The sequence below is a fragment of the Castanea sativa genome, chromosome 1, assembly GCF_040712315.1.
Source record: "Castanea sativa cultivar Marrone di Chiusa Pesio chromosome 1, ASM4071231v1".
Taxonomy (NCBI): domain Eukaryota; kingdom Viridiplantae; phylum Streptophyta; class Magnoliopsida; order Fagales; family Fagaceae; genus Castanea; species Castanea sativa.
This window is the reverse complement of record NC_134013.1, coordinates 83,155,592-83,293,394: the sequence shown is the minus strand read 5'-3', so window position 1 is coordinate 83,293,394 and position 137,803 is coordinate 83,155,592. Positions and strand designations below refer to the sequence as shown.

Here is a 137,803-nt window from a genome sequence, read left to right as displayed (position 1 = left end):
TAATTAAAAAAAATGAGGGTCTCAAGTTTCTAAAAGAGATACCTGTTAGATTTAAAGTTCAAGGGCCGAAGACCTAAATCACTTGTATTGTCCAGGGTTAATGTTCTAATACCACAGTACTAAATACTGCATGTTGTACTATATATAGTACCCCAAGTTCTTAGGCTTATATAGTAAAGCTAGGACACATCCAAATCCATACTCTATTTGTGTATCAACTCTTAATTGAATTTCAACATCTTTAAATACATGTGATGAACTCATGTGAAAGTGTTGAAATCCAATCAAAAGTTAACACATAAATAGGGTTTGAATTTTCGTTTTGAGAAAAAGTGTCTCTAGCATTACTCAAAAGGCCTCCTACGTACATTTTAGATATATAATAGGATTATGACTGTTCAATATTTTTATGGTATCAAAGTCTTAGTATTGAGAACCATTTGAAACAAAATGCCATCAGAACCACCAAAAATAAAAACTCCATAGCACACGCCGCACTGGCGAGAAGTTATGTTCGCTTACGCGACCCACCTCTCATGCCATCGGCAAAGTTCAAGCACTTTCACATGCCTGGCACTGGCCACACACCAATCATCATTTTTCCATACACACAAGCTACATTTGCCCTAGCCATGTCATATGATGCATGAGAAGATAACAACAGCACACCACGATATCACCTCATGCCACATCGCATACTGTCGGTTAGTAGTTAACTTTTGACTAGTAGGTCTTCCACTCTTCCCTTTTGCAGTTTTTCATACTGATTTAAAAATTTTCATCTAATTTTGATATTTCTAAAAGGCGCAAAATGATGTCACTCACTCCATTCAAGTGGAGGATATAGATTCCAAACTAATTGAAAATTCGAGATTATAATAAAAATATAAAAATATTGATGTTTAATGTATACTATCCTCATTATATGCGCCACAAGTGTGATGAGACTCTTTTTATATTTTGAATTTAATGTAATTTTTCAATTTGAATTTCTCTATTATGAATAAGATTAAGCAGGAAGAGATTTTTAAGAAACTAAAATTTAGAATTTGAAAATGAGTAAACTGCTAGGTTTAGTACATGCTAGTTTTTAGAAAAAATATATATCAAACATGAGTGAGATATATTTAAATAAGAGTCCAAATCTTTTGTCTCATCTTTCCTGCTCCATCCCATGCTCCACCAATAACAATTTGCCATATGTATACCTATTTAATTCAAATCTAATTTTCAGCCTTTTATTGTTTCAGTTTCCTAATATAAATCAAAAAGTAAAAAAAAAAAGAAAAAGAAAAAAGAACTCAAATAATCCCCACCAGCCACCACCACCACCACCATTCCTCCACCACCACCAACTTCGTCAACGCTACCAGGAGGAGATCGCTAACAACATCAACAGCCATCCACTAATCCACCACTGCTTCTTGTCTTCAAAATCTATGTCTGATATTAGTTTTGTGACATCTTGTTGGTGAGTATCCATGACCATCATTCTCCTTCAAATCCATGGCTGGTACCCAGACATGGCACATTGATGGCGTCACCATCTCTTCTTGGAGGCGCTGAAGGCTAAACAAGAGTGGTGGACCAGTGGTGATTGGTGGGGGATGTGTTGGTTTTTTTTTTTTTTGGTAACTGACAACCGGTGGTGGTGGGTGGCTAGTTGTTGATGACATCGACAATCTCCTCTAGGTGGCGCTAGCAAAGGTTTGGTGGTGGTGGTGGTGGTGGAGGTATAGTAGTGGTGGCCGGTGAGGATGGTTTGGGTTTTTTGATTTTTGATTTATTTTAGGAAACTATATAACAAAAATCTGAAAGTTAGATTTGACTTAAATAGGTCTACATATGGCAAATTAGGGCTATAAACGAACCAAGTCGTTCATGAACAACTCGAGCTCGACTAGCTAAAAAGCTTGTTTATGTTCGTTTGTTTATAAATAAGCCAAACTTGAGCCTTAGTTTTAGGCTTGTTTGATAAACAAGCTGAGTCCAAACAAAAAAAATTGTTTGTTAACAAGCTCGTAAACAATAGAGCTCAATAAAGGCATGCTGAGCTTAGGCTTGTTTATAGTTTGATATGTGTTTACTAAATAAACTCATTATTATGACATTACACATATGTTTTAGAATGTTAATTTATTGCTTGTTTATTCATATATGTTTTGGAATATTATTTTATTTAGATTTGTGAAGATTATAGTTACATGGATGACAAATGTGGATATGTATAAGAATAAAAAATAAAAAATAAAAAAAAGGCACTAGCTTTCTACACATGAATATATATAAAGAAATTTGCAATTGATAATGAGAGATAATTAAGTTTAGTTTTCTTTATCAAACTTAACAAGTTTATCTCCTACTCATAATGCGTCACTTTTCAATATATCAGTTATATATTAATTCTCACAAAAAAAAAAAATTGATATTCGATAGCTTAAAAATAAATGAGTTTCGCCAAGAATCTTATGAAGTTATAATTTAATGGCATTGATTAGTCTCTCTTACGAGGAGAATTAGAACTCAAATTCTTTCATCCTACTACTGAAACAATTGAATTAAAAAAAAGATATTCGGATGTAACTTGCTTACAAGTTACAACATTTTCTATTCTAATTTTATTGATTACAGGCAGTTGGTCGAAAAGTCATGGCAGCTGGGAAGTCTCAATTAGGCACCCGAAGCACATATGTGTGCAAACATGCCTTACTAACTGAAAAGGGTAACTGTCAAACAATGGAAAATTCTTTTTATACATGTCTCCTCTCATTGTTTGATTGTTTATATTGGGAGATGTAGGATTTTGAACGAACTTAATATATAATCTTATTCGAACTGTTGTACAACTGTTTAGTTTTATATTACATATCCATCTTTTGAACACCCCCCCCCCCCCCCCAAAAAACTAAAAATTTGCTTACATTACATCACAGGGAATATATATATAGAGAGACTTAGGTATAGTACTTAAGTGTTATTCTTTTGATTCCCCTTTTAAGATTTTTCCATGTTAATTTTTTTTTTCATGAGATGGAAGTTTATTTTTTACTTAAGTAGTTACATGGCTGAATCTTAAAAGGAGAACCTAAGGAATAATATCTAAGGTATTGTACCTAAGTTCTCTCTCTCTCTCTCTCTCTCTCTCTCTCTCTCTCTCTATATATATATATATATATATATATATATCTTTTTTCCTCTTAGCATAGGGCATTAAATTCTTAAATCCACCTACTTACCTTATATTTTAGTGATGCAAATTTACCTTATATTTGGAACTTAGATTCTCGTGTATCGTCAACTTCCAAGTTTGAACTTTTAATACAATCATTTTTAGTAAGTCACTTGTTAGAGACTCAGAATAACTAGTTTATGAGAGATTTACATCATTTATTTCTCTCACAAACTAGTGGCAATTGGCAAAATCCTAATCATTGAGCATAGGATCAATTAATACTTGATGATGCAAAGAAGATCAGTAGGCTGGATGCTTCGGACTTCAAAGGACTATTGGTTCTCTCTGCGGCCTGAAAAAGAAAGAAAAGCGAATCAAAGGCGACCGGGACTGCCGGCCAAAAACCCTCCGATGGCAAAGTTAGTTTTTCTCTTTATGTTATCTGAGTTCCAACTTTTTTGGAGTAAAAATGAACATACCTTGGCCTTGTCTGAAACAGCCTTTATATAGTGTTCTTATAGGCAGTTACCAAAATTGGAACTTCTCCTGGATTCAAGGAGAGGTAGAAATCAAACGTAACTTGCATAACCGTTTAGAAGTTATGCTTTTGTCTCCACAACGGATACCTGGCAGTTATGCGTGGGATAAGGAATTACCGCGCTATCTTCGGAGATTTTTCTAAGTATGATACTCTCGTCCTAGAATTCCTTAGTCGAGTATGTTTCGGCACAGGCACAGAGGCTGCCTCGTTTAACAGTCACTCCTTCAGGACGAGGTTATTCGCGCTTTGGACGAGTGTCTATTTTCTGGTGGTGCCTACCTCGTCCAGAGCTCTTCCTACCTGGACGAGGTAGCTGCAAGTAGGTTTCAAAGGGTGTTTACAATTCTAAACGGGCCACGGACGACCTTTATGGACGACTTGGAGATAGGCAAAATCAGTACCCCATCAATACTGAATTAACTAAATATCTCTTTTAGTCTTGTTTAAAGGACCTAAATTTGCCTTTGAACTCTTTAATTCAAGTGGTCTAAAGTATTAAAGTGTTTGGGGGTTGAAGGGGAGTAGGGAGTTTAGGTAATAGTAGATATATATATATATATATATATATATATATATATAGATAAAGACCTAGAATTAACCTATCAATTTAATAGTTCAGCCAACAATTATAAAACCTATCTTTAACATGTTTGGGTGGATCTTGTTATTTGTTAATTTTATGCGGTTTTGTAACACAAAATAAATATATAATAGCCTTAAAAAAACACTTGAAATAAATATGAGAAATGAAGGAAGTGGAAGATGCGAGGAGATATCCCAAGTGGAGACAACTATATACAGAGTGAGAAAAAAGACATCATTGAACCCATGATCTGCAAGTGCCAGCCAATCTAACCAAAAGTATCACCTAGTGAGTATAGTACTACTTTACTCTTCAACACTCACTTTGGTGGACCCTTGCACCGCATTTCTAAAAAAGCTGGCAAGATCAACAAAATTCACTATAATAATGTCTATAAATTCCAATATTGCTGCTCTTGTACGGTACTACTTCTATTATTGAAAATTAAGTCCTTTTCTTCTCTAAAAGTAAAGGAAAATTGAAGGTTAACAACTTTTTTTCCCCAATTTAATCATAGGGTAAATTATAAATTATTACTCTAAAGTATAGATATATTTAAATTTTATATCTTGAAATTTTAAATTTTAAATTTTGTCTTATAAAATTTTGGAGTATTTGAATTTTACTTCCTAAAGTTTAGAGGTGTTTAGATTTTACATTCTCAAATTTTATAACTTTAGAGTGTAAAATTTATACACTTTCACATTTTAAGGGTAAAATTTAAATTCTGAAACATTATAGTGTAATGTTCAAACACTTCCAAACTTCAGCGGTAAAATCCAAATTTTGAAATTTTATGATATAAAATCCAAGCACTCCAAATTTTAAAGATTTACAATTTATCCTTAATTTTAATAACAAGCAAGAAGATTTGAGCCTAATTCTTCTTACAAAGAGATCAAGCTATGTCACTATAATTTTCAAGACTAAACTAAACTTTTTATAGAGACAAGTTTCACAAATTTAATTTATGAATGCTACAATTTGGTTGGTTGCTTGCTTGCTTGCTTGCTTAACTTATTTAATGGTCAGTATCATTGAAATTCGAGACTTGATTAGAACTTATTTTGGAGTTGCCAATTGTGTTAAGTAAGATTTTAAAATCAATATTTAATCCAAATTGAGATTGAGACTGATACTGACCAACAATTACTTAAAAATTAAAAATTAAAAATTCTATAATAAAAAACAAGCTTTTAATAGTTCGAGATTTGTGGGATTCACATCTTATGATATGAGTGATAAACCTACCAAATACCAATGTCATGGTGTTGTGGTTTTCATTCTCTTGTTTTCATTAGCAAGCAAGACTTAAAGAGAGAAAAAGGAGGTTAGTCAAAGTAAGACCAACAAACAGAGATTAGAGAAGTGGGCCAGCCAAAACTCTAAATCATGGAGCACCGCCCAATTTTAATTCCCGAATGGCTTTTAAAAAACGACCAACCACCTATTCCACCGGTTACGCGAACTATCTCCGGTTTTCCATATTTAGTTTTTTCTGTCAACTTCTGCAACTTCTCTCCCAGTTAAGATCGGCTTTTCCGGTGGGAAATAGTAATTCTAAAACTCCGTTTATTTTTTAATTTTTTAATTTTCAAGTTAACCGTCTCTTTTGGTTGAGGAATATTGTAATTCACTTTTTTTTTTTTTTAAAGACTAATAGTATTTTTTAAAAAAGTTGTAATAATCTAATGAATCTAGATTTTTTCTTTTTTTCTTACAAACCAATGGTATGGCGCCCATGTTCTACCACTAAAACAATGTCACCACTCTCACGACTAAAACTAAATGCATACTCGCTCCAAATGCACAAAATTATTATTTTTTAAAATCAAAATATTGTTTTAATCCCATTTTTCATGATTTTTTTTCTTTCACTCTTGGACTTGATTGTTTTAATCTTGAAATTATTGAAAACATTAAAATTTTGTTTTTAAACTTCAGAAAATATTTTTTTCTCATTATTAAATTTTAAAAAGTCTTTCATATTGTGTGCATAATCAATAGTTTTGTGTCACACATGATTGTTGATGTCAAAACTATAAAATTATTTAATGTTTAAAATAATGTTATTTACCAAGAATCTTAATTTAATTGACTTTTTTTATTGGGCCATTGGCTTTTTTAGAGTTTTCAATAGAGACGTGCATGATTCAAACTTATCTCAAACAACTATCAAATTAAAACAAAATAATGCCACATAATAATAAAAATTAATGAAAGAGTGATGCTACAAACATCGATTCTACGTCAGTTATTTCACAGTCCCTCAAATGTGCATTTAGGTATCAAAAAAATCTTTGTAATTCAATTAGTTAATACTTCCTAATATTCTCAACTCGAAAAATAAAAGTTCAAATCCATTTTTACCAAACTATCCAACTACCAAAAAAACAAATTACACCTAAATTGCCTGACCACAAAACACTTGGTGTCAATAGTTTTACATTAAATAGAGGGAGTATAATGTTTTCAAATAGTTTAACAACCTACAAAGATGTTTCAAAGTTTCGTACCAATTTTAGAGATGAAATTTTTTACCTTATTTCAATTAGCAACATCATTAAATGTTTTATTTTTTTGGTGAGAAGAACATCATCATCATCATCAAGGGCAGGGTCCAAGTAAAAAAAAAAATCAAAAAAATCATTAAAAGTCAAAGCAATAATGATAGACAACTTAAGGACAAGGGGCAACTGATGGGGATCAATTAAGGTTAACCCGTCCTTGGTTGTCATCCATGACCTAACCACGTCTAAAGGAAGCAATTTAAGAATGATAGAATGCATGATCAATGCCCATCTGTTAATAATAAGGTGATTCAATTTGAAGGAAGTCCTCCATGGACGACCAAATTATACTTTGTAAATTCTACGAAGAATTCTCCAAAGGCTCCAGATAAACAAACCACGACATGTTGTTCTTAATACGTGGAAGGGATTCTTCAGACTTCGCTCCACATATCTCGTTTTCTTCATTAACCACCCACATCATCTACAATGGTGGTGGACCTAAACAAGTAGACTCAGGTCTAACTCTATATAAAAGGAGCAAATCTCATTCATCCAAGTTAAATTCTTACAATTCACTATTTTCCATCATTGTGTTCTAAAGAGAAAATTGACTTAACCATCAGAAAGTCCTTGGCCAAATCATACCGATCACCATTGACAGTTTTTTTATTTTTTATTTTTTTCAAGATTTACAGCTATTATCATAGTCTGAAGTATTTCAACCTACTAATTTTTGTGCATCATCAAGCCTTTTTTTTATTGGGCAATTGAATTTTTTAGAGTTTTCAATAGAGATGTGCATAATTCAAACATATCTCAAACAACTGTTAAATTAAAACAAAATAATGCCACCTAATAATAAAAATTAATGAAAGAGTAATGCTACAAACATTGATTTCTACATTAGTTATTTCACTCCCTCAAATGTGCATTTACATATCAAAAAAATATTTATAATTCAATTAGTTGATACTTCATGATATTTCCAACTTGAAAAATGAAGGTTCAAATCCATTCTTACCAAACTATCCAACTACCAAAAAAACAAATCACACCCCAATGACCTCACCACAAAACACTTGGTGTCAATAGTCTTACATTAAATACAGGGAGTATAATGTTTTCAAATAGTTTAACAACCTACAAAGATGTTTCAAAGTTTAATACCAATTTTAGGGATGAAATTTTTTACCTTATTTCAATTAGCAACATCATTAAATGTTTTATTTTATTTTTATGAGAAAAACATCATCATCATCATCGTCATCAGCATTAAATGTTGATGATGCATTCTCATAGTGCACACAGCTTCACCAAAGCGCGTACAATTGGATACATATATAACCAGTGACTTTCTTCAATAAAAAAATAAATAACCCAAAATATATTCCACTGGATACACTCTGTCTTTCTCTTTCTCTTTTAACCAGAAAAGTCCAAAACTCTCAAATATCCTTGTCTCCAAAATTTTTCTCTCTCTTCTCTCAACCTGGCCGACGTCTTAACGCGTTCACGCGTAGTACTTTGTCGCTTCATTTGTGGGTTATCCCCTATATATAAACCCATATGAACTTCTCTTTTCTTTAGGTGCAGAAATAAAAAAAAGTTTGAAGCTTATCTCACTTTTCTTTCTCTGCATCTTTTTCCAAAACCAATACCCAAATTTCACTTTCTTTTTCTTTTTTATTCTTTAAAAAAAAAAAAAAAACAGAAAAGAAAACATATTGTTCGAAACCCAACATGCCTTCTTTAGAGGAAGAACTGTTCCCATCAACGCCTGGGAAGTTCAAGATCGACCGGGCCCACAGCATGAACCGTCAATTCCATCGTTGTTTCGCTTCTACGAGCACCATGTTCTTGTGGGCGCTCTTCTTGATTGCATTAACGGCGTCGTATTTGAGTTTCCAGAGTTTCGTCGATACCGGTAGCAAGTATTTCGCCGCCTCGTGGGGCGGTCTCCAGTGGGAGAAGCAAGTGCGGGTCTCCTCCCAGATCCGAAGATCAGGCGGCATGTCCGTTTTGGTCACCGGCGGCGCCGGTTTCGTCGGCACGCACGTGTCGCTCGCTTTGAAGAGGCGCGGCGACGGCGTCGTTGGGCTCGACAACTTCAACAACTACTACGACCCGTCGTTGAAGAAAGCGCGCAGGGCACTCCTCGAAAGCCACGGGGTTTTCGTCGTGGAGGGAGACATAAACGACAGTCGTTTGTTGGAGAAGCTCTTCGACATCGTGGCTTTTACGCACGTGATGCATTTGGCGGCACAAGCCGGAGTTCGATACGCTATGGAAAATCCAAATTCCTACGTGCACAGCAATATCGCCGGGCTTGTTTCGCTTCTCGAGGCTTGTAAATCGGCGAATCCTCAGCCGTCGGTTGTTTGGGCTTCGTCGAGTTCGGTTTACGGGTTAAACGAAAAGGTACCGTTTTCCGAATCGGATCGGACCGACCAACCCGCAAGTCTCTACGCCGCTACTAAAAAAGCCGGTGAGGAAATTACCCACACCTATAACCACATTTACGGCCTCTCCATTACCGGGTTGAGATTTTTTACCGTGTACGGCCCGTGGGGACGACCCGATATGGCTTACTTCTCTTTTACCCGGAATATTCTACAAGGTAAACCCATTAAGATCTATCGGGGCAAGAACCGGGTTGACTTGGCCCGGGACTTCACTTACATTGATGACATTGTGAAGGGTTGTCTGGGATCTTTGGACACGTCGGGGAAAAGTACCGGGTCGGGTGGGAAGAAACGGGGACCCGCTCCGTACCGGATCTTTAATCTGGGTAACACGTCACCCGTGACCGTACCGACACTTGTGAGTATATTAGAGAGGTATTTGAAGACAAAAGCGAAGAGGAATCTTGTGGATATGCCTGGAAACGGTGACGTACCGTTCACGCATGCGAATATTAGTTTGGCCCGAAGTGAACTCGGGTATAAACCCACAACCGATTTGCAAACCGGGTTGAAGAAGTTTGTTCGGTGGTATCTTTCTTATTACGGCTATAATCACGGAAAACCCGTAAATTAATTTTCTTTTCTTCTTTTATCTTTTTCTGTTTTTCCTCTTTTACCCTTTTTGTTATTTTCTTGGATTTTTTTTTTCCCGTTTAAAGTGAGGAAAAGAAAAAACCTGTTAAAGTCACCACAAAAAAAAGAAAAAAAGAAGACACATTCTTTACTTAGGGGAGGAGTTAGCAAGGGACTCATCCTCTGTAGTTTTGTTGTATCTCATATCCTGTGTATAAAGTAAAAGTTTTTTGCTTTTTTTCGCTCAGTTAGTCTGGTAATCTCTTGTTTTTGGGTGGCGCTACCCGCTACATTCTTATTATACTGTTTTTGTGGTTTTTCCTTCAAGTACATCTTTTGTCTTAAAATGTCTTGGATTGTTCTTAGTTGGAATTTTTAGGTTTCAAAAACTTTCCACTTTGTTTCTTCTCGTTTTTATATTGATGCTGTGGTTCATTTTTCAGTAATTTGACCATTATATATTGATCATTAATCTTACATTCAACTGTGGATTATTAATAGAAATGTATGATAGATCAAAATGAAGACAATTCCGAATCCGCAAGAGAAAAAAATTATAAATAGCACGCTGTAACGAAACAGAACAGTAATTTCACTACTAAATTTACAAATAACTTTATTTATGTTTGCGGAGTGAGCGAGCCGGTGGCTGATAATTTAGAGCATTATTTATATTTGTAGAGTGGAGCCGATGGCTGATAATTTAGATTATACTCAAATGAGTTCACTATGAGTGGCTGAATGCCGACTTAACTAGTGATACGGTCATACGGTATGTTACCCCGTATAAAAGACATCTAGATGATTATTGATAGGGTGACAGGTAAAGAGAGATAGGGACAGCTGGTTAGAGCCGTGATATACGGTTGGGGTGGGGCGGGGCCCACTCGTGCGTCAAACAAAGGTGTCGTACATCAGCCGTTGGATTTGGCTAATAACTTGAGGTCAGGATCAGATTTGTGGGCTCCAAATCCAGCTGTAAAAGTCTGCATACGTCACTGTAGCACAAAGCTTACCGACAATGAGGTTTAACATTTTGCTTGGTGAGGTGGTCACAATTTAGCTTTTTTTTTTTTTTTTTTAATGTTTTGCTAGTGACATTATCAGAAATAAATTAAGTGGCTAATTTAAAATTTCCACTAACAATGATTAAAGTGTAGCTTTCTGTAGAAGTGTCAAGTTGGAAGGGGAATCCAATAAAAAGTGTGGAGTTGTACAACATTGTGTACAATATATTCCTGTCTATTATTATTATTATTATTAGGAAGTTTGAGTTAGGCCATTTAACATCCCACCGACAGAATGAAAATGTGGTGGCCCTTATTGATTGGCTAACATGTGGATTAACATTTATTTCTAGGTTGACTTTATTCATTGAACCATGTGCCATGTTAGGACAACGTTTCCCACAATTTGATATGGTGTCTCAATTCAATTGTGAGCATAATTTCATTTTCACATTATCCTTCATCCTTTAATTGATATTATTTTTATTATAGGGTGGGTGTGTGTCGGTCAGCTTCACTGGACACGTTACGATACAAACATATGTCGTATTATTGTTAATCACTAAATTTTGGATATCATGAATAGACATTGTAGAGTCAAATAATAGTGATAGCTTGATTTGGATCATGAATGTGCATGGCCGACTTTATTCAATGTTTTGGACATAATTGTTATGATTCATGGAATTGGGATAAAAACTATGTTTCATTGATTTTCTTTTTTATTGGCTCGGATTCAATAAATAGAATGTTACCATGATAATGTTTAGGTAGGAAAGTCACTCTAATTGCCTGATGCTACCATTTTTTTTTACTTTGAAAAAGAAAAAGTAAAAAAAAAAAAAAAAGTTGCGTGAATAGTTTGATTGTGATTGTTAAGTTGCATAAATTGTTTTGGTTTTTAGACCTACTTCACTAAGTAGTTGAAGGAAAATCATATGACATGTTTTTCAAAACTGTGAAGCAACTCAGTTTGAGATCTAATGGTTTGTGCCTATTGCTCTTTCAAAGTCTCTACTAGTGATCAATCACATACTCATTGAATTAGTGGATCAAGTTACTACCTACCGGCTATTAAGTGTACTGGATTCAAATCTTTAATGGGACATTGAAGTATATGGATTGGAGGTTCACGTTGCAGCAGATCACTGTCAGAGGCATCTATGAGATTTAGAGCTTAGTTTGATAACTATAACCAATAAGGCATTTAAACTATAAATCTTTATCTCATAATGAAATTGTTCACCCCGAGATTAATAAGGTCAAGTCTCCCCAGGTTTTTTCTTTGGAACAATTTGTTTCATTAGATTTCTTAGGTCTTCATATCATGTCTCATTTTATATTTTTACACTTTCATGATATTGATGATTATGTGTTTAATCTAAATCTTCCATAATAGATCTAATAATCAATTTTGATTTAAAATTAGTTAAATACAGTGTTTTGATAGGTGTCTAAAACTAACAAGGATCATAATGGTGCATTTCATTTTATTTTTTCCTAGTTTGGTTATTAATTTATTTGTATATTTATTCAAATTTTGCTAACGTATTCTTTTCAATTGATAAGATGACAAATTCTCTCAATATTTATTCTTACATAATTGATTTTAGAAATGATTTTTAAGTTTGAAAATCTATTTTTTCGTAAGCAAATTAAATAGGTATGTCAAAAAAAAAATTGTAGTGATACATGTGTTCGACAAAAAAATTGTAATCTTTTTATATAATTTAGTGTGTCAATTAGATTTTATTTTCTATTTGTAAGACCTTTTTTTTTTGTGCTGAATTGTAAGACTTCTTTTATAACTTTAGTTCTTAAAAATAGATATGAAATATTCATAACAAAATAAATTTAAAGCATATGACCATAGAATTTGATCTATGAAATACACTATTATAGTTATATTCATCTATAGAATTACTTAATAATCTAAACCTTCACAAGTAATGATGATCCACTTAAAATCAAATTTATAATATAATTATACAAATCAATCTTGTGTATAAAGCATAATATATAAAATTAAAATTAACTTGTTTATCTTAAATATGAGCTAGTGGAACAAGTTTAGGAGTACGAGAGAAAAGGAGTTGCTTAATGATGATTGTTTATCAATAAATCGTTTTAGAAAGTATATGTGGTTTAATAGTCACTAGTTATAAGAGTTACTTATTTAGACAGAAGAGAAGAAGAATGGAATTTTGATGAATAGATGGAAAGGATATTTTTTATTATATAATTTAATTTTATAAATGATAAAGATTTTTTTTAAGTGAGACAAAGGAAAAATTGTACATGGAATTCTTCAATTTTAACTAGACATAAAACACTTTTTCAAAAAAAAAAAAAAAGCCGTATGAAATATATTATATTTTAGGTTGTTATACAAGCATAACATTACGTTTTAGAACCAAGATTATGGCTTTTTTTTTTTTTTGTTATTTACGCGAGGGTCTTAAGTAATTGCCTAAATAACATTGGTATTGAGTTAGCACTAATCATTATTCATGTAAAAGGAAAGAACATTGCTTTAAGAGTATTGAATAACTTAACTCCTCATGTGTCCGATTAACTATCATTTTTAGTGTGTCCAAATTATTGTCAAAGTACATGACCTTTAAATTTAGTAGCACATTCACCGTTATTGGTGAGTTTGGTGACAAATATTAAGACTAGAAGTGAAGAGTTTTATAGATTAATTGGTTGGTATCTTCTTATGTTTCTAAACGAGACATTCATAATTTAAATCCATTTTCTTTCAACTAACAAATTATATATAAAACTAAAAAAAGTTATAAAGAAAAAGTCCAAATTCAAGGGTTCACACCTTTTATCTATAAAATAAGTAGATAAACACTCAAAGATTAATAAAAAATTGAGTCAAATAAAAGGGAGAAATTATTTGATGTTATATTATATAAGAGAAAAGAAAAAAGAAAAAAAAAAAAACCCTTTTTGACACCGACAGTATTGGCCGGTCAGGATCTCATTTACTGACAAATGAGTTGTTCTTCCAAAGTGGATCGTTCTGATTGCTGATGAGATGGTAATTAGGCCATTGCCACTAATTGAGAGAACTTTATGTCAATGCCGTTTTCAGTGTCAATTTTGTGGCCCACAACGTGGCCGAAGCTTCTTAAAATTGAGAAAATGCATGGATTCTTTGCTCATATATATTCAACAATTTTATGCCCCCATGTGATTGGTGATAGGGGTTTAAAATGTCAACTGCGTGATGGTTAATAATGGAGATCGAAGATTTTAAAAAAAGAAGACTGATTTGAACCGTAGAATTATTGGCCTCAAGCATTGACTGAGTGAATGAAATTGTTGTTGTATCCTAGTAAACATGTTAACAAATTAAAACTTCTCTTTTTATTTGCTGCCATACTATGGGCGCATTTTGTACAAGCTCTTAGAGAATGATGTTTAATTTGAGTTTAAAATTAACGTTTGTAATAAAAGTTTTGAGGAGTTGTGGTTGTAAAATAGAGTTATAGATTTTAAATACGCATTTTAAGATCTCAAAACGCCTCACCAAACTGACCCTATCTAAATTGGGATTCTTTAAACTCCAATTTCCAGAGTGTAGAGAGGGAAAATTATCGACCTATCACAAGCTGACACATCATACTACTAAGTCCATAAAATACAACCAATTACAAAGCGCCACGTACTGCTGCTAGGTTTTGCTATTACTATTCAGAAACTAATAGAAATTTGCCAAGTGTCATTGAAATAGAGGTATGAAACGTATCAGCATGTGTAAGTGATGACACAAGTAGCCCTGCATGTGTAAGCGATGACACAAGCAATCCAGCACGTGTAAGCGATGATATAAGCGGACCAATCAGGCTGTGACATGTGTCACCAATCAGACTCCGCCACGTGTCGCTCACCCACACCCAAACTCCTATAAATAGAAGCCTTCCTAAGACATTTAGGGGAGACACAGAAAAAGATATCGTGAGTTCAGAAATCTAGAAGCTCTGCTGGAATCAAACCCCGAAGCCTCCAGGAACTTCAAAAACTTCAACCTCGAATACAAACAACATTCGAAGCAAAATCATCCAAACTACTTGTCTAGATCTCAAAGGTCACTAGAATCAAGCTCAAAAGTCTCCAAAAACCTCAACAAACCACAAATCAGCGAAACTCTAAGGATTCTAGCCTCTAAAGCCCTGAAGAACTTCCACCACAAACCTTCAGACAAGAAGAACGCACGAAGAACACACGAAGAACACATAGAACACGAAGAACAAAGAATTTCTAACAAGTTCATAGCCAGAGATTTATTGTAATTCCGTTTCAAAGATCTTCGATCCATTCCTCAGCCAAATTGAAGGATATCTTGTGTTCGAATCAAAATTATATTACCACAATTCCAATTAACAAATCTTTCAAAGAGATCAAATCAGAGGATCACTCTTTTGTAATTATAGAGAATTGTACCACATATTCATCAATACAAATTCACATTTGTGAAACTATTTTACTTGTTTGATTTATTTCAAACTAAGAATTTAGTCGTCTAGAGTATAAGCACAATTGGTCACTGCCGTAATTAGTGCATTGAAATTACATTTTGACGCAGCAATTAGAGAAAATTGTGAGACAATGAGGTTTCTCTAGCTGCTTTTCGTTGACTATACAGAATATTGGTCATACATGGACAACTTAGTAGTGTTGCTGGAGATTCATTACTGGCTGAAGCTAAGTTGGAACTTGGAACAACTGGCTGCTATATATTGAAGATGCAAGTAACTTGATTATTGCATTCAAAGTAAACCCTTCTGCTATGAATTGGGCAGTACAGGATACACAGTCAATGATATTAAAGACCGTATTATCTTCCTTCGATATTGAGCTGTTAATTTTGTTTCTATATTAATTGGCTCGGTTTAGTTTTGTATGTTTCCTATTGTAAGCTTTGGCTTAACTCCAATGATATTGTTTATTGAAAGAGACACATACACAGACACCACATGTATCTTAAAGTGATCATATATTAGCTAGCTTAATATTCAGCCCAGTGCATTGGATAGGAGCACCAAATAGAAGTTTTTTTCTCCTCCTCGTAATACTTGAGGAACTACTAAAAGTTATTAGTTTTAGGCAAAAATATTGCTATCATGACAGTTTGGATTTCATCTCTAAATAGTCAAAAGTTTTATTATTATTATTTTTTAAAATCAAAAGGTATTTTTTTTCTATTATATACTATTAAAAATTTTACATTTTATATCTTTTTATCCACTCCCACTAACTTTCTATTATATGTTTCTGTTAACAAAATGCCTAAGCGATAATATAGTTTATTTAACATTTTTTATCCATTCCCACTAACATTCTAATACATGTGTCTAACAATATACAAATACCTATATGACAATAGTTTAAATAATATGATTTTTTGGGGGATTTTTTAGGGAATATAATGGAAACGTTGTAAAAAATATTATTATTATGAATTTTATAATAATAATAATAATAATAATAATAATAATATTTTTTACAACGTTTCCATTATATTCCCTAAAAAATCCCCCAAAAAATCATATTATTTAAACTAATAATAATAATAATAATAATAATATATTATCGCTTGTGTGGTGTTGAGGACAAATGTCAAGGTTTAAGTCTTTAAGAAGAAGTTTCACACACATACATTTACATTAAGTTAGAGTAGAATTTCTTCTTTGTATATAAAAAAAAAAAATTTGACAGAAATGGAACATAAGGTTCAATTTTATCATTTCTTTAAATTTAAAGGTCAATGATATTAAATTGAGAGGTTGGCAATAATTCAGTAGTAATGACATTTTTTGTGGTATTTTGTGTTTGTAATTCAAATCCCATATAGTCATTTCTCAAAAAAAAAAACCCATATAGTCCATTACTTTTTTTTTATGGCCTTCTTCTTTACTATCTACCTAGCTTAAAAATAAATAAATAAATAAATAATTTTTTTTAATAATTGAGAGAGCATGATATATTTTTTTGGTCTTTTTTATTGAGTAAGGGTAAGAAGAAAGATAATTCGAATCAATGGCCTCCATTTTAGGCTTTACCTGTTGCATATGACGTGAATTAAAGTTCACTCACACTGTCACAAACGCACGCATGATGAGACGACAAATTTGTCCTAGCTAGGATGAAAACCCCAATTCAGCAGCTTAATAATTTTGGGAGACAAGAACAATAAAGAACAGAGAAACCTGTTTCTTTTTTTCTTTTTCTTTTTGAGAAACACACACACACACACAAATTAAACAAGCCTCTGCACACCAATTCAATCCACAATGGGTTGGTAGAGACAATGGTTAGAGTACCTGAGTTTAAAGGGAAGGCATCCCTAGCCTTGTCAAAGAGCAAGTAGATATGGAATCTTTGTTTTTATTGGGTGCCATGTTGAAATTAGTTGGGGGTTTCGTTTCATACGCAGTTTGACTGAAATGGTATCAAATTTTGAACAAATTCTTTAAACCAATAAATCATTAAACTAAAAAAGACGATCCTATTCATAAGTCAAATACCCAAAATTACCCATTAGATTGGGTTTTGTTTGTCTTCTCAAATTTTTTTTTAAAAAAATATTCGGTTTTGTTTGTTATGTACATGAAAATCATGATTAAAAACAGCTTTGAACTAAAAATCAGTTTGAGCCACAGTTGCCACAGCATATTAAACACAACACAAAGTCGGGTAACTTGGACCCATTACTAGCCCCTAGGGAGTAAATCACACAGCCTCACCCACCAAAATCATGTATCAAGCATTTAGGTTGTATGGGTCTATAGCTCATCTCAAACCTCCAACCACTAGATTGCACCGGACGGACCTTTTTGCGTCTAAACTTGAAAGCAAGAACGGTTTAACTAGATCTTTGTAATGACTCTTGAAAAAGCCACCTTCATAAACTTTCAAATTCCATTTGTTAGAGCATGAGATTTTATTTAGATAATAGTAAGCCAGAAGAGAAGCTTTTTATGATCAACACAAATTTATAGTCACAAAGTAGAAATGAATTAGGATTTAATTTTTTGGTAATTAACTATAATTTAATTAAGTGGAAACAAAAAGGGAGTTAGAGGGAACTTGCCCATCATCCTCTTCCCAAGAAAGGAGAGGGGAGATGGGTTGGGGTCCCATTAGTTATATATAGTTATACCTTACCTAGACATAAACTTAGATCGAATATGTATGTCACAGACAGAGGTAGGTTAGGACCAAGGGGCTATAGCGGCATGAATTTCCATTGGCATTAACCCCCAAATTTAAATTCAATTAATTTAAAGCGAAGAAAACAGAAAGAATAAAAAAGAAATGAACTGGTCAGTTAGCTATGACTTTTGGAGTTTGCCTTGTTTTGAATACAAATTTATGTCGTTTAATCTCAAAAAAGAAAAAAGAAAAAAGCTATGACTTGTGGACTTCCCCCCGCCCCACCCCCACAAAAAAATTATATATATATATATATATATATATATATATATATTAACATAAAATATTTCTAAAATTTGTTTCCTACGATTTTGGACCTTTGGTTTTTATGCAACTAAGCAAAAACAGTATCTCTTTTGTTAATTGACAAAAAAATTAAGGACAAACTAAAAAAAAATAAAGGGTTAGGGACCCTTATCCAATATAAAGGTCATGTATAGGAGGGGGAGGGGAATATATAAACCTTGGCTGCGTGCACGCGGCACTACCTTGGTTTGGACTACATGTGCCTACTGGGCTGCCTTAACCTTGGCAGCAGGCATGCGGGAGCTGCCTATGCATGCATCATGCTCAAAAGAGGTTATTTGGGCATGACACCCATTCTTTCTTGTTTTCTTCTTTTTTTTATCAATATATTTTTTATTAGCTTTGTAGTCTCAAAATTTTGAAAGAGATGAGAGATCCAAAACACGAGTTTTTATTCGTCATCATTTTTGTTTTTGTTTTTTTAGATTGTGCCAAATGGTTTAAAAGGATTAGAAAATCAACAACCTACCAAAACTTATAAAATTGAAGTTACCACACAATATGGAAATAGATATTGTCCATGCCAAATACATGTCTGTGGGAGCAGTGTCACATATCTATACTTTATATATATCTATACTGAACATTGACATAATACATTTAATTTTTGTTATAAAAGATAGAAATGGCATTTAACTCTTTAGCTTCTTCTTTTTTTGGTCAAAAGACGCATATAATAGAAATTAAGATCTTACAGACCGATAAGAAACAGAGTCAGAATTATCAAACTCTATAAAAGAATAAATGAAGCTTTTTTTAGGGTAAAATTGGTATATATAAATTTGAGAGATGAAAATCAATATGTATATATGTTTTTTGTCGGGTAATTGTGGGGGTCATCGGTGCCAATAGGCCTAAAAGCCATGGCGAGTCAAAAACAAAATTTGGATGAAACCATCTTTCAACCTAAGAGAGTAAAAACTAAAGAAAAAGAAGAAGCTAGAAGCTGTTATCAATCTAAAATATCATTTAAAGAGAAAGAGAAAAGAACAAAAGAAAGAGTTTCATTTTGGGACTACCCTTGTAAATGTAATCACTCCATAGGTAAAAACGACCCAAGTTTCAAAAGTTTCTATTTGAAGAATTTATGCAATGGAGAAACAAAACCATTATAAACTCCTTTAGGGCATGATAAAAGAAAGAAACTCATAAAAATTAAAGTTTAAAAACCTTTTTCTAAGTCCAACTAGAGTACTATCTCACCACCTCTCCTCGCCTATAAAAGGACCCGTCACTCACTCTTGCAAACCATCCCAAAAATCTCAATCCAATCAATCAAGAAATTAAGGAATATTACCTCTATCTATTACTTTTTTTGCACCATGGCAAAATTCAACTACACCATCATGGTGGCTTTGATCTTAGCAAGTGGAGTCATGACCTCGCTTGCTCAAGAATCAATAAACCCTTCAACACAGATAGATGACACTGCATTTCCACCTGAGAGTGAGGGTGAGCTCCCACCAAAGCTTGTACCAGGGTACCCCAAGCACTTGGAGCATTGCGCTTTGAAGATAGAAGCTGAATGTGGGAAAGAAATATTCATCGGAATGTTTAAGAGTTTACCTGTGTCTAAAAAATGTTGCTTAGAGCAACCACATCAGTGCATTTAAAATTTTTCGTCTATTTTACACTAAAAACTTACTTTTTCTATTTTACACTATCACATTTTTAAAACACCCACATTAGTTCATCTATTTTACACATCTATTCTAATTAAATAATATTATTTATTGTTTTATTATTATTATTATTATTATTATTTATTAATCCTCACTCCCTCACCGTTTCTTCTCCATTTTTCCTTTTTCAGCTCTCTCAAGTCTCACCCGTTCCTCTCCTTCCCTCACTCTCTCCCTCATAGCTGCCTCACCCAGCCCGCCATCGCCGCCGATCCAGCTCGCCGCCTTAGCCCTCCACTGATTCGGCCTCCCTCTTTCCTTCGCCTTTCCCTCTCTCCACCACCGACCCTTCGCCTCCCACCCCCAACCGACGACATGAATGGAAGATCTGGCGCCAGCAATGGAAGACCCGACTACAGCAGATCGGGCAGCAAATCCAACTCCGTTGGGCATTTCACGTGAGTTTTCCGTTGAGTATGGTTTGGGCTGGGTTTTCCGATGGGTTTGGACTGTTTTTGGGTTGGGTTTATCGGTGAGTTTTGATTTATTTTGAGTTGGGTTTTCAGTGGGTTTGTCTTGATTTTGAGTTGGATTTTTTAATTGCTTTTCCGTTGATTTTGGGTTAATTTTATGTTGATTTTGGGTTAATTCTCTGTGTTGTGGTGTTTGGTGGTGGCGCTGGGTTTGGTGGTTATTCTGGCGTGCTAGGTTGTTGTAATGGTTGGAGAAGAGAAGGAGTTTGATAGAGAGAGAAAAAAAAATCGCTTAAACATGAACAGTAGCTGTGTATATTTACACGGTTTCTGTTCATTTACACAGCTGGGTGTATATTTTGCACCATTTTGCACCCTCTGATGTGGGTGTTTTTTTGATCAAAATGTGTAAAAAGAACTGTTTTTTGTATTTTAGAAGACTTTTCATGGACTGATGTGGATGCTCTTACAGCTTATTAAGAAAATGGGAAAAACTTGTCACGATGATTTGGAGAGGGCAATTATTTTCATGCCAGAGTTCTCATCAAGGGCTTATGAGGCTATTCCTAAGGGTGAGCATATATGGGATAAGTGTGCTGTGGTTGCTAAACAAAGTTGACCCTCTACTTCTCCCTCGTATTCAATTTCAATAGAGTAAATTAAGTTCTATATATTTGGAATTTTTGTACCACTTGAACGTTAACAATGAATAAGATCTTCATCTTTTGATTCGAAAAATACTTTAATTCCATATGAATGAACCCGGTAAAGGGATTTTTTAATTTTATTTTTATTATATATATATATTTCTTTTAAATAAATAAAAAACAAGAAAAAAAAAATGCAAGGTTTATACTCATCTAAAGATTGGGTATATAACCAATGAAGAGCATTGATCCTCAATCACTACATTATACATAGAAATCTTCATATCCCACCCCAGTTGTAACTTAATTAGTATTCCATTGATTAGTGATATTGTGAGACTGCATGTTCTATCTTATTTGAATTTTTTACATTTTTCCATTCAAAAAGCGGTAGACTTGTCCAAAAAAATGTCTAGAAATGCATTTTTTCCCCTTTATATTGTAAATCCAAAAACCTATATTTGAGAAGAAAAAGAAAAAACTGTAATCAAGTAATGAGATGGCATCAAGTTAAGAATTCTTTCTAAACTTTTATCTATGGAGCAGGAATCCTAATCCCTAATTTCAGTCCTTTTTTTTTCTTCATTTTTTTAATGGGTTGGGTATTGAATAGGTGATTTATTGGGTATGTAATGAGTCAAGGCCCAATTAAAACTTATGGTAATTGAGAATGGGGCGAGTTTGGATCATAATATACTAGCTAGGTTTTTGGGTTGGTAAATATGTTTGAGTTGATTTTGACAATCCTGGACAGGAGATTCACTGTGATCTGAACATCTTGTTTCAAGTGTTTTAACCTTAACCATATATTTATATTTATGCATAAATTATGAAGATTAAAAAACTCAAAAATTAAAATATACTGTATTTTTTTTAAAATTATTACCTATCCATCCTTTACATTTTTCTTTTTTCTCTCTCCATGTTCTCTTTCTAGTTTCTAATTGTTTTTAAATTTATGATCTCTCTCTCTCTCTCGCTCTCTCTCTCTCTCTCTCTTAATTACACACTAAAAAAACATAAACAACCTAACGTTAATGGTCCAAAAAAGAAGAAGAAGAACATTGAACCTTTTGTGGTCTCCATGCAAAAGGCAGTAGTCTTATTCCAATTTATTATTAATATTTTTTATATTAAGCCTCTTCAGGATTAGAATTCCCAAGATTTTTAAAAAACGTAATGCTTTGAAATCTCAATTCTAAAACTATTATCACTTACAATTCTCATTTTTTGGGATTAAACACCTTACAATTAGAATTGTAAAGATCTTAAAAATTAAGCCCATAGTGCTTTGAATTCTATTTTCTTGTAATTAAACACTTAATAGTGCTTAGAATTCACATTTCTGATTAAATACTTCCATGGTTAGAATCACAAGTTGTCAAAATTACACATTTTTTTAAATAATTCAATAGTTGTGGGGAGTAAAAGGACCCAAGCGGGCATTTGGGCATTTGGGCTCTAGCAAGGAGGGCCGATCTGTTCTTGAGCTAAGAATTTGTTAATACTGCGAATCGGCCCATACGCCGAGGGTCCGAGGACACATCCAAGGGTGACTTTCTCCTCGGACAGACCCAAGAGAACTCGGAGATTCACTACGAAGGTCAAGGCAGAATTCCGGAAAGACTGTTGGTTAAGAGGGGGAAACCCTGAACCATCTAGATACACTGGTGTTAGAAAAATATCATGAGTAAAGGCTGTCACCTTCACATTAAAAACTCTGCACCTACCTCCCTGGCCGCATTAATGGGGAAGTGACCTCTGAACAGTAGAACTGAAACTTCTGGTCACTATTCAAAGGCACTAAGAGAAGAAATATTTAGGGGGGAGGGGGTTTGAGCAACACGTGGATAAAGCATCAAGAAAAGAAGTGTTTAAGGGGGGCAGTCTGTAACTAAAAAAAGAAATTAAGAATTATAATCTTTAAGAAAGAAAGAGCAATAATACAGAAGTAGTCCTCAGCTCACGTCCGAGGAGGTCCATCTGCAATTATCATTCATTATTTACAAGTGTTTGTACACCATAGCCTGTTATCAAGTTCTCAGTATTTCTAATCTAGATTTCAAGCCCACACTCTACATATTTCATTGTTTAAGGCTCATTGGGCCTGAGCCCATAATAGTCTTTGGGTCCAGGTGCAATTGTGCACTTACAATAGTTACAATAATAAGACAGGAGGAATTCGAATTTTAATTCTCCCATTGAAAGATAAAAGACTATACTACTGAGTTACAAGGCTTTTGATGTCAGAACGCAAAATTAAACTCATAATAATTAGAATTAGAACTCCCATTTACAGGAATTGGTTTTTTTAGGCAGTAATAAATCCTTGGTTCCTAAAACTTACATGTTGAGTACTTTTAATCCATGAAGTTTTAAATGAGTGTTTTAATCCCTAAAATAAAAAAAAGAAAAGAAAAAAAAAAGAGCACTATTGACTACCTTGTCTACCTCTATTACATGTTGATAGAATAGTTTTTCTTCTTTATTTCTTCTGATTTTATTATCCAAAAAAATAAAATAAATAAATAAGATTTTGAAGTTTACCACTTTGTTTTAAATTCAATTCTTTTTTTAAGATAAAAAAAAAAAAAACCATGCTTGATGTTGATAGAATAGTTTTTATTTTTTTCCCGATTTTTTTTCATTGTCGTTGAAGAAACTGAACGTAAATGAGATTTAAAAAACAAAAAAGGGTAACCGAGAGAATTTGAAGTCAAATAGATAACAAATTAGCTTATCAATATAAAAGTGATTGTTATTTTAGAATTTGTGTAAAAACACTTAAATACAATATTATTAGCTTTCTTATAACTCTAGAACAAGATAATTGAAAGAAGTTTTTATTTATTTATTGCAATATAGAAACTCCCTCCATCAAATTTTGGACAAGTTGAATGAAAGAAACTCATGTAAAGTTACAGTTTAAAAACCGTTTTCTAAATCCAAGATCATCTCACCACCTCTCCTCACCCATATAAAAATACTCACCACTCACTCTTGAAAACCATCCCAGAAATCCCAATCTAATCAAACAGGAAATTAAGGAATCTCTAGCTAGCTAGTACTAGTTTTGCACCATGGCAAAGTTCAACAACATTTTCATCATGGTGGCTTTGATCTTAGCAAGCCGAGTCATGGCCTCACTGACTGAAAAAAAGATAAGCATACCAAGGCGTGTACCAGGGTACCCCTTGCACTTGTTGCATTGCGCTAGGAGAGTAGAAAATGAGTGTGCGAAAGAAATATTCGTTGGAATGTTTGAAAAATTACCTGTATCTAAGAAATGCTGCCAACAGCTTATTAACAAAATGGGAAAAACTTGTCATGATGATTTATATAAGGCAATTGTTCTCTTTCCAGACTACACATCAAGGGCTTCCACGGCGATTCCCAAGGGTAATCGGATATGGCGTAAGTGTGCTTTGGTTGCTCGGCATATTTGACCTGCTCCTTCTGCATCCAGTTAAATAGTAAATTGAATTCTATTTAGCAATTTTGTACCACATGAATCTTAACATTGAATAAATTTTCATCTTTTATTTTTTGGAAAGAACTCAACTCCGCACTAATGATCTATATCCCCATATTGCTGTTGAATGAAGAAAGTATACCTAATCAACGTATTGAAATAATTTGTCTAACCAATCTAAGGTATCTTATTTCGTTCGATAAGGCTTCTGTTCCAAATTTTGTGTGTGTTGTATAGTGTATGAGATCAACACGTGACTATTTCAAAACACTTAGTGCACGTGTCTTCTCCAATGCACAATAACATAGGTGGTAAGGCAAATCTCTCTTCTTCTTTCTTTTAATTATGAAGATTAATATATCACCCACAATAGGATTCAAGCCATTAATTGTTTCCTATTCACCTTTTCCCTCTAGTATCCACATTGCATCGCCTCTAATAGTAAATTGTTGGGAACTAACTGTTTGCTGGACTAACTGTTCAAAGGAAACTAAATTTACATAAGATTTTATAGCCATTTATTCACCCTTGATTTTGTGCACTTGATAATGGATAGCATTACATGTATGAAAGGATGGGATATATATTTGAACTTGTTTGTTTGTAACTCAACAAGCTAGTTGTGTTATTTAATGTGATGGAGTGAGGCTGCGGGTTCCATTCCATCTCATTTGGTTGTGTGAGTTACTCTAAAGTCTAAATAAGTAGAAATTAAATAGTTAAATACATAAAAATTGAACCTTTTTTTTTCCTCCATGCATAAAGCTAAGTTGTCTTGTTCCCAAAAAAAAAAAAAAAAAAAAAAAAAATTTTAATTGAACCTCTCATTATTAGTGTGGGTGCCTAAGAACCGATGACAAAATTGAAGAGTTGCAATACTGATGTGAGGATATCACGTGCCCGAAGAGGAAATTTGCCTGAGGAGAGGAGGGATGAGACAAAGGACTTTGAGGGAAGAATGGTCTGAAGAGAGAGAATCAGTGAAAATAGGGGAAGTTTCCAGTTTGGCGTAGCCTATTGCCTCTGCATTAAATGATGGGCAATAGTTTTATTAGCTACATTGATGAGAAAGTGACTTGAACACTGTAAGTCACAGCAAAACAAACTCCTTCTACCACCTTCTTCAGATGTAAAAAGAGACAAGTGTCATGAGGAGAGATTTGTTAGGTCAAGATGTGAATGAGGGGGAGTATATATGAAAGAGAGTGTATTCAGAGAAAGAGACAGACACAAGTATCAAAAAAAGAAGAACAAGAAAGAAGAAGAACATTGAGAGAAGAGAGTGAACAGTGCAACTTTCTGTACGACATTGGCCTCCTCGGGCAAGCGTGAGTGGAGACATTTGCTCATCTATTCTACAACATCAACCCTTTCTTCCTTATTTTTATCCTCGGGTAGAGCCTCCTCTTCTTATTTGTTTCCCTCTCTTACAAGTTTATTGATTTGGGCCAAAGTTGAACCATATAGCTCACTGTTCTAAGTGGGTTTGGACTACTAGTTTATTTGGTCCTTACAATTAGAATTTCCAAGATTTAAAAATTAATTCCCTAGTGCTTTAAATTTTCATTAAATAAATTCAATGTTATTTTCGGTTGTATTAGTAGTTCTAAATAATGAATATTAGTAAAAAAACGTGTAAACTTGAAATTAGAATGAAAAAGAAATTATGAAAATAAACAAAACAAAAATAGCCTCATTGCACATGTGAAGCTCGTGTGACAGAGCTAGTATTCATTTAACAAAATATCATAATACCAGATACCACAAATATCTAAACATAGATTTTATAATTTAAAAAAATAAAATTAGTTAGAATTATGGCTAACAAAAACTATATAATATCCAAACACTTCATTTGAAAACTGCTAAAGACAACCCTGACGAAAGTAAAATACAAATTCTACCAATTTAGTGGAAAAATACTATGTCCAATAAAAAGTAAAGCATCCATGTGTTAGCACTTAATCTTAATCTAACCGTTAATAACCACCGGCCTTGATGTTAATTACAAAACCATAAGCACAATTTAAAAAACAAATAACAAAATACAAAATAGATTAATGAAATATAAATATTAATATAAGAGAACAAAAATTTAAGTCAAATTTCAAAAAACGAACCAAAAGCAAAATGATAGTTACTATAAAACCATAAACTCACACACGTAGCTTCTCCAATATAAATAAAATCTCGAATATAAATAAAATTTATAGGATTACGTGGGTGAGAATTTACTGGGGATTTGAAAGTGAAAAAGAAGACTACAATTTCTTTTTCAATAAAAAAATTGCTACTTTGAGAGAGAGAGGGGCAAATTAAGAAAGAGACTAAAATTGACTACAATGCTATATTTGGATGGAAAAAAAAAAAAAAAAAAAAAAAGAAGAAGAGAGAAGTCACTGACCATTAAATTTTAGGAAAAAAAGGGGAAAAAAGTAACTGGAGATCGTCAAATGAATGACAAAATTGGACAGTTTGGTTGTATTAATGCAAACATGCTACATTATTTGATAAACTCAGCATCTACAAACTTGAAAATGGAATCAAACCACAAACAGGAGTAGAAGCTACTCTGTCATGAACCACATTCGAGTTTGCTATGACTTGGTTTGCCAATCAAAGAATCTCCAATAGTGAAAAATTAGCAATTTATCATGGACTAACTGATGCCAAAAAATTAGTAAGTAAATAATATTTGAAGCAAATAATCATAGAAACTCAAACACTATAAACAAATTTGTTCGTGTTTGGTTAGCTAGAAAATTTAAGTTAGAAAAAAAAAGGTCTTTTGTTGCTTTTATCTTTCTTTGTCAATTTATTGGAATGGATATTTTATAGAAGGCTTTAGCTATTTTTTAGGAGTCTTTTTGAATGTTGTGGTTAAGGTTGTGTTAATCATTTGAATGTGAGACAACGCGAGGAAGGCAAGGCATGGAGGAAACTGTTTGAAACTGTTCGGTTTGAATTTGAATTCAATCATGTAGTAGGATGGAAGTTTATCTATAACCAAGGATCTTGAAGTTTATCATTTTGTTTTAAATTTAATTATTTTTGTTTGAGATTTAAAAACAAAACAAAACTTATGACCAAGGATTTTGAAGTTTATCACTTTGTTTTAATTTTTATTAGAGATTAGAAGAAAAAGATGCTTCATGTTGATAGAATAAATTTTCTTCTTTATTTTCTCCATTTTTTTTTCAAAAAAATAGGATTTTTTAATTTTATTACTTTTTTTTTTCAAAATTCAATTTTTTTTAGATTTAAAAAAGAATAGAAAAAACTGTGCTCGATGTTGGTTGAATAAATTTTTTTCCCTGTTCTTTTTTTCCTTAAAAGAAACCAAACATAATTGAGATATTTTATAGCGAGTAATTGAGAGTATTTGAAATCAAATAGAAAACAAATTAACTTTTCAATAAAAAAAAAAAAATTGTTACTTCAAAATTTGTATAAAAACACTTGAAAATACTATATTATTAGCCTTTTTATAACTCTAGAACAAATTAATTGAAAAAACGTTTTTATTTATTTATTTATTTATTGCAATATAGAAATTCCCATCAAATTTTGGACAAGTTGAATGAAAGTAACTCATGCAAAATTAAAGTTCAAAAACCGTTTTCTAAATCCAAGATCATCTCACCACCTCTCCTCACCCATATAAAAATACCAATAACTCACTCTTGAAAACCATCCCAACAAATCTCAATCTAATCAAATTGAAAATTAAGGAATCTTTATACTAGTTTTGCACCATGGCAAAGTTCAACATCTTCATCATGGTAACTTTGATCTTAGCAAGCGGAGTTATGGCCTCAATTGCTCAAAAAAAGATAAGACGACCAAAGCATGTACCTGGATACCCCTTGCACTTGTTGCATTGTGCTAGAAGAGTAGAAGATGAGTGTGGAAAAGAAATATTCCTTGGAATGTTTGAGAGATTACCTGTGTCTAAGAAATGCTGCCTACAGCTTATTAAGAAAATGGGAAAAACTTGTCATGATGATTTGGATAAGGCAATTGTTCACTTACCAAAGTACTCATCAAGGGCTTCCACGACAATTCCCAAGGGTAATCGAATATGGCATAAGTGTGCTTTGGTTGCTCGGCGTACTTGACTCGCTCCTTCTCCATCCAGTTAAATAGTAAATGAATTCTATTTAGCAATTTTGTATCACGTGAATGTTAACATTGAATAAATCATCTTCTTTTATCTTTAGAAAGTACTTAATTCTACACCAATGATCCATACCCCCATGTTGCTGTTGAATTATATAAGAAAGTATACTCAATCAATATACAGAAATAATTTGTTTCACAAATCTAAAAAATTAAGGTTTCTCATTCAATGGGATAAGGCTTCCATCCAAGATTATTGTGCATTGGACATGGTATAAGGTTGACACATGACTATTTTAAAACACATGTAGTGCATGTGTCATTTCCAATACACAAGAACATTGGAAGTATAACAAATCTTTTTTTCTTTTTTTAAATTCTGAAGATTAATATATTACTCGCAATAGGATTCAAGTCATTAATTGTTTCCTATTCACATTTTCCCTCTAGTATCCACATTGCATCTCCTCTAATAGTAAATCGTTGGGAACTAACTCTTTGCTAGACTGATTGGTATTTGGTGGTCTTCTAATGAAACTAAATTTACATAAGATTGTATAACCATTATTCACCCTTGATTTTGTGCACTTGATATAGATAGCATTACATGTGATAGGGATAAATCCCAAAGCAGACGGATCCAATTAACAAAGTCAGTCATAAGCGACGGGGTCACCAAAAGAGACGGTCTAATCAGTCTAATAGTCAAAGAACTGGTAGACGGACTCATAACCTGGACGGAGAGGTAGGGAGACAGATGGACTCTTTAAAATGGACAGATCCAAGGGAGACGGTTAGTTGAAATCACATGGCACCTACGTGGCCTAAGTGGTCTCCAAGGATCTTAATATGGAAATGTCCTGCATCCTACGCCCAACCATAATCAGAGGAATTCCTACAAGAAAAGAATTCCACAAAATACGAGCATTAATGAGGATCTTCTCTACAAGGAAATACCTTCTTCATCAAGAAACGGAGGTTAGCTCTACACTACTATAAAAACCCCAAAACCCTCACAAATCAAGAAACACATAATATACCTTAGATCTGGCACTCTAGAGTGATAAAAAACTCTTCGGTACTCTCTGCAAGTTTTTCTCTTTATTTGTGTTTCACAGGTCACTAAAGGTACGTGAGGACTATTTGGCTCATTGACGATTTTCAGCATCATCAACATGCATGCAAGGATTGGGTAGATATATACAATTGAACTTGTTGGTTTGTAACTCAACTAGCTAGTTGTGTTATTTAAAGTGATGGAGTGAGCTAGGCTGCGGGTTCCATTCTATCTCAATTAGTTATGTGAGTTACTCTACATAAGTAGAAAATAAGTAAATAAATAAAAATTGAACCTTTTGTTTTCTCCATGCGTAAAGTTGTTGTCTTGTTCCCGAAAAAATAATAATAATAATAATATATATACTTCAAGGTTAATACCCTAATTATTTCATAACTACACAACATAGATTGTTTTTCCACTTTCATTGTTAAATTTTCTAACAGCTGGCAACTATACCACTTGAATCTTGCACTAAAAAAGTAAGAAAGAAAATTCGCATATATTTTACCATCATGGTACCACATCATAAATTCTTCAGTCTAGTACTGTTAAGTCTTTAATAATATTGCTCTAAAAAAAAGTCAATAATAATAAAGTTACTTTTTAAGTTTTTTTTTTTTTTTAGAAGACTTTTTATGAAACTTTTTTTTTTTTTTTGATAATGAAGCTTACTAATATTATTAATCAAAAGCGGCTGAATCAACTTTTACAATAAGGCAAGTGTCTGGTGGCACATCTTCCATCTAGACAGTTAAATTAGGCTTCTTGATAGTTCATCTTGCCAATGCATGAGTGACATTATTCCCTTGACGGCGTACATAAGAGAATCTGACATATTGAAAAGAATTTGACATAAGTTTAACGTCCTAGAGCAGGTGACCATGTAAAGCTAGAGAATGAATTGGATCTTGGAGCTCCCTGCAAATGGATTTTGAGTCTTCCTCTATAATGGCATTGGTGATACCAATTTCTAGTGCAAATTTTGTGGCTCTCCTCGTAGCTAGAGCTTCGACATGAGCCACTATTGTTGGGAGTGGCAATTGTTGCGACATTGATGCCATAAGAATACCTTCTTCTTTTCCGATTGCCACGTCAACTCCAGCTTTCTTTTGCTGGGAAAAGATGGCACCATCATAATTCACTTTGTAGATCCCGTGGTCAAGTGGCTTCCATCTGGTGTGGTTCCTATGCTGTGGATTCCCTACAACTGGATAAAGGAGCTGGAACTCGGTCTTTCTATCTTTGGACAGAGTGAGTATTTGATCAAGTAAGCAAGCTGCTTCCTTGAAACGAATCTTATTTCGTCGATTCCACATTGCCCAGCCCGTGAATGCCAAGAGAGCAACATCCATCTTCTCTGTAAAGGCTTGCTTGAAGATCTCCTTGATGCTGCTACCCTTCATTTCAGTAAGCCATCTCCATTGGGGGGCCCACATTCCACATGACATGCACATCAGAGCAAAAGAAAAGAGTATGTGAGCAGTCTTCTTCTCCTGCCTTGCAAGTTTCGCATTGACCATCTTGTGAAAGCTTCTTGTGGCACAAATTCAACTTGACAGGCAATTCTTCTCTATTGGCTCTCCACACAAAATTTTTTATCTTGCTAGGAACTTCCAAGCCCCATAAGTTCTTCCAAAAGCCTGAATCTTGGATTGTGCTTTGAGATTATTCCGAATCCTCATGTAAAAACCGATATTCCAATTTTACTAAATAGTTGCCTGAGGGAGTGAATGGCCAAATCAGTACATCCGATTGGTTTGTAGAACTCAGATGAATGTTCTTGATAGTATTTGCTTCTTGCACAGTGAACACATGACGAATGACTTCAGTCCTCTACCATCCAGTCACTTGATTTATTAGTATTTCCACACTCGAATTTTCCTATCAAAACAGAACCGGAGTGGTTATTTTGGCTAAGGATTTTGATGATAGCCAATTATCTCCCCATATCCTTCTCTTCTTCCCATCTCCCACTCTCCAAAGTGCACCTTTTAGAATAACTTCCCGGCCTTTAAGGATACTTTTCCATGCATATGAAGCTAAGGAAGAGTCCTTTGCATCTAGGATAGTACCTCTAGGAAACAATCTGGCCTTAAACACGTTATAGAACAAATAGTTGCCATCGTGGAGTAATCTCCACGCTAATTTAGCAAGCATCACCTCATTAAACATTGTTAGGTCTTTAAATCCAATTCCCCCTTGATTTTGTGTTGACACATGTCCTCCTACTTCACCTAATGTATTTTCCTCCTATCTCCCCTCTGCCCCCACCAAAATTTTCTTATGATGGTCTCTATTTCATGGCATAAAGTGATTGGGAGTTTAAAGCAACTCATTGTGAAGGTGGGTATTGCTTGGATGACTGATTTAATTAGAACTTCCCTTCCGGCTTGAGACAAGAGCTTACCCTCCCATCCTTGTAACCTTTTCTAGACCTTTTGCTTCAGTTGGTCAAAACTTGCTCTTTTGCTCCTACCTACCATGGCCAGCATGCCCAAATATTCTTCATATTGCTTCAACTCGTGTACTCCAAGGGCTCCCATAATCTACCTTTACATGTCACTTGAGGTAGATTTACTAAAGAAAAGGGTTGTTTTGTCTCTATTCAATTTCTACCCTGATACCTTCTCATAAGATGATAGAATATCCATCACCTTTTGGCAATCATGAATGGTGGCCCTACAAAACAAGAGGCTATCGTTTGCAAAAAATAGGTGGGTTAGTTTAGGGTTATTACGACAAATAGAAACACCTTGAATTTCACCTCTTTTAGTTGCTTTTTGGATCATCCAGTGCAGACCCTTCGAGCATAGCAAGAATAGATAGGGAGATAGTGGATTTCCTTGGCATATACCACGCGTCAGTTTTATTTCTCCAAAAGGTTCCCTATTGATCAAAAGAGAATATGTAACTAAGGTAATATACTCCATGACTAAAACCACCCACCGGTCATTAAAGCCCATTTGTATCATCACCGCTTTCGAGAAAGACCACTCAACACAGTCATAGGCCTTACTCATAACGAGTTTGAGAGCCATGAACCTCGAATTTCCAAAATTGTGATTCTTCATATAATGTAATGTTTCGAAAGCAACTAGGATATTATTTGTAATAAGGCGGCCTTTTAGGAAAGCACTTTGATGTTCCGAGATATTATTAGGGAGCACTCTCTTCAACCTGTTTGTAAGAACTTTTTTAAAAAATTTGTATAACACATTATAGAGGATAATAGGTCAAAGTTCAGTAACATTCTCTGGATTTTTTGTTTTAGGAATCAAAGGGATGAATGTATGATTTAGAGACTTTTGTAGGGATCCCAAATTTAAAAAGCACAATATATCATGAATTACATCACCTCTTACCAACTCCCAAAAATTCTAGTAAAACAATGGCAGCATCCCGTCCAATCCCAGCGCTTTTAGCGGCGCCATCTGCTTCAAAGCCAATTCAACTTCCCAAGCATGAAATTCATCGGTCAAGCACTCATTCGTTTCATCAGTGACTATCTGCGGTATGGAATCCAAATTAGCCACCGAAGCTTCTAGGTTGGAGGACAAAAACAATTGTTGATAATAAGCTTGTAAGATGGCCGAAAACTGGTCTAGTTTGGTACACCAGATATTTGATTGGTCTTTAATCCCAATGATGAGATTCCTACACCGTCTTTGAATTGCTCGACAATGGAAAAAACAGGTGTTGCAGTCTTCGTCTTTGAGGTAGAGGGCGCGTGACCTTTGGCGCCACATCCTTTCTTCTTTATCCATAACGGAATTGATCTCCTTTTTTAGCACTATAAGTCTGTCTGAATTCTTTCCCTAAAGTGCCATGCTCTCTACTCGTACAAGTTCTTTTCTTCTTTTCTTTTATTTTCTGCAATTCATTCTGAATGTTGCCGAAACAGTCTTGGCTCCATCTTGTTAATGCTTTCTCACAGTTTTCAACTTTCCGAATCACCCTTGTGTTTCCTTCCTCTTCGTACTTAGCCTACCAAACTCCCTCCACAGTTTCTCCACATCCCTTATCACCTAACTACATTTCTTCAAATATGAACAATCACTTCCTCGATGAACAATCCAATTCCGACTGCTCTATCAACAGAAATTTATGATCGAATGTTGTGTTGTCCACATGATAAACCCAAGTACCAAGATATTTTGAAAACCATCCGTACGAGACCACCGCTCAATCTAACCTTTCCCATGTTAAGACCTCATTGCTGTAATGTTTAGACCAAGTAAAGGGAGAGCCTTTAAAACCAATGTCCATAAACTGACATTCATCCAACACGTCTTGGAAAAGTTGCATCTGTCCTTGTGATCTTACTCGCCCTCCAAGCTTCTCCAATTGCTTAATAATCTCGTTGAAGTCCTCGGCACATAGCCAAGTTAACGAGTTTTGTTGATGTAAACGGCGAAGAAGGTCCCATGATTCATGCCATTTGTGTGTCTCATGCTCACTATAGAAGCCGATGAACCGCCAAGCTGCCTCTAAGTTTTTATTGATGATATCATCAATATGGTTCAAAGAAGAGGACAACACATCAACCAAAATGTCATCCTTTCAGTAAATTACTAAACCTCCACTCTTGTTAATCCTTTATACAAAAAACTTGTTGTCAAAATGAATCCGATCTTTCACATAATCTAACCTTGCTTCATCTGCCAGTGTTTCGGCTAGGAACATGACAGCGGGAGCTTTTGTCTGCACTACATCCACAAGCTCTTGAACTGCTAGTTGGTTCTCAAGCTCCCTGTAGTTCCAAACGATGCAACTCATTGTGTTTGGTGGGACTGAGAATTAGCCTCCGCCAATATCAAGAAGTTTTCTTTGTCCTTGTGCAAAACCAGAATTTTCTTGCACGGTAACTCATTGAGATCAACAACCATATTAATGGGATGCTTCAAACCAATGGAATCTTCTAGGGTGGGTGTTGTGCTATCACATTCACGCATAAGGCGCTTCCATTTTGTTTGGGATGGGTTCTTTGTGTTTTTGCGAGCATGGGGAAAATTTGTTACATCTTGGAGTGTAAATGCATGAGAACTGTGGGTTGGTGGAACTCGTGGTGGGGTCACTGACGTAGTCTCGTTAGGTGCCAACTCAGACCTTAGCTTTTCCATATCAAACGACTAGAAATTTTCCTTTTGAGAGACTTCATTATCGGAAAGACCAGAGTTTAAGGGATCCTCATAAATCCTGAGTTCCTTGTCTATCTCCCTTAATTGCTGGGCAAAACACTCTCCTTTATTTCTATGATCTTGAAGGGTAGAGATTGAGTTTCCATTCACAGTTGTGGAACTATGGGATTTTGAATTTTGAAAATCCATAAAATCTGCTTCCATAGCAGATGTTTCCTTATTGGTTTGAAGCATTGGTTTTGACTTTGGCGTCGTCGTTGCCACCGGCCTAGATTTCATCTCCCTCCGCTGTCGTGTAGACATATTCTCCACCCTATCCTCATAGAAACCCGATACTTGGACTACATTTTTCTTTAAGGGACCCGACTAGATGGCTCTAATTCATGAACCAAATTGCCGATCTTCTATTCTAAGGGTTCCCTTGCTTTGGATCCAGTTGTCATAGTCCTTGTCACCATGATCAAAACAACCACACCAATAACAAATGTTAGGTAAACGCTCATACCTAAAATTTACCCATATTTTTCCACCATCCTCAAAGGTGACTATCCTTCCTCGATAGAGTGGCTGATAAACATCCATAGTGACCATTACTCTAATGTAGCTACCTCCCTCACTGTCTGAGGCACTAGTTGATCTATCAACCCGTCCAATCACTTCGCAAATGTCTTCAGCGAAAGACTTATTCCTATAGCCAATTGGTATATTGTGTACTTGAACCCAAAAGGACACCTTGTCAAATTTTAAATCATCAAGGGGTGTTTGTCTTTCATACCTCTCGAGAATCACCAGATATTTATCGAAACTCCAGGGTTCGTTGGAGAGTTTACGATCCACGTCATCCTTGTTATCAAAAACAAAGAGAGCCTTATGAGATCCTTCCTTACTCACGGTAAATCCATTATCTGCCCTCTAGAGTGGCTTGAAAGTCCTTGCTACCACCTTCATATTCAGTGCACGTTTGGTGAGAAACTGAGCTGCTATGATATACTCCTTTAAGCACCTATCTTATTTGAAACATAAGTCATTACCTTCCCTTTCGGACAGAGAGAAAAAATTCCAATGCCTTGTGTGATCTTCCACGAGAACACAGATTAAATTAAGAGAAAAAAAAACTAAAAACAGACCAAGATTAGGGAGAGAAGAGAACAAGAAAACTGTTTCCCAAACCCCTGGAAAGGAGAAAATCACAAGCCCTACACGTAACACTGTCACAAGAGGGGAGAAGAAAACCTTACAGGAAGGTATGACAATTCTACTACCTAAGAGAAGGGGAGGACTACCTTTCTTAGCGACAAAGAAATGTAACAATCTTTGTGTTTGTGGCAAATAGTGAAAAGTATTTGGCTAGTAAACTGAGTAGAAGCTTAGATTCACCATAACTTTTTATGTAACTTGTATTATGTATTTTGATTTTTTTTAATAAATGGGCTACATATTTAAATCTCATTAATTATATATTGATTATATTCAATGGTTGAGATCAAGTTAAGTATACTACATTCTCAAAAAAAAAAAAATGAAGTAACTATAAAAAATTGAAACTTTTTTTCCTCCATGCATAAAGCTAAGTTGTCTTGTTCCCAAATTTTTTTATTATCTAAATTCAACCTCTCATTATTAGAATTTCCAAGATTTAAGAATTAATTCCCTAGTGCTTTGAATTTTCATTAAATAAATTCAATGCTATTTTTAGTTGTGTTAGTAGTTCTAAATAAGAAATATTAGTAAGAAAACATATAAACTTGAAATTAGAATGAAAAAGAAATTATGAAACTAAAAGAAAACAAAAATAGCCTCATTGCACATGTGAAGCTCGTGTGATAGGGCTAATATTCATTTAACAAAATATCACAATACCAGATACCAAAAATAACTAAACATAAATTTTAAAATTTACAAAAATAAAATTAGTTAGAATTAAGGCTAACTAAAACTATATAATATCCAACCACTTCATTTGAAAACTGCTAAAGACAACCATGAAGAAAGTAAAATACAAATTCTACCAATTTAGTGGAAAAATACTATGTCCAATAAAAAGTAAAGCATCCATGTGTTAGCACTTAATCTTAATCTAACCATTAATAACCACCATCCTCGATGTTAATTACAAAACCATAAGCACAATTCAAAAAACAAATAACAAAATACAAAATAGATTAATGAAATATAAATATTAATATAGGAGAACAAAAACTTAATTTGAATTTCAAAAAAATGAACCAAAAGCAAAATGATAGTTACTATAAACCCATAAACTCACGCACATAGCTTCTCCAATATAAATATAATCTCGAATATAAATATACGTGGGTGAGAATTTACTGGGGATTTGAAAGTGAAAAAGAAGACTACAATTTCTTTTTCAATAGAATAAAATGCTACTTTGAGAGAGAGAGGGGAAAATTAAGAAAGAGAATAAAATTGACTACAATGCTATATTTGGATGGAAAAATAAAAAATAAAAAAGAGAGAAGTCACAGACCATTAAATTTAGGGAAAAAAAGTAAATGGAGATTGTCAAATGAATGACAAAATTGGGCAATTTGGCTGTATTAATGCAAACATGCTTCATTATTTGATAAAGTTCAGCATCTGCAAACTTGAAAATGGAATCAAACCACAAACAGGAGAAGAAGCTACTCTGTCATGAACCACATTCGAGTTTGCTATGACTTGGTTTGCCAATCAAAGAATCTCCAATAGTGAAAAATTAGCAATTTATCATGGACTAATTGATGCCAAAAAATCAGTAAGTAAATAAAATTTGAAGCAAATAATCATAGAAACTCAAAACACTATAAACAAATTTGTTCGTGTATGGTTAGCTAGAAAATTTAAGTTGAAAAAAAAAAGTCTTTTGTTGCTTTTCTCTTTCTTTGTCAATTTATTGGAATGGATATTTTATAGAAGACTTTAGCTATTTTTTAGGAGTCTTTTCCAATGTTGTGGTTAAGGTTGTGTTAATCATTTGAATGTGAGACAACGAGAGGCGGGCAAGGCATGGCGGAAACTGTTTGAAACTGTTCGGTTTGAATTTGAATTCGATCATGTAGTAGGAGGGAAGTTTGTCATTTTGTTTAAAATTTAATTATTTTAATTTGTTTGAGATTTAGAAAACAAAACAAAACAAAACGTATGACCAAGGATTTTGAAGTTTATCACTTTGTTTTAATTTTTATTAGAGATTAGAAGAAAAAATGCTTCATTTTGATAGAATAAATTTTCTTCTTTATTTTCTCCAGTTTTTTTTTCTTCCAAAAAATAGGATTTTTGAATTTTATAAATTTTTTTTCAAAATTCAATTTTTTTAGGTTTAAAAAAGAATAGAAAAAACTGTGCTCGATGTTGGTTGAATAAATTTTTTTTCCCTGTTTTTTTTAATTTTTTTCTTAAAAGAAACCAAACATAATTGAGATATCTTATAGCGAGTATTTGAGCGTATTTGAAATCAAATAGAAAACAAATTAACTCTCAATATAAAAAAAAATTGTTACTTCAAAATTTGTATAAAAACACTTAAAAATACAATATTATTAGCCTTTTTATAACTCTGGAACAAATTAATTGAAAAAACATTTTATTTATTTATTTATTGCAATATAGAAACTCCCATCAAATTTTGGACAAGTTAAATGAAAGTAACTCATGCAAAATTAAAGTTCAAAAACCGTTTTCTAAATTCAAGATCATCTCACCACCTCTCCTCACCCATATAAAATACCAATCACTCACTCTTGAAAACCATCCCAAAAAATCTCAATCTAATCAAATTGAAAATTAAGGAATTTGTATACTATTTTTGCACCATGGCAAAGTTCAACATCTTCATCATGGTAACTTTGATCTTAGCAAGCGGAGTTATGGCCTCACTTGCTCAAAAAAAGATAAGACGACCAAAGCATGTACCTGGATACCCCTTGCACTTGTTGCATTGTGCTAGAAGAGTAGAAGATGAGTGTGGAAAAGAAATATTCCTTGGAATGTTTGAGAGATTACCTGTGTCTAAGAAATGCTGCCTACAGCTTATTAAGAAAATGGGAAAAACTTGTCATGATGATTTGGATAAGGCAATTGTTCACTTACCAAAGTACTCATCAAGGGCTTCCACGGCAATTCCCAAGGGTAATCGAATATGGCATAAGTGTGCTTTGGTTGCTCGGCGTGCTTGACTCGCTCCTTCTCCATCCAGTTAAATAGTAAATGAATTCTATTTAGCAATTTTGTACCACGTGAATGTTAACATTGAATAAATCATCATCTTTTATCTTTAGAAAGTACTTAATTCTACACCAATGATCCATACCCCCATGTTGCTGTTGAATTATCTAAGAAAGTATACTCAATCAATATACAGAAATAATTTGTTTCACAAATCTAAAATTGAGGTTTCTTATTCAATGGGATAAGGCTTCCGTCCAATATTATTGTGCATTGGATAGGGTATAAGGCATGGTTTTTAGACCCTGATTGTTCAAAGAACTGGTAAAAGAAGAGATTCAAGGTTTTTAAAATCGGACCAAGGTTCGACCATGGTCGAACCACAATGACGTCATGATTACTTTAATAATTAATTAAAGCCTAAATATAGATATTAAATTTATAAAACTAGCAAAATTGACTAATATATCGATATATGTGAGGAAGATTTAATGATTTTCAGGCATATAATTAATAATTAAATAAGAAAGTTAATAAAATAAAATAATAACCATGAAAATATTAAAATTTATGATTAATGTTTGAAGTAAAGTTGAATATCTTTGAAGGGTTTTAATTATAATTTTTTTTTATTTCTTGTAAGAGATGGATAATTTAATTAAGTAGAATAGAATTGTGTTAAGTTATTTATAAAAAAAAAAATTGCATTAAGTTTACTTCAAGTATTTTTTGTGTTAACTTTTTTTTAGAAGACTTTTTATGTAACTTGTATTATGTACATGTATTTCAATTTTTTTTATTTTATAAATGGACTACGTATTTAAATCTCATTAATCATATATTGATTATTATTATTTTTTTTTTTTTTTTGAGAATCCACCCTAGGCAGTTAGGGGGAAATTTTATTCAATCAATTCAGAAAGATAAACAGATGCAATGTCTGGAGGAACATCCTCCATCCAGACCTGAAAGGGAGAAAAATTACATGCTGTTCTAGCTAGTTTGTGTGCTGCTCTATTTCCTTGCCTGCGAGTGTGCCTAAAAGAAACTTTGTGGAAGACCGAGGAAACAAGCTTGATATCTCTAATAATATGACCAAAGCTTGAAGACGAGAAACCACCACTATTAATGGCTTTTATAATTACTTCCGAGTCACCTTCAATGATTACTTGCTCAAAATTCAGCTCCCTTGCGAATCGAATGGCACTACGCACTGCCAACACTTCCACCATCTCTACTGATGTAGGTAGTGGAATAGTTTGTGTAAAGGCAGCCATAACAAGACCTCTGTTGTTACGAACAATAGCTCCCAGACTTGCTAAATTTTTGGAAGAGAAAGTGGCGCTATCAAAGTTAACCTTAAGCCAACCTGAGGGAGGAAGAGACCATTTGGAAGGTCTGGTAGTGGGTGCTGAACGATGGGGAGGCAAAGAAGCTTGCTGGAACTCCTGAAGACTTTCCACTGCCATTGCACCGATTCGGCCTAGCGAGACAGCTGTTTCGCTTGCACGGATCTGGTTTCTACGAGACCAAATCAATGAAACTGTCATAGCAAACAGCTCCGTGAGGTTACTTTTCTCCTAACAAAGTTGGATAACGTCCAGCAAGGATTCACATATCCCAGCATCCTTTATTAGCCAACCAAACTGCATCTCCCAGATCGAGTTCAAGGCTGGGCAAGACCAAAGAGCATGGAGGGAGGATTCTTTGTCCACTTTGCAATGGGGACAAATATCATCATTCATTAATCTTCTTTTCCTAAGGTTCTCTTTGGTGGGCAGAGAATCCAACCCGGCTCTCCAAATCAAAATTTTCACTCTATTTGGGATCTTTAGGCTCCAAATACCCTTCCACAATTTTTTGGTCAGTGACAAGTCTGAGGAAGATGGACTGACTTCCCTCTCCTTCTCCATGATTAATTTGTATCTCGACTTGATTAAGTAAACACCATCTGGACTCCAAGGCCAAAACAATTTGTCCTTACAATCTTCAAGACTAAGTGGGATGGCTTTGATCAAAGCAGCTTCATGGGGCAAGAAAATATTGTCTATGACATCCTCAATCCAGCATCTTTTTTCATGATCAATTAATACAGAGACCTGAGCATCCTTGTCAAAGAAACCTCCAGGAGATACCACTTTCCTAGAATGAGGGTTTGGGAGCCACTCATCTTGGTAGATTCGAATTGATGCACCATTGCCCACTCTCCATTGCATTCCTTTCTCAATCACCGCCCTTCCTTTCAAGATACTTTTCCAAGCAAAAGACCCATTGCCTTCCTTTACCTGTAGAATGGACCCCTTAGGAAAGAATTTCGCTTTGAAGAACCTGTGGAAAAGAGTGTCCCTGTCTTCCAACAGCCGCCACACCTGTTTTGCAAGCATGGCATCATTGAATTTTTGTAGTTCTTTAAACCCCATTCCTCCCAAATCTTTTGGTAGACATAGCGAGCTCCATTTGGTCCAGTGAATTTTCCTTTGATTCCCCCTCTGCCCCCACCAGAATTTTCTAATCAAGGACTCAATCTCTTCGCAAAGAGTGATAAGAATTTTGAAGCAGCTTATTGCACACGTAGGAATTGCTTGTATAACTGCTTTAAGCAGAATTTCGCGCCCCGCTTGAGAAAGCAACTGCTGCTTCCAACCTTGTAGCTTTGCCATGACCCTCTCCTTAATGAACATCAAGCTGGCCTTCTTGTTTTTTCCCACTAGAGACGGAAGACCGAGACATTTCTCGTATTGCTTGATCTCTTGTACACCTAGGAATTCTTTAATTTGGTCAAGGGTGTTAGGAGGAGTGGATTTGCTGAAAAATAAACCCATCTTATTTCGATTCAGCTGCTGACCAGAGGCTTTCTCGTAGCTACTTAGCAAGGCTTCAATTTTCTAACATTCAGCTAGAGTGGCTCTACAAAACACCAAGCTATCATCAACAAAAAATAGATGGGTTAATCTTGGACCCTTCTTACATATTGAGACTCCTCAGATATGTCCCACATCCACTGCTTTTTGTAATAAACCATGAAGACCTTCTGAACAGATGAGAAATAGGTATGGGGACAGTGGGTCCCCCTGCCTTAATCCTCTGGACGGATTGATAATATCAGAGGGCTCACCATTGATAAGGATGGAGTAGTTGACAGTAGTAATGCATTCCATGATAAGGGCAATCCACCTTGCATCAAAGCCCATTTGTTTCATCATACCCACTCCACACGGTCATATGCCTTGCTCATTTCCAGCTTCAAAGCCATGAATCCTGATTGTCCTTGCTGATGGTGTTTCATGTAATGAAGAGTTTCGAAGGCCATGAGAATGTTATCTGTTATGAGCCGCCCTGCTTGAAAAGCACTCTGGTTTTCTGAGACAACTGTCGGGAGGACTGATTTTAATCTGTTGGCAAGGACTTTTGAAACAAGTTTATAGACCATATTACATAAACTAATCAGTCTAAAATCAGTAATATACTCAGTTGATTTTACCTTAGGGATCAGGGTGATGTTGGTGTGATTTATTTCTTTTGGAATTTTACAATTGTTCAAGCAATCAAGCACAGCAGAGCAAATATCATTACCTACCAAATTCCAGAAAGAGTGATAGAAGTGTGGTGGCATACCGTCAGGGCCAGGGGCTGTGATAGGTTTCATTTGATGAATTGCAATCTCTACTTCATCCTTGGAGAATGGCTTGAGGAGCTGATCATTCATATCCCGAGTGACGGAAGGCTTGACTGTCTCCAACACTTTAGAATTATATATTGATTATATTCAAAGGTTGAGATCAATTGAGATCAATTGAAGTATACTACATTCTCAAAAAAAAAAAAAAAATGAAGTAACTATCAATCTATTTTATGAAATATATTGGAAGGGGTTGGGCTTGGCGAGAGAAGCCTAACTATCCAGAGAAACGTCTAGGCCCAATCTCCTGAGTATATGGATTGAATAAATTTTGGGCCCTCGTCCAAAGTACACACTAGCCCAAGTGTACAGGAAAGCACCAAGCCCTTCAAAGAGAGTATTGAAGCCTAGTATTGAGGTCGAGACTGATGCATGCAACAATTACCCACCAACTTGTACTGCCTATACTTAGGGTTTTTAAGTGTTTTGACTATTATTAATATTTTCGCCCATACAAGAAAAATTATGATAAATATTTATTAAAAATAAACAAGGGTTATAAATTAATTATGTTATTGAGCTAATAAATTAGGTTAATATACCAATATTTGGGCTTATAAATATATGGCATTTAAATTCTATGTTTACAAACATATAAATTTAATATATATATATATATATATATATATATATATATATATATATATATATATATATATATAATCCTGAAACAGTACATCAGTATTAATTGATATCAAAATATATCATTCACTTTCTCTAGTATAATATTGACTATTTTGATTGTAGGCTTGGCACCAAGAAAGTTAATACCGTACCGTACCGGCCGAGTACGACTGGTATTTCTCGTTCCAGTGGATAAAACGGTACTGAAACACTCTTAAATTGTACCACTTAAAATATCGGTTTATATCGGACTATGCCGGGCGTACTAGCGAATATCGGCCATTTCGGGCGGAAAGTAAAAACCGGCCGGTACAAAAAGCTTCTTAAAAAAAAAAAACAAAAAAAACAAAAAAAATAACACAAAACACAAAACAAAACATAAAAGTATCAAATGACTCACGTCGCCTTCAAGCCCAGCACCCTTTTGTTGGTCGTTGTTAACATTTAGCTAATTATCCCTTCCTCTTCCTCCTTCAGTCTCGTCTGTTCACTTCCCTTCTTTTTTTTCTTTTTCTCTTTTCACTTCTTCTTATCTGTTGTTTAGACTACAGCTGCATCCCACTTGATCCTTTTGTTTTGTGCGGTTCTTGTAGTCTTAGTTTGTGTGTATTGACACCACACGTGTAGACCTTGAAATTTAAAACAAGTTTGAAATTTCAATTACTATCATTTATTTCAAATTTTCAACTATTGTCACTCACTAGTTTTATATTTTTATTAATTAATAGGCTGATATGTGAGCTAGAGATAAACAATAAGTGAAATATTTATGCTTATAAACATGGTTCTAGAGATTTTGTGTGTGTGTGTGTGTATATATATATATAATATAAAATAGCAGTAAACTCGAAACGGTACACGGGTATTGACTAGGACCCAAAATATATCGTACCGCTGGCCAAACCGGTACAGCCTCTAATACGGTATTAACTTCTTCGCTTGGCACACATCCCGCTCATTTGACGTAAGGTTACAACTAATTGAAAATCGTCCCACTGGCCACCACTATATAAATACCCATTCATTCCATTAAATATTCAAGCCCAATTACTATTACTATACCCCAATACTAACTCAACACCTTATTCTCGACTGCAGGTTTATAAAACCCTTTTTTTTTTTCATGATTCAGGTTCTTACCTCCTCTTAGATGAAAACCTTGATAATAATTTCTTCAGACTCAATTTCGTTTCCAAAAAGTCTACTACTAACTATTAAGCTAACACCTAATATGGTTGATCACATGCTGCAAGAGCTAACTTTAATTAATTACAGGACACTACGTTCAATCTTTTCCCTTTTCGCTCTTCTATGCCCCCACTCAAACACAGGATTGCGAATGAGACTTACTCTCTTTACTTATCTACAAATTCTTGTAGAGAACCTACATTCCTAAAAAAGTTGGTCTCTACTTTCAATGTCCTTCAACCATCTTTGATGAGATGAATTTAGTCTGAATGGGAATTTAATCCATGGATTATAAATTAAGCTTGAATTAGGGCATTTGTAATGTGGAATTGGTTCCATAATCCATGGATTCATCCATCCCCCGTGTTGAAACTACCTTTTTCAACAACTAATTAATAATAACAAAATTCCTTGAATGAGAATCATAATTATTAAGTATTTTTCATTTTAACTTACTTAGGGTCCGTTTGGATACAACTGAAAACTGAAAACTGAAAATACTGTTACAAAATAATTTTTAAATGTGTGAATAGTATTGTGAGACTCATTTTTAATAAAAAAATTGCTGAAAAATACATGCACAGTACGTGAACAGTGCGTGCATAGTACGTGCACAGTGCGTTGTCCCATGAAAGTCTGAAACGCGCAAAGAAAAAAGAAAAGAAAAAGAAAAGAAGGAAACCCACCCTTATTGACACTTTGACATCTCTTTCATGGAGTGGAATTTTTCCCTTTTTTTTATTTATTTATAAAATGTTACTTCAATCAAAATTTTATCAGTAAGAATAAGTGAAATAGATTATGAACGAAAAAAGTTATGTATTGCCGTGGAAGATTTTTGTTTTATGTTTTTTTTTCTTAATATTTTTTTAAATGTTTCTTTTCTTGATTCATGTAACTAGCACTAGTAATAAAAAGCAACATAAAGAATCTTTAAAGCTCCATCTATTGTTTAACATTATCAAATTCTTACCGTTCAATTAGTTGACATATTTTTGGAGTTTTTACTCGAAACATCTCGAGTTTAAATCGTTTTATTCCCGACTATCAATACATCCCCCAACTCCCCTCCAAAAAAGAAAAAAAAAAAAATCATTTAACATTAATAATTTACTGAATAAGAGAGAAGTTTATAAACATTGAAAGATGAAACCCCCGCATTTTATAATAAAAGTTATAACCTTACGTTTCATCAAAATAAGTAAAACCTTACTTAATTCCATGTATAAATACACCTTTACTCTCCATCTCATATTATCCGAACAACAATATTTCTTCAACCTACACAGGAAAGATAACTTAGCCATAAATTCCATGGCAATGGCAAGGCTTAACAGCTTCTATGTCGTGATGACCATGCTATTAGCTTGTGGGGTGACCTTTCTTTCACCAGGACTCGCATCCAGAGTCCTCTTAACTTCAGAAAGCAAAGCACCTGGTTATTATGATGAGACTGATTTAGCTCCTATAGAAGCTTTTGAAGACTTTCCACCAGAGCCATTGGCTACTGATCCAAACTCTGAATTTTTGGAAGTTTGCTCAAAGAGACTAACCCCAGACTGTGGGGAATCAATCTTTAAGAATGTCTTTGCGGATGATTCTATGCCTGTCGATGATAATTGTTGTCTCTTGCTTGTGTCAATGGGAAGAACTTGCCACAACAAGTTGGTAGATAATACCATCAATAAAATACCCGACTACAAATCCAACGAAACCATAACACGACTAAGAAGTGTGCAAATCTGGAATAAGTGTGCTTTACTTGCAGACAATGCTGTTCCACAGACTGCATCCCCCATAGAAGATTAAGCATTCTTCCTTTGTTTTTTTTGTTTTTTGCCTACTAACCATCAATTTTTAAGATGGAAAGTATTATTGGCTTCATCTCTGTATGATCTTAATCTGTTAATTTGGATGAAATTTAACTGTTTCATTTTTTAGGAACTTAAACGGTTTCATTTTAAACCAAAGTTTAACAATCAAATGTAGCAATTGAAAACTCTTGAATTAAATTGTGATAAGATCAAACAAGAAGGAATAAATTGTAATTTACCCTTCATAAATTAAGCAACAAATATATGAGCAAGAACCAATGGTAGAGTCAAGATTTGACTTCAAGAGGCAATTTATATGTTCATGTGCCCTTTGAGCATATATTGCTTGAGACCAGTATAAAATATAAGAAGCCATTCATGTGTATGCTTACATCATTTGGCGGGACTTGGGGCTAATCCCACTGGCGGCGCCACATATAGGTCAGGGTGGTCCCAGGACCACCCTGACCTGAATTCTTCTTTATATATATATATATATATATATATATATATATATATATTGTGGGGAGTGAAACGACCCCGGTGGGTATATGGGCCTTTGGGCCATGCTAAGGAGGGCCGACCTGCTCCTGGGTTAAGATTTTGTTAGTACTACGGGTCGGCCCATTCGCCGAGGATTCGAGGATTCATCCGAGGGGTGATTTGCTCCTCGGACGATATGGGAGAACCAGGGACTTCATTATAAAGGTTAAGGGACAACTCGGTGAAAACCAATGGTTAAAGGGGGTGAATCCTTGAATGTCCTAGAAGCACCGATATTTGAGAAATACCAAAGAAATACCAAGGATCGTGAGGGAAGTGTCCATACAGAATACCCAGGCGCTAGCCATACTCATGGTGGGGGTAGCACCACCCACGAAGATGGTTCTAAAGCCATGCAGAAGGAAATCAATCGTTTGAAGAGAAAGTTACGCCGTGCTAAACGTAGGTTTTCACTGTCCTCATCTAATCCTTCCTCAGAGGAGGATAGGGGAGGTGGCTACAGCTCAAGGTCGCGCTCCCCCACCAGTGCAAAGTCCTCCGGTGAGAAGGACGACCAGCCAACTCGCAGATGTAAGAAGCTTCATTCTAGGGGCTTAGGCAACGATGCTATGAGTAGGGCGTTGCACCAACTCTCCAAATCTCCGTTTACACGGAGGATTGAGAAAGGAAGGCTTCCCAGGAGGTTTACCCAGCCCACTTTTACCATCTACAATGGCCGGACTGATCCGGTGGAGCACGTGAGTCACTTTAACCAGAGGATGGTGGTGCACTCTCACAACGAGACCCTGATGTGTAAATTTTTCCCCTCTAGCCTGGGACCTGTTGCTATGAGGTGGTTCAACGGCCTTAAATCGGGGTCTATAGGTTCGTTTGGAGAGCTTGGGCCCCTTTTGCTCCTTTCTTTGCCACTCGGGCACCTCTATCGGTCATGAGATCCTTGAGCTTGTCCATTTCTTCTTCGATTGAACTGTCGTCTAGACGCACTATCACTAGACCCGCGATCCCAGAGGCCTCGGCTTCTTCTTCCTCCTCGTCGGAGAGGATAACAAATGGGTTTCTGCGAGGTCGTGGAGAGTCCTCGACCTGGAAGTGTTCTATCTCCTCGTCCAAAGTGTTTGAAGAGGACACTCGCTCCTCTGGGACAGTAATGCCCTGAGAGTGCACGATGAGGGGGATCGCCGCTATGGGCTGTGTGTACAAAACGGTATGAGGTGCGTCAGGGAGATCGTGGTCGTCCAAAAAGTGGGGCCGGGCTACGTTTATCCTCTTTTGCCTTCGGTCACCCGCGACTATGGCGTTTTCTATCTCTTGGAAGTCCGAAGAAATGGGATCGTACCCCGAGAATCGGATGAGCGGCCACGAGTTGTAGGTCCTCGGCGACAAACACCTCGGAGCGCGGTTACTCGGTTTAGATGCCGCAACGTTGCGGTGGCTCGAGCGTGGGCGCACGTGTTGCTTATACGCAAAGAAAGACATCAAAGCAAACGAACATGGTCGGATTCACACAACATATAATAAACTTAAATAAACATGAATACATGTGAATACGCATTTTTGTGAGTGTTAGAGGAAGTTGTGCGGTGGGGAGGTTAATCCTAAGGTGTCGCACACGGATCTCCCCGCTCGGCGGGCGATGGAGGCTGTCGTGCCGCGTTCCCGAGACGATCGGGTAGTCATCCTTCATGCCTTTGTTGGATTTGGGCGGCGGGAGATTAGCCTAACGACGCATTTGGAGCGGGATTTAATGTAGTAACCTACATTGGTGAGTTTATGGCACTCGTACGGAAGAACGACATCGTGCCAAGTGAGGTTTAGACCCATTTGCTCGTTCGAGCATCGACGCTACCCAAAACTCTAAAAACGTTTGAGGTGCAGTCGGGACACAACCGGTGGTTGCGGAGGTACTCCTAGTTACTGAGGCTTCATTGGGAGGGTCATCACACCCTCTACTGAAAGGCTACCATTGGGATGATAACCTCTCCGGCCTTTCTAGAGCCGACCACGGCTTCCGGCCGGCAATATTTTAAACCTACATCGCGGGAATGTGATACTTGGCTCTGAAGCCTTCCATTCCGGCGAGCGGTATCAACTAGACACTTAAATCTTCCCATCAGAGAGGGACGAAAGACTAAACTCTAAAAGGGAAAATGTCTACAAGGATAGGCAGGGACAAGATCCGAGGAGAAAAGGTTAAGGAAAGAAGAATAAAAAACTTACGAATCTCGAGTTGTGCAAATTTCCACGGTTTTACGCGGGTAAAGTATGTTTGCGATGTTTTGATGGGATTAGTCCCTGATGAATTAAATGAAGGCGCAGGTTCCCGAAGCGTCATGGTGTGCGGAAAGCGGCCTCGAAATTATATTTGTCCCGCCCAAATTTTCGTGAAATAACGAGGACCATTGGATGCCCATCTCACCGTTGAACATGGGGGACAAGGTGTAACTTATAGTAATAAATGCGCGCGTTTTTGAAAATAAAACCGCCAAGTGGCGTCTTCTGGAATGCGAAACGGTTTCCATACGTGCAATCATTCACAAAGTATGCAGAGTTAGTTCTCATCGGATCAAAACCCTATTTTTCTCCTCGGATGTTGAAAATTAGAGTTTTGAGGGGCTATTGTGGGGAGTGAAACGACCTCGGTGGGTATATGGGCCTTTGGGCCATGCTAAGGAGGGTCGACCTGCTCCTGGGTTAAGATTTTGTTAGTACTACGGGGTCGGCCCATTCGCCGAGGATCCAAGGATTCATCCGAGGGGTGATTTGCTCCTCGGACGGATATGGGAGAACCAGGGACTTCATTATAAAGGTTAAGGGACGACTCGGTGAAAACCAATGGTTAAAAGGGGTGAATCCTTGAATGTCCTAGAAGCACCGATATTTGAGAAATACCAAAGATAAAGGCTGCCACTTCCACATTAAAGACTCTGCACCTACCTCCCTGGCCGCATTAATGGGGAAGTGACCCCTAAACAGTGGAAAGGAAACTTCTGGTCACTATCCAGAGGCACTAAGGAGAAATATATCTAGGGGGAAGGGGGTGAGAATAACACGTGGGAAAAGTATCAGAAAGAGAAGTATCTAAGGGGAACTTAGAACAAGAGTGGGGGATCTTCTTTTAGGAACAAAAAAAAAAAGAAAGAAAAGAGAAATAATAGAAAATGAATTCTCGGCTTACGTCCGAGGAGGTTTATTTGCAATAATTGTTTGTTGTTAATAAGTGTTTTTAGCTTTGGAATTGTTATCAAATCCTCAATACTTCTAACCTGGGTTTCAAGCCCACACTCTAGAAATTTATATTGTTGAAGGTTCATTGGGCCTGAGCCCGTAGCTGTTCTTGGGTTCAGGTGCAATTGTGCACCTACATATATAATAAAAAAAAATTTATTTATCTACCTTTAAAAAAAATTAGGAACACCCTCAAAAAAAATTAGGAACACTCTCAAAAAAATTTTATGCCAATAAAATTAAATTTTGGTAGATTATTTGTTACATTTTGGCTGGTACCAGTTTTTAGAAGAAAAAAAAAGAAAAACTCTTAAACTGACAAACTCGTCAGCACAACATGTCATTACTTGCGTCGAATGCCTAAAAAACAAATCCAGCTATTGCAAAGGTCACCTTTTCTTCTTTTTCCTTTTCGTCTTCTTTGCTTCGTCTCAGACGTTCTGTTAGTCTACCTCTTCTTTCTTTTTTTACTCTAGTTTTTGCTTTGTCAAGTTTTTTCTTTAGTTTGTTTTTTAGACTTTTAGCTTGCTAACCCCACCCACGTGACAAAACTCAAAAAGCTAACAAAATATTCTTTCAAACTTATTTATTGAGTCTTGCCTCTTCCCAATATGATATACATATATATACTCTTATTGTACTATTTTTTATTGTTGTTTTTCATTATTTAATTACATATTTATGTTTTAATATTCTAAAATAGTAATTGTTATGTAATAACTAAATGATTTGAGTGTCAAAAAAGAAAAACTAAATGATTTGTTTTATTTGAGGTTTATTTATTTAGATCAATAATTTTATGTTGTATAAGAAAATATAAATATATATTATTTTTATTTTTTTTTAAAAACTCCGAAACACCCTAAAACGGTACGTCGAAATAGATCTGTACTGAAATATTCCGTTCCACTAAACAAACCGCAACATGGTCTAAAACGGTATTCATAACATTGCTTTCAAGCAAAAAGAAAAAGCTAAAAAAAATTCGAACTTAAATCTAAAAAAGAAAAAATTGTAACAGAGAATCTGAAAAAAAAAAAAAAATTGTAACAAAGCAAGCCCACCGAGGAACACCCTAATAATTAATCCTGGAGCCGCCACTGGCTAATCCCCTCTTTTGCCCTTGGCAGGACCGCAGGTGCTTACATAAGAAGCAGTGACTATGCTTTCAGAATTGTTAGGGACAAGCTTAAGATGCATATCAATTTTTCTAAATAAGTATATGCTCGACTCATTTCCTCTTGTATTACTCTTCAGCTCAATCAATATTCAATCTCTCACCAACAATGGTACCATATAAAAGGGGAAGATCTGCTAAATCGTACTAATGTACTAAAATGGAGTTTTGCTTAATAATTATTCTTTGGGCTGTAATTGGCCTTATTGACAGACTTGAAGAAATGCAGAATAGAAGAAAGCTACAAGTAGTTTAGGGTCTACAGCTTAGCTAAACGACTTGCAGTAAAGAATAGTGCTACTAATGTTTAGTGCTTACACGTGACACACATGCGAGGCTGTTAGTGGAATAAGTTGGTTATTAGTGTAGTTAGTTATGTTAGTTATTCCTGTTAGTCAGTTTTCTTCTCCTTTCTTAATTCCAGTCATGTATAAATACAATTATCAGCTATCAATAATACATATGAAGCATTTCAGTCTTAGATTTTCTTTTCTTTTCTCAGTAGGCCTTGAATTATAGAATGTCATTCAACTATCTTTGATTGAAGTGAGTGAGATGAATCCAATCAGAATGTCAATTTTATCCATGAATTATTATTAAGCTTGAAATTCATGAATTATAATTTTATCCATTAATTATAATGTCAATATACATTATAAGATGAAATTCATTGTTGTCAAATTTTTATCAAAAGGGTGATTGAACCATCAAGCCGATGAGCTGTACAAAATTTCAGGTTGGTATGCAAGAAATACCGGAATTGCAAACAAACTGACAACTTTTTAGAAAAGTACTAAACTGAAATTTTTATTTAAACAATTCAATTTTTAAGATTAATATTCGTTTGAGAACAACTTATTTAACTGAAACTAAAATTTTTTTGCTGAAAGTATAATTGATAAAGTTAAAAGTTAGCTAAAAATATACAGTGGAACCCATGAATAGTATTAAAAAGTACAATAAAATTCATGAATAGTAAAAAAAAAGAAAGCTAAATAATAAAAAAAACTGCCCAATATAAGCTAATCTCAAACGCAACCTTAGCTTAATCAAATAACCATACCTTCCTTCAATTTAGCATTTTTATTTATGGGCTTTTAATTTTTTATTTTTATTTTAAATAAATAATAAAAAAATCAATTCAAATGTATAAACATTAAATTCAATATTTGAATAAATTTTACAAATAGTAAAATTCTATTATTTCAATCTCTGGTATACTTGCATAGTTATGTTTAAATTGAATATCATCTCTCTTTTTTTCAAATATTTTTTGTTCATTTTATTGTATATATTTTTTAAGTTTTTTTAATTTATATTTTTGAAAATAAATTAACTATTAATTGAACGATTGAACCAATGAACCATTATATCACTCCATTAGAGTGTTCAGTATTTTTTTTTTTGTGAGATAATTACAACATGCTGATAATCCCACAACTCGAACATTTTTCCCCTTAAACTCTCAAGTAATTTTTGTATGGGGAGGTGTCAATTCAATTACAAGGTCCTTGACAGAGTGTTTAGTATTTGGTTGATCATGACAACGATGGTGAGATTGGTTCCAAAATACCACCCTCGATCTATTAACTCACCTACTCTTTGTGTTTAAATATATATTTTTTTCAATGACTAATCACCTTAAAAAAACACATCATTAAGTCAGAGTAATAAATTATTATGTATTTTTCTTTGTGGTTGATCATCACTTTGACATATCTTTCATAGAGTGGAATTTTTCTTCTTAAAAAAGTGTTACTGCAATAACGATTTTATCAGTAAGCATTATCATAAAAAGACTATGAAAAAGTTGTGTGTGTCGCCCTTTTTTTCCCACTTTAAATAAATGTTTTCTTGATAGTTGATTCATGTGACGGACAGTAATAAAAAGAAGTATAGAAGGAAACTACAAAGCTCCATTCAACGTTGATAACTGACTGAATAAATTTTAATGCAAATAAATAGAGAGCAGTTTGTAAACATTGAAAGTTTTTGTTTTTAAGTTATAAACATTAAAAGTTGAAACCCCCGTATGCATATGTATGTATAACCTTACGTACCTACCTTCGTGTATAAATACACCTTTACAGTCCATGAATCTCATATCATCCCAACAGCAATATTATTTCTGCAACCGACAAAAGAAAGATATACTGCCACTAAACCTTAAACAAACATCATGGCAAGGCTCAACAGCTTCTCAGTCGTGGTGGTGGCGGCCATGCTCTTAGCTTTTGTGGTGGCTGCTGAACAAGATTTTAACTCTTTGATGCTTTGCTCAAAAAAACTAGGTCCAGACTGTGGGCAAGAAATCTTTTCGGATATCTTTTGGAAAAATTCTAAGCCAGTCGGTGATTATTGTTGTCACTCGCTTGCAAGATTAGGTTTAAAATGCCACAACAGGCTATTTGACAATATCGTCAATACTCAACATGGCTACAAATCCAACGAAACCATAACACGACCAAGAAGTGTGCAAATCTGGAATAAGTGTGCTATAGTCGCAGGGGTTGTTGCACCCACTGCTTAAGTAGCTTCCCCTCAAAAGAATAAGCTATCTGCTTGTTCTTGCATGCCATGTAACCATCAATATTCTATAGAAATTAATAACGTCTTCATCTTTGTAAGATCACTCTTTTTTTTTTTCTTTTTTGAACGAAACCTCAATAATTTCATTTTATTTCAAAGTTTTAATGATCAAATTAATGTAGTAATTAAAAGTTTGTGGACTAAGCTGTGATCAGATTAAGCGACGAGGAGGAGAATGTGATTTTCATTTGTTCTTTTGAGAGAGAGAGAGAGAGAGTTTTAATTGGGAAAAAGCATTATTATTACCTTTCAAAAGTGAAACAAAAATTGGATGTGAAAAACTCAGTTATATGTATATGTGTGTGTGTGTGTGTATGGCAGAAATACATTTTTAATGTGATTTTCATTTGTTCTTTTGAGAGAGAGAGTTTTAATTGGGAAAAAAAAAACGTTATTATTACCTTTCAAAAGTGAAACAAAAATTAGATGTGAAAAACTCAATTATTACCATTCCTTATTTTGTGAAATAATATGTGAAAAACTCTTATTAGATGTTGCAATTAAATCATACACTTTACATTACTTAACAAAATTTGGACTCATTCAAAAAACAAGGGAAGGGATATTGTCTCATCCACTCCATCTTGAGGTTCCCAAAAGGAGTGGGGCATCATTGCTTCTTCTTCCTTTAATTTTTGGAATTTGGTAATCCTCAAAATACTTTTACGAAGATGACAATAAATTATAAATAACCAAAAGAAGTTTCAAGAAGTACATGCGTATTTCACTTGAAAACACATGCATGTTCTCTATTGAAATTTTCCTAAAATTATTTCGTGATTTATAGTCATCGAAGTACCTATGGCTAATCCCATTGGTTAGTCCCAAACATAGTAAGTAGGTATCTCATAATGCAAGAATATGACATAGAACGAATCTTCAAAGTTGGAGATTTGCATTGGAGTACCTATGGCCAACCCTATTGGATAGTCCCAATGGAGATCCTCATTTTTCTACCGGACTCTTTTAGCTAATAGAGTGACCATAAGGGTTCAAAGCCACTAAAGAGTATTCTAGTGATTCCCTTTACCTAAAATTTTCCACTTATTACTGTTTCATCCTAACACAACATTACATAAAGAAATAAGCATTTGCTGACATTAGGAAAAGTAACAACAGAAACATGGATCATTTTATTCAAACCTCTCATTGACGATGCTGCCCCAAAAAAAAAGTTTGTTAAATCCTACTAATTAATGGAAGAAATTGTGATTTTTTGTTAGGCACTTGTTCTCTCGAGTGTAATTTGGCATTAATTATATATAGAATTCCCTGCAATCCATAGATTAAAACTTAGCTTGTATAATGGACCTGTAATGTGAAATAAAAATTGGTTCCTAGCCTCGGAAGTTACTGTTATGACTTGTATTCATTCATCTATGCCCCAGGTTTGAATATATACCTTTTTCAAAGACTAATCACCCACCAATAAAAAATTACAATCATTGAGCGTAATTATTAATGTAGTGGCTATGGCCCAATGACTTTCATTTGTGTATGGGCCTAAGCCCTCAATTAATTTGTTCTCTGCTAATTATGTTCTTAGCCCACAATGGGAGATTGTAGGAATAGTCTGTCGCCATGATGGACCGAGCCATCCTGTTGATTAGTCATTATGCTACAAGTTCCTAGCCGAGGATGCAACTCACTAGCCGAACTTCCCCTTCTGAGTTCCGAGCAGGACCTCAGTTCTCAAGGATTATGCTGTCACCTTTCTCTCATGTTTTTCACCCTCAATTTCTCCAACTCCTCACCCCATTACCTCCGTCCCTTTTTCTACTCTCATGTTGGTGGAGCCCTCATGATGACAAAATCTTCCACACGTGTTTGAGACTCACTAATTCAGGGGTCAAGGTAGCTATCTGGGTCTATAGCACTGATCTTGCCTATCAAATAATTTATCAAAAGTAGGACCTAGCCTTTTGACATTAAGAGGATTGCTTAGAAACTCGTGCCTGACACCGATTAGGTGCTTGGACGTATGTTTATCTTCAAGCCTCCCTATGTCCTCAGCAGAGATTATGGATCTTAATGTTGTTCCATCTCATTTTGTCCATCTTCAGGCCGAGCTTAATCTTTAGAATAGGTCCAACTTCAAAATGAGTCTACGACCTTTCCTACCAAGTATTTTTCTTATGATTAATCAACACATTGACGTCTTTTTCATAGAGTAGAACTTTTCCGTTTAAATTTATATATATATATATATATTCACAATATTATTAGTAACCATCAAAAAGTTTATAAAAAAAGTTGTGTGCAACTGTATATTAGTACTTTTTTTTGGTCACTTGGTTACTCTTTTGTACAATATGTGCATTCTTTAAAAATAAAAAATAAATATTTCTTGATTCACGTAACGGGCTCTAATAAAGTAATAAGAAAAATCCATAGAACAAAAGTTCAAAGCACCATTGAACATTGATAACTGATTAAATAAATTCTAAAGCAAATGAAGAGAGAAGTTTCTGATTAAACATTGAAAATTGAAAACCCCCCAATGTATTAAGTATACCTTATGTACCCTCCGTGTATAAATTTACTCTCCATGAGTCTCATATAATCCCAACAACAAAATTATTTCCACAACCTACACAAGAAACATATACCAATAAACCTTAAACAAACAATCGTCATGGCAAGGCTCAACTGCTTCTCAGTCGTGGTGGTGGCGGCCATGCTCTTAGCTTTTGTGGTGGCTGCTGAACCAGATTTTAACTCTTTGGAGGTTTGCTCGATCAAACTAGGTCCAGACTGTGGGCAAGAAATCTTTTCGGATATCTTTTGGCAAAATTCTAAGCCTGTCAGTGATAATTGTTGTCACTCTCTTGCAAGAATAGGTTTAACATGCCACAACAAGTTGTTTGACAATATCGTCAATACTCAACCTGGCTACAAATCCAACGTAACAATAACACGACCAAGAAGTGTGCAAATCTGGAATAAGTGTTCTTTAGTTGCTGGGCTTGTTCCACCTGCTGCTTAAGTAGCTTCCCCCCAAAAGAATAAAGCTATCTATTTGTTTTTGCCCACCATGTAACCATTAATTTTCTATAGAAATTAATAATGTCTTCATCTTTGCATGATCAGTGTTTTTTTAAAATTTGAAGGAAACATTAATATTTTCATTTTATTCCAAAATTTAGAGATCAAATTAATGTAGTAATTAAAAGTTTGTGCACAAAATTGTGATCAAATTAAGCGATGAGGAAGAGATTATGATTACTCTATCTATCTATCTATCTATCTATCTAACTATATATATATAGCTGAATTATGCTATATAAATTAAGTAACAAATATTTGATAAGGAACTTACATATATAGCCAGGTGGTCACTCCCTTGCTCCACTAAAAATTCCAAAACCTCCCATTTTGTTATTATATCTGCCCCCTTCTTCATTCCAAAAAAAAAAAACTTCCCCCCTTTTCTTATCCAATATAAAATTTTGATTTTTCCTTTTCTTTTTATTTCCTTTTTTAATGAATTTTCTTAATTATGCATTTATTTTTATAGTAATATCATAACTAATAAAAAAAAATTAATGTTAAACTTCATTTTGAAAAAAGGAAAGAAAATGTTTTCTATTTTATTAATATCAAATCATATAAAGCAAAACAAAGTCTGGATTAAAAAAAAAAAAAAAGCAAGAGTTTTAATTGGGAAAAAAAAAACATTATTATTACCTTTCAAAAGTGAAACAAAAATTATAAAAGGAAACTCAAGTTTTTGTATATAGAATAGTTTATTTTCTTCATGAAAAGTTGTATATAATTATGTAATAAACTCTAAAGTTTAATATTGTTTTCAAAAAAAGGAAAAAATTTATAATAAAAAAAACTTGCAAGTGAGTTTGACCTCTATGTGGAAGTATTTTGGAATAGGGTTTTTTTTTCGAAATCGGTTTAGGGAGAAACCCTTCAAACTCCTATTATATCTTTTTATTAAATGTGAATTTTAAAAATTTAATCATTGGATTGCATGTTCTTATTCTACCTTCCAAGTTTGCAACATTTCAAGAAGATCAAAGTGTTAGGTTCCAATAGTTTAAAACAATTAGCAAACTGTGAACATAAACTTATCTAGATATAGATTGCTAAGTCTATAAGTATGATTAGACAATATTCAAGGTGTTGCAAGTTAGAATACAAGAATAAGAAAGCTACAAAAAGAAGAATTTAGAAACTGTCTTGCTTGACCGATCAAGAGAACAAGTTCGATCAATTGAGACACGAATCTATAGAATTTAATTTCAGCCGAACTTTTTGTTAAGCCTATTAAGTGATTAGGGTTTTAGATCTAATTCTCCTAATATTTAAAGGAAATCCTAAGACACATTTTAAAGAGGTTTCCAGAGAGAGAAGAGTGCTTCTTGTGCCTCCTATTGTAGATCTAGGTTTTCCATACCCAAAGATTTCTAAAATCTTCTACCGACAATATTCCTTGAAGAAACTCAAGATAAGGTGCTATAGAAGTTGCTGCCATCACTAGTCATCAAAGGTGCTAGAGATTTAAACCTTCAAGGATGGTCTTGAAATCACAAATTGGAGTGTTTGTGTTGAAGTCTTTGAGTGGAGCTCTTAGAATCACAAACGAGGGTGTTTTATGTGCGACAAATTCAGATAGAAGAGTTTATGGATTCGAAGTTGCATGTGGTCACATGAGTAAGTAGTACAAATGAGACCTTTAGATTTAGGGAAAATTTCATTGTAAAACTTCCATTCTATTTAGTGAATTTGTTGCGTTGTGGATTGTTTAGGTTAAATCCTCTCCAGATTTTTTACCTTGAAAGTGGACTGTTTTATTAGTTTACTTGGGTTATCATATCGCCAGTCTTCTTTACTTTTCTATATTAAGTGATATAATTGTTTGTGTTTAACCTAAATCTGTTTAAATGAACTAAATAATAACTTGGTATTTAATTAGGTTAAACAATCTGAGTGTACAGGGGTCTAACTAATCCAACATAAAAATTGATAGCTATATCATCAATCAAATTAATAAATTTCATGTTTTTATGGTCTAAAATTACGCATAAAATAAAATTTATTAATCAAATAGTAAATAACATCATATTTGAGTAAAACTTGACATTCATGTTAATAATAAAAAAAAATGCAACACAATGGTTAGATTTTCTAAATTAACATTCAATGAAAGGAAGGATATAGGAAGGCTTTGCAGAGTTTCTCTCCAAACTAGTTTGGAGAAAAACGTTTTCCGATATTTTATGGCATCCAGAAGTAGAGTCCAAACAAATGAAGCTTCTTAAATAATAGTATAAATATATAGATAATTGCATAAAAAAACTCTAAAGTTAAATTTTTTTTTTTTTAACTATGAAAGTGCATATATATATGTTGACAATATAGTTTTAAAAGGTTACAAATTTAATCATTTTATAACTTATAGAAGCTCAAATTTGTGTGAAAACACACGAGTTTGTTCAAGCCCCCAAATTAAAAAATTCGACTTAATTGCTTTTACTCTAACTTATTTAAGTGCAGAACAAGAGTAAATGAAGCACAATAAACCGGTAACACTACTCTCTAAGCCAAAAGCAAGCAAGCAACAATAGATGTAAAGCTCAAAGAGTAAGGAAAGAGATATGCAAACACAAGATAACACCAAGACGTGTTAACAAAGAGGAAACTGAAGAATTCGGCGAAAAACCACTCCGCAACCTTCCAAGTCGAAATCAATCCACTAGTAAATAAGTTGGAGTACACAAATAACAAAAGACCTTCGAAACCTAATCTACCCAATGTACTTGAGTCATCCAAGCTTCTACTACCAATGGACTTTTCGGAGTCTTGTCTTCACTAGCTTTTCAGATCCCGCAACACCGCCCAATTGCATCCGCCAAGTCTCACCGGCTTCTTTTGGCAAATTCTCAAAGTTTCCTAAGCTCCAAAACACTCTCTACACTCTGAATAGGTGTGAGTTGTATTTGGGTACAAATCTCCTCTCAATGTATAACAATGGGAGAGGAAAAGGTGAAGAAGCTACAATGATTTCTCACTAAATGATGAGTAGCTCTCTCTTCAAAATGTGGGTGTGTTGTGTTGTAGAAACCTATCTAGAGTTTTTCTTTGAATAACCTCTTTTACTTTTGTGAGCAATAAGGGTATCACATTGATGTCTCTTTCATAGAGTAGAATTTTTCCTTCTAAATATATATATATATATATATATATATATATATATATATATATATATATATATATATATATTCACAATATTTTAGTAAGCATCAAAAAGATTATAAAAAAAGTTGTGTGCAACTGTATATTAGCAAGGTTTTGAAACTCGGACCGGACCGGACCGTACGGTCTGACCAGGAAAACCTCAAACTGTTCATTTTTGCGGTTTTTTTAGCTTCAAAAACCGCTCTATGGGAAAAAAGTATGGACCCATGTAAACCGCAATCGGACCTCACAGTTCTAAGAACTGTGATCAAACTACTTCTCACGGTTCCCTACTTCCCTTTGAATCTAAACCTAAAAAAGCAGGGACTCGTGCTTGTTTTGAATTTTTTTTATTTTTTATGTTTCCAAAGCCCCTTCATGTGACTTGCTTTGGGAAGATGGAAACTTTTGATTTTTGAATTCGTTTCAGTCGTTAGATCTTTGAGCTCGTGATGTGGCACTAGCCACTTCTTTGTATTTTTCCCAGTAATGGTACAATGAACAAAGAGTGCATGCCTTTTTTTATTTTTTTTGGATGTTGCAGGCCTGGTACACTGTGGACATTACTGCACAGTGCACAAGATGGCCAATACTAACTGAGTTGTGCTAAGTTTTGACCTATCAAACTTTGCTACATGATAATTGTGACAAAAAAGTTGTGATATATTTTGTAACACTAGATTTTTTTTGTTTAAAAAAAATTGTAAATATTAATTAGAAGTACTTATAATATTTTATTTGTTATTTTTTTGGTGTGTATTTTAATAAGTATTACTATTTACTCAAAAAAAAAGTTTGAATGGTAAAGAGAAAATAATAAGTCAACAGATACAATTAAGTATATAATAATTATTTTAATTTAAAATTACTAAGTGTCTTTCTAATTCCTATATTATTACAATATTACTATCACAAGCTTAACTAATCCACATATAAACAAATAAAGAAATATTATATCTACGTATGCTTAGGATATGATATTTCTTATTTGTCTTGTGAAAGTTATGATATGAAAAAAATTTGAAAAATAGATTTCTATATTTAATTGGGTCATTTAATTTAATTTGTATATTTATACTAATTTAATATATTTATTTGTATTTAAATAATTATTAAATTAATTATGACGTTATCATGGTTCAACCTTGGTTCGACCTTAAAAATCTTGAACCTCTCCCTTTTACAGGCCGGGTCTAAAAACCTTGTATATTAGTACTTTTTTTTTTTTGGTTCACTTCGACACTCTCTTTTATACAATACGTGCATTCTTTAAAAATAAAAATAAAAAATAAATATTTTTTTGACTCACGTAACGGGCTCTAAAAAAGTAATAATAAAAATCCATAGAACAAAATTTCAAAGCACCATTGAACATTGATAACTGATTGAATAAATTCTAAAGCAAATGAAGGGAGAAGTTTCTAATTGAACATTAAAAATTGAAAACCCCCTAATGTATTAAGTATAACCTTACTTACCCTCCGTGTATAAATACACCTTTACTCTCCAATCTCCATGAGTCTCGTATCATCCCAAACAACAATATTATTTCCACAACCTACACAAGAAACATATACCATTTGACCTTAAACAAGAAATCGTCATGGCAAGGCTCAACAGCTTCTCAGTCGTGGTGGTGGCGGTCATGCTCTTAGCTTTTGTGGTGGCCGCTGAACAAGATTTGAACTCTTTGATAATTTGCTCAAACAAACTAAAACCAGACTGTGGGGAAGAAATCTTTATGAATATCTTTGGGCACAGTTCTAAGCCAGTCAGTGATTATTGTTGTTACTCGCTTGCAAGAATAGGTTTAACATGCCACAATAAGTTGTTTGACAATATCGTCAATAGTCAACCTGGCTACAGATCCAATGTAACAATAACACGACCAAGAAGTGTGCAACTCTGGAATAAGTGTTCTTTAGTTGCAGGGCAACTAAAAGAATAAAGATATCTCTATTTGTTTTTGCCCACCAGGTAACCATCAATTTTCTATAGAAATTAATAAATAATAATGTCTTCATCTTTGTATCATCACTTTTTTTTTTATTTAAACGAAACATTAATTATTTCATTTTATTTCAAAATTTAGAGATCAAATTAATGTAGTAATTAAAAGTTTGTACACTAAATTGTGATCAGATTAAACGACAAGGAGGAGATTGTGATTATCCTCTGTATATATTGCTGAATTATCTTATATAAATTATATAACAAATAATTTGATAAGGAACTTAAATAGTAGCAAAGGCGAAACCAGCCCCCTTGCCCTACTAAAAATTCCAAAACCTCTCATTTTGTTACCATATCTGCCCCTTCTTCTTTCAAAAAATAATCTTCGCCTTTTTTCTTATCCATTATAAAAAAAAATTGGTTTTTTTTTCTTTTCTTTTTATTTACTTATGAAATGAATTTTCTTAATTTATTATGTATTTGTTTTTATAGTTATATCATAACTAATAAACTTCTTTTTTAATGTCAAACTTCATTTTGAAAAAGGAAAGAGAATCTTTTCTATGTTATTAATATCAGAACATAAAAAGTAAAAATAAAAAAGGTCTGAAAATAAAAAAGAAATAAAGAAGCAGATGAATCATAAGAGAAAAAACATTATAAGAACCTTTCGAAAGTGAAAAAAAAGAAAGAAAAGAAGTTAAATTATACTTTAGGTTTGTCTAGCTATTGATCCTTTAAAAAAGGCTTTCATGTGAATCATAAGTGTAGTTTTGACTTTAAAAAATCACAAAATGAGTTATACAAGTTTTAAAATAAAACCCTAAAAGATCAATTCAATAGAATGAATGTTAGTTTTTGTGAAATTCTCAACATTAAAATATCACCCAATATTCACTTAAATAATTCTTTTTTAGTCAACTTGATTTCAACTACCAGCAAATGTCATTTAATGCTACTTAACCATTGATTAGCATCACAATTCAAAAAGAGTTTAAATTCTATAAGAATTTAGTGTAAAACGCCTACAATCCCAATATGTTACAATTCCAATAAAAGAAACATAATTTATTGTCTTGTTTGCCTTATAAAAATGTATAAGTTTACACTTTTAAATCAATTTATCAGCTTTTTTTTTAAAGAGTTATTTTTAATGAGGTAACAAAAAAGGTGCCCCAATTAGATTGATTTTTTAAATATTTGTTAGTTTTTTTTTCAAATAGTTTTGAAAATAAAGTAGGCGTATAATAGGAACATTAGTAAATTAATGACTTTTATTTTTAAAAACAAGACAATATTTAGGGATATCTCAAAATAGAATAGAGGACAAACAAACTGGAAATGAGAGAGTAATACAAAGTGTCATACCCAATAATCTCTCATCAATGCCCTACGCTCTTCCATGCTCTCTCCCTCTACTCCTTTCCACTTCCACCTCCACCTCCACCTCCGCCGCCTTCTCCCTCTCAAATTCGGTTGCTCCCTCTTCATTCCCTCCATCTTTGCCACCATTACCGACCTCCCCCACCCCCCCCCTCCCCCACCCATAAACTCCCTCTATCTCTCTCTTCAATTACAATGGCTAGAGCTACCTTAAGCTTTGTTGCCTAGACTCTCTCTCTCTCTCTCTCCAATCTAGGTGGTTTTTGAAATTGGTATAGACAATGGTGTGATTTGGAGGTTTGAAACTTAATTGAAAGGTGATGGTTTGGGGTGGTTTTGAGAGAGAGAGGTGGGTGTGGTAACCACTGCTAGGAACTATGGCAACAACCAGCAATGACAAAGCTTGAGAAGATGGTGGTCTGATCTATAAGAGTAGATGGATTGTAATTTGAAAGTATTGTGTGTGGCACTTCCTATTCCTTTTTTTGTAAAATATTGATTTGAAAAGCTCTTATTGGATGGTATAGACCATAGATTTTATACCACATCCTTGTCAAATTCGGACTTAGTCGAAAAACCGTAGAAGAGATGTTATCTCACCCACTCCAATTTGGGGTTCCCAAAAGAAAAAAAGGTGTCAATACTCCCCCTTTTAGTTTAAGGAAACTGGGAATTTCCAGAATACCCATAAGGAGGTGACTTGTAAAATTATAAATAGCGAAAAGAACCTTAAAAAACAATATACATATTTTACATTGAAATACATACATGCAATCTATATATTGAAATTTTCCTAAAGTTATTACATGAGATAGTCATCAGAGTAGCTATGGCTGACCTCGTAATGCAAGAACATGACATAGAACGAACTTTCAAAGTTGGAGATTCTCATTGGAATACCTATAGCCAACCCCATTGGTTAGTCCCATTGGAGATTCTCATTTTTCTACAGGACTCTTTTAGCTAATAGAGTGACCAAAAGGGTTCAACACCACTCGAGTTTTATAGTAAAATCTTGTACCTAAAACTCTCCACACTCACTGTTTCATCCTAAAACAACAATACATAATGTAATGATCATTTGCTGATAATAGGAAAAGTACAAAGAGAAACATCAATCACTAAATCAAATATCTAATTCACGATGGTACCCAAACAAATAAGGAGATTTGTTAAATCCTAATAATGGAAGAAATTGTGAGTTTTGTTAGATACTTATTCTCTGGAGTGTAATTTGGCCTGAACTATAGAATGTCTTTCAACCATCTTTGATTGAAACAAGGAGAGCTGAATTTAATCAGAATGTCACTTTAATTCATATATTATATCAAGCATGAATAATGGACCTGTAATGAGAACGTCAAACTTCATTTGCAAAAAGAAAGAAAATCACAAAAAAATTAAGAACTTTTCTTATGGTTGGTCATCACTTTGACATCTCTTTCATAGAGTAGAATTTTTCCTTTTTTATATACACTACTCTTCAATCACAATATTAATAGTAAACTAAAAAGATTATGAAAAAAATTTGTGTGTATTACTTTTCTTCTTCTTTTTTTTTTTTTTTTTTTTCCTTCTCTTGGATATTCTCTTTCGTACAGTACGTGCATTATTCAAAAAAAAAAAAAATTCTTAATAAAAAGCCGTAGAACGAAACTCGAAACTTCAAAGCTCCATTAAACATTGATAACTGATTGAAAAAATTCTAATGCAAACAAAAAAGAGAAAAGTTTGTAAATATTGAAAATGGAAACCCCCCCAATGTATAATTAAGTATAACGTTAATTACGTACCCATATAGATACACCTTTACTCTCCATGAATCTCATATCATCCCAACAATTAACAATACTGTTTCCACAACCAACACAAGAAATTAAGATATATTACTCTAAGCCTTAAACAAACAATCGTCATGGCCAGGCTCAACAGCTTCTCAGTCGTCGTCGTCGTGGCCATGCTCTCAGCTTTTGTGGTGGCTGCTGAACAAGATTTTATCTCTTTGATGCTTTGCTCAATCAAACTAAGTCCAGACTGTGGCAAGAAATCTTTTCGGATATCTTTTGGCCAAATTCTAAGCCAGTCAGTGATTATTGTTGTCACTCGCTTCCAAGATTAGGTTTAACATGCCACAACAGGTTGTTTGACAATATCGTCAGTACTCAACATGGCTACAAATCCAACGAAACCATAACACGACCAAGAAGTGTGCAAGTCTGGAATAAGTGTGCTTTAGTCGCAGGGGTTGTTGCACCCGCTCTTAAGTAGCTTCTCCCTCAAAAGAATAAGCTATCTGTTTGTTTTTGCCTGCCATATATGTAACCATCAATTTTAAGATAAGAAATAAGATCTTCATCTTTGTGTGATCACAATATCTCATAAATAAATGTTAGTAACTTATATATAAAGCCTCTATATCAACAAACAATAAAATTATTATATGGCAACAATATTCAAATTGAAAGGCTTTACCATGGTTGTTTTTCTACAAAGCCTTCGTGTTGGCAATTTTAAAAAAAAATTAAAAGCAATATAACATGATTAGTATTTTCAAACTATTGGTGAATGGGTATGTTAACACTTGCAATATAATTTATACTTTATCTTGTTTAGTCGTATCACTTTGATGAATTGTGTTAACTTTAGCCATGCACCTACAAAACATATTTGTCTCCTTGTTAATCGTTTCCCGACGACTTATTAGGAAAATAGCAGTACATGTGGTATTGGAAGTTGTTAGGACATATGTGAACCACGTTAAGAACATATATTAATATAAAATTGGCTAATCCTTTAACAAAATGGCTAATCATTTGATAAAACGCATTTTACTTGTAATTTGATAGATTTAGGATGTGTTTAATACTTCAAGGAACAAGATTTCAAGTTCAAGTGTTAAAATCATGCAAGTCTATCCAAGAAACAAGTGAAGAAGTGGTAATTTATTAAAACTCAATAGCTCTCGGCAAATAGCTATCTATCAAGGTCTCGACAGCTGTTAACAAGTACAGTGTCTATCGAGAATTATGAAATTTAGATTTTTAGATCTAATTTTCGGCCCATGCTGACAGGTATATGTAGGGTTTCTTTTCTCACAACCCTAAACATATATAATGCTTTTTTTTAAAGACCGTCACATAAGAGAATACAAGGAGAACACATACAAAAGATGACTGATGCCTTATTCTCTCTGAAAGAAGCTACTGCGTCTTTGCACCTTACGATTTTGTAACCAAGTGTTTCTTGATCTTCATTATTGATGAAGTGAAGAACTTTCCAGCCAACATCTTCTTCAAGTTGGTGAGTTAGTCACGTACTGGGAGCCGTACATCATTGGTTAGTCACGTACTGAGATCCGTACAAAAAGATGGCGTTCATATATTGAAGAGTTCAGAAGTTCTGAAGCAATAGAAGGTTTCTACTATAAGTTCATCTACGAGAATTGTAGAGTCTAGGGACAAAAGTTTTATACTAAATCTAAAACTTTTCTTTACTATAGTGAATTACTTTTTGGGAAAGTTCAGATTTTTTACTTTGAAACTAGTATGTTTCATTGGTTTTCCTAGGTCGTCATATCTTATCTTATTTACTTTTCTGCTATGCATGATATTGATGTTTGTTTGTTTTAACAAGGTTTATTCATAATAAATCTAATTAACGACTTGGATTTAAAACTTATTAATTATATCAACCAGGGTCTAAATTTTCCTATAGAAGTATTGTGCTCCTCAAAGTATTCTCGAACTTTTTGACAAAATGGATTTTGTATTTGCTCATTAATGTGTATGGCATCAACACTACCCTATTTTGTTTTCATAGAAGAGTCATGCTTAACTTGAGGTGGAGAATCAAAAAAGGACATTGGATTATTTTGAGATATACCCAAAAGTAGTGAGTAAATATCAATACCCCCGTTTATGATACCAATGTAATATGGCAAGTCTCCTTGTGACTCCATAAATTAGAAACAACAATATATACTTCCAGGCAATTAGACCCAGTGATTATTGGGTTTTAACTAAAAACCCTCAAATGTTTCAGTGTTTCACAAGGGTTTTCATTTTCCCTCATTTTCTCGGCCTCCAATCACGTTTTAATCGGAAACCCAGCAACTTTAAAACTTCAGATATCTCTCAGATCTTCATCATAAACTGAAAATTTTCAAACCTAGCCATCATCTTCTTCTCTCTACTCAAACCCTAGCCTCTGTCTTTCCCTCACTCTCTGTGATTCTCTTTGAGCACGAAGCTCTTCAATGGAGGTGGAGGCAGATGCTCTGAGTCAGAACTGTCGCAGTCGAAGGAGAAGGAGAAAGCAAGAGTGAGCTGGACCTCTTCAGTTCTCTGGCATGCGCACCAAAATGACGTCAGAGCCGTCCGAAGCTTCTGGAGGAAGATCCGACTATGGTTCTAGGGACTACGACAACCGCACGCCACTCCACGGCTGGATAGAAGTCGCGAAGTGCTTGATCGACTATGGCACCGACGTCAACGCTCAAGATTGATGGAAGAACAGCGTAAAAAAGGGAAAAAAAATAAACATTCTCTTTTACTATTTCTTCGTCAATTTTTGCTTCTTTTTTTTGCAATGTTAATTTCTGATTTTTCCACTATATTTGTTTAATTTGAAAATATAATTGTGAAATTCAATAGCAATAATAATAAATAAATGAATAACAATTGGTGCAAATTGTTTTGTTTATTGTGAAATTTAGTATGGATTCTGTTGGCATTAGATTTGTTAGGCTTCTCTGTTTTTCTTTGATTTAGGGTAAGATTTTTTTAGAGCTTTTCTGTATTTTTTTTATTTTTGGTAGATTTCAACTGTTTGGTAGGTGAGAAAGCGTGGGAAAGTACAAGAAATTTGTTTAATATTTTTAGAGTACGGTCATTTTCACTTTAGTGGCATTTTAGTAATTTTGGTAATTAGATGGGTTAGGGTTTACCCATGATAAGTGGGTTGGGTTGGATTTGGGTTAAAAACAATTAGTTAAATGGATTTTAATGGGTAAATGGGTTTTATATACCCAACCCAATTATGCCCAACCCAAACCCACCCAAAACCACCCATTTGACACCCCTAGTGGTGGTTGTGACCTTGGTTTTTCTTGATTTGTTACTTTTGTTAAAAACATCTTCTTTGACGTATTCATATGAGCTACTTTTAGTTTCAACTTTGTCCACGTAATTCTTCGGTAAAATTCACAAAAACATATTTAATAAACCAATTAGCAGTTGTTCAATGCAATTGGCGTCATTTGATTTGACATGGCTCTCTTAGGAATGGCTAAGGTAAAGCGATGGAAAACCAGCTTATGAGTCTATGAATATTGTTGAGTATATTAACTAGACCTAGGGGTGTCAAATGAGTGGGTTTGGGTGAGTTTGGGCTGGGCATAATTAGGTTGGGTATATAAAACTCATTTACCCATTAAAACCCATTTAACTAATTGTTTTTAACCTAAATCCAACCCAACCCACTTATCATTGGTAAACCCCAACCCATCCAATTACCCAATTACCAAAATTACTAAAATGCCACTAAAGTGAAAATGACCGTACTCTAAAAATATTAAACAAATTTCTTGTACTTTCCCACACTTTCTCACCTACCAAATTGATGAAATCTACCAAAAATAAGAAAAATACAGGAAAGCTCTAAAAAATCTTACCCCAAATCAAAGAAATACAAAGAAGCCTAACAAATCTAACGCCAACAGAATCCATACTAAATTTCACAATAAACAAAACAATTTGCACCAATTTTTTTATTATTATTTATTATTATTACTGTTGAATTTCACAATTATATTTTCAAATTAAACAAATAAAGTGGAAAAATCCAAAATTAACACTGCAAAAAAAAGAAACAAAAATTGACGAAAAAACAGTAAAAGAGAGTATTTCTTTTTTCTTTTTTTACGCTGTTCTTCCATTGATCTTGAGCGTTGACGTCGACGCCATAGTCGATCAAGCACTTCGCAACTTTGATCCAGCCGTGGAGCAGCGTGCGTTTGTCGTAGTCCCTAACACCATCGTTAGATCTTCCTCCAGAAGCTTCGAACGGCTCCAGCGTCATTTTGGTGCGCGTGCCAAAGAATCGAAGAGGTCCAGCTCACTCTCGCTTTCTCCTTCTACGGCGACGGCGCTAACGCGGAGCATCCGCCTCTGCCTCCATTGAAGAGCTCCGTGCTCAAAGAGAAGCATAGAGAGTGAGGGAAAGACAAAGGCTAGGGTTTGAGTAGAGAGAAGAAGATGATGGCTAAGTTTGAAAATTTTCAGTTTATGATGAAGATCTGAGAGATCTCTAAAGCTTTGACGCTGCTGGGTTTCCGATTAGAACATGATTAGAGGCCGAGAAAATGAGGGAAAATGAAAACCCTCGTGAAACACTGAAACATCTGAGGGTTTTTTTTTTTTTTTTTTTTTTAGGGAAGGGCTGGATTGAATTTAGTTATATTACTTTTGGGTTAAATGGGACTCAGTGGGTTTTTAGTTTTAAACCCAATAATTACTAGGCCTAATTGGGTTGATGCCCATTTAACCCAATTATTAATTGGGTGGGTTTGGATTTAGTTAGAGTGGGTGGGTTTGGGCTTACTTTGCCACCCCTAACTAGACCACGAAGCAGCGACTCTGAAGTCCATTTTGCGACTCCAGCAATGTCTCCAATGGCTTCTGCGCTTGTCAGCGTCTCCAACAATAGCTAGGTTTCTCAATTTATGGGAATTTTTTATTTTCTGAAACTAGGAAATAAGTAGGGAAGATTGTGTGTAGCATGCAATATTCATAAATTAGTAAAATGCTGATGTGGGATAATAATATTGATAGTGGTAGCTCTAAGAATTTTTTTGAGGATGGTCATGAAGAAACTTAAATTATAAAAAATCTAATAAAAAGAGAATTTCATATATTGAAAAAAAAAAAAAAAACATGTAAACACATAAAGTCTTACAATTATCTTCTACGAATTTTCTTATTTTAAAATCGTTACAGGATAGTCTCATTATTACTGTTGCAAGTTACACCTCTCTCAAAAATTTAGTTAAATAAAATTTTTCTTGAACTTTTTCTTTTTGTTTGTAAGGATCTAATATATTGTTAAGGGGACCAAAGTTTAAGAACAAAATTTGGTTACAAACTTTTTTTTGATAAACAATTTGGTTACAAACTTAGTTGTAGCCTAAAGCTACAATTCTCACTAAAAAAATTAATATTGCTACATATTTTGAAAATCTAACTGTTGAATTGCATATTTTCTATGTTCTTAAAACACATGTCAAATTTCGTGTTAATCAGATGTTATTTATTATTCAATTTATAAACTTATATTTTATATATAATTTTAGACTACAAAAGCTCGAAATGTAAACATTTGATTCATGACAAATCAATTTATCTTTGATTTTCTTAAAATTTTGCAAGTATGGAGAATATAAAAAGAAAATGTAATTAAATTGTGGATTTGTAATTAAATTCTCATCCAATAAAAACATATTGAATAGAGTTGTAGCCTTAGCTTACAACTTAGTTTATCACCAAACTTTATTCAAAGTTTAATTATGTTGGGCCTAAAAAATATTTAGGGTGGTCAAAAAGTTTTTTTAAGGATAAAAAATCATAAATTTAAAAAATTTATACATAATAATTATTATTTATTTCAGGTCAGGGTGGTCCTATGACCACCCTAGACACTGTGTAAAGTCACCCTTGAGTATTGGAGGGTGTAAATAAGGTCTTTTACACTACATTCGTATCAAATTTGCACTCATAAAGACTTTAAAATGTGTAATAATTTTGTTCCTTTAGTTGAAAAAGTGTGTTATAATTTGTTTCATTGGTGTATTTCGTTTAAAAGGCAAGCTATGTAAAAACGCAATTAGAAAAATATAAGATTTTAAAAATTATACCTAATTAAATAAATGAAAATATAGCTTAATTGCCAAACAAATCTTTAGACCTATTTGCTTATAATATCAATTGGTTTGTAGGTGAACTCTTCAAATAGCAAATTTCATTTTATAAAATTTGGTATAGTCAATATGACTGTGAATTTGAGAAGAGAAAAATTTATTGTGGTGCATGTGAAGGGACACTTGGTGGACTTACATTCCTCTCCCCAAACACTCACAATTTTTAGGTTCAGTTTCTGGGTGAGACTTACCATCTTTGGATTATCCACTCAATGGGAAAAACTTACAAGATAATTACTACTATCAACAAAGGTTTTAAGAGTAGACCATAGAGTAAGACCTGCATGGAAAATTAACACTATGTTTGGTTTGAATGAAATAGGAAGGAAAATAAAGAATACAAGAGAAAGGAAAAAAAATTCATTGTTTGGTTGAAACTTGAGATTAATAGGACTAGGGATCTCTTCCATGGCTCACCAATTTATCTCCTCCCAAATTAAGAGGAAAAGGAGAGAGAACAAGAGTTTTAAAGGCAGGCCCACTATTACGCCATTTTCTTGCCCTTTTCTTCTTATAAACAAAACACTTGAAATACTTTTCTTTTCTTTTCTCTCTCCTTCTTTCTTTTCTTCCCCCCCCCCCCCCCCCTTTCCAAACACAGCGTAAGAGAAATGAAAAATCCCTCTATAGAACAATACATGTTTGTTTAGTGTTTTAAAGTGTTCAAAAGTTTGAATTCTAGAAGTCTAAAGACTATTTTCAATATTGAACACAAAAAAAGAAAATTTGAGAAATGCAAAATGTGTGTGGAAACTTGTATATGAGCAAACCGACTTTGTAAGTGTTAGAGATATATATTAGACATATTAGTCCAACGTAATAGGCTCAAACTCACTCCTACTTGTACTAGTAGTTTAGGGTTTAGTCGTCTATATATACTCATGTTTATGGTTCATTGTAACATAGGTTATTGTACTACACTTTTACATAATAAAGATGTAACCTTTAAGGGATTCCTCCGTGGACATAGGCCGACAAGGCTGAACCATGTAACCTTCGTGTTCTCGGTGTTCCTATTCTATGATTCCCATTCTGCATCCACTCTAGCATATACAACATGGTATAACACATCATGTTGCTAATAATATATTTAACATGGTATCAAAGCCAAACTTCGTTCCTGGCATCAAACAAAACATCTCGAGCAAGTAAAGAAGAATATCACGTGCACACCACCATCAGAAATCACATATGCTTCTCTGTTGGATCTAGTATCCACGACATCTCATAGCCACCGTGGCTCAATGTTGTGTCCATATCCTCAAGCCCAAGCAATCCGTGCCTCTCCCTATTAGATCTGTGCACATCAAGCCTTCGCTTGATGAAACTAACAAGACAGACGTGCTCCATGGCATATCACGACCAAAACCCAAGAACCCAGCCTCCAACTACAGCCTCACGCGCCACCAAGTGCGGATGACGACTCCTCAAACTCTCACACGCACCGCCAAAGTTTCTCGGTTCTCAGCTCTTAGCTCGAATCTCAGCCACACGCGCCATGATGATGGCGTTATGGTCCCCCAATCTTTTTAGCCCGAGAATCTAGTCTTCATACGACATTACATGTGCCCACACACATTGCCTAGGTTTCTATCTCGCCACCACGCGCTGCTGGTACACACCGTCACGCCCCCAAGTACTCTTGTTGACGTCACCAGATGACGTCATTACTCCACATCATCACACCACGTCATCTACCATGCAAGCCTTAGTCCACGTCAGCGACACGTCATAGGATGACGTCAGCGGATCTGTTGCCTGATCGGTGAGCCAACCTGAAAACCAAGAATAGACCCGGACCATGTATCCGTTGACTTTGACCCTGGACCAATTGACTTTGACTTTTGCATTGACCTCTGACTAAAAGTCAAAATTTTCGAAATGGCCTATCTTGCTCAGTTTTTCGCATAGATTCTAATTTTGGACTCTGTTTCTCCATTTGAATCTCTGAAATTGGTCAATTGGCACATTCTTCATTGTGATTTCTTCAATGGCATTCTAACACATCTTCAAGTGATCTTCTCATGTTTATCCAACCTCAAGCCTTTATCGAGCTTCCACCTTGAGTTTGAGGGAGGGTGTTAGAGATATATATTAGACATATTAGCCCAATATAATAGACCTAAGCCCACTCCTACTTGTACTAGTAGTGTAGGGTTTAGTCGCCTATATATATATTAATGTTAAAGTTCATTGTAACACAGGTTATGGTGCTATACTCTTACATAATAAAGTTGTAACCCTTAAGGAATTTCTCCGTGGATGTAGGCCGACAAGACTGAACCACGTAACCCTCGTGTTCTTGGTGTTCCTATTCTATGTTTCCCCTTCCGCATCAACTCTAGCATATACAATATGGTATAACACATCGCGTTGTTAACAATATATTTAACAGTAAGAATTTACTTTCTAGCCTATATTTTCCCTATAAATATAAAACTTTTGCCACAAAGAGAGAGAAGGAATAGGCAAGTTTACGATTGAGATTGGATTGGGCCGTAAACTAACAAAAAAAAATAAGGAGCAGGGGACTATCGTGTGGTTTGTAGGCCCAATAGAGCAAGTTGATGAGTTTTCTGAAAGCTGTGGAACTAATAAAAGTCCATGAATCATTTGTGTGGAAGTTGCCTCATCTAAGAGCAGTGTACTAATGGCCATCATTTTGTGAAATACCTACTACACTTGACAAACCCCCATCGGTAATAATTGGGCTCTTATTTGATTAATCAATTTTAAAAAGTCGCTAAACTTGGAAAGAGAGAAAACTGATATGAATTGGGCTAACGATTTGTTAAATTCATACCTAATGAGATTTTAGCAACTGCCATCTAATGCAAATCATAGTACAAGTTAATCACCAAGAGGTTGTAAAAGAAATCAATTTCCCCCCTTAGACTCCCATACTAGGCCGTACATAAAGTCATAAATTAGCTCTTGACAAAGATATAGTATTGTAGTATTGCGCTTGATTATCAAACTAAAAAGCTAATTGGTTTTTGGTGTGGGATTTCGATACTCAAATCTTATACTTTTAAAATAATGAATCATCAGTGTTTATTCATCAATTATCACTAAATATGATTTATATTATCATTTATATATGTAAAGTTTATAAGGAAATAAAGTTTTAGGCTCAACCCAAACTTCAGCCACCTTTCTTTGTCATGAGCTTATGATGAGGCTTTTTAGCTAGAGGCAGATGATTTGGAGAGCCAACCTAAAACTCTATTTTCAAAGATGGCCTTGAAAGCTAATGGGGGCAGACAATATGGTCCAATACTAGCAAAACAGCCCAAAGAAACAAGCTTGGGGGGTTACGTACTTATGTTACTGATAATTACACAGGAGGTTGAATCCTTAATGGAGTGAGAGAAATCAAGGACACGCGATTAAGGAGTCACCATGAATTACGTACCCCTTCTTTCACGTATAAATACATGCACCTTTACTCTCCATGCATCTCATATCATCCCAACAAACCAACACAAGAAAATAAGATATATCACTCTCAGCCTTAAGCAAACAATCGTCATGCCAAGGCTCAGTAGCATCCCAGTCGTGGTGGTGGCTATGCTCTTAGCGGCTGCTAAAAAAGATAGGGACTCTTTGCTAGCTTGCTCAAAGAAACTTCCTCCAAACTGTGGGGAAAAAATCTTTTCAGATATCTTTTTGCAAAATTCTAAGCCAGTCAGTGATAATTGTTGTCACTCGCTTGCGGCAATAGGCTTAACATGCCACAACAAGTTGTTTGACAATATCGCCAATACTCAACCTAGCTACAAATCTAACGAAACCCTAACACGACCAAGAAGTGTGCAAATTTGGAAAAAGAGTGCCTTAGTCGCAGGGCCTGTTGCACTCACTGCTAATTAAGTAGCTTCCTCCTCAAAAGAATAAGCTTTTTGTTTGTTTTTGCCTACCATGTGTAACCGGAAACTAAAACTTATTGGATGCATGTGTGAAAGAACACTTGGATAGTTGGATTTACATCCCTATTCTGAAACACTCACATTTATATAGATTTCATAGTTGTGTGAAACCATCATCTATGAGTGGCCCACTCTATGGAAAAAGCCCTACAAGGTAATTACCACTCCCAACAAAGACATTAAGACCATGCCATAGAGTAAGATATGCAAGGAAAATTAAGAGAAATAAAAATCCATCTATAAAACAGTACTTGCTTAGTTAGATTTTTAAAGTGTGCTCAAGTTAAATTCTAAAGACCATTTTCAATATTGAACATAGAACTTTTTATTTTAATTACAAATTAAATGTAAGGAAAGGTATAGAAGTTTTTGGAACTTTTTTATTGTTAACATGTATAGTATTGTGGGCTTTCGGCCCAACTAGTTTACTTGTATAACACACATTCTTGTACTACACTCTTACTTGTATTGCACTCATATTTACTTGTACTACACTCTTACTTGTATTGCACTCATATTTACTTGTACTGCACTCATATTTACTTATACTGCACTCATGTGTCTCCTATATAAAGGCACTCATGTATACTCTTTAAGTAAAAAATACAATACTATTGAATTCAGTATTTCTAATATGGTATCAGAGCCACTGCTCTAACCTTTTTCTTAGCAGTCTTATTGATGTTACTCCATTCTTAACATCGCTTCCACCGTCACAATAGCTGCCGCAGCCTTTTTGCCATTGAGCCTCTGATGTCTTCCAGACATCGTTCTTGGGTTCCAGACCTATAGCAGTCGTCATTGAGGAGTTCCACACTGCAAAGACCACTGCCCTTTTCCACACCGCCGCAACTCTTGCTTCGATTAGTTTTCTGCAGGTACCACTGAGATCGTCTTGCACCGGTCTATACCTTCGTGGAAGCTGTGAAACCATTGGAGCCCGAACGTGCCCTCATGCACCGCTCAAAGATTCTGTTCTGCATCCCACATGCCCCATGCGCCATCATCAGTGCCACGTCAGCCATAGCTTACGTCAGCATCCAGTCACCTGCTGACGTCAATGCCACGTCATCTTGTTGACGTCATCACCTCTTACCGAGTGGACCGTTGACTTTGACTGTTGACCAAGCATTGACTTTGACCATTGACTTTTTGCAATTTAGGTTCTCCTTACTTAGTTTTTCGCGTAGATTTTATTTTTGCAATCTGTTTTTACATATTGTGTTTCTAAATGGATAAAAATGATTTTTTTCTTCCTCGCCCCATCAATATTGTATTAGATAGGAATAAGAATTACTTATCTTGGTCTTAAGCTATGCGCAGTTTTCTTAAAGGTCGCATGCTCTGGCATTATTGTACTGGTGCAATCACTATTCCTGTGAAGGGGGAAAGTGAAGAAGATACTGCCTTCCTTAGTCGCATAATTGAATGGGATAGTTACAATCACATGATCCTCATATGGATTTGAAACACTTCCATTCCCTTCATCTCCAATCTGTTGGGCAGCTTTGATGATGCAAAATCAGCATGGGATATGTTGGCCAAAAGATACTCCACTACTCACAAATCCATGAAATATCAGTTAGTGATTGAATTGCATCAACTTAGGCAAGAACCGGGGCAATCCATCAATGACTACTATGATCAGCTTTGCTTCATTTGGGACCAAATTGACCTTTCTGATCCAACCTAGGCATGCTCAAAACATGCTCAACAATATGCTGCTGTCAGAGATGAATTTCGTCTCTATGAGTTCCTAATGTCACTTCACAAGGACTATGAGCCCATTCAAGATCAGCTTCTTAATCGCAGTCCTCCTCCCTCTCTTGATACTACTGTGAACGAGTTAGTAAGAGAAGAAACTCACCTTGCAATTCTTCAAGCCCAAAATAAGTTTAATGTTCTGGCTATTACTCCTTCTGCTCCACCCATAGAGCAACCTCAGCAATTAAGTGATCCCTCTGGCTCTAGTAATCGTCACAAGCAGACCAACAAAAAGTTTTTCAACTATTGCAAGCATCCTGACCACACTATTGAGACTTGTTACCGTCACAACAAATCTACTGCTGCAGTTGCTAATACTTAGTCTACTCTGTCAATGCCTCCTATTTCAGCTGAGTCCCAATCTTCTGGATCCACTAGCAATCTCTCACCCACTGAACTACAGGAGATCATAGCTCAAGTTGTTCGTATGGCTGGTAATGCATCTCTTTTCTCTGCTCTCTCAGTTTTACCTGGTAAGTCTCAAACTTGGCTTTTGAATTCTGCCTGTTGCAATCATATGACACCTCACTCGTCCTTATTCTCCAAACTTGACCCTGCACCTCATCCCCTAAATATTCATATAGCTGATGGTTCCACCATGCATAGGAATAGTCTAGGTTTTGTTTCGACCTCCAACATCTCTGTTCCTGGGGTCTTCCATGTACCTAACCTATCCTATAATTTGTGCTCTATGGGACAATTAGCTAAACTAGGATATCGCCTTATTTTTTACTATTCTAGTTGTATTGTGCAGGATCCAAGGACGGGACAAGAGCTTGGGACCAATCCTAGAGTTGGGTGTATGTTTCCCGTGGACAATCTTCATCTTCCACCTATTGTTCCGGTGTCTGTTGCTGCTGCTGCCGCTACCGCTACCGCTGCGGTGTCTTCCTTACCTTCTCTCGCACTTTGGCATTCTTGTTTTGGTCATGCACCCTCTTCTCGTGTACAACAGTTAGCTTCTAAGGATCTATTAGGTTCTGTGTCTAAAGACAATTTTGATTGTACTTCATGTGAGTTAGGAAAACAGCCAGCTTTACCTTTTAATAATAATGATTCTATTTCTAATAGTATTTTTAAGTTAATTCATTCTGATATTTGGGGACCTTCTCCTGTTACTAGTATTGGTAGATCTCGATATTTTATTGTTTTTATTGATGATTATTCTCATTATAGTTGGATCTTTCCTATGAAATCTCGTTCTGAAGTTTTGCCAATATATGGTAACTTTGTAAAAATGGTTGAAACACAATTCTCCAAACGAATCAAAATTTTTCATTTTGATAATGCTCTTGAATATACTCAATATGCTTTTCAAGCTCTGTTACACTCCTATGGCACAGTACATCATCTAACTTGTCCAGGTACCTCTCAGTAAAATGGTCAAGCTAAAAGAAAACTTTCTCACATTCTAGACATTGTTCGTGCTCTTCTTCTTTCTGCCAAAATTCCTCCCCCATTTTGGGGTGAAGGTGCTCTTCATGCTATTCATGCTATTAACCGCATTCCAAGCACTGTCACTATAATCAAACTCCGTATGACCGCCTCTTTGGGTCACCCCCTAACTATCATCACCTTCCCTTCTTCGAATCTGCTTGTTTCGTTCTTCTTCAGCCTCATGAGCACAACAAACTTGAGCCTCGGTCTAGACTTTGCTATTTCCTTAGTTATGGAAAAACACAAAAGGGATATCGGTGTTAAGATCCTGTCTCTCATCGTCTTCGTGTTTCTCATAATGTTGTCTTCTAGAAACATTGCTTGTTTGTTGAACTCTCTCATTTTCGTTCTTCTCTAACTACCTCATCTGTTTTAGAAGTCTTTCCAAACGAGTCTCATGTTCCTTCTCCAAATACTCTTGATCCTCCTTTGGAGTTCTCTATCCAATCTCCAGATATTTTTTTATGCTTCTTCTGGACAAGTTGAAGATGAATAGGTTAATGACGAGCTACCCCAACTTGAGCCTGGGTCCCTTGCTCTTGCTCGGCCTAAAGATCCTCCACAAGACATTCCCCCTTCACAAGACATTCCACCTCGTCACTCAACCCGAGTAAGATCCATTCTTACACATTTACTTGATTATTATTGTTACACTCCCCTTGCTACACTCCATGAGCCTTAGACCTATCGTGAGGCCTCCACTGACCCTTTATGGCAGATTGCAATGAAAGATGAACTTGGTACCATACTTGGGATCTGGTAACTCTCCCTCTTGGACAGTCTGTGGTTGGTTGTAAGTGGATCTACAAGATTAAGACTAGCTCTAATGGGTCCATTGAGCGCTATAAGGCTTGTCTTATTGCAAAAGGCTTTACACAGGAGTATGGGATTGATTATAAAGAGACCTTTGCTCCAGTCGCTCGCATCTTATCTGTTCGTGCCCTCTTGGTTGTTGTCGCTGCTAGAAAATGGGATCTTTTTAAGATGGATGTTAAAAATGCCTTCCTTAATGGGAATTTGAGTAAAGAAGTTTATATGCAACCTCCTCCTAATCTCTCTATTGAATCAAACAAGGTTTGTCGCTTTCGACGTGCATTGTATGGCCTTAAACAAGCTCCACGAGCTTGGTTTGCGAAGTTCAACTCTACTATCTTTCGCTTGGGTTACACTACCAGTCCTTATGATTCTGCCTTATTTCTTCGTCACACTGATAAAGGCACCATTTTACTTCTCCTCTATGTGGATGATATGATCATAACTGGTGATGACCTCAGTGGCATACAAGAACTCAAGGATTTTCTTAGTCAGCAGTTTGAGATGAAAGATCTTGGACACCTTAGCTATTTCTTGGGTCTTGAAGTCACTCATTCCACAGATGGTCTTTATATTACTTAAGCCAAGTATGCTTCTGACCTTTTGTCTTGAGCTAGACTCACTGACAGCAAGACTGTTGACACTCTTGTTGAGCTTAGTGCGCATTTGACTCCCTCGAGGGGGAAACCATTGTCTAATCCTTCTATTTACAGACAATTGGTTGGCAGCATAGTTTATCTCACAGTTACTCATCCAGACATTTCCTATGCTGTTCATCAAGTAAGCCAGTATTTGTCTGCTCCACAATCGACTCACTATGCTACTGTTCTGCGCATTCTTCTATACTTGAAGGGCACTCTCTTCCATGGTCTTTTCTACTCAGCTCAGTCTCCTCTTGTACTCCGTGCATTCTCTTATGCTAATTGGGCAAGAGATCCCACTGATCGCAGATCCACCACTGGCTATTTTTTCCTCCTTAGCTCTTCCTTGATTTCTTGGCGAAGTAAGAAACAAACCTTTGTGGGCCACTCCAGTACTGAAGCAGAATATTGTGCCATTGTTAATACCACATCTGAGCTCCTTTGGTTACGATGGCTTCTTAAGAATTTAGGTGTGTCGACATCCTCTACTACATTGATGTCAAAGTGCCATTCATATTACTCACATTGATGTCTTCCATGAACAGACTAAATATAACGAGATCGATTGTCATTTTATCTGTTATCATCTTGTTCATGGTGCTCTCAAGCTCTTCTCCGTCTCCTCCAAAGATTAACTTGTAGATATCTTCACCAAGTCACGTCCTAAGGGACGCCTTTGTGATTTAGTTGACAACCTCAAACTCAAGGTGGATGTGAGACCAGCTTAAGGTTAAGGGGGGCTGTTAATATGTATAGTGTTGTGGGCTTTCGACCCAACTAGTTTACTTGTATAGCACACATTCTTGTACTACACTCTTATTTGTACTACACTCATATTTACTTGTACTGCACTCATATGTCTCCTATATAAAGGCCCTCATGTATACTCTTTCAGTGAGAAATACAATACTATTGAATTCAGTATTTCTAACATTTATCGATGACCAACCTTCTCAAGCCTTCATCTCCGTTGAGCAGTTGTAGCAACTCGTGATGAATAAAACTTTATTTTGAAAGGTCTTTTCTTTTTCTTTTTCTTTTTCCTAATTGTCTAAAGCCCTTATAGAACTTAGATTTTGAGGAAGTCCTAGTTGTATATAGTGTGTTACATATTCTATTTTTACACAAATATGTTGCATCAAATTGTGTTAGAGCCACACTACGCTACATCAACACTCATTCAAGTGAACCGACTTTGCATAATCGACTTAATATTTTTAAAATATTATTTCCTATAAATACCAACTTTTGCTAAAATGAGAGGGTAAAAGGTTACCACAAGACCAGATCTAAGAACCAAATCTCCTTGGGCCATAGAGTTCTAAATCTTTCTCCTCAGACTATATGTGAACGAGTTTCATTCATGAAGACAGTTTGTGTTGAAGGATTCTAGAGGTTCTAGACCCATTGTGGTGGGAAGGTAATGATATATTTGCTGAGATTATAAATAAATAATTTAGTTGTACACAGCTTTTTGTAAGTAAACTATTGTAACTCTTTTTTCTAGAGAATTTTATACAAAATTGGATTCCATAGTGGTTTTTTTTTTTTTTTTAAATTTAACTACCCTTAAAATTATTTTTGCATAGCTGGGCTTAAATCTTGCACGCCCTAATCACAAATTAATTTTTAGCCCAAAATCAAACAAAATATATAAGCTCATCCCAAAACTAATTAACAACACAAATCACAAATCACTCTCCCTTTCTCTCATGAATCTCATTTCATCTCTGTTCGCTATTTGACTTTCTATGTATCTCTGACTCTAAGAGTAAAATGTAAATGTTTGTGAGTTGTAAATATTTCTCTTTATTATAAATTTTTATTATATATATGTGAGTGTATGTGTGTTTGATACTAATTGTGTGTATTATTTTTTTTATTTTTTGTTATAATGTTATTTGTGTGAATTGTGACGTGTATAAATGTATACATGTATAATGTAAATATAATATAATTTTTATAGAAATTAATAACCAAGAAATACAGATGATAGGATTTGTTACATTTGTATATTGTTAACATATTATAATAACTTTTTTGTTATAAGATTAGTGATTTAAGAAAAAAATAGTAAAGTTAACGATCATAAAATGTATACTTTATGTATGGATGAGTGTAGTTATGTGAGTCAACAATTAATATAGGATCAATAATTTATATAAAATAATAATAATAAATAATGACAACTGCATAAAAATAAAAATATTATACAAATTTAACAAAATAAAATGGTCACACCTTCATTGATAATAGATAATGACAATTGATAATAAATTACCATGTGGCGATTTCAAAATATGAAAACTTGGAGAAAGAAATTGTAAAACTTCATGTATTTGTATGTTTTTTTTTTTTATATAACACAATATATTCAAGTTCTCCTTTTATTAAATTTTTTTAATTTAAATTTCTTAATGATACCCCTCAAAAAAATTCCTAGATCTGCTCCTGCACATATATGATGATTAAAAAGATAAATGTCATTAGAAGACTTCACCTCATGATCTAAACTAATGAGTTTTCATGCGGAAAACTTAATTGGGACCTGTGGTTTGGAGGGAATAAGTGTATTTAGTAATTTGCAGAACTTACCTTCACATGAAGTTTGCTGGCATGCTAAAGTGGTCACCTGAACTTTTGAAAAGCTAGTGCACCATAGGTCGCTCATATGCCAATATCATTCACCAACCAACAATGGTTCAACTATCTTTCCCTTATAAAATACACATTTAGAGTCTGTTTGGATAGAACTTATTGCTGAAAACTGAAAACACTGTAGCAAAATAATTTTTAAATGTGTAAAAAGTACTGTTCATGCCCAAAAAGTACTGTTCATTGGCCTAAAATCACTGTTCATGGCCAATGAACAGTGACAGACACGCTAAAAAAAAAAAAAAAAAAAAAAAAAACCAAAACGTAAACGCAGGACGTGGACGTTGAAACCAAACGCCCTCTTAATGTCTCTAGTTCATTAAAAAAACATTTCTTTTTTGGATAGAATTAAAAGAACAAATTTGGTTTCTCTTGTTGGTGTCCCATTTGCCCAACAATTTTTGGTGTTCATTAAGATTTTTTGTTGTCCCCAATGGACCACCTTTTATAAAATGGATTCAATGATTTGGGCCTTCAAGATACATGTATGGCCTTCACAAAGTTAGCCATTCGATAATAGTTTTTGTTTTGTTTTGTTTTTACCCACTTCAGGTAAATAAGGGGCTTTTACTCAGGAGTCAATCATGGAGCCATGAAAAGGATGAAGTGGGCCTTTGAGCCTTGGGTTTCTTCAGGAAAAATAACATGGGCTCCAAGCCCAATCATAAGGTGAGAGAAATACAGGACATCAGCCCACCGAGCCCAATTCGTGAAGTGGCAAGATTAGAGTTTTAAGTATTTTATGTAAAGTGATAAGATTCAGACTTTGAGCCTATTCTGTGAAGAAAGAAAAAATAGTAGGCTATGAGTCTAATTTATGATAAAGAGAGAATAAGGATTTTAGGCCAATTCATGATGCTAAGAAATGACATGGGTTAAGTCCTTTAGGAAATATATATATATATATATATATATATATATATATATATATATATAATTTCCTTATTGGATAGTTAATATTGGAAATGCTTTCCCAACAATAATGATCCCTTGTTGACTATATTGGCACCATCACTCCTCCATTATTGACTATTCCAAGATACATGCTTTTCGAAAAGATAAAGCTATTTTGTTGATATTTTCGGCACAACATGCCAAACTACTTTCGGTCTCAAAAGCTTATCCAATTCCTTCCGGATATTGTGCTCCTATTGCCCCTCACGGGTCCTGATGTGAATAGTAAAAGTCCGTGTCTACCGCCTTCTGCATGATCAATTAATATTTAGCATCCGTAGGAATCATAGGAAATCCTTTGGTGAAGATATACCTTTCACTAGGGATTTTGTCATCATGCAAGTAGTCAACAAGAGAGATATCCATATTATCAGGGTATCTATCATTTATTAGGACACTGTGACAATCGGCAATTATTGTTGACAACAAATGAGTAGAGAGTTGTCCACCAGCCTTCTTAGAGCTATCCTTTTGTTTAATAAAGTTAAGATGTTTATTAATATTATGAGTTTCACACTTTGCACAAAATTTGAATTTTACTTTTTGTCCAAAAGAATCAGTAGTAATTCCATCATCTTCAGTAAGAAAAGGATACAAAGAATCAATAAAAGGTACCAGCTTTTTAATTGCCTTGTTTACGCTCAAAACCATCATGATGAATCAAACCTGATTAGTCAATGTGTTACGAAATGCAACGGTTGTGAAAAAAACATGATAATTGAGTGTTATAACTAAGTTAGATATTGATAGGATGTGGAGATCCGACTCCTCTGTTAGCTCCAGGACTGGTTGTCCTCCTGATATTGTGAATGAAGAAGACCTCACTGTTGGAGAAAGTGAGTACCCAGATTTTAGAAAATGGAATATTCCTAAGGTTTCTACTAAATCTGTTTATGATCTTAATTGGACTGAAAAAAGTATTTTCTCTGAATATAGAGCTAGAACTGTTGAACAAACTTTTTCTATTTCTAAAACTCATGAAAAATGTTGTTTATTTTCCAAGAAAAATATTAACGAGTTTTTGTCTAAGAAAAATCTTAAATATTTACACATTGGTTTGGTTCAAGTCGCTGTTAAACCTTTAACAAGAAAAGGAATTGATGCTTCTGTGCTTATGTGTTTACGTGATGCTAGATTTAAGAAATTTAATGATAGCATTCTTGGCATGATTACTGCTTCTTTGTATGATGGTCCTGTTTATTTTGACTATTATCCTGATCTTGCTCTTGCTCTTGATGATCCTAATATTATTAAAGCTTTAATTTTGAATATATTGACATCTGTTTATGATATGAATGATGGTAGTAGACCTTTTACTCTTATTTACCAAATTTTTTATAGATTGCTTGATTTCCAGCTAACTCCTCGGTCTAGAGGACGTGATCCTGCTAGAAAAGGATCAGCCAAGCATGAAAATATCACCAATCTGCTTTTGTTAAACATGATAAAACTGTTGTTAAATCTAGTCATCCACCCCTTGAAACTGTTTTGATTACTTGCAAAAGTGATAAAGAAAGCACTGAGGTGAAAGTCTCCCCTTTCAAAATTGCTGATGATAAAACTCCTGTTTTTGCTATTATTGAACAAAATAATTTTACTAATGAATCTTTGCATATTATTGGTCAACAGCTTGATCGTATTGAAGAAAAAATTGATGAAAAACCTGTTGTTTCAAAACCTGAGAAACCTTTGATTGATTTACCCAGTCAAAGAAAACATATTGATTTTAAAACTTCTCAGAGTAAGACTTTTGCTTTAGTTAATTCCCAAGGTTCAACTATTGAAAAGATTGAAAAAATGCTTGCTGATTTAAAAGTTAAAACCGAGCAAACTTCTACTTCTAGAAGCGCTGCTTGTGCTATTTCAAGAAATGAGAAAGAAATTGTTTCTGATGACGACACAAATTCTGACTCATTATCTTCTAAATCTTCTAAAAATGCTTTTGATGATGGTATAAGTTTACCAGAAATTAAAAGATTTGTTGGAAAACCCAATCCCACGTCTTTTACAAAAAATTGGTATTCTAAACCTACCCCTCCTGATATACAGTTTGAAGAAAGATCTTCTCAAACTCAATTTTCTGTTTCTGCTGATAAACTTTATGAATGGAATATTGATGGTTTGTCTGAACAAGAGATTATTAACAAAATGGCTCACATGTCTATGGTTGGTATTGCATACATAAATAACCATGACAGTCTTGATTATCCTGATATTGTTGATTTGCTTGCATCTGGTTTTACTGGTTGTCTTCGCAGATGGTGGGATTCACATCTCACAGAAGAATCCAGAGAATCTATTAAACATGCGGTTAAAAGAGATACTGATGGTATGCCTATTTTTTATCAAAATATTAATCGTGGTGTTCCTGATGGTGTCAATACTTTGGTTTACACCATTCTTAAATATTTTGTTGGTACTCCTTCCAATATTTCGTCTCGAATTTCTGATTATTTGAATAATTTGAGATGTCCTACTATGTCTGATTACAGATGATACCAAGATGTATTTACTTCCAGAGTCATGCTCAGAAAAGACTCTACGAACCTTTATTGGAAAGAGAAGTTTATTAACGATCTGCCTCCTATTTTTGCTCATAAGGTAAAAAATGAATTAATTGGTAAAAATGATTCTATTGACTTTGATAATTTAACCTATGGTGATATTTTCAGCACTATTAAGAAAATTGGAATTAATATGTGCAATGATGAAAAATGGTTAAAATAACAGTTAAAAGATAAAAAGAAAGCTAAATATGAGATGGGTAATTTCTGTGAATAATATGGTTTACCTCCTATTGCCCCTTCCAAGATAAAAGGAAAAAGTAAACATGATAAGGTTTACAAAAGTTATTCCCATAAAAAGCATAAAAGATACAGAACCCACTTTGTTAAACCCAATGATTTTTATGCTAAAAACAAAACTGCTTTTCGAAAACATGATAAACAGAGATCAGGTAAAGGTAAGTGCTTTAACTATGGAAACTTTGGTCATTTCAGTAAAGACTGTAACCAAAAGCCTGGTAAGTTGAAAAATAAGTTGAACATGTTGAACATTAATAATAATGATCAAAATGAATTATTTCAGATTCTTGAATCTGCTGCTTCAACTGATTCCTTTGAAGAGGATTTTTCCTCCTCATCTGATTCTGATTATCACTCCCGTAGTGATGTTTCTAAAACTCCTAATATTAAACTTGGCTGTAGAAATTCTTGTTGTAATGTGATTAAATTTGTTAAAATGTTAACCAAGAGTAAAGAGAATGATGATTTACTATTAACAATGATAAGTAAAATTGAAGACCCTAATTTACAGAAAGATTATCTTGACAAGTTTTTGAAAAACTTAACAAAAGAAGATAAGGTTAAAAGACCTAATTCTACGATAAGTTTTGAAGAAACTCTGAAAAGATTTAATAAAAATAAATCAAAAGAGGTAACTGTTAACGATCTTCAACATGAAATAAAAACTGTTAAACAAGAAATAATTCAATTAAAAAATGATGTTAAAACTATTAAACATGATAATGACCATCTTAAACAAGAATTATTAATTCTAAAAATAGATAAAACTATGGATAAGCACCAATCTGATGATGATGAGCAAAAGGACGGAGATGAATCCGATCAACAAGCTTCTCCTTCTGGTAATGTTTCTGATCGTACCTTGATTAATTTGATTGATAATCAATTGTCTCTTGTTAAACATATGCTGCCCAAATGGTACACTAAAGTCAAAATTGTTGTTGCTCATGATTATGCTTTTGATGTTGTTGCCATGATTGATTCTGGTGCTGATGTTAATTGTATTCAAGAAGAACTGATTCCTTCTAAATATTTTGAAAAATCTACTGAAAGATTAGTTTCTGCTAATGGAACTAAAATGAAAATCAAGTATGAATTAAATAATGCTCATATTTGTCATGATAATGTTTGCTTCAAAATTTCCTCTGTATTTGTTAAAAACATGACTGATAAAGTAATTCTTGGTTTGCCTTTTATTGATTCTTTGTATCCTTTTCTTACTGAAGATGATGGAATTACTACTGATCCTTTTGGACAAAAAGTAAAATTCAAATTTTGTGCAAAGTGTGAAACTCATAATATTAATAAACATCTTAACTTTATTAAACAAAAGGATAGCTCTAAGAAGGCTGGTGGACAACTCTCTACTCATTTGTTGCCAACAATAATTGCCGATTGTCACAGTGTCCTAATGAATGATAGATTCCCTGATAATATGGATATCTCTCTTGTTGACTACTTGCATGATGACAAAATCCCTAGTGAAAGGTATATCTTCACCAAAGGATTTCCTATGATTCCTACGGATGCTAAAACTCAAAAAAGAATTCTTTACATTAGGCTTTTTACCAAGTCTTTGCTTTGGTCCAAAATTGTCCGTAGCATATTATCTTCCTACAATAATATTCTCCAACACTCTTACCACAATATTCTCCAACGCAATCATTGTCATCCTAACACTCATTGTCCGGCACAACCAATATATATTACTATTGACCTTTTCAAAAGAATTCTAATGATACTATTTACTCATACTTTTCAAAAGAATTTTATTAATACTATTTACTCTTACTTTTCCAAAAAATATTCTATCATACTATTAACTATGGCCAACTGACTTAACATCCTCTCCCTTACTTGGCAGGACAAAGTAAGATTTAATACTACTACTACTAAGTGGAATATTATGACTTCTTCGGCAGAGAAGAGGGACAAGGGGAAAGCACCTGCACAGGACTTTCCTCAAGACGAAAGGTTCCCAGCAGGATACCCTTTTGTAATGCATGAAGACGCATCTTCTGGAGTAAAATCCAGTAATGCAACATCCTTTCAGGAATTTGTCCCGGCAGAGGTGACATATTCCAGTGGTGATATCATATTAACTTTACAGGAAGTATTGAACACAGACTTGCAATTCCATAATGGAATCTATAGTAAATTACCAGATTCCATTAAATTCATTCTAGACAATCTTCAAGCTACCCATTCTTCAAACCACCACAAACTATTCAACAAAACCATGAGAGCACTTGAAATTCACCTTGTTAACCTTGCTACCCAAATTGTTGACCCTACTATTGAAAATGCAGCCTTTGCCGACCAGCTTTTTAATTGCCTTGTTTACGCTCAAAACCATCATGATGAATCAAACCTGATTAGTCAACTCTTTGGCAAAGAGGAAATCCATTCAATGGATAGAAAGACTATAATGGGTACTAATTTTGCTAGATTGAGTCTAAAAAACCAATCTTTGCTTAAAAGTGCTGTTGCCAACTTGCCTCCAGAAGTACAAACTTGTATTTTTGAAAGCAAGGCTATGACTAAAGATCTTGATCTTTGGTTAAAACATTTCAAAACCCTTGTCTCAATTGCCCCTACCATTGTTGAACCTGATGGCCCTAACAGAGGCTACCTGAAAAAGAAATGGGGAAAATACTTTGGGAGCAGTCTTAGAGTACATGAAAAAACCCATCATTTCCCTGGCCTTTTGATTAATTATGAAGATGGTTCTGATGATGATCCTTTTTGACTTTCTCAAATGTTTGAATTTGGTTTTGTCAGACTCATCAAGTTAACGAGTCATGATCAAATTAACCAGTTCCCTGATATTATCCAAAAGGCTGTTGCAGCAACCCCTTATGTTTCAATCTGATGTTGGAGTACTCTGCCCAAATAGGAAAAGAAAAATTGGATGAATGTTCAACCTTCCAAGCATCTTGTTCTTATTAATGGATATACTCACCAAGGCCAATGGTATGAAGGAAATGCTTATGTTTCCCATAAACATCCCTATGCTCTTGCTGAATGTTGGAGAAGTTACTTTAATAATCGAATTCTTGATGTCTCTGAAGAATTATGGAAAGGCTACCATTTCTTTGGTTGTACACATAGAATTTCTGTTTTTGTTAACAAACCTTATGCTTTTGCGGTCCGGCATTTACAATGGGAAGAACATGATGACCCAAGAATATATCTCACAAGAGATCCTGTTAACGAACCATTAATGTATTGTGGTTTCTGTAACCAATATTCAACTAATCATGAACATGAATGCAATGATGATCCCCCATGGGATCCCTCTCTAGAAGATCCATATGCTGGTTACCCGCCTGATGCAGCTTCTACCTAGAAGCATAGTGATCCCAATACAAGATTTCCTTATTGGATAGTTACTATTGGAAATGCTTTCCCAACAATAATGATCCCTTGTTGACTATATTGGCACCATCACTCCTCCATTATTGACTATTCCAAGATACAGGCTTTTCGAAAAGATAAAGCTATTTTGCTGATATTTTCGGCACAACATGCCAAACTACTTTCAGTCTCAAAAGCTTATCCAATTCCTTCCGGATATTGCGCTACTATTGCCCCTCACGGGTCCTGATGTGAATAGTAAAATATCACTATTTACTTTGTACTGTTGACTGCTTTATTCACTTATATAAGGGGGATTGTCCCTTATTGTTAAACTCAGAATCTTTTCTAGGATTTCCCTTAGAACTCTCTCTAGGACTTCCTTAGATCAAGATATCTCACTAATTACACAAAGCTTGTAACGTAACTAGGAACCAGGACTAGCTTTCAAGCCTTGTGCTGTTTACCCAACCTGTTGATCACTGTAATCTTGTTGCTACTACTACTATAAGTATTTTGATGTATATTCAATAAACAACTGCTGTTTTCAATACTTTGAATTATTTTGATATACAACTGCTTGGCTGGTTCTACCACCTTACTTTCAATTATTATTTACTTTGAATTATTCCATATATCTACTATATATATAAAAGATAAGTTCAAGTTACACTTAGTGTAACTCCATAAGAATTACACATTTTTTAAACTATTGATTTTCATTAGATCTAATAGTTAAAGAAAGACCAGCATTATGTCATCAAGACATTAATTTTTCTTCTAAAAATTACAATATTAAATTCTTTCACCTAGTTACAACTTGAGATCGTTAACAAAAATAAATATATAATTGAGCTACGATCTAAAGGCTAATAAATTGGTGAAAAAGGGATTTGTAGAAATTAAGCAATCTACATCTAGTAATATTCTTCAATCATGTACAAAACTGAACAATTAAGACAAATTTGTAGAAACTCACATCATTAATTCCAATAAAATGGGATTTTTAAAAAAACTCTCGAAACATTAATTAAACCTTCTCAACTCCTCTTTGTCCCTTTAATAAACCTATATTCTCACTCTAACAGCATCAAGCAATTTCTCTCCCACCACACAAGGGAGATCGTTAATTAATTAGCCTTAATCACCATGGCCAGATTTACAAGCTTCCCAGCCGTGGTGGTGGTGGTGTTGTTGGCTAGTGCAATTGGTGTCCTCTTGCCCAAGGTGGCTTCAGACATCTTTGAAGAATCCGTTGCCCTGCCACCCGAATATGATGGTTCATATGTTGAGGAAAGACCCGGATTCATAGAAGACGGTGAGTATGAAGCCAACTTCTTGGACAATTGCAAAAAGAAACTGACATATAATTGTGGGACATCTATCTTTACCACTATATTTCTAAAAGACGAAGTAATTACCCAAGATTGTTGTCACCAGCTTGTGAAAATTGGACTAGCCTGCCATAATGGATTGGTGAAGCATGTTATTTCAATACCCGAGTTCAAGGCAAATCAATCTATAACTTTGCGTAGAGGTGTGAAAATCTGGAACAAATGTAAACTAGTAACGGGATCCTTCTCAACCAGCCATTCTCCTTAATTCCTTTTGATCTGAGATTACCTTGTATTGTATTTGTCTACCATGCATATAGATCATGTAGACAACACAAAGATATAATAAAATCTACATGACTTGCCTTCTTTCTTCCTTTTATATTATGGTGCTGAAGTGAATGGATTTTTGGACAAAACAGGTGAAACCATTGGAGACCATATTTTAGGCATTCAAGGCCATCCCAAGTTACACCAATGACATTCTTCTTAGTCTCATTCAAGACCATATTTTGTACTATGCATGTAATGGTTTTTAAGTTTTGAATAAAGCTTAGGTAAATCTATTATACTAATTAGGTAAAGACTAAACTACCCTTCTAACAAATGTAAAACAATAGACTGAATTTCATCAAAATCAAAATCAAAATCAGAATCATCCCGTTTATAGAACTAAAACCAAAATATCTCATCAAAATCAAAATCAGAGACATCTTGTTTATAGAACTAAAACCAAAATATCTCCAAACATGAGTGTAGACTACACTCCTAAAAGTGACAATAACACTAACGATAAGAACTGCATCCCCTGCACAACCTCCACGTGCACTCCCTCCTCTTACCGGGGTTGTAGCACCAGCATCTCATCTGGAACTATGTCAAACTCTGTGGTGGCCTGACCATCAGACTGAGATAAATTCAAAAACAAGGTGGTCAATGCATATAGTCAGTGCAAAATTAAAAGGGTGGTCAGATTTACACATTTTTTGTTATCAAAAATTACTCACATCAGTCAACTACAACACTGTTCATATAATACATTATTACTACATTAATAGTATAAGTTTTCTATTTGATTATTTTTAATCTTTTCTCTCCCTCTCTCTCCCCTTGACTCGCTTCAATGTCATAAGAGAAAAGGAAGAAGAAGAAAAAGAAGGAAGACCACCTAAAATTAATCAGCATCCACCTACCACTACCCAATATAGCGTCATCATAATCCAAATACAATCTTACCCAAAATCAATGGAAATCAAACCAATATCAACTCAAACTCATTCCAAACCAAACTCAAAATTAACCCAAAACAAAATCAATTCAAAACAAAACCCAATAGAAAACCCATTCAAAAAAACTTGAATCAATCCAAAACTCAAACGTAACAATTCATTCAGAAAAACAAGTGGTTATGCTAACATGGACCAAAAATTTATATAAACTAATGCGAATGAACTTTGAAGACATACCTCAAATATAGTAGTCCATTTGACACATCATGACTTTGTTAAACTTATTTAGAAATAAAAGCAATCACTTTTAAGTTTTTATGAATTAAAAACAATGACTTTTTTTAAGAAATAAAACTGTAATAATATTCAAAGGAGATAGCTGGTTCAGCCAAAGATACAGTTGAAAGGTGTGGAGAACATCCTCTATCCACACCGAAAACTCTCTAACACGTTTAGCATGTCTAGCAATGTTATGAAAAGCACAATTACCTTGTCTACTAATAAGATAAAACTCAACAGTAGTGAAACGACTAGCCAGGATCTTTGCCTCTTCTACCAGATTTCCAAAAGCGGCAAGAGAAGCATCAGCACACTTCAGAGTTTCAATTGTGATCTTTGAATCTCCCTCTAGGATTATGGAAGTAAGGCCAATATCGAGAGCAAACCAAAGCGCCCTGCATGCTGCTATGACTTCTATTGCAGTAACCAAGTATGGCAGCAGATACTTCTCGAACATGGAGGCTAAAACCAAGCCTTTATCATCCCGAATCATGACCCCAACACCTGCAAAATTATTCTCCCTAAACACAGCACCGTTGAAGTTCACCTTGAAAGTAGACCGACCGCCAGGGGGGGGGGGGGGGGGGGTTGTTTCCATATAACCCTTTGAGGAACGCGAGTAGTTAAGTCTAGAGGTTTTGGAGGAATTGCACGAACATAGACAGCTTGGGCAGTCCAAACATCTAGGATTACTTGCTGAATCGGAAAAGTTTTGGAATTGGCTTGCAAAGAGTTTCTAGGAAACCACACCATCCAAACAATTGTAGGAAAATACTCCAAATCCTTACCTTCTTTTATAATGTATTCTACCAACTCCTTGAAGTTATGAAATACCATACAAGAGCAGAAGCTCCAGCTTGAGTCAGAGTTCCATACTAGGGATAGGTAGGGACAAGAGTTCCATACTTTAGTGTGCATTTTGGTGTTCCATAAATTTTCAGTAAATTATTTGCAAGATAATAATTAAAATATATAGTTTTTGGTAACTTTAATGCAAAACTAAAGGCATGGTTTTAAAAACCAGACCAAACGGACTGGTTCGATCGGTTGAACCAAGAACTAATTACCGGTCATGTTCAAAAAAACCCCCCAAAATTAGGCAAAATTGATCAAAAACCGGGTTAAACTAGGAACTAGAGTCTAATTTGGTTTTGCCCTGATCCAGTTTTTAAAACCATGACTAAAGATGAAAAAAAAAAAAAAAAGGAAAAATGCCCACACACCCCCTAAACTTTAGAGTGGTGGTCATTGCATCCCTTGAACTTTTATTTTTGCCAATTTACTCCTTCAACTTTATACATATGCCAAATCATTACCTCTGTTAGTTTGCTGTCAAAATTTTAACAGAAAATACACGTGAGACACACGTGATGCTTAAAATACCATAATCAAAAAGATGAGAAGAAGAGAGAGATCAATAGTTAGAACACCACTATGGCATCCCTATCTCCGAGGCTGGAAGTCTTTGTCCTACCGTTTATGGTCCCACTGCACCGTTCAGCTGCCAATATGGATCTCCTGTTCAATAGCCATCATTTTACTGATATTTTCATTCTAAATATTTCCCATGATGCCTTAGTTTCGGGACCCTGTTTTCCTACAATGAAGTGTGGTTTACAAGGATGGAATGTTGGACTTTCAATTTTTTTACCCTTCAAGCATTCTTTGGACGAATTCTTTGGGAGCAGTAATCAACAACCCCAATAGCCAAGTCCACCATTTATATTAACAATCTTTACCAACCCAATAAAGAAAACTAGCCAAAACGGTAAGACCCACATCCAATTCTAAATCCCAACAACACCGATTTCTTCAAAACCTAGAATTTTTGTTTTCAATTAAAAAGTTAAAAACAAAAAACCTCCGGTTGTTTGGGTTTCTAGGAAATCCCTAAGGAGCTTTAGCGGCGCAATCCCTCATATCTAGATCCATTAGAACCTTCTTAAAATTGAAACAAACTTGTTTTAGAGATTTGAGACTTTTTTTTGGGTGTGTTTGGTGTGGATCCATATTGTGGTTGAACAACGAGATGGTTATTTTGATCGACTTTGTCTACCTCACTCAAAAAACAGTTCCATCCTTTGTTTCATGTGTCTCATGTGCATTTTCTGTTAGAATTTTGACAACAAATTAATAGAGATAGTGATTTGGCAGTTGTGTAAATTTGAAGAAGTAAATTGGCTAAAATAAAAGTTTAGGGGGGGTAATGACCACTCCTCTAAAGTTCAGGTAGTGTATAAGTATTTTTCCACAAAAAAAGAGCTAAAAACTACTTTATTTTTATTTATATGTTAATGTTAGTTTAAGAACTAACATTAACGGCTTCAAAAAAAAAAAAAAAGAACTAACATTAACATATAAATATTTTGACATGTAAATTCTTGATGGGATACAATAAATGTTCATTTATTTTTGGGTAAGCATTTTCATTCTTTTCTTTTTTTGAGAAAGTCATTCAAAGTTTTTAAGCTACATATTATACACATTGTTGACGTGTAGGAACCACACAAATTGTAGCATATACCGAATCTTTGACTGTTAATCAATCTGCCAACAAAATATAGCAAAGAATTCGGAATTAAACTCAAAAAAAAAAAAAATGAGTAGCGGAAGCAGAGCGTGGGTGTGTAAATCGGCCTCGCTTGTTTCACTCATAGTTGCACCCTCTCTCTCTACAACTTCAACTACACCTCAGCTCAGATTCAAATCCTCTACTTCTAGACTATATCGTATGGCCGCCACGGAGGCATCGTCTTCGTCCTCTTCCGTCACAGCCGGTGACGGTATCACTCTCAACCCTCCCTCTTCCTCCGCCGCCAATGCAGACGAGAGACCTCCTCCTTCTTCCGCTTCCTCCGCCATCGATTTTCTCTCTCTCTGCCACCGCCTCAAGGTCTGATGCGTTTTCTTGGCGGCCAAACAGGGGATAGGGTTATAGGTGTCATACGCATTTTGAATTCGGTGAATTTCTTCTTTTGGTTTTGATATTAATTTTGAAGTGTGTTTTGAATATGGATGAAATAGACAACGAAGAGAGCTGGATGGGTGAAGAGGGATGTGAAGGATCCAGAATCTATAGCGGATCACATGTATAGAATGGGATTGATGGCTCTCATTGCTTCGGATATTCCTGGTCTTGATCGAGACAAGTTTGGCTTTCTCTTTCATTTTTTTTTAACTTCTCTTTTTCTCTTTTTCAATCTTTTGTTGTTGAAATGCGTGTGTGCTTTTTGTCTTAATTTTCAGGTGTATAAAAATAGCGATTGTTCATGATATTGCTGAAGGTGAGCTGTTAATTGTGTGTTTAGTCGGAAAAAATTATTGCTTTTTACACAAGAAATGATTGTGTCAATCTTCCAAATCTATTAAACTGTAAACGTTTTAGTGTTCTTTAGTTCTGTTAGAGAAGATTAAACTTAGTTTTGATACCATGTGAAAATAGAAAGAAGAAAGAAATAAAGTGATGTAGTGGCAATGTGATGGGTTTTACGTGGTTCGTTTTCACGGCCTACTTCCACAGAGGAAAGCTGTTGATGACTGCATCTTTACTATTTAAGTACTGTGTATTACAGTGAGTGAGTACATAGCGTGGTATTTTATAAGTCGTTAAATTCTAGACTAATAGGACTACAAGAATTGTAATACCAATTTCTTTTCTTGCACACCAAGTATGATTGGACTAGGATTTCTATTCTAATAAATTCGTTTGTTGTTAGGGGAAAACTTCTCTCTCTTTTTTTCCTTTTCCCACTAAACCCTTTACTGTAGTAATGTTGTCAATTACTGTAGTAACATAAAGTATGAGTTCAAATAGAATATAATGGAGGAAAAGAATACACGTGACTAACTCTAACTAATCTATTAAGGATCCATAGTTGACCCCTAGTTGACCCTAAAAATTTGGGACTGAGGCTTTGTTTGTTGTTGTTTATAGCAATGGCATTAATATAATAGAGGGTGATGATCGTTTAAAATTGGAATGAATTAGAAAAAATTATAGTGATGACAAACACTAGTCAAGGTCCTTTTTTGGTTGGGGGGGTGGGCTGGGCGAGAAATAGAACTTCCTTGTTACACTGACGAAGACTAAGTTGCCCCTCTTAAGCTACATTGAAAAGTCTGTGTATCAATTTTGTGATGTCTTTTGCCTTCTAGATTGCTTTTCTTTTCCCTTTAATTTCTTTTAATCAGTTCCCTTCCAACCAAAGAAAATTATGTTGAGGTTCATATTTCGGTTTGCAAGTAATGTTTTGTAGTGTACCCTATTTTATTCCTTACACAACAAAATTTTACCTTGAGTTATTAAAACATTTGGGAAATTAGCAAAAAGTAGCAAGACTTTTGTTGAAATGAAGTTCATATAACTTTACAATTTGAGAATCCCAGTTGGTTGTTTTTTGGTGTCACGGAATATTGACATTGCAAGCAAACATAGATATGATGGTGAAAAAGTTATTTCTGAGTTATATAAAACAAAAATATTATTATTTAATATTTTACTAGCTATATAAACTTGCCGATTAGAATCCCAATGAGATCACTTAGGTCTAACTAGACTTACTATACTCCAATGAGAACACTTAGGTCTTGATAACCTTCCCATATTTTTCCTATATTGAATAATGGTCCAAAGCCACACATAAGTGGATTGGATCCATATGATATTGCGGCAGATTGAACTAATCCTTTTACAGGTACACTACAATTATGTGACCTTAAAAAAGTTCTATTAGTCATGATTTATGAGGATCATTGTGTAATCTCTACTTATTTGTGTTTTTCTTCAGTAAACTCTCTTGGTGAACGCTTAAAAGTTATTTTTACCTTGTGAAATTTTTTTTGAATAGCCATTGTTGGGGACATTACACCTTCAGATGGGATTTCAAAGGAAGAGAAGAGTCGACGAGAACAAGAAGCATTAGATCACATGTGCAAATTACTTGGTGGAGGGTCAAGAGGTACTTTATTCACTAACTCTGTGTGTGCACGTGTTGTTGTCACTGTTAGGAAAATGAATTTGTTATTCCTCTACCTGAAGTGACTAGTTGTTTGACAAATTTTGACTTCCTATTTATAAATTGCAGCCCAGGAAATAGGTGAGTTGTGGTTGGAATATGAGGAGAATTCTTCACCAGAGGCTAAAATTGTTAAGGACCTTGACAAGGTATATTGCGTCTGTAGTAATGTATTTTATTTAATAATTTAACTTTGATTCACTACTTTTGCCAAGAAGCCTTGTAGCTCAACGGCATTGCTTGGTGTTTCCAACAGAGACATCTAGGGTTTAAATTCCCACTCCCAACTTAAAATGTATCAAAAAAATATTGACACAGTACCTTTGAAGCAAATTTTAGTTTGAAGTTCAATTATTCCTTTTTTATAGATCTTTTGGTTTCAGTAACTGATGTCCTTTATTTAACTGCTTGTTTGAGGAATTGGTTTCATATTTATTACCTGCTCAACAAAGACTAGTTGCTTCCTTAATACAGCATTATGGCATAATGTATTACCTGCTCTTTGTACTTTTTCATAAAAGCTGTTGGAAACCCATCAATTGGGTTACTTTTAATGATAATTTAAGTTTTAATAGTGGCAAGCAGTAAGACATAGTCTTAAATGGAGGATATTTTGACTTTTCTTTATTTTATTTTATCCCTTGGGAGTGAGAAATCTTATGCAAAAGTTTGGTAAAAGAGGAATGCTGATGTAGACAAACTGTAAAGTAGCTAACGACTGATCAAAAACAAAAAAATAAGAATGGGAAAAAAAAGAAACAAAAAAGAAGTGGCTAATAAGCCAGATTCTAATGACAAGTTGACAACAACAGTAAAGATAGCATTTAAAGTGATGTTGATACAACTTTGGTGATAATTGACAAATCGTGCTTATACTTGAAAAAGAAGTTTCTGATTGTTTAATACATACACTGGATAATCTGATTTAAATACATTTTTCTATCCAGGTGGAGATGATACTTCAAGCCTTAGAATATGAAAATGGTAAGGCTTTCTTATGTTTATATTTTCTTCTCAATTTTGTATATTTGCATGCTCTATTTTTCTCTGCAAATTGTCTTAATGCCCATGAATCTCAATGACCAAGAATTGGAAATTGACATGGTAAGAAACTATAGAATTTATGGAATAATGCTGAAAGATTTCGTTTGTTTGTAGGAAACCCCAAACCTTTTGGGGGAAAAAAAATTTAGAAATAGGGGGACATAAGATAGACAGAGAGTTCATGGACATAGAGAAGAAAAAAAAATGTTGCAACTCTGTTTGGACCATCATGTCAGTAGGTTGGAACTTGGCTATGATGTACTAATAAGTTATTAGCTACTTACCATGAGCACTTTTATTTTTTAATTGGTAAGTTATGCTTATGCATGCACCCAATGGGTCCTAAACCCAAGACCTCACTTTCCAACAAATTTATACGAGAAGGAAGTGTCAATTGAGCTATAGCTCATTGGTAGCTAGCACAAATGAACTCATCCCCAATGTTATTAATTTTGAATCTATGAGCAACCCCCCCCCCCCCCCCCCCAATATGAAGGGGGAAGGGATTCCACATGCCTTGTCTACAAAGGCCGTAGTAGGAATCAGACGTACTCACTATTACTAGCAACCATCAGCATAAAGCACAGAACATGAATATGTAAAAAGGAATTAGAGGGATATTAATTAATGTTACTCTTTCTCCTGTTGATATGCACAAAATCTATGAAGTCCTAAGTTCCTAACAGAAGTTCCCAGCATTTCTATCTTGGTTCTATAACTAGCAGGTGATGAATAATAATAAGTTAAAGCATCTTTAGAATAGAAGATTAAAATTTTTAAATAATAGTTAGGGAGTATTGCTCCTAAGTGTGCCTTTATGAAATTGAGAGTAATCAAGTAAGATGATGATCAAATTATAACATGCTTTCTATGCCCAGATACTGTGAAAGGAAAGAAATTTTTATAATTCACATATTAAAATATGTACGAATATCAGTTTTAAAGTCAATCACGGATCACCCAGGAACCACAAGTTTGCCATAATATCAATTTTAAGGCTGTACGTATTGCAATATGATGTGACACAATATTTGTGTTTTATACTAATACTAATGACCAAGAAAAAAATTTGTTGACTTTTCCATACTCCATAGCCAACTTAGAACCCAGTTCTAAATCGGACTAAATTGGATGAGATATGCTTGTTTGAACATCTATATTTTTTAGAGATATTGTTGTCCAATTCTGCTTTGGAATTAGTTTAAATGGGCCAAGAACCTTGTAATCTAGTGACATTGCCTGATCTCTTTTGTAAGGGAAACCAGCGTTTAAATCCCCCTCCTCAATAATTGAATGGGGTTTAGGTTTTGTTTTCAAAGAGGCATTTGGTTCCTAGAGTTAAAAAGCACCCCTAGCTTAAAGCCCCAAGGTCTATGTGCTTTGTTGGCCGAATCATAACTCATTTAGTGACACACTCTTCTTTTGCTTTTTGAAAAAGCAAAAAGCAACCCTAGGTGCACTCTCTTTTTTTCCATAATATACATATATACATATAATCATTAAAACTAATCACCCAGATTATGAAGAAAATGGCATAGACCATTTATTATATAAACACTATTCTTGAGGTTCTTTTTGAAACTTTAGTTTATAGATCATTGTAATATTTGAGCTTAGTTGTGATGTACATCTAGTACACATTATGTGTACTGATGTGTACTTGGTGCATTTGATTATCTTAATAGAACTTATTATTTATCTGAAAATACTATTCTTAAGGTTATGTACTTCACAAATAATTTTTTTGTATACGTATCAGAAGCTGCAAACAAGGATAATTTACCATTATTGTAGTTCTTATCATAGTTATCAAAATTATGTATTTTTATAAAGCACAAAAGAATTATATAAAAATGTTATGTTTAAACTTTATATGACTAGATTCTTATCGGGTTGTCCATTGATGATTGTTTTCAAATTTACTATATAAAAATTTAAAGGAAATGAAGTAACTCATGTAAAATTTGAACTTAAAACTTTGTAATTGCACCATCCATTTTAGCACTTTACTTCAATCAGTCTTTGCACGTTGTGCCTGGTCTTTAGGGGCCCTATACACTTAATTGCACTAGACGCCTTTACCTACACTGCTGGATCCTATTTGTAATACGACCAATCATGGGAGGTGGAGAAAATTTTTTTCTCCACACGTTTTTTCTTTTCTCCTTGTTGGTAATGGAATGTTCCCCACATATTATGCAAATAAGAGTTGGAAAGTTCAAAAGTATCTCCTGTGGGTTCCATTTCTTTTCAATCTATCTTGGTTGATTCTCTTGGTGTTTAGACAGTTGAAAGTAGTGAATAATGATTACGTTTCTATGGATGCTTATTTGGATGAGCCACAACTGCATAAGTAGATAGTTAACTATACTGAGTTTGAGTAATTCTTTGAATGTGGGGCAAGTTGTATCAGGTTCTTTGTTCCCTATTTCTATTGCACTCAAGCTTATATTTAAACTAAAGCCTCTCTTTATGGAATACAGTTATCATGTTAGTGTATTTAGAATAGTACTTTAAATTTTGCTAAATTATCAATTGTTCCAAAAGCTTAAGCTGTTAGAAAATAATTAATTTAATCATTAACCATAATTCTAACACTTCCTCTCATGTGCGGGCCCAAACTCCCCCATAGCCTTAATAAGTGAAGCTTAACATGTGGGAGTTTTAACATTTTAAATGAGAGATAGAGTAAAACCACGGATCAAACTTAAGATCTTTTGCTTTGATGCTATGTTAAAATACCAATTGTCTCAAAAACTTAAGCAGTTAGAAAGTAGTGAATTTAATCAACCATAATTTTAACCACTTTAATTTAATTAGACTACAAACTACAGATGTGGAGGCTGGCTAAGATTATTGTGGTTTTCTTTTGAACATGATAGTTCATCTCATTTATAATCTACCATTTCTAGAATTTATCATGAGAACTGAAGTTACTTCTGTCTTTATGCAGAGCAAGGGAAGGATTTGGATGAGTTTTTCGAGTCAACAGCTGGTACATATATCTGACTTATCTGAGCTTTTTAAAGAGCTGGAACTATCTAAAAAGGCATAACTTGATTTCCAATTAATGTGTAGATTTTAAATTAATCAGTATTTGAATCCACTGAAATCATCATGTTATGTGAAGCAGCATTGCATTTTACTGTAGAATTTGATATGGGCAGAAAACTTCAATTTGGTAGAGAGCCATATGCAGTTGTGTGTTTCCTTGTCATTCAGCCCATCCTTAATCAACCCTTTGCAACTGAAATAAATTTTTAATGGGCTGGATGCTATAGAATGAGTATTTCTTGCTATATTGCTGCATTTATATTCATCATAAAATACTAAAGAAGATAATTACAATACTAATTGCGTAGTCATTCTATCCATGCAAACTTTCTGATATATATCGATTCCAATTAGCACTTCTTAAAAAAGATGCTAATTAGCTTCCTTTTGGCTCTACGGAAGAGTAAAAATATATATTTTTTAAAATGGAGAAGGTTTAAGAAATCAAGAAAGTCATACTAACTGGTTTCATTTGAATTTTCTTGGATGATCGTCTCTCTTCACTAGAAAATAATGAAGCATGCATATTTGCTTACTCTGTAGAAAGTGATGCCACAACTAAAAAGGAGAATGAATCTGTTCATCGTTTATCGTGGAAGTATATATATTTTCCAATGATGTCATTGGCAGTGGAAGCTATTTTAGTAGCATTTTTTTATCTGTCTGTATTACCAACCATATCTAACCAGGGTTCCCTAACCTCTGTAGGAAAGTTTCAGACTGAATTGGGCAAAGCTTGGGCCTTAGAGATAGCATCAAGAAGAAGAAAGGAAGGCTGATTAATGACCTTAAGTTTCCTTTTTGCTGGTGCCGTTGTGCTGGTACTGGCAGTAGTGGTAGAACAGTACAACAATTCTTGACATATGCCTAAGTGGCACATGTTACTTGCTTAAGAAATTAATTTCAAGGTCCTGCTAGAAAATTGGAATGCAATAAAGTATGTGAAGAAACAAAAGAAAGAACGATGCCCTCTTAAGTGAAATGGGTACCACTAATTTGTCATTATTTATGTATAATATTTAAAAGTTGAAACGAAGTTTTATTATTGTTACATTCTTGTCAAGCCACATCAGCCTAGTATTTCCCATTCGCTTCACTTCAATCTATTTTGCAATTCAATCTCTTTCAGTCCAACTAGTGGATATCCCGCGCAATGTGCATATTTATTATCAGTTATTTTATAATACTCATATATGTTATAATGCTTGAAAAATTAATTTCGATTATGTATTATACGTCACTAAAATAATAAATTAAAAAAATTATAATACTATCTATAAGTAACCATAATTAATTAGACTATAAAAATGCCACTATATGCCTTTTTTTTGTATGATCAAGTGTATATGTATATTTAGTTCTTACATTCGATCGTTTCTAATATAAATTTTTATTATTTCCTTTTCTTTTTTGTTAGAAGTTTTTTTTTTTTTTTTTAAAGAAAACATGTAAACTTTTGAAGGCTAAACATCTAAAATTTAAGGTATATAACTTCTAATTCGCAAAACTAAATATACATGCCAAGAGATTAAAAATAAAACAATAATTGAACAAACAAATATAAAGTTATACTATTTCACATTTTATGTTTAATTTTACTTACATCTAAGTACCTTAATCACTTACAAAGATTAAACATTTTCTAAACATATAAATAAAGACAAAAAAACCATACCTTAATTTTAGAAACCCCATATGTTGTTAAAGTATTGTATCAAGTTTTGATAGTGTTGTTAAGAAGTTTAGATCATATGCACTTGAACCAAAAGCCAATTTCATACTCTTTTTGACACTGATTTCTCACTCTGTCTTTCTATAGCTCCAGTCCTATGTTTCTTTTGGCCTTTTGATATTTTGTGAAACTGGAATATATAACAGAACATGAAAACTATCATTGAATGGAGAAAATCTTTCATTTTTTAAATTAATGAAATTAAAAGTGGAAGAGTTCAAGAAGTTGGAAAAGAGAGTAGAACCAAATTTTTTAATTTTCTGCATTTGTGGCTTAAACTAATTATTGATAAGAAGATGGGAGGTAAAAAATTAAACGTAAAAGTACTCATACAAAGCGCCATATGACAAAACCCCATGCACTTCTGCATAAGGTCGCTGCTTTTTTATATATATTGATTAATTATGTGATCTTGTTTGGTCCATTCCCTCCAGTTCGATTTATTGTGGTACACTTCAATCCATTCCCTTTGGTCCACTTCGGTCCTTTCGTTAAGTTTGGTCCAACGCAATCCAATATGGTTTATTTCAATTTATTCCGTCTAGTTTGGTAAAATTTAGGGAGGAGAGGTTTGTATAGAAAAAAGAGCAGCTTCATTGACAATTATGTCATATTTTCAATCTAATGTTAGTAGGTCCTTGATAGAATAACATTTGTCTAAGTAAAATCTTTTTTTTTTTTTTTTCTAATATTAGTGATGGATTTACTTATATATGCTTTATCTTAAAATCATTTAATACATATAGAAGATGAATGTTTGTAAGAAGCACTAAAAACAAATTTCAATTGCACATTACATTATTTACAAGATATCTTGCAATTTTTTGGGCGCATAGTGTGGATTTGCAACTAGTTATCCTATAATAGTTGAAATTAGTCAAATTACTCATAAATAGCATGGGTTTGTAACTAGTTATCCTATAATAGTTGAAATTAGTCAAACTACCCATCAAAAGCTGAAAACTTGCTTGAGAAATGTCCAAAATACTGTCGGGTGTGAAAACTCGGGGATGCATGCGTAGCTGAAACTAGACAAGGAGAAGAATTTACATGTACCTTGCCCTTCAGCCCTGATCATTTTCTTGTTATTGTGTGCGAGGGTGGCAAAGTACCCCATGTGCCACTAAAAGAAAACCATGAGGATCAACCGTACGGGATTAATATATATATATATATATATATATATATATATATATATATATATATTTTTTTTTTTTTTTTTTTTTTTTTTTGGGACGGAATTTTGGGATTAGTATTATGATCTACAGTTCTTAAGCCAATTTTTAAATTCTTATCCATCAATTTTAAAGCAAGTATATCAGATTTTGTTATATCATCAATAATTTAAATATACCAAAATGGTAATAATCAATGCTTGTTTAATTGCTACTGACGTTAACAAAATATAAATATACTCATTACTCATTAGATAGATGAAATTATAAGAACTCTATGGTGGAGTTAGTAACCTAATCCGACCTTATGGAACCGATAAAATCCAAGAGATGAAATGATTGGGGCGTTTAAAAGAAAGAAAAAAGATCCTTTTGAGTATGACTATGAGAACGCAGCATTCTCTGACATTTTAAGAGACAAACTTCCATCTACCAAAACTAAAAAGCAGATAAAATTTCATTGACAACTGAAGAACAACAAAAATTATATACATCTACTCATAATAACAAGAAATTAGAAATTTGAAGACCCTGCTTGTTCCATTTACTAATGGAATGGCTACATGTAAGACATCCATCATTCACTAACATGCAGTGCCCTCCACAAGCTTGTTTAACTTCTTGGTCCTCAACCTCTCAGCAAAAACCTCACTTCCTTGGCATTCATACCTGTGCATAACAAAGCATTAAAGTCAGCTCACTTGCATCATTCTTTATCCTTCTTGTACATAAAAACAAACTACTAATTACTAAATCTTACCCAGCTGGTAAGGATATTAAAGGGCTTAAGCTTTGTGCAAGTTTAATAGCTTCTTCCTCAGTACTGACTATCTGATTGAAGCAGAAATACCGCCCACGTGTGGATCGATCCTCAAAGGCTCGAATATGAACATCGACTAGAAAGTTCACATCAACAAATGCCAGTACTCCATTTTCATACATTTGTGCAGCACCTGTTTGAAAATAATCTCAAAGTGAAACTTAGTTTTTGCTCTCATGTAACACAATGAATAATGTTGCAAGATAAAACATCTCTATACCTTGAAGATATGACATTGTTGACCTAGAATTCTGTTGAGTGACACCAGGTCCAAGAACTAGTCCAGCATTTATGGAAACCATGTTGACCATGCGATCCATGGCTAGAGCCCAAGCTGCCTGCTCTGAGAGTGTCTTTGCCAGGGCATACCACAACTGTAATTTAGAGGAGGGAGTGCCAAAAAAGAAAAAGAAAATTAGTAAAGGTTTTGCAATTATGGATGCTAAAGTGAATTTTTAAACTTTCTTCCAAAATTATTTTTTAAACACTCGATTGAAATGCTAAATGTATAATATATGTGATTAAATTCATTGCTTTTTTCTTTTTTTTTATCAGTTCAAACTTTTAGAATACTTGATAATTTATCAAAGAATCACCAGTAACTTATTAATATAAACTTAGTCCATAATAGTAAGTTTTTCATTGCTTCTCAATTAAAACATAAATATATTAATAATTTAGAAAAATGAAAAACAAATATTTGCCAATGCTGTAATGCATCAATAAATTACAAGATTATTTAATACATGTGTTTAAACATATATTTTTAACTTTTAAATAACATTACATTCATTTTTATATCCTTATATATTTTTAAAAGAATTGAAAACTAATGTTTAACGGTACCAAAAAGCCTACATCTCTGCAATAAGTCAATAACTTCTGAAGGAAAAGTACTCAGTTTGATTAACCCCTAGCCAAAATTGCCACTACCATTAATTGTCCCATCACATTTGAGCAATAATGGCGTGTGACCAGACTAACACATGACTATGAATAGTGAATAATCATTAAACTCGTACAAAAAAGTCGTACTGTCCACTAATTTTAGAGTAACCCAATTGCCATTAACACTTGCCCCCATCCCCATCGCAGCCCCACTAGCACCAATAAAGCCAACTTTATTTCTCCCCCCCCCCCCCACCCACATTCTCTGATTCTGCATTTGGATAAGTTTGTTTCTATAAGTTTGACTTATTTTATTTTGTTAATTGTGTAAAAATATATTTGTAACTTAAAAAGCGGAATGTTTTTTTGAAAAAATTACATTCTCTTTTGATGTGAAGATAAGCTCAATCAAAACAAAACCTAATATAAATGGTAATTAGCAGTTCATGACAAATTTTTTTATTAAGTATAGACGTGTAAGTGAAATCACATAATAATAATAATAATTTTTTTTTTTTGGTTATTATAAGGTTTTTTTTTTTTATACAGGTATTATAAGTTGTTAATATAACATGAAAGAGGCCAAATTTGTATATTTAAAGTTTTGAGGTAAGTGTTATTCTTATATGTTACATTAATTATTTAAGTGAAATCTCCTAAAGAAAAACCATTTGAATCCAAGACTTTTGGCCATTCTTTTTTTTTTTTTTTTTTTGGTTAAAACGATAGGGAAATTCTAAAAAGTTAATTGTTCTTGAATTTGAGATTCAAAGTTTTGGCTATTGTATTATTATTATTATTATTATTATTATTATTATTATTATTTGTGCTAAGAAATATATAAACTACATATAAGATGATCCCAAAATTATTGACATGGCTAGCTTTGTGCGTATCCCTTTCTCTAAGAAAAAGACACCAGTACATAAAACAAAGCATATGAAATAATTATTCTAGATATCCTATCGGCCCATCCTTTCTACTTTTTTTCCCTTAAAATATAATTGCGGTTAATGTATGGGGACAATGGAGACAATGCATGCACCAACGTCAGGATAAGGATTTCCAGGAAATAGAAATTCTTTTAACACAAAAAAACAGGAAAATAGAACAAAATAATGAATATATATAAGGAGATCAATATTAAGTAAAAAAATTCAGATGTGGGTTTGGTATAATTTATTTTTATTGATTTATTTTATTGAAAAAATAAACTAGACTAAAATATAGTTAGTAAAGTTTACAAATTTGTGTATATATAAAAAATAACTAACTTAAAAGAAGTCGGAATAGAGGGCAAGCCCATAAAATGAAGCTCAAATAAGCTTTACCTACAAGAATGAACTTTTATAACATAAATAAATAAACAAATCTTGATTTGGTGTAGGCATCAAGGTTTCGTTTGGGTAAATTGGCTGTTTAATCAAGGACCTTGCTGAGACATACAGTAACAAACAGTATTTTACCCTGTGTCTCACCAAGGTCCTGTTGTTGTTGTTGACACAGTTTTTTTTTTTTTTTTTTGAAACTATGTATTTTGGACCAAATGCACTTCATTTTTCCTTTTTCATGTCTCTTCTCCTGTGCAGAAAACATATTGGGACCACTTACAGAAGATACGGAACTACTTTTCAGGGAAAATGCTTTTTTTGAGGTTTGACAAATTCAAGGTCATTTGGAAAAACTCAAAGTGCATTTGGTAATGTTTATTCTAGAATCTGCCTTGGCAACAAAACAAAAGGGACCCAGTTCGACACTGCCACTCAGAATTACTACCCAAAAAAAAAAAATCAATATTTGAAAAAATTAATGACTTGGTACCAAATATCTATTATCCACCTTAACAATTTCACTTTAAATAATTGAAAATCATTTTATGGGAAAAAATTTGTAGCACAAGCCTTTACGCATATGAAAGAAAAACAATTGAAATATAGATTTTAATTGCTTTTTCGCATGAAAGAATTACTTTGTGATTCTAAAATTATTGAAAACATATAATCTTGCCCTTGTTTTGGTAATTAAATATATATATATATAGATATATTATATATATTCAGGTCTCAAACCTTCAATTTTCTGCAAAATTCTTGATTACTCCATGACCTCTCATCAACATCCTTCTCTGCACAAATGTTCTCTCTCCAAATTGCTGCAGTTAAACAAGAAGTGAACACAATCTTCTCAATATTCTCTGTTTGTGCACATGCTTCCACTACATTAATTGCTCCTCTCACCTCCAAATCCACAATTTTATCCTGCCCAAACCATAAATAAAACTTTTATTTACTACAACTACTAATATAAAAGCTAAGAGCATAATAATTGACAGAAACAGAGGAATTAATTTTGCTTTCTTCTCTTTACAATTTAGGCACATCATATCATCATACTATCTGAAAAGGAACAATAATAAATACACTTACATCATATCCATCTGAACTGTCTAAACAGCAGAACAAAGCAGAGCAGCCCTTCAAAGCTACAAGAATGCTATGGTAATCCAAAACATCTACAGAAAATACCACCAATCTCTCCTCCATTTTTTCCATCTCCCTAATTTTCTTCTCTATCTCTGTCTGACTCTGATCCCCTGCAACATACCCAAATTCATATATTATGCTCATAATTCATATTATCGAAAACTCTCAAAAAGATACCAAACCAAAAAAAGGGAAGAACTTGCCATGCTTTTGGATAGCTGCGTGAACTTCATACCCTCTACTCAACAATCCTTTGAGAATCCAAAAACCCACATAGTTTGAAGCGTCAAGAACACAAATTCTGGTCTTTTCGTGATCCATTCTTGCTCGTTTTGCTTCTTTTTCTTTCATTCTTCTTCTTTGTTGTTGGAGTTGTAAGAAAAAATATGAAGGGTGAGATGGGTCCTAAATACTAAAAGATGACAGGTTGGTGAACTATTTGAGCCACGTTCTCAGCTACTCACCCTCTTCCCTTGTGTGCTGGACAGACCCTTTTTTGGCTTTTCCATGTGATGATGTAAATAACAGCCTTTTCAATTTAGGATTTCACTATGTAAAATTGTAAATACTAAAATTATATGTTTCCTCAGCCTCTTAAATTCTGCATGCATGTGCCAAGATTGTGTTGTGTCATTTTAATCGTGACAGTTTAGTATAGAAGAAGAAGAGGTCTATAAAAAGCAACACGCAACTTTATGGAGTTTTTTGGTGAAATCGCCAATTTTTAAGTCGGTAAAAAGCATTCGGTTTATACTTTATAGAGGAGAAACAGTTGGGGGTTTGGCAAGTAAACAAATGGTCTTTGATATGGCGTGACAGGCACCCAATTGCTTCATGTATCAAAACTATATAGTTGGACTTTGGCTTATGTTCAATTAATGAACCACAAAAATATATAAATAAATGAACAGCTATTATAATGGCCCATAGGCAATAATGGTTTTTTATTAGTGTCCCAATTTTTTGAAATGCGAAATGTATCAGGTAAGGTCTTTTCCTTATCTTTATTCAAAGACTTAAACAAAAAGGTATCTTGTGCATGATATGTGGGACATACATGTTATAAGAGACTTGATGCTTATGTTGAATGTATGAAATATTTATTACTTAAATAATGTGGGACATGAAGCAAATGGTAAACAGAGAAGAAGAAAGGAAAACTAAAAAAAGAGTTATAGTTTTACTTAATTTGCTTTTTCTATAGATGTGGCACTAGACAGAGTCAAAGGCTAGATTACTCGGTCATAAAAAATAATTGATGACCTTTAGATATCTAAACAGTTACCTCTTCCTCTTGAAATTTTAAGGGTTCGCACTATTTATAACAATGCCAAGAGGATAACCAAGCATATCATCCAAAACTATGGAAAGTAAACTCACAATGCGAAGGCATTCTCTTTGCGCAGCCCACGCTGCCACACATATACCCCCCCCCCCCCCCCCCCCTGGGGCAGGCGATCTCTTTGTCTCGCGCATCTATTTTTTCTAGTGAGTGTGGTCCGTTTGGTTGAAATAGTGTAAAATTAGTAGGATATAAAATAGTAAAGGGATAGAAAAGTGAGAAAATAAAAGAGATTTAATTTTCTCTCATATGTTTATTTGAAGGGATGAAATGATAGAAAACTTTTTTGTTTTGTTGAAGAGAAAAGTGAGAGAATGAAAAATGCAACTTAGAATGCTCAAGCAAAATTACTTCTATTTTCTCTTAAATCTAAAGAGATAGATTTTTGGTAGGCTCTGGGAAAACTCTTGAGCCCTACCAAAAATCTTCCCACTTTTCTCTCATTACTAAAGAACCTCAAAACATATTTTCTCCTTTCTTTTTATCATTCATGTTCCTCTATTTTTATCTATTCCTCTTATTTCTAATATATTTTTCTAAAAAAAAATTCTCATTAAATTCGAGGGCGTTTCATTTGACTCCCACACGTAGAGCCCCACTTTTTTTTTCCGAAAAGAACAACCTTAAGACCACATAAAATTTCAAAATAGGATAAAACAACAATACCAAAATTGGCTTTCCCAAACAATGTGTATTGTGAAATGGTGACGCTATAACAAATTTAGAGTACCTTAACCATCGTTCAAGCACAGACTGACTACTAATTCAATTTTCAGATTAGTTAAGGTGATAAGTTGCTATAACAAATTTAGAGTACCTTAACCATCGTTCAAGCACAGACTGACTACTAATTCAATCTTCAAATTAGTTAAGGTGATAAGTTGTGATTGGTATCACATGAAACTAATCATATCACTTCAACTATTATAATGCATGTGGATTTTCTTATTATTGAAAACCTATTTATAGAAAAAAAAAAATTTTAATTTGTCAAAAATTGACTATTGTAAGTGTACATGTGGATTATCTTATTATTAAAAACTTATTTATTGAATTTTTTTTTTTTTATTTGTCAAAAGTTGATAGAAGTACAATTATACCAAAAACAACCTTTTAAAAACTGTAAACAAACAAATAAACAATAAACAATAAACCTCATACATAGAACTTGGGAAGGCTCTAGAAGGAAACAAAAAAACAGCTTATTAATAGGTGGAAGTTACACAGGAAGGGAACATTAACAATCCACCAATTGGCAAAGAGTAGAAAGTTTCCACCCTTTGCAGGATTCAAACTATTTTTGATTAGTTAGAAAACCCCTAAAGAAGAAATAGAGAGAAGAAGACGTTTCAAAGTTTGCCCGAAATATTAGGGTGCGTTACGCTTACGGTTACCAATAACCAAACGGCTGAGCTTAAGGAGAGAGATCAGTTCTGGTGGCTGTTATTTATTTATTCATATTGTCAGGAGAGTTGGCAACCTACTTTTGATGAACAGCCCATAAATGTTGGAGATTTGAACTGTACCATCATAAGTGATCACGTACGGAACAACCTTATGTATTATGTTACACATTTGCAGCTACGGGCTTAAGCTGATATTGCTAACCAAAAATAAAAACCAAAAAACAAGAAATCTACTCATAAAAAAAAAAAATTAAAAAACTCACAATCTTTCAAAAATTTTGAGGTAACATTAGCTTAAAATTCAAAGAGGAGAGAGAGCCATTTTTCTTTTCTGTTTTTTGGCTGAGTAGAAGTAGAAGATCCCAGATATATTCATTTCTATTCAAACAATTATATTTATGCTCATATATATGAGAATGTTTCATGACATCAGAATCATTTAAAGAATAAAATACGATGCATAACACTTATATTTGTGTCCATTTATTCCCATCCATTATGGAACAAAAGTGTATTAGCATTGCCCTCCTAGCGGAATCCTCAATGAATCAATCAACTTTAGTTGCCATCTCTGACGACAAACAAATTTCCAAAAATTGGTGAATACCGTGAATTGCCCTATTCATATTTGTTTATGGATCTATCAATTTTCGAACAAGGTTGATGGAACCTGAAAGCAAAAGGAACATGTGAAGGGAGCTATTGAGAGAATGTAGGAGGAAAATAATACACATGAAATAGACCATCTTAGCAACTTGAATCCATGCCTAAATGAAAATCACAAAAACCCTAATTCTTTCCTTCAAGCCGGGTCAACCAAGCAAAGAGTTCCAAGTTTATAGGGCATGTTTGAGCATGTTTGAAACCAAACCCTGTTTAATGGCTCCACCATTCAAGGGAAATTCTATAAACCACATGTTTTAAGTCTCACAATGCAAAGCCAAGCATCCACATTTAACTTAAACAGAGCACACATTCTCTGAAATGAGATAGACACAGAGTCCATGGACATAGAGAAGGAAAAGTAATGTTGCAACTCTGTTTGGACCATCATGTCAATAGGTTGGAAACTTGGCTATGATGTGCTAATAAGTTATTAGCTGCTTACAAGGAGAACTTTTTTTTTTAGTTGGTAACTTATGCATGCACCCAATGGGTCCCAAACCCAAGACTTCACTTTCCAACCAATTATTATAAAGTAAAAAGTGCCAGCTAAGCTATAGCTCATTGGTAGCAGCTTAAAATTCCACTACACTTGTTAATAGATTTTAGCATAAATAAACTCATTCCGAATGTGGTTAGTTTTGAATCTATGAGCAAACTCCCCCATATGAAGGGTAAGAGATACCACATGCCTTGTCCACAAAGGCTGATAGTAGGAACCAGATGTACTCATTATTACTAGCAACCATTAGCATGAAGCACAGAACATGAATATGTAAAAAGGAATAAGGGGGGAACAATAACTTCTAAGAAAAGCCATATCATACCTTCACATGATGTGGCAAGATCTTTATATCAAAGGGCGATTGAAGCCATGCTTCAGGAGGATAAAATAAGAAGTTCTCTGGCTTGCTGGTATACACATCTGCATATTGATGAATGTGATAGGCAAAAGCAGATTCTTGGCCAGTGTCAGTAAGGAAAGTAGCTCCAAAACATCTATTGAACATTCTCTTCATCATGCTGCGTGCATTTTGCCGCTCTTCATTAAGCTCATCAAAAAGTGACTTGTATGCTTCACATCTCTGACTTTGAGCTACAGTGGAATGCAATTTACCCAAAAGTTCCTGGGTTATATGAAATTTTGCCTGTGTCCAGAGAAAAGGAACAGAAGTAAGAAAAGATTTGAAAGCTTTAAAAAGCAGAAAGGAAAACAGTGCTCTGAAGTTTTTCATCTATTAACAAAGAATTCATCTGTCACTATTTTTTTTTTAAAACAAATTAAGTGTATGGTTCAAGTCATATCAGGCAAAGAAACAATTGAAGAAATTTAATGACTTTCATGGATTCATCAGTTGGCAAGCTAAAAACCAAAGCCAACTGTAAACTTTAAAATCTGAAACAAACTAAAAGTGAACCAATCCAGTAAATAAACAAGTTGTAGAACCACTTGAAAACCCTCCCTAACATACAAGTAGCATGTCAAGAACCAAAACGAGATAGTGTGTGGGTTGGTGGGGGGTGATTGAGGGCCCAATGCTCCATTAAATGTTTTATATGAAATAAATTTTAGCTTCTGATCAAATTCCTACCCTACATTTCGTAAATCATAAAATCAGCATAATCAAGTCAATCATAGAATCTAATGTTCCTTTTAGAATATATGATGAATGTCATGTATCGTTTTAATAATTCATCCAAAAGTATGTTGTTGAAATGTTTGATCAACCTAAAGCTCAATAGAATTAATCTACAGACAAGATCCCATGATGCATTAGGTGCCAATCAATTTTGATGGTGACATGATGAGATTATAATTGTCTGCTTCATATAATTTGGAACAATCAGCCCGAAAACTTTATTCTTGACTAGGCTTGATCAATTATAGAGTACTGACGGTAAATCATTGTCAAGGGTTATTAGAACATTAGTTCAAATAAGAATATCCCCAATTTTCTTTTAGCAATTTAGTTTTTCTTTTTTCTTCTTTTGTTTTCATAAATTTTAGGATTTCACTGTTTATTCATATAAATAAATGGTTTTTCCTTCTATTAGAAACATAGGTTGGCACCATATAAATTCACAAACTGAAACAATAAATTTATTTGTCCATTCCAACTTTATCCCAAGTTGCAATATTTCCAAACATTTGGATTTAAGGATTATGATGAGTTATATAGAAAATTGAGATGAGGGATGGAGAAAAGAATACCTATAAACTTGCTTAAGACAAGAGAAATGAAAACAAAAAACATGCAATGTGTCAAGTGCATTACAGAAAAAGATCAAAGAGTGTAAATGAAGGGAAGACTTAAAGAGAGATGGAAGAGTTATTCTGATAAACTTTAATGGAAGCCATACAAGAAATTGGAGTAGAGTAAGTAATCCAATTGATAGTAAAAACTGTTGATTTATTCAAAGAATTAAGATGACCAACGTAAATGATGCATTAAAGAGGATGAAACGAAAAAAGTCGTGAGAAGTGATGAAATCCCCATTGAAGCTTGGAACTGCTTTCAGTGATACACGCTTAGGATGTTTGACAAACCTTTTCATTACAAGCTTAATTGATAACAAAATGTCAAGCGTAGAACTAGTACTTTAATAACTATATATATTATATACAAAAACAAAGGAGATATTCAAAACTATACAAATTCCCATGGTATTAAGCTTTATGTGTCACATCACGAACCTCTAAGAGAAAGTGGTTGAACATAGGTTAAGATACGAAACAAAAATATTGGATAATTAAATTGGTTTTATGCCAAGGAGGTCTATGATGGAAGCAATTTCTTACTTAGATTCCTAATGGAAGAATATAGTCAAGCCCGTGAAGATTTCCATATGGTTTTTATTGGTCTAGAGAAAGCATATGGTAAATTACCTAAACTAGAGAGGTTTCGGTCTTAGAAAGGGAAAAAAAATTCTTATTAATATATTAAGGTGATACAAATATCATGACGAAACTATAACTAATGTGAGAACAAGCAAAGGCATCACAGGTGAGTTTCTTATCACAATTGATTTGCATCAATGATAAGTTCATATCTCTTTGAAATAGTTATGGCCACTAGACTAATTCAAGATGAAATCCCTTTAGTGCATCTTTTTTTGTAGACAATACAATTTTAGTGGATGAAATTAGACATGAAAGTTAACGTCAAGTTGGAAATTTGGAGGGATGTTTTAGAATCTAAAGGCTTAAAACAAAGTACGTCGAGTATAAGTTCCATACAAGGACAAACAAAAATACTAGAATTATAGATAGTCCAGAGATACTAAAGAGAGTTTTTACAATATGTTGGATCAATAATTCATAAGGATGGAGAGATCAAAGAGGATGTGAATTATAGGAAAGATTAAGGTGGATGAAGTGGAGAAGCGAATCAGGAATATTGCATGATCATAGAATACCCATTAAGTTAAAAGGAAAGGTTTACAAGACGACTATAAGACTAGCTATGCTATATGGCACTAGATGTTGGAGTGTACAGAAGTAACATGTACATAAAATGAGTACAGTTGAAATAAATTGTTAAGATGGATAAGTACAAATATAAGGATAGATAGAATATGAAATGAAGAAATTCATTTAAAGTTGGGGGTGGCTCCTAGTAATGAAAATAGGAGTAAAGAAAAGCTAGGGGAGAGTCATTTGCGATGGTTTGGTCATGTGGAAATGAGACCAATTAATGCACTTGAGGAAAAGTGATTCAATTCAAGTCAAACGAATGAAAAGAGGTAAGGAAAGACCTAAAATAACACTAGTAAAAGCAGTAAAAAAAATGATGTATTAATTAAAGAAGCAAAATATAGTATGATTTGGATGGATAGAAGGCGGTGAATAATACATGTGACTAACCTTACTTAGTCTATTAAGAACCTATAGCCGGCCCCAGAGTTTTGAGACCAAGGCTTTGTTGTTGTAGTATCCAATTTCTAATCCAAATTAGCAAAAAGTTATATACTTCTACAAATTTTAGCCTAAAAAATATATTGAAATAATTTTTACAACAAATTTTGATTTATTGTTCTGGATGGGGGAAGAAGATATGGAATTAGAAGAATTCTTCACTATTTTTTTGCCTCATAACAACTAATCAACAGATATAAGCAATCTAAATGGAACCCTATTCAACTAACCAAATTTGCAACCCAAACAGCTTAAGGCTCAGATGCATGAACCTTTAACAACCTAGCGATCAGAAAACAAAAGTATAAGACCAACAAAATTCCAAGAAAGATGAATCATGTGCAGAATAATACCTGTTCAAAACGATAGCTATCCTCATTTTGTATGTGTATTTCACTCTGCATTTATTAGCAAAACAGCCTCAGAGAGTTTTTATTTAAAAATAATATATATATATATATATATATATATATATATATATATATATGTGAGGAATAAAATGACACCCAACATAAATACAATTTACAGTATGTTCAGATATCTAACTATATTACAATAGAGTAGCACTTCAACTGCACCAATCTGACTAACAATGTAATATAACCAAAACATGATTGTAACGCCCTTCCCCACCCCCAACTCCTCAATCAAAAATGTATTCAGGATCATCTATATCTCTTCGAATTTATAAGTTTGCATCAATGCTCAAGAGTCAATTTGTAAACAACCAATATTTATTGTATCTTTTTTTCCTTAATCATGCATTCCCATTCACCATCAAACTTTGTAGAATTCTGAATGAACCACTTTGAAAAGACTATCTTCACCTATCATAATGCAGAATGCCAGCATTTTTTTTTTTTTTCGTTATTCGAAAGTTACACCCGCATACCTCACCCTCCACCTATTTTTATTGGAGGAAGAAGTGCGATTTGAACCAAAACCAATTGGCAATGCAAAATGCCATCTGTGTAACAAAGACACATTTTGCCATTTTTCCTCATCCATGCACTTCATATCAATGTCAGACACCAAAACCTACAGCCTTTTTTATACAAATAGGAGCTTGAAGAGCTAGAGGAGTTGCTGTTTTGTTGTATTGTAAGTTGGGATCACTGCCTATGAAATTCCTAGGAATGCTTTTTGGGAGCTTCTTTTGAGGCTAGTGCAGGGTGAATTCAGTTTTAGAAAGGTAGGAAAGGAGACATGTAGGATGGAATAACTTATACGGGTGGAAGTATTTTGCTCCTTAAGAGTATTCTACCTACTTACCTACGCGCTTTCTCTTTCTTTACTTACTATTCCTACTCATGCCAAACAGGCTTGAGAATCTCCAAAGGAATTTCTTCTGGGGTGGGGAAGATGAAGAATTTAAGCTTCATTTAGTGGATTAGGATACAGTATGTTCCCCTATCAAAAATGGAGGACTAGCAGTGAAAAAACTAAGCACTTTCAATCATGCATTTTTGAGAAAATGGCTTATGGCATTATGGTGAGGGGATCACTTTAGTAGGCATTTTGTAGGTGTAAAATATGGAGGTAAAATACAAAGATACATGAGATCCATGGACATCATAAACAGTCCACAGCCCTCATGGTTGCAGCCTTTCAAGTAGTATTTGAATGGGCTGATATAGATTCAGTTTTTATCATCTTCCAAGGTTCAGGGTGGTAGTAGAATTCAGTTTTGGCATGATGTGTGCTGCAGGGAATGGCGCTTCCTCCTATAATAATGGGATGGAAGGTAAGGTTGGAAGGTAAAGTTGTGGGTTCAATACCTACTATATGCATGTGGAACTTAACAATTAAAACAAAAAATGATGTGTGGTAGCAACTAGCAAGCAGGATAAAAAAAAGGGGGGGTGGAGGGGATTCATGAACTTACTGCATTGCACAAACAATAGCAACTTTAAAACATAGAAAGCAGGAATAAAGGAAAGTGATAATAAAAGTACAGGGTTAAATAAATTACTCTGCCCTGTAGATTTGAGTCGGCCTCAATTAAATCCTTACAATCCAAATTTGATTGATCAAGTCACTAAATTCTCCAACTTATGTGAATGTTCTACATTTTAGATATATTTTAAGTCCTGAAAATTTTCTAAAAGCATTTAAGAGACAAGTTCAAAAATGTCTAGCTAAATACATACTTCTAGTTCTTATTTATCAAAAAAAAAAAAAAAATACATACTTCTAGCTCATGGATGATGGCAGCAGTGCGCCAACCAGCCTTTGAGGGTCCTCTCAGGTCACTAAATAGGTGATCCCCAAAATATATAACCTAAAAAAGGGAACAAAAAAACAGGGGCTCAGTGCTCAACCTGTTCCAGAGAAAAGCATAGGTTTGCCTCAGAAATTAAAGCTGTTCAAGTTTCAACTCAGCAATTAAGTGTGCGTTTGGATACCACTTCTTTTGCTGAAAGCGGAAAACAATAAAAAATAATAATAATAAATTACTGTTCATGCTTGAAATTACTGTTCATATGCCTGATTGCACTGTTCATGAGAGGCGCTGGGTAAAAAAAAAAAAAGCTGAAAACGCAGACGCAAACGTGGGTTAACCAAACGGACCTTAAAGGTGCTCAAGTTTCAACTTGTATGACAAGCATCAAAAAAGAAAATAAATTTAAACTGGTTAACAAAATAAATCATGAAATACGATGTACCTCTGGGCCATTCCACTTGGTTATTTGGAGGAAAGATTTTAGGCATCCATGGTAGTAAATTTTATTTGGAAGAAAAGCATCTACCTTAGTGTAAGCTAAAGTGTCCTTTTCTGTGTCATAACAACTGCATGGAAGATAAAAGTCAGAGCATGACAGATCACCAAACAAGATATTAGTTTAGCCTTCAGTGCATTGTTAAGGAGATAAAAACATAAAATTCGAGTCCAAAAAGGACATGAAAGGGAAAAAGAAAAAAAAAAACAATGAAAGATGCTTAAAAAATAAATAGTTGAAATTATCAAAATAGAAAACAAATCAGGGTTTTATATACATATCAATTATCATTTGTCTGGAAACAAAAAGGATAGCTGAAGTCATAAGCTAGAAAAGTAAATGAATTCACACTTTTTTGCAGCAAGGACAAATCAAGTCCTTGCACTTATCGGGTACAAATTTCCAGTCTGTTTCTGGAAGCGCCTTTTTTCCCCCCAAATGCATTTTCTTTTTTCAGAATAGTAGCATAGCATAAACCTTGCCATAAGGGTTCACACTGACTGTCCCACATCCACCATATGTGTTTCTGATATATAAAGGGCATCCAAGTAACCTCATAAACCACATCAATCTTACTCCTTATAATTATCCCAACAGAAAATTTGATAGAAAGCCTCATGAAATTATTTGCACAATCAAGAACATTTTCACAAAATTAATTTGTATTTTTTTCTATAAAAAAAATTAAAAGAGAAAATTGAAGAAAAAAATAGAACGATGAGCACAGATTTCTATCTTATGCTCAAGAATCTAAAAAGAGGTTTAAAAATAAATAAAATAAAAAAGAGCTTAGCAAATTGAATATACAAACCGGAATGGATGTTCAGATGTATAAAACTCCGGCTTTTTCGCTTTAGCAATCACAACATCAAAAAGTTCCCTCCAGGAGTCTTTGTAACCTAAAGAATCCTAACAAAACAACAATAACACGAATTATATTTACGCAAATATGCATCAGGAGAGAGAGTATGCGTTAAATTCCTTTTTTTTTATAAGCATGCGTTAAATTCCTATCCTTAAAAACAATCCATATGCTTTGTATATTTAATTGTTCTCAACTAAAACATAAATAAAACTTTGTGACATCCTCTTTAGCATTCTCTAACCATTTCACAAGTTATGTAATCAACGACTACAAAAATAAACTCCAAAACAGAAGTATTCTGTGAGAATCTAGGTTACAAACATAAAATCCTCAACTTCAAAATACAAAAAAAGCTATAATATGATTTCCCCAAGAAAAATTACCTCCAACATAAAACGCATCCCTCCATCCACAAAGTAATATGGAGAATTCGTCAGCAAGAAAAGTTTCTTTCCCTTCTCCCTTAGCATCCTGAGAAAGCGTAATAGCTCCCCCTGAAATTTTCATCCACAAAGACTAGTACAAAGTCTCAAGTATAAGAAAAAAAAAAAAAAAAAAAAAAAAAAACTCATCTTGATAATAAGAACAGGTTCTTTCACTTGTATCATCAAGCCATCATTGTCAGCATGAATTAAACACATTATGTAGGTCAGAATATATGAAAAAAAGAAGAAAAGAAAAGAAAAGAGGAACCAGTAGAACTCACATTTTTAACTAGGTATCTATGAGGATCAGCAAGAATTCCCCTGTGAGCGAAGCCACTTCGATGGACATGCTGAATTGCACGATTTACATCTTCATAAATGTAACTGGTATCAAATTCCAGCTTAGCATCAACAAAATGTTGCACAACATCTGCAATAAGACAGGCCTACAAACTCACAACAAAACAAAATATTCAGGGGTTGAAAGAGAAGTGAAAATAGCCACTTTGCGAACAGTCTGAGTAGAAATATGACCGTCCACTATACATCAAGAAATATGTGTCAATTACAAAGAAGAAAAAGAAAAACAACTAGATGCCACCATCTCTTTTGTTTTTATAGCTGTTTCTTGTTCCTTAAGGGAAGAGAAACCAAATTTCTAACCTATATCCAAAAACCCTGTATCTTAAGTATGATGAACCTCTAACTGGAGCTTTCAGATATACAAACAAACTTCTCTCTTTTGTGATCTACGTTGTGAAAACTTTGAACTAGATGTCACCATCTCACTTATTTTCATTAGGCCTGATCATATGATTGTCACAGATATGAGATAACCCAAGTTTCATAGAATCTAAAGAGACACATTCATGTATTAGGTTGATTTCTATAAATAAAATAAAAAAAATTATTTTCCTTTGACCACTCAGATCATAAAATTGACTCGAATGTCTGCTACAAAACTCACTAATTATAGATAGATCATAAAAGAAAAGTAAATTCTTATTTATCATTATGACATTGAAAGTGACATGAACATAACTATAAATGCACAAGTAGACATAGTAAATGAAAGAAATAAATAATCAACTTAAAATTTCACAACCATAGTATTTTAATCTGGGCACAAAGCAAATACAAATGGTAAGTTTCTGAGAGTTCATAGATTAATATCACATTTCAGGGCTGTTCCCCAATTCCTTTTTTTTTTTTTTTTTTGATAGAAGGGCTGTTCCCCAATTCCTACAATGTAACCCATGGATATGATTAAACACACCATATGTACTATGGACACAGATGAATATAACAGAGACAATGCATCTATCAAAGAAAAACATAGATAATGAACATACACAGACAAAAAACATAAGTTTGTGCTGATACACACATCAATTTTATCTTTGCATGTCTTTTCTTTGGAAGAAAGCAGGCAAGATATTTGTTTAGGAATATAGTAAATGCTTGAAAGGAAGTAAAGTACTTCATGTCTAACTAATTGCTTCTAAGTTTGTTCAAATAAGCATATTATTTAAGAAAATATATAGAACAAGAAAATATGTCACTCTTGATAAAGTGATATATTGAAGCAGTTTTATACATTGATAATTGGGTTACTATATGAGGTCTTCTGTTCTAAAAAAAATAAGAAAACAATCACTTTCAAAAGCTCAGTGTATATATTGTAAGAGGGCTTCAATCAACTAAAACTGTCTCCTATACATCACCCTAAAAACTTAACATGTCCTCACCCAGGAAGAAAATTGTTACAAAGATACTTAACATGCATAGAATGAAGTTCACTGCTCAATGAGTCGTGTCTGTGTCCATGCCGAACACATGAAAGACTACCACAACTCCTACGGCCAGTACATGGTACATAGTAGAGAAAAAATATATAAATAATGAAACCAACCTCACTAAAGCAGAAGAAATCCATCAAACCAACAAGTCCACGGGCTTGATCACGGCCAATATGCCGCGTGCCATATAGCTCTTCTATTTCCTTCCTGCTGAGCTGTACATTCATAGGAAAGGAAAGATATTTAAGAAACAGTTTTTCATTGATACCTTTTAAATGTCCAAGCTCTGCAATAACAATCTTGACAAATTGAGCTAGCAATAGGAATACTATGTTTTGATTATAAATAAAACTGACCAAGCATAGACAGGTCATGGTGCATTATTGTATTGTTTTTTTTAATAAAGTAGCTTTGTAAAGGATGGAAGTAAAATGTATACAAGAAAGCTAATAGAAGAAAGTTTTTGAAAAACAACCCACCAGAGGTGGGCAGATGAGACGGTAGATGCAAAGTGCATTGTGATTATAGTAAAAAAATAATAATAATAAAAAATAAAACTGAAAAGAGCATCTTTATCATAATAATTAATGAGAAGTACCTTGCGATGACCAAAGTAGCACCCATCCGGCTCAATCGACCCAAAGAAATCCAACTTCAAAAGACATCCTTTTGACCTATCATAGTATAAGCCTCTAATAGGAAAAGTTGGATCATATTTGAATTTCATGCATACTTCAGGATACCTAAGCTGAGAACCACAATAAACAAAAGCAATAAAAAAAATAGTTCTATAAAAAACATACCCAATAAAATATAATAACATCACCTCAATAGGATAAACCTGACCTCATTAACCATGTGCTCCTTTGCAAGATCATAAATCAAACTCTGCAAATTGGCAGAGTAATGTGCCAATGTGTAATCATAGTCGAAACCATAAACTTGTATGTTGTCCAATCTTAAGTTCTTATTTACATAAATTCCTAATTCCAAAATAAATTACAAATCGTTAATATGACAAACGATGTATCAAATCAAACTCAAAGTCAAAACAGATGCATAACAGACCTTTTGGATTCATCTTAGGCATTCCCTTCAGCACCTTGGGAATCTTGTGAAAGCACTGTCTCGCAGCATCAAACTCATGCCGAATCTTCCCAATCTCATCATCAGTTATGAAACTATCTGCCGCAACTTGCCCACAGTCATCATCTGGTCTCAGTACAGTTTGGTCCGACGAAGCAATCACACTATAGCCCCGAAAAAAACTTCCTCCAAACCCTTAATTCAAGTATAGTTCAAGTCAAATTCAGTTAAAAGAAATAAAACCTGTCTATAGGAAAATGAACAGTAATAAACAAGACTTGCACAAAGATATAAACAATTGCGTAAATTTAATATAATCAACTGCAAATACCAAAAATATCAAATTGAGAGTAATTCTACACATTTCTCCGTTTGTTTTGGCATAAAAAAAAAAAAAATCACTTTTCAAAAGCAAAAAAAAACACTGCAAAGCTTTCTAGCTCATTTTCAAGGTCACAACCAAACAAAGGAAAACGAATCAATTTTCAGGAAAATGTTTTCCAGTAAAACATTACATAATGATCATATGATATACAAATACAAACATACATGCTATATGCACTTCTTAAGCAAAAATATATGCTTTTTTCTATTGTAAATCAGTTCAACATATAAGAAACGCAATTATGTGCTAATTTTAATCACTTTTTTTAGCAAAGATTAATGAATCTAAATATTCAAATGAAAAATAAAGAGGAAGTAAGAAAACCTTCGCGAGCTTCAGAAGCTGAAAATGCCGTTCTCTGCACAAAAAAGAAGTAATAGTGAAAATGCCACAAAACAAACAAAATCCGAAGCTATGAAATAGTACGAGAGAGAGAGAGAGAGAGAGAGAGAGAGAGAGAGGAGATACGTTAATGGAGGAAGAGCAGAGAGGGAAAAGCCTACGAAGGGAGGCCATAAGAGAAGAGTTGAGGTTGGCTTGGCTCAGCTAATCAAATAGCATTTCCGAGTTTTTAGGGTTTTGGATTTCTGTGTGAATGAAACTAGTTGAATTTTCAGAAGCAAGTGTCTGTGTGTACGAGTGTTAGGGATTTTTCTGTTTAATTCGTTGCCATTGGAGAGAAGAGAAAGTCAGTCACATGCGAAGTTGAATGGCAACTTGTCGAATAGCGGCTCATTTGTGGGGAGTGGGGACTACTACAGTCCAAAACTCCAAATACCACGGTTTGTGCTGAGGACTACCATTTTGAAATTTCTTTCTTTTGCTTATCTCAACTCTCTAAATTTTTTTTTTTTTTTTTAAATGGAACTTCTCTCAATCTAATTATTTTTTTATGGAAAAAAAATGCTAGAACCACAATTTTTGCCCCACAACTTACTCACATGGCAAGTTGTGAGCAATAAAATAAAAGTGGTGGGTCTATATCTCCACCACTCACGACTTGTTATGTGAGCAAGTTGTGGCAAAAATTGTAATCTTAGTATTATTGTATGATGATTTTTATTTTTTTTTGGTTTAATAACATAATTCTCAATTCATTCATCTCTTTTCGTGCACTAAAAATCTGTGGTGAATTTGAGTTTGCTAAATACTTAAAGATTTTTCTGTTCAAAATAAAAGAATAATGTGGATTTAGTGGGAAAACCTATAAGTTAGTAAAGAGGGAATATCTTGAGATATCCAAGACTTAAATAAAGAAAGATGATATTAATTAGTGCCCTTAGAGTAATTATTAATAAACTATTTTAAAATATTTTGACACATTTTTCATGAAAAATAGAAAAAAAAATCATCAAAAAAATTAATTACTTTTTTTCTTTTCTCAAAAATATTTTCTAAACCAATGTTTTTAGGGCATTGTTTTGACTTCTTTCATAAAAGAAATAGCAAATTTGAAAAATAAAAGAAAAAATAGTTATAAAAAAGGGAGGACTTTTAGAGAATTAACAAATCGAACCATGCTATTCAAACTATCCATGTTTTTTAATTTTATTTTATCTTGACTAAAAAAACTATTGTATACATATATATTTTTCTATACTACCTATAATAGGGTTTCTCTTTTTGGACTAAATTTTTGTATGGTTCATAAATACCCCAAAACTTTACACTTAACATGTACAAAACTTGAACACAACATTTTTACAACAAATCATAGATGGTTAGTTGTTATTGGTTTAAATTTGAATCTAACACTAACATTACTTTTTAGCCCCAACAATAACAACTAGTAACAACCTGTCACTTAGAATTTGTTATAAAAATGTTGTGAAAATATTGTGGACATATCATTTCTCAAAATGAATCTCCAACTCCACTTTAAATACCTACAAAACAAAATTATCCAAAATTTAAATAAAAGAAAATAAACTTCTCAATCCACTTTGTATATTTCCTTCAAGACCACATTCCAACTTTTATTTTCTTTTAAAACTTTATCAAGACTCATTGGTTTCTTTTATTTAATTTTTGGTTTCTTTTATTTAATTTTTGGGTTGTGTCATAATTTAAAAATTGAGGTGAATATAAAATTATGACATTAGACCCAATATATATATATATATATCATCGCACGCGCAAATTATGTGAAGAGTTTAGTTAGCTTTTAAGTCTTTAGCTTTTAAATTTAAAATAAATAGTTAAAAAATGTATTCAAATGTACATTTTTTTTTTAGAATAGTATTCAAATGTACTGTATTTAGTTTTTCATATATTTAAAAAACATTAGTTCTACATTTTCATATCATTTTATATACAATATAATAAAATTTGGGTTTAGAAGTTATGACTGCGCTAAGTAACTATCTTTTCTCTGTGACAAATAATTAAAGCCTCATTAATTAGGATCATTCACTTTATATAGAAGTCTATTAGCTAATTTCAAGAAATTTGAGTACTACTTCAACTATTTTGTTGTATGTGGAATTCTATTTGCCAAGTTTCAAGAAATTTAAGGTTCTTCTCTATCTAAAATTCTTCTTCAAAAGTTCAAACAAAATTAAGAATTTTAAAATGAAATTTAAAATTTATTTTAACTATTATGAACATTTATCATAATGTTATATTTTAATATAATAAAAATTGCACATTGCTTGTCATCCTTACACCAAGTAGCTCAATATATTTTTGCATTTTGAAAATTTAATTTAGATGAAACTTTATTAAAATTTCAAGTGACTCACTAAGATTTCAATAATATTTTAAATATAATATATCTTTCTATAGTATAAAATTTGTTAATTAATCCATGCATTATACACGCATACTACTAGTTTATGTTTAAATTAAATACCATTTCATTTCTTATATTGTATCTTCAATATTCTTGATGTACTCTTTAATTTATTTATAGATATTTTAAAATAAATTGATTGCTAATCTAAGGTTGAACCAACGTACCATCATACCATTCCCCTGGCTTTTATAATTGATACTGATTTAATAACTACTATCTACCTATGGGCTTTAAGGCATGCTTAAAAGTATTTTTTATATATATAATTATAATTGCAATTTACTATCTCACAATCCAACCTATTATAGATGACCAACGTAAAAGTGAGCTTCAGACCTTGGAAGGTAAAGATATAAAGAAGAAGTCGAGCAAAGATACAAAGAAGTCTAACAGCAACAAGGCATCTGCAGAAATAGAAAAGAAGAAGAAGAAGCTGCAGAAATAGTAAAAGCTACAAGTCGTTTATATTAATATTATGTATACTACATGTAGTTTTGGATGTAGGTGTTGACAGCTGTACTATAGTGGTTAGTGTAGTTAGTTTGTTAGCGTTTTTGCACGGGAGAGTTACTTCCCATTCCTATTGTATAAATACTCTGTGTGTATGCTCTGTGTAATGCAATTCAATCATTTTTTCTCCAAATGAGTTCGTAATGCCAATTAATACGATCCATTTCATCATGTTTGAGTTCCGGACAAATTTCCAACTTGTGTTTTTGGATTTTGATTAGAGCATCCGCATTGATATTTCCTAATGCTATTCCATTTTACCATTTAAAAAGCCACTTTATCAAATTATACAATACTATTTTACAACTCTCCAACATCCAAACTTCTATTTTACCATACTACACATTAAAATACTATAAAAATAATAGTATAAAAATATTTCTCAATTCTCTTTGATCTCTATTTCTCTTCCTCTGTCAACCTTCTCAATCACACCACCACCACCGTCTAGAAAAATCCAGAAACCAAAAATCCACCACCGTTCACCTTCTCTGTCATCCTTCTCAGTCACACCACCACCACCGTCCATAGTAAAATCTAGAAACCAAAAATCATTCACAAACCAGAAACCATTGTTCTAAATCAAAATTAAAAATCAAAATCAAAACTAGAAACCCACCACCGACCCACGCCGCCGCTACCGCTGCTGACCCGACCCACATCAGCCACAAACCCACCACCGACAGAAACCCACACAACTCGCCGATCTTCACTGGTAAAAACCCAAATCACTCACGGGTCTCCAATCCAAATCAAAATCAAAAATCAAAAATCAAAACAAGAAACCCACAACCGACCCACGCCGCCGCTACCGCTGCTGACCCGGCCCACATCAGCCACAAACCCACCACCGCCAGAAACCCACACAACTCGCCGATCTTCACTGGTAAAAACCCAAATCACTCACGGGTCTCCAATCCAAATCAAAATCAAAAATCAAAAATCAAAAATCAAAACAAGAAACCCACAACCGACCCACGCCGCCGCTGCACCACCTGACCCACGCCCACATCAATCACAAACCTACCACCGCTAGAAACCCAAATCACTCGCCGATCTCCACTGCTAGAAACCACAAAAAATACCAAAAAATGAGAGACCAACTGAGAGAGAAAAGCTTGAGATTAAAGGGATTTGGAGATGGGTGGGTGAATCGGCGGCGATGGCGAGAGAGAGAAAGGGGATGAGAGAGAAGAGAGAAGCTTGGTGTGAGAGAGTTCAACAATGGAGTGAGTCTGAGAGATGAGAAAACGTGGAGAGAACTAATAAAATATTAATATCTTTTTTTACAATTGAGCTACAGTGGATTCTAAATGTAGAATCACACTGTAGCTCAATTGCAAATTTTTTTGCAATCCTGAGAGTTTACAACATTCGCTGGAGTGGGCAAAATGGGTTTGAATGGTAAAATGAGTTTGTATTTGGCATATCCCCTACTCAATGCGGATGCTCTTAGAGCTGGCTTTTTGCTTAAAATTATCTATTGTTGCGGGTCCCATGTTGACTTACTTCAATAGCTCTTTCCTAGTTTTCTTCACATGATCTGATACTGTTTTTGATCAAAAAGCTAAATTCATATATTATTTATGAGTCTTACTCTATATTATTTCTCGTCCATTAAATTTAGATAAAAGTAGTAAAATTAGTGGTAACCGGTAACTCGGTAAGTCTTTACCCAAGAGCTAAGAAAAAAGAATTAGTTTCTAATTTGGTTTTAAGTCCTTACATTTCCTATAAGTAAAAAATTTTTAAAAAAAATTAAATTAAATTCAGATAAAAGTAGTAAAAGTAGTGGTAATGGCAGGGGCGGAGGGAGGGGGTCCGAGGGGGCAAGTGCGCCCTGAACTTCCAAAACTTTCTATAGTAATAGTATAATATTAGCATATTGTATACCACAAAAGGACAAATAACTTCTTCTTTTTTTCAATTCACACGGCAGCTTTTCTTAGAGCATTAACATTTGTGCTACCAAAAATTTCACAATTTGGTACCGCAAAAAACTATTTTATCTATTTTATCACCTCACTTTACAAAACACTCAATATCAATAATTTTATTTTAACATTCAATACAATAAAATAATATAACTTTTAATAAAATATTGTATTTTTTTACTATATTAGCTACAGTGCACAGACATCTTTATCTATGCACTGTAGCTCAACAGCCATTTTTTTTTTTTTTTTTTTTGCTTTTTCTCCACCATTGCAATAGGCTTTTTAGTATTGATGGTGCTAAAAATAGTAATATGATTTTTTAGTTTTTTAGCACCGCCAATACTAATGCTCTCACATAAATAGACCTACACTCCAACAACTCTTATATTAAAATAATGGTAGAAATGAACAATGATGTTTTATATCCATTGTTTTAAATGTTAGTGACCTCAGCATTGATATTACAAGTTGCAGCAGCTACTGTTGAAAAAAAGTTTTCAACAATGAACATGACTAAAAATTGATTATACAATCGAATGGGAGATCAATGAATAAATGATTGCTTAGTCACATATATTGTGAAGAAATTATATAGCGGTTTCAAAATATGAAAAATCGTCAAGAGCAATTAAGTAAATTAAACTAGGTGTGAAAAAATAAATTAAAGTTTGCATTTTATGTTAGACTATGTATGAGAATTTCATTAGCATATAGTTGGTTATTTACTTTGTTATTAATATGGATTAATATTTTTCAGGTTAATTTTCTACTTTCAATTTTGTGTTTTAATCTTGCCCCCCCTAACCCAAATTTTTGACTCTGTCACTGGTAACCAGTAACTCGGTAAGTCTTTACCCAAGAGCTAAGAAAAAAGAATTAGTTTCTAATTTGGTTTTAAGTCCTTACATTTCCTATAAATAAAAAATTTTTAAAAAAAATTCTTTCATTTGATGCACAAGGTAAAAGTGGTGGTAGGAATGGGTCTTTCTTCGTAAATTTATGTAGAAATTGGGCTTTGATGTAGGATGGATAAATGAAGTCATACGATTATGGGTCTTATAGCAATCGGTTTTGTACTCAATTATGATTAATGGTTTTCTAGAAGGATATATTCTTCCTTATTTCTATAATTAGGAAGCCAGAGTCTGATGGGGTATATTAGAGGAGTGGGTGCAAGTAGAGGAGGCTCAGTGAGGATTGAGAGCATCTGATGCAATTGCTATGAGTAGCTAAGATTTAATATCATAAAAAAAAGAAGTAAAAGAGTAAAATTAAAAAAAAAGAAAAGAAAAAAGAGTAAGATTAATAATAAAATATTGTGAGAGAGAAGGGCGTTAATTGCACCAAATCCCAATCCTATTAGTGACACACCCTTCTTCTTCTTTTTGTGTGACAATAGCTGTTGTTTGGTAGAGCTAAAAGGGGAGGAGTGTTTATGATTCATGCCTATTCAAGATAGCTATGAATTAAGCTACATCATGCCAAAAAAATTAACAAAGAGGATACTCCCTTATTCTTTAATAAAAATACTCCATTAGCTAATTCTGGATGATATAAAAGACATGTTTTGGGTTCCTATTATCAAGGAATTTGAGAAGTGCTTGAGTCAAGCTATACCTATTTTATGTCATGACTCATGAGTTGCTTTAAGTTGCCAAAGAGTTTAACAACTGAGTTAGATTCCCGTATAAGTAAATCTTGGTTGGGGAAGGATCAAAAACTGAAAAACGTAAAATTCACTGGCTTGCTTGGGATAAACTTTGTCCCTAAAATAAGAGTGAGAGTCATGCACAGAAGCAATTGTAACTCCCCGTTTTGGAAAGAGAAGTTTATCAATGGCTTACCCAGACTCTTTGCCCATAAAATCAGGGAAACCCTCAGTAACTCTTCCGATGTCATAGATTATGATGACCTATCTTATGGAGACATATCCAGTGTCATCCGCAGGGAAGGCCTGAAAATGTGCATAGACACGAAGATCTAGAGTCAAGCCAATAAGGACAAGAGGAATGCTAAGTATGAAGTAGGAAACTTTTGTACTCAATATGGCCTCCCTTCCATAGCCCCGTCTAAAAAGAAATGTGAAGGAACAGGATACCCTAGGAAAAGAACAGCCTCTAAGTTTTATAGAAGTCATAAGAAGCCTAGTAACTTCAGCAGAATTTAATTTCTATTAGAGCAAGAAATCCAGGGACTTCCATAAAGCTGATGGTAAAAAGAAAGATTCAGCACGAAAAACATTCGATAAGAAAAATAGAGAGTGTAATAAGTGTGGCAAGAAAGGTCATTTTAGGAATGAGTGCAAATCCAAGGTTAAAGCCTTAATCAACACCCTCCAGGGGGACCAAAATAGCAAAGATGAAATTTTCGAGCTTTTAGAACTCAACCGCATAGATAGTGAGTTCTCATTCAGTTCTAGTGACAATGAAATCTTCTAGGTAAATCTATCTTCCTTCTCTATAGAGTCATCTAGCATCTCCAGTAGTCCAGACATCAAAATAGGATGTAAAGATAGTTGTTGTAAAAACAAATCAGTTAACATTCTTAGGGTGTTGATTATGTCTATAGCCCAGCCATCCCTGATTATGTCTTTTATGGTTTATTATATTGGAATTCTCATTTTCTACACACACACACACACACACATATATATATATATATATTAATAGATAAAGCTTAGAGAAAAGTGAATTAGAATTTGAAATTATAATCCAATTTTGCATCATGTGTCTAAATTTATGTGAGAACCACCATAATTATCCACTTAAGCTTGTGCCATATGTCTACTTAAGTTTTTTAATCTTTGTGTCAAGTGAATTAATTAGTACAAAATACTAAGAATCTTATATTAATGAACTCTATAAAAAAAATCACATAAACTCAATAAAAATCACCGCATAACAAAAATCACCACACGTTCTGTTTTATTAAAAATTAGAAAAAAATGATCATAAGTAGTATTAAATTAAATTTAGATAAGAATTTTAATATGTGACTAATTACGTTTACTTTAAAAAATAATTTGACTAATTTTCTATATTTTATGATAAAATTTGTGTTTAATTTTAAATGTATCTATATGTATGCATGAATGCAAGTGTTACATGCTTTAAAAAAATTAATTTGACTAATTATTTATATTTTATTATAAAAATTTTGTTTAATTTTAAATGTATCCATGCGTTTGCATGGAGTTACATGCCAGTATAAATATAACAATATATAATAAACATTGCCAATAATTAGTATGTGTATATTAAAAAGACAGCCACAAGTGTATTGTAAGCATTCCCATTGGCAATTGTAAATGGTATATGTAGAGAAAATTTAGCATAAAGGCACAAAAAGAGCCAAGTAAACGGACTTGTAAAATCTTACAATTGCAAATTTTTCTGCAATTGTGCTACAGTGTCGTCCTACATTTAGGATGGCATTGTAGCACTTTAGTAAAAATTATAATATATTTTAATTGATAAAGTGGAAGAGAGGTGGGAGAGAAGAAAGAGAAAGAGTTATATTGGAATATATTATAATATTTTAGTGGGTAATATATATTATTTTAATGAGTAGAATAAGAAAATAAAAGTTGAAATGTTGGGTGTATTGTAAAATGGTATGATATAAATGATAAAGTAGCTTTTTGAGATAGTAAAATAAGATAGGATGACAAATTCCACTGTGAATGCTCTAAAGTTCAAAAAACTTTAAAAAAGAAAGATAATAATAGAAAAAGAAGTACATCATTATTTACCAAAAAAGAAAGAAAAAAAAAAGTACATCATTCCATCTGTACAGAACAAAGTAAACCTTATTAATTTTTGCTAAACACAAGACACGAAATCACTGTAGCAAAATAATTTATAAGTTAGCTAATTTTTTTTTTGTGTCTACATTTTTGTATGTGTCTGGGGCCATGAACAAAAGCCATTTAGAACTCAAAACGCATCATTTTGCTTATTATACTTTCATCTGCGTTTTTTACAGTTCTAGAGGCCATGAACAGTAGCTGGGACACGCATCAAAACGCGCAAAACGTGGACTTAAACGCTATCCAAACTCAGTCTAAATAAAATAAGTAATAACTTTACTCTTTGGTTGGCTCAAATCAATTCTAAGTAAATTGCAGTTTCATCTTTAGCAGTAATGGTAATAGATAAGATAAGCATAGAGAGAGATCAGAGATGTTGCCTATTAATTTGGACTGACACAGGAGGCAGAAGATGAGCTGATAGTGAATTTTTTTTTTTTTCCATATGTTAATCTCTTTGATTTGGAATGTGTTTAAGGAGGATTGGGTTTTGTTAATATTTAGAGGGTCATGGGCTAAGAAATGGGCTAATTTATAAATAACTTTTTTGTACCATTTTTTTTTGGGTTTTTTTTAGATCAGTTTAAGACTGAGTTTGGATAGCCTTTACGTCCACGTTTTGCGCGTTTTGATGAGCGTCCCAGCTACTATTCATGGCCCCCAGAACAGTAGTAAACGCAGATGAAAGTATAATAAGCAAAACAATGCGTTTTGAGTTCTAAATGGCTATTGTTCATGGCCCCAAAAAAACACAAAAACGCAGACAAAAAAAAAAAAAACCAACTAACTTATAAATTATTTTGCCATAGTGTTTTTAGTTTTTAGCAAAATAAGCGGTATTCAAACAGACACCATTTCACTACTTTTTTTTGTTTATTTTGAAATGTTTTTAGTTATAGAAACTATAACATACTAGGGGTGTGCAAAAAACCGAGGAACCGAATGAACCGACAGAAACCGACCGAACCGAGTCTAAAATTTCGGTTCGGTTTCGGTGCAGTTTGGTTTCGGTTTTAGTTTTAAAAAACCGAAATTTTCGGTTTTGGTTTCGGTGTTGGATTTTTTAAAACCGAAACCAACCGAACCAACCGAAATATATATATATATATATATATATATATATATTTATTTATTTAAATATATATATTTTTATGTATCTCTTACACGTAACTGGTCAGTGGCTTAGCGGTTTGCTCCTTGTGGTTTGGCTTCTTGATCCTAGGTTCGAGCCTTCGCGTGGGAGGTGAGTATTTTTTGCTATTTAGTTTTTTAAAACCCTAGTAGTAGCATAAATACGAAAATACCCCTGTTGGCTTTCCCTTCTCTTTTCTTCAGCCGCCCTCTTCCCCCTTCCTCATTTTTTTCTCTCAATTTTTTCTCTCTTTTCTTTTCTTTAGCTTCCCTTCTCTTTTCTTCAGCCGCCCCCTTCCCCATTTTTTTTCTCTCAATTCATTTCTTTCTCTCAATTTTTTCTTTGTCTCTCTCTACCCTTCGGTCCTTCCCCAATTTTCTCTCTAATGTCCGCCCTTCTCAGTTCAGCCGCCTCATTCTTTTCTTTTCTTTTTGTTCTCTGAGTCCCATGGACCATGGCCATGCTTTCCTCTCACATATCTCTGTTCTTTCTTCAATGCAAATTGAAAAATCACTACAGAGACTTGGTGGTAGGCTCAAGCATGGTATTAGGCTCCTGCTATGGTGCAGCAATGGTAAAGTTCTGTCTAGATCCTTTTGTTAATTCAAAATATTTTCAATTTTTTGTTGGAATCTGTGTGTAATACTGTAAATTGTTGAACAAATATTCTTGGAAGTTTTTCTTTCTCTGTGATTCTGATTTTTTTCAACAGCTCTCTCTCTGTTGCTCTATTTCTTTGTTTTTTATATATGATTAAATTTAGGGATTTGAAAATCTCCGTAACCCTCTCTTTGAAAAACCGAAAACCGACCGAAACCGACTGAAACCAATATACACCGAAACCGATTGATTTCCAGCCATTTCGGTCGGTTTCGGTTGAGAATTTCACAAACCGAATATTTCGGTTTCGGTTGGCCATACCCATACAAACCGACCGAAACCGAACCGAGCACACCCCTATAACATACCATCACCACCATTAGCAATCCATCACCACCAACCACAACATACCATCTCAACTAGACAACCCATCACCACCGGCCATCACCACCATTAACAACCCATCACCACCATTGGCAATCCATCACCACTAGCCACAACATACCATCTCAACCAGACAACCACAACACATTGACATAACCAAACCCACGAAACTCAGCCAAAATCAACAATTAGATAACTATGTCATATCGAGCTCAACCATGAAATAAAACAACAATGTTTAGTACTCCAAATCCAACTATCATCAACTCCAATGCAAAATTTTAGATCCAAGTCAAGCAGAAAACAATAGTCAACGATCCAGATTCAGATCAAAACCCTAAATTCAAAAAATAAATAAATTTGCATTAGGCTCTGTGACGGTGATTTAAGGAAGGCAATGGTTTTGTAGTGTTGATGCGACTTCTATCAGTAGCATAACTATATCAAAGAGATTTAAGGGCAGTAGTGGAAAGACAAAGAAGATGAACGCAACGAAGAAACACCAAGAAAAACAAAGATTGCTCTTAATACATTATAAGGACAGAAATCCATGGTCATAGGAAGGTGACTATGATACCATATTAAATATTAGTTATAACATAGTCCATGTTGAATATGCTTGAATATATGTGGAAGAGAGAAGCATAAAATAGGAACATAAGAACACAAGGCTTGCGTGGTTCAAAGTGATCTGCAATCGTGCAAGTGGCATTTGAGTCTTTAAAGAGGTCAAAGTCCTGAGTCTATTCTCTCTCCCTCTTTCTCTATGCTTTGAAATAAGTTTTTCTTATTTGATAGCTTTTGCAACTTTAAGTTTGACATACTTTCAAGTTTTTGGGATAGAAGAATAACATAGTTTTGACTTTTGACGTGTTGTTGAAGTAGAGTAAAGTTCTGTTGATAAATTTTGTGAATAGAATTGGAGATCTGATTTGATGGGAGCAAAAGGGCTGAGCAGATTTTCATGTAACTATTTATACCAATCCTAAATCCGTGTTTTTAACCTTAGGAAAAATCTGAAGCCGCGTGTAATAAACGCGGCCATTGTCCACAACTAAAGCCGCATTTTATACATGCGGCTACAGACTAAATTTAAGGCCGCGTGTAAAAAACGCAACTTCAGGCCATAGTTAAGTAAAAAAAAAAAAAAAAAAAAATGAAGTCCTATAGCCGAGTGTTTTAAACGCGACAATAGCTCCACCCCCCAAAAATGCGGCTGTAGCCAAAGAAAACGCGGCTTTAGATGCATTTTATGGCGCATGTTTGAAACGCAGCTTAAGCCAATTTCTTTAAGCCGTGTTTTTTTAAAATGTAGCTTTAGTCCATCTGTAGCAGCATTTTTACAAACGCGGCTTAAAAAAACGCGGCCTAAGACTTGCATGTTTTGTAGTGATTTAATAGGAGATATTTATCATGAGTGAACCATGTCCTTTAAGTTTTCTATTACCTTGGTTCTTCATACATGCATGTTTGTGCACGTTTAACGGTATCATAATTTGTAAAGTTACATATCATAAATATGTTACACACTTGCATCGCAAGATTTTCAATTCTTTTTATGACTTATATTTGGCAAAGCAGTCATCATTCATAATGGAGCCCGAATGAATTGATCTGAGCAATAACGTGAATGAGGGAGTCGATGCCAAGGATTGAATTTCCGAATTGCCTGAATTTATCATCCATCATATACTTTCTTTCCTTTCCACAAAAGCTGTTGTTAAAACCAGTCTGCTTTCTAAGAGATGGAACGGTTTTACGTCTTCATATCCTGTTCTAGATTTTAACGAGGACTACTTTCAAGATAAAAAATTTCCGACTCATGTACACATGCCGGAACCGAAATTTAAGCCAAAGTATGAAGAATTTCAAACCAGAGAAACGGTGATGCATTTTTTGAATAACTCCCTCCTAAGATTCTGTGAGCAGAAGATTTGCATAGACACATTGATGCTTAAGGTGACCCTTCTTAATAATAATAAAAAAACTGCTCTTGTGAACAAATGGGTACAAATGGCAGTGGAGAATTGTGTCAAAGTGCTTGATGTTTTTGTCACAAAAAATGAGAAAACGTGGTATCGTTTGCCAGAAATAGTCTTTTCTGCCAAAAGATTAACAGTGTTGAAATTAGTTGGTTGTAGGTTGGAGCATTCCAATATGAAGAGTACCATAAATTTATACTCATTGAAAAAACTGTCTTTGGGGAACGTCTATGTAGAGAAGCAGATGCTTCAGAATCTGGTTTCTTGCTGCCCTTCAATTGAGCATCTCACTCTTGAATATTGTGTCGAGTTAAAAAAATTTCACGCCCATGCACCTCTTAAATATTTAACAATTTTGACGTTAGATGAACTTGAGACAGTTTACATTGAAGGATCGAGTATTAGAAATCTTAACTATTGCTCTATTGGTGAAGAACTGGGAGAGATCAAGGTGAATGCTTGTCAAAATCTTAAAAGAGTGCTAAGCTTAACCGGTGCAAGCATCATTGATCAGTGTCTTTATGATCTCGGTACAAAATTTCCCCATCTTCAAACTTTATACCTATCTCATTGTAATATGTTGGAAACGGTTCATATTTCAAGCCCTTCGCTCAATATGTTAAGATTGAGGTTCTGCAAAAAGCTACGGGAGGCTGAGATTGATACCCCTAATTTACGAAATTTCCAAGTTTACAGCTATCATAAATTTCCTAACATATCTTTGAGGAGTGGTGGTTCATGTCAAACAAGTGGACTGTGTCTGTTTAACCTCACTACAAAAAAAAAGTTTTATAGCCGCGTTTTTAAAATGTGGCTATAGCTCCAAAAAACGCAGCTACAGAGTTGGGCTTGGACTGCGTTCAATTCACGTGGCCCAACTAGGGTTTTAGGCCGCGTTTTTGCAAACGCGGCTGAAAAAAATGCGGCCTAAGACCCACATGTTTTGTAGTGCCTCCAGCCGCTCCAAGACTTTGTTAGTCCACTCAACGTACGATAACGTTGAAATATAAATGGGAGATATGTTTGAAATTTTTGCACATTCACATGGTTTCCAGAATAGTTCACTGATTCTAGACGATGATTTGGATTGAAGGATCGTATAATTAAACTTTTGGTATTATTCATGAGGCTATTATTTATTTATTCATGAGTTGTTTATATATTCTAGAGTGAGTGAAGATCTTAAGAAATTGGTTTACTATTGCCAATTTCTTAAATAAAAATAAAAATAGTTGAAAACTTGAAATCGATATGACTAGAACTGAT

General features: G+C 34.1%; 6 protein-coding genes across 8 annotated transcripts in view; 4 read left to right on the top strand and 2 right to left on the bottom strand.

The window, feature by feature from the left end:
• The first annotated feature begins 8,238 nt into the window (after positions 1-8,238).
• LOC142615861 (UDP-glucuronate 4-epimerase 1) lies at positions 8,239-10,091 on the top strand. Its single transcript, XM_075788775.1, has one exon. It carries the CDS (start codon positions 8,550-8,552, stop codon positions 9,843-9,845), a length of 1,296 nt encoding a protein of 431 aa, XP_075644890.1. The 5' UTR covers positions 8,239-8,549; the 3' UTR covers positions 9,846-10,091.
• An 80,788-nt stretch (positions 10,092-90,879) lies between these two features.
• On the top strand, positions 90,880-91,332 carry LOC142635635 (protein DOWN-REGULATED IN DIF1 11-like). Its single transcript, XM_075809771.1, has one exon. The coding sequence runs from the start codon at positions 90,880-90,882 to the stop codon at positions 91,330-91,332; it is 453 nt and encodes a 150-aa protein (XP_075665886.1).
• A 3,794-nt stretch (positions 91,333-95,126) lies between these two features.
• LOC142622553 (uncharacterized) lies at positions 95,127-102,738 on the top strand. Its single transcript, XM_075796042.1, has 8 exons — positions 95,127-95,465; positions 95,597-95,721; positions 95,819-95,856; positions 97,420-97,530; positions 97,657-97,736; positions 98,535-98,571; positions 101,585-101,626; positions 102,394-102,738. Exons 1-8 carry the CDS (start codon positions 95,172-95,174, stop codon positions 102,462-102,464), a joined length of 798 nt encoding a protein of 265 aa, XP_075652157.1. The 5' UTR covers positions 95,127-95,171; the 3' UTR covers positions 102,465-102,738.
• A 2,284-nt stretch (positions 102,739-105,022) lies between these two features.
• Positions 105,023-109,670, bottom strand: LOC142621373 (cinnamoyl-CoA reductase-like SNL6). The gene is made up of 6 exons (XM_075794693.1): positions 108,987-109,670; positions 108,727-108,893; positions 108,370-108,558; positions 105,633-105,786; positions 105,353-105,545; positions 105,023-105,261 (listed from the first exon to the last, which is right to left on the bottom strand). The coding sequence occupies exons 1-6, from the start codon at positions 109,132-109,134 to the stop codon at positions 105,177-105,179; spliced, it is 936 nt and encodes a 311-aa protein (XP_075650808.1). The 5' UTR covers positions 109,135-109,670; the 3' UTR covers positions 105,023-105,176.
• A 2,236-nt stretch (positions 109,671-111,906) lies between these two features.
• Positions 111,907-124,062, bottom strand: LOC142621925 (uncharacterized). 3 transcript variants are annotated; one of them, XM_075795302.1, is made up of 14 exons: positions 123,859-124,062; positions 123,715-123,748; positions 122,988-123,200; positions 122,766-122,902; positions 122,518-122,667; positions 122,033-122,134; positions 120,402-120,566; positions 120,079-120,189; positions 119,642-119,739; positions 118,777-118,900; positions 118,302-118,391; positions 116,464-116,508; positions 113,022-113,342; positions 111,907-112,201 (listed from the first exon to the last, which is right to left on the bottom strand). In XM_075795302.1, the coding sequence occupies exons 1-14, from the start codon at positions 123,904-123,906 to the stop codon at positions 112,175-112,177; spliced, it is 1,665 nt and encodes a 554-aa protein (XP_075651417.1). In that variant the 5' UTR covers positions 123,907-124,062; the 3' UTR covers positions 111,907-112,174. The 3 variants fall into 3 exon arrangements, with proteins under 3 accessions (XP_075651417.1, XP_075651416.1, XP_075651418.1); XM_075795301.1 differs by having other exon boundaries at positions 119,642-119,729; positions 120,079-120,211; positions 123,859-124,056; XM_075795303.1 differs by having other exon boundaries at positions 118,861-118,900; positions 119,642-119,729; positions 120,079-120,211; positions 123,859-124,056.
• A 12,323-nt stretch (positions 124,063-136,385) lies between these two features.
• The window catches only part of LOC142635627 (uncharacterized), a 6,079-nt gene continuing 4,661 nt past the window's right edge, over positions 136,386-137,803 (top strand). Inside the window, exon 1 of the mRNA XM_075809763.1 lies at positions 136,386-137,295. Coding sequence (XP_075665878.1) covers positions 136,386-137,295 — 910 coding nt within the window. The remainder of the gene's footprint in view (positions 137,296-137,803) is intronic.

Bases quoted from the DNA above. Each gene is read 5' to 3' on its own strand.
- LOC142622553 (XM_075796042.1), top strand. From the start codon at position 95,172: ATGAGTAGCGGAAGCAGAGCGTGGGTGTGTAAATCGGCCTCGCTTGTT. The intron at 95,466-95,596 runs GTCTGATGCGTT...TGGATGAAATAG, and splicing joins CTCTCTGCCACCGCCTCAAG to ACAACGAAGAGAGCTGGATG. The intron at 98,572-101,584 runs GTAAGGCTTTCT...GTCTTTATGCAG, and splicing joins AGCCTTAGAATATGAAAATG to AGCAAGGGAAGGATTTGGAT.
- LOC142621373 (XM_075794693.1), bottom strand. From the start codon at position 109,134: ATGAAAGAAAAAGAAGCAAAACGAGCAAGAATGGATCACGAAAAGACC. The intron at 108,559-108,726 runs GTAAGTGTATTT...TGGTTTGGGCAG, and splicing joins ACAGTTCAGATGGATATGAT to GATAAAATTGTGGATTTGGA. The intron at 105,787-108,369 runs GTTTGAGACCTG...TCTAAATTACAG, and splicing joins AATTTTGCAGAAAATTGAAG to TTGTGGTATGCCCTGGCAAA.
- LOC142615861 (XM_075788775.1), top strand. From the start codon at position 8,550: ATGCCTTCTTTAGAGGAAGAACTGTTCCCATCAACGCCTGGGAAGTTC.
- LOC142621925 (XM_075795301.1), bottom strand. From the start codon at position 123,906: ATGGCCTCCCTTCGTAGGCTTTTCCCTCTCTGCTCTTCCTCCATTAAC. The intron at 120,567-122,032 runs GTTGGTTTCATT...GTGAGTTTGTAG, and splicing joins ATTTCTTCTGCTTTAGTGAG to GCCTGTCTTATTGCAGATGT. The intron at 112,202-113,021 runs GTATGATATGGC...TTTTGCTTTCAG, and splicing joins TCTTGCCACATCATGTGAAG to GTTCCATCAACCTTGTTCGA.
- LOC142635635 (XM_075809771.1), top strand. From the start codon at position 90,880: ATGGCCAGATTTACAAGCTTCCCAGCCGTGGTGGTGGTGGTGTTGTTG.